Here is a 125782-nt window from a genome sequence, read left to right as displayed (position 1 = left end):
GGGAGAGCTGAAGCCGCAGCCGCTGCTGCCTGTACCTTTGTTCGATGCCAATGTTTACAGCGCTGGGCAGCAGGCACAGATGCTGCGGCAGCCACGCTGTGCCCAGGACAGCACGAAGCCAGTTCCTGACTTTGCACGGACAAACGAGTGCAGGATCTCCAAGCTGGCCCGACTTACAAAGCAGTAGGCTGGCGCTGGCGTTTGCAGTCAGTCAGGACTGTAGAGTCTCAAGGCTGCCTAACCTTTTTCTTCAGAGGTTTGTTGTTGGTTTGTTTGGTTTTTTGTGGTTTTTTTGGTTTTTTTTTGGTTTTTTTACCTCTGATCTTTTCTCTTTGTTCGCACTAATTATGACCCATTAACTTAAAAAAAAAAAAAAAAAAAAAAAAAAGGCAATAAACCCGAACCGAAGACAACGCGTCACCATCCCGGCGCGGGGCCGGCAGGCCCTCCCCCTCCGCGACCACCGCCTCCCTCCGCGGCCCCGGGCGCTCCCGCCTGCCGGGGCGCGGACGGAGCTCTCCGCTCTCCTCCTGCCGCCTCCACAGCCACCCCCCGCCTCCGAGCGCGGCTCTCCCGGCCCGCCCCGCCCCGCCGGCAGCAGGGCAGGGGCGGGGGCGCGGAGCGGCGGCTCCTCCCCGGGGCGGAGGGACGCGCTCGCCGCCTCCCGCCCGCCGCCGCCGCGGGGACTCGGTGCCGGGCGGCTGCTGGCAGCTTCTCCCGTCCGGTCCGGTCCGGTCCCGTCCCGGGGATGTCCGGCGGGGGCAGCCGGCGGCGGGCCGGCCCCTCCTGGCACAGCACTTTCTCTCGCTTTTTCTCCAGGAGCCCACCCGGCGACGGGGCGGCGAACAGGTAACGCGGGGCACGGGGGCGGCGCGGTGCCACCTGCGCGGCCGGGGGACACCGGGGGGACACCGGGGGGACACCGGGGGGGCGCGGGGCTGAGCGGGGCCCCGGGCCGCGTTGCGACACGGCTGGCTGGCGGGGCAGCGGGAGGAAGCGAGCGTTCCCCGCGGGGAGCCCGCGCGTCCCGGGGGCGGCTCCCGGGACAGCGGCGGGGCGGCGGCGAGTCCGGGGGAGCCGCGGAGCGGGCTGGCTGCGCGGCTGACAGCTGCTGCCGCGGCCGGGAAGGGCGGGCTGTCCTGGGGCAGCGCTGCCGTGCGGGCACGGCTGCTGCTGGGCGCTGGGGCGGGGGGACTCGGGGGCTCCCCGGGAGATGCATCGAGCACCCCCCGCCCCGCCAGGCTCGGCGGAGCCCCTGTGGAACCTGCTGGGAATAGCGCACCCCGCGGCTGCTCCGCTCCGCCGCCGCGGTCAGCGTCCTGTGGCCCGGGTGGCAGCCCCTTCCTCGGAGACTGGAAGCAGGGCAGGGCGCTGAGGGCTTTGTTTGTTTGTTTTTCCTTTTCAGTTTTCACGCTGGAAGTTTTCTTTTGGACTGGTGTAAATCAGGCGTTAATGCAACATAAATATTACTGATGTGTTTAAGTCTCAATGCAAAATTTGTGGTTTATGGAAACTTCGTTATTAATAATTTTTTTAGCGCAGGGAGACTTTACAAGATGAAAAGGTTTGGAAACTTCTTGTGTATTTGTTCCTCTTCCTTTTTTTCTTTTTTTTTTTTTTTTTTCATTCTGGTGGCTGATTTCTGTCTGTAACTAGGAAAGAAGCACAGATAAGTTTCCTTCAGTTTCTCAGGCAGCTTCATTGTCGGCCCAAGTTAATGAGCATATTTTTGTGGTGAAAAGGTGTTAACTGCCTACTAACTTCCTCAGGTGTAGTATTTATCTTTTGCTTTTAACATGTTGGTTTTAATCTGAGTCATTCTCGATATAGGGCATAGGTTTGTGTTTAAACTGCTAGTAAATGCTGTTTAATCAGATAGACAGTGGCTATCGCAGTACTTCTTTCAGTGAAAAGCTGTAGGATCTTGCGTTGATTATTCTCCGCAGTCATGGAAAACAGAAGAGCCTATTGCTCTTTTACACTGACCATCTTCAACAGTCTTTTAAATGCACCGTGAGGATTTTTAACTTTGTGGGGCTTGTTTCACTGTAAGCATTTGACATGCCAGTACACCACCAGTGATCCACTAGTCTCTTATGAGCAGAAAACGTTGCTTTTTTTACTTCGTGGTAAAAAAGAAATCGGGAGCAGGGCTGCTGAATCAAGGACATCATTACCATTGCTGGAATAGCCTGGCTGTTTTGTCTGGTGGGGGTGGTTAAGATATGGGATAAGGCGAAGGTTTGGATCTGGCCGAGGACCTGGAGAGGCAATGGGACGGGTTTCATCGGAGGACACCTTGCCATTTCCCTACAGCTGTGGTTTGGGATAAGCAAAAAAGCCTAGCGGTCAGCTTGGTAAGGAGGCGAGTGATGCCCCTTCAGTGGTTTGTGCACTGTATGGCCGATCTGTAGGTAGCACTCACGGCAGACCTTCTCCACTAAACTTGGGGCTGCAGTCTCATCTCTATCCCAACCTCAGTTTCATTTCCTGCAGCCAAGAGCCTTTTCTTTCTTCGGAAGCTGGGATATTCCGCGCAGATAGGAGAAGGCTCCGGCCCCTTGGCCTCGTTGTTGAGCTCCTCACGAGGTTGGCTGCAGGGTGGTGGCCGTGACTCCTTCCTGGAGCGGAGGCAAGCGAAAGCCCTCGCCATCCCAAGTCCCATTTGGTATGTTAAGGAGCTTTTCCTTGTTGTGCCGGGCTGCAGCGTGGCACGTTCGTCAGGAATGCTGACGTTCTCGTATTTGGTTTCCACTGGCAGCCTTGTTCGCAGATTAGCGTAATTGCATACATTACCCAGCGCCGGGCTGGGATGGGTGCCGCAGGTTCGCTCCTCGGGTTTATTGCAGCTGAATGGATCGCTGGACAAAGCCGGAGTGCGGGGAGGGGGGACCAGGGCTGCCCTGGGTGTTTGTTGTGAAGGTGTGGAGTGCGTGGGTGAGCTGGGGAATGCAGCTTTTGTGCAGGGCTAGGAGAATTGTATGCACCGGCACGGAATCCCCTTCAGGTTATTGGTAGGATATACGCTGGAACCAGACCAAGTTTGATATATATATATATATGTGTATGTATGTAAACTTTTCTATGGAGGTATTTTACTTACTGATGGATTTCAGAAAAGTAGAAGCATTAAGTAGAGGGGGAGCAGTGTATCACATACGCCCTGTGTGCCTGCAGTGACCTCTGGAGACATGCATCACGCTTGATGCCTCTGCAGAATATGATGGTTTCCTATGTTTTAAAAGCATGCAGAAATGAACTTCTGTCCATCCAAAAGTCATTCTCCATCTGCTCCTGCAAATTAGGCAGTGGTGGGTGGCTGGAAGCTGCCAGCTTTCCTTCCCCCATGAGCAGAGCTCCCCTCTTGCTTCAGACCCTGTTCAGATTTACCTGTAAAAGCCACAAGAACCAAAACCCAAACCTACTGTGACCCTGGTTTAAAATGGGGGGAAGTTACATAGTTTGTTAATCAGTGTCTTAGACTCTTCTGAGAACCTCATTTGACAAAAAGCTTACGTTAATAACTTGCCCTTACAGCAATTTGTAGCTCTGATGAACATGAGACTCGCTGGAGGCTGGCTTGCTTGCTTGTGGAAAAAATAAGCTGTGCAGGTTAGTTGCAAGTTTTGTGGCACAGCACATGCCTTCAGAGCTCACTTGGCTTTTACATAAAATGTAGCCAAATGGAAAGCATCTCCCACCCAGTGCTTGCCTGCTGCTTAGGTGTCTCTTCAGAGTTGGGGCTGCTTTGAATGGCTTCAGCGCTCTTCATCTCAGGTCTTTGTCATTGACTTCCTTCAAAGGCAGTCATTATGCTGTACTGGACTATTTGCTATTTTCAATAACACACAATTGGGTATTGGTTACCACAGTGTTTGTCCTGGAGCAATCTAAATCTCCAGGGTGACAAAACCCAATTGCATTTTCACTATTCTAATAGGAGTCTTACAATTTTAATTTTTTTTTATTAATACATGTATCTTTAGTCCATCTGGAAGAAGACACAGCTTTTACACTGTAAGTCTACACTGTGGATTCTTTCAGAAATATGTGGCTTCTATGGCCGAGCAATTGTTCTTTTGTGAATAAATGTGACCTTTCAGGGAGGTGTGACGCTTTTTACTGAGGTACCATCAAAATGTCCTTTAAACTATGGGTGCATTTTATTAGTTATTCTGTGCAGTGTTTTGCAGGCTCATTTCAGATTTCTCTTTTTCTCTCCATGCACTTTTGGCTGGTCACTACCAGTGCAAGTTTGGTTTGTCGGGATATTTTGTCTGCATTGCTGAAGTATACCAGAGATACCAAACAGGGAAGAGCAACCTTTTATCTGGTTTAGAAGGATTTTGTTGGGCTGATTTGTTTGTTGGGCTGAGATTGTTCCATTCATCCATTAGTATCTTACTGAGAGCTTTAAGAGATGAAGAACTTTGTTTATTCTGCCTGGGGAGAGATTAGAGAGTCTTTTTCTTCCTTTGGGACTGCCAGCCATTGTTCCTGTTTACAAAGAACATGTATTTTTGTATTTTTAAAAACTGTGCATTTGGGGGACTGCTGGAAATTGATGGAAAAGGGAGTAATAAATTTCAAACCTAGCTCTTCTGAAATTGCTGCCTCCTGGCTGGGTTTGATTCAGATGCCATTGGCATCTTTGAAGAAATCCATTGTCTGCTGGAAAAATCAGTCTCTGCTTTCTAATAAAGAACCTTTTACTTTTGAAAGCCAGAGCAGGATTCTTTGTGTTGTTGTTAAAATTTACCTTATTTATGAGTCTACATGAGGGATGGTGGTTTGTGGAACCAGCAAGGGCAATACTCCAACCATATAGAAGAATTCAAATTAGACTTGCCTAAGTAAGGTCCATTCTGAAAAATTTTTGTACATTTGTTCATTTGGGATTTCTTCCTTTTTGCTTCCTAGATTTTTCTATTATGGTTTCCATTGCAGGATAATTCCAAATAGTATGAAAGGCCCTGATTCAGCAGGGTACCAAAGTGGTTGCCTATAATTAAGCAGGTAAATAGTTCTGTGCACTCTAGTGGGACTGCCTGCTTGATCAGAACACGTACTTGGATGTCTCGTGGGACTGAGACCAGGAGGAGCAGGGCCAGCAGCTGGCCATGTGTGTGAGAGACATTTCCTGAAGGAAATGTTACTAGAGCCTTAATTATAATAGAAGTGCTCCTTGGAAGAAACAAAGCAATGTTTTTTCCACTATTTTAAATGTCAACAGTGTTCTCTCCTTTTCCAGTTATTGGTGTAAGTGCCAGAGTTAATGCAAAAGTATTTCCAAAACAGCTACAAGTCTGTGGTTTTAAGGAACAGTTTTGCAAAGATCAAAACTCCTTGGTCTTCTCCTCTGCTGAACAAAAGGCTCCCATGTGGAAAAAAAATTAAGATTCCAAAGCATGTTGCTGTGGGGATTGTATTTCTAATTATTGCAACTTCTTGAAAGGGTGGAAACCCAGCTACTGCTTTTAATTTCTGAGGGGCTTTTGGATTTTACACAGTTCAGTTAGTATATGCTATTATACTTGCAGACAGTAGCGCAGCACTGGCTTGCTCAGGCTTTAACTCAATTCTTCTGGTATATTAATTTTCATTTCTAATATAATTTTTATCTGTTCTAACTGGCTTTGCAGTATTGCTTTTGAAGACTTAAGGTCAGAAATGTTGCCTTCCTTACTCATTTAACTTTCTCATGTCAGTTTCCAGACACAAGATATAGTCTCCAATAGTGTTGTTATTGTGATTTCATGACTTGCCTTATTTTGAAACAGAATGTTGTTTTTCTGACTGTTCCACTGCTTCTTAAGTTGATAAAATATTTTTCCAAAGGCACTAAAATCTGTTTAAGGAGGTCTTGAGACCTAAGTGTATAAACACCTTGGGGATCTGCACTTCAACTATGGACTGTGTTGCACTGGGGAAAAAACGTAGCAAGAAGTTATTTCTTGTGAGCACACAATCAGGAAAGGCAGGAAGAATTGCAGTGATAATATACTTTTATTTTAATCATCAGTTACAGCCTTCAAATTTGGCCTTAGAACTTATTTTGGTAGGAATGGAAAATGCATGCCTTCAGAAAAAAAAAGAGTGTCTTTTGTGTCTGTAGGATTCTTCTTGGTGTACATTTTGTGAGTAAAAGATGGGAGTTCTGGAGAGTAATTTCTTGGGTTGAAATAGTAGCCCTCTGTACCTCTACCAAAAGTTTTCTCCTCCAGCCTAACTAGGAGAGCTTGCTGCATTTTACTGGTGACACCAGTCTCTCTTGCTTGTTTTTTCTGGGGTACTTATCCTTAATGAATCTTTTTGAAATTCTGGCATGCTCTGTTTATCAGAGCAACAGTTGCGGCTCTTTAAAGCTGCCCTGGATTACTTTTTTTTTAAAAAATATCTCCTATTTTTATGCCATTTTGTAATGGCATTACAAAATGTTGATCCCCCACCCTGCAGACATACCCCTTGCAAACAGTTCTATTCCCCATTAATTCGATAAATTTAACCTTAATAAATGGTTTTAAAATCTGTTTCTGATGTTCTACCAAGTGTTTGTGTTACCAGGAACACATCTATGTCGTAAGAATGCTGGACACTGCCTAACCAATCAGACTGGCAAATAGGGGGCAGATTGCACAGCGGTGTTGGTTACTATGCCTGACAGATGCCAGAAGGAAAACCTTGATGTAATCTGGTATAATCACACTGCCCAACACTGGAGTAAGCTCTGCTCAGAAACATTTATATTTCTTTCTCCAGCCTTTGTAGGGCTGTTCAGTTCCCTCACGTGTAAAATGGATTAAGTTATTTAGCAAGGGTTATCATATTTAAAATTAAAGGTACATGTTCAGTGTAACAACATGGTTTGGTTCTTGAATTTTTTTTCTTGTAAACTTTCACTGTAAAATGTTGCCCAACTGTGATTTTTCTGACGTATTTATTTTCCATTATCATTTTGGTTGCTTGTTTTAGTCTTCATTTAATACTAACACACTTTGTGTGGCTGACATAAACCATGCAACACAGCACTGCTGTTGCAGAACATGATGCTGACCCAGCTTTGCTGCACAAGCAAAGAACAGTATGTAAATCAGCAGCAGAAACAGGTCTGAGAGGAAAAATTGTTTCAGTTAAAACAATCTAAATGCTTATTGCTGTCTGTAATCAAACCAGTTTTGAAATGAGGGCATTTTAATTGAATATAATACATTTTGTGCTATTTCAACACTTAAATTAATCAGCAGTTGTAACACTTCTTCTGCCTAAGTTCCTGCTTTCTCCTCCTCCTGGCTCCATTTTCTCCTTCCTTATCTTTCTCTGCTTTCTCTTCCTTTTCCTCCATTTCCCTTCTGTATTTTTTTAAATAGCAGCTTTGCTTTCCTTTGACCCTCTAATTTCAAACTCAATAACTTGGTTTTATAATTTGTTTTCATGTCTTCAGTTCACCTCCTCTATGTGTGTGGCCTAAGCTGAAGCACAGAAGCAGCAGCCAGAAACTTCACATTGAAATTTCTGTGCGAAATTCTCCCTCTCTCTTTAAGACAAGCCCCAACAGCCTTGCCAGAGACTAGAGGCAGATTTTGTCACTGCTGCTGCTCTTTGGTTTCCCAAGAAGTGTGCTAGCCTGGGAATCTTGCTGAGAAGTTCACTGGAAATTTTTAATGTGTGAGCTTTTCAGAAAAGGGCATCATTGTGGTTTTGGGCGAAAGGAAACAGAGGAAAGAGGTTTTAATGAATTTAATTCATTGTGGTGTTTTTCTTCTAAAATGCTAGCATTTTTAATTTCTGTTAAATACTAACATATTTTAGCTGTCACTTGATGCACAAGCCAATTTTTTGCATTCAGTTGATTTCCTCATATCTTGTTGCCAGCGAGCTTTACATTAATATTTTCCTTTCAGTTAATTTAACAAATATTACTGTACCCTTGCTCATATTCCTCAAGGAACATGCCAGAAGTTTGACTCTTAAAAAATTGATTTTTTGGATTAAGTTCTGATAGTTCTTCTGGCTGCACAGCACAAATTGCTTCATAAGCGTGATGATGGTGCCTAGAGGAAAGTGTTTCCCTCTAAAGTCTATTATATTTAGTTGGATTAAAGGGGAAGGATAGAAAAACTGATTTACTAAGTCTCCCAGGCAACCTGAGAAGTTAATAAACATGGGATTGATTGTAACATCACTTAAAGATGGGAATTGTCAAGCTCAGTTTTGTTTATGAGATTACAGCTTCACTTGACAAACTGCTGAAATTCCATTCTTAGATGCTTAAGACTTTGCACTGATGCCCCACTTAAAATATTTGCAAGTGTAATAACAGCAGGCTAAAGCTCAACATACAGAGGAATATTTTTAAAAGACGTAATGCATAATTTTCTACTTGGTCTGTTTGAAAAAAATGAAAAGGATGTATTTTTGAATCAATTTAATATCTTCACAGATAATTTAAAAGAGGACAAAAGTGTAGCATGTGACGTTTGCAGATTATTTGAGTGAAAAGTATGGAAATCCCCATGTAGATGTCACTGGAAACAAACTGAGTTGCCATGGTTGGCAGCCAGTTAAACATGAGCTGCCAAAGTGGTGGCTCAGAGAAGAAAATAGGATTGTTTTGGTGTATAAACAACAAACCACGTGTATTCTGTGGATGCTTTGGTTACTACAGTACTAAGTCCAGTTTTGGTGTCCATGATTTATCATGAAAAAGACGCTGGCACACTGAAAAGGGCTCTGAAAAGATCTCCAGAACAATTTGATGTCTGGAAAAACTCCCTCACAGACTGAAGTGAAGTAGCTCAGTGGCATTTAGTTTAGAAATGACAATGTTCAAGTTTGAGGAATGGCTCTGCCTCAAGGAATTAACTGGAAGGGAAATAAGATTTAAGTGCTTTATGTTACAGACCTGTGACTTCAAGAGGTTATTTGAATCCGAGACCTTTATAATCTGTCCCACATAGATGTAGATTGATTGAGATGAGACTTGAATAGTTAAGCCTAATAAGTAGTGAATTTAGTAGTAGTATACATGGAAAGGTCTTATTTACAGATATGGTCGTTTTTCCATAGTTTGTTGTTTTTCAACCACAGCTCATAACTTCTTGTCACGTGTTAAAAGCTTGATGCAGGTCTCCCTTGGTGAAATTTCATAATCTAGATTATTCAGGAGGGCAGCTGCAGTAATCATAAGGAGCTGCAGTAATCATAAGGCAAGCAGGGTAACTGGTATATATATCTATATAAAAACTTTAATTAAAAGTCTGAATTTTTTTGCAGTCATCTTTTTAATTACCACTTGGAAACTGGGACAAAGAAGAAACCGATACTAAGCCACCTATGGCTCTTTGCAGTTTTATAATAAAAATTTCATTACTACTGCTGGTTTGTGGATATGGTGTGAGAATTCCTGAAATGTGCTGAAACTTCATTGAGGTCTTGTACATCTATATTTGATGGTATTATTAGACTTGTGGATTTTCACTCATTTACATTCTTCAGGGAGGCTCTTGCACAAATGGATTTTAAAGTACTAGGTGATGAAATCCTTGTTTCAGTGTTTCTCCATTGAAATATCTTTCTGGAAGGTCAGCACTGCACGTGTAACTTGGCACAAAGTAAAATTGGAAAGAAGTAATGACATCAGAACCACATGAGTGTATTTCTCAGAGAGGGCTGTTAGGTTTGTTCAGAGAGAAAGGAGAGGGAGGGGTCAGGAGCTGACATTACACCCCAGAATGCTGAAATAAAGAAAGTAAACCTAAAATGCATCTTTGAGATTGGGCATTGCTTATTCTCTTACCATTACGAGTCATCACATTAAATTCCTGAGTTAATCTGAGAACACCAGTTAAAAGCAAACAATGCCAACTTTATGCTAAAAGGCAGCAGGGTGGGTTTGGCTACTCAGGGAGTCATCTGGGAGTCATCGGGAGGAAGAAGTTTTGCTTTTGATGCTTCTGAAAAGATGCAAAAGAACTTGAAAATCCCTAAGAGAGAGAAGATGGCAAAATGCTGGAGCACTCACCTGGCTCGTTACGTGTGGACTGCAGGAAAATTAAATGTTGGAGCTGCATTGGAAGAGATTTGATTCTGAGCCCTGGGAGAAGTATATCCACATGTCAGCATGCACAAGTGTTGTGGTGGTGCTGAACTGAAGTTCAGCTTTAGTCAGCTGTCCCTGTTTCCTTAAGGGAGTACCCATTAATTTCCCCCTTCCCAAACAGCAACAGCCTGTCCGTGCCTTCTGCTCATAAAAGGAACCTAAAAGATCACAGCAATTGCTTTCAGTTTGAAGAACTCTACATGTGGTCAGTCTCATCCAAACTTGTGTGTTTGTGCTTGTATGTTTCCTGTAGCTTATTTTTTTTTTTATCTGTCACAACACATTCACAATCTGCTGCGTGCATAACATGGGTGGGGTGGATTAATAAAGGAAGAAGGGGATGGGCTTTTAATTTGCAAGTTCTGAGGGATTGTTATGAAGGACAAGGGTGGAGGAAGCAGGCTTCTCACACCATACAGAGATGCTGTGAGGGCCTTTTGAAGATGTGATTGTTTGTAATTGTCTTGTTCTGTTTTTAGAGGCAGTTGCAAAAGACCTTGAAAGCCGTGTACTTAAATATGCTCAATTAAATTGCTTTTTGTTGTTGTTGTTGACTGTAATCCCTCATGTAATCTCTTCGTGTGAGCAGCAGTGCAGAATTTGAACATGTCTTGCTCATAAGAATCTCTAACCTCTCCAACCTCTCTTTCCAAAGTGTAATGATTAAAAACTTGGACCACAAACCTGCTTCTAGTTCAGACACCACCTGTCCAAGTAATACAGAAAGGTCAAAACAGAGGCAGCAGCAGAGGAACAAAAAGCAATAGAAAATGGCACAAAGAAAGGTTTGTTGAGAAGATACAAAAGATACCATTCTGTAACTTAAATTTAATCTTGATTAGTTAGAGAATAAGAGTGATGCTAATCAGGTTAGGCATGCTGGCAAGACAGTAGAAAGAGCAGCAAGACAGCTGAGGAGAAGAAATCCCTCTAACCTTCCTCTAAACCTTCGCTAAAGATTAATCCATCTCTGTTGGATGCACTAATATGTAAGAGAAAAAGGAATGTCTAGCAGAAATAGCAACAGAAGGGCCGTAGATTACATGTCTGAGAGGCTTGGATTTCTAGAATTAATTGTGACAGTGTCTTTTTATTTAGTACTTCCATGCCTTTTTTTTTTTTTCCCTCCCTTTAAATCTATAAAATGAGAGTAGTATCTATCTAACTATGTAAACAAGTTGTGACAATTTGTAAGTTGTTGCCTGGATAGGTAAGAAGCCCATGGAAGCACGTTGGTAGAGATGTTTCCTTTCTTCAAAGATCACTCTTTGCTCTTTTACTTCATAAAGGCAAAGATGAGTCAGTTCAAAACTTGGGTTAGTAGAGGGCTATTTCTGGGTGTATAATGTAACAACAGTAGTTTGTGAAGCACAGAGTTGAAAATAAATTAATGTTCCTGACTGGACCAGTGTGAAATGCTCTCCTGAGAGGTGGCTGGCCTATCTGTGGGTGGTTAAGCACAAGCCAAAGTTTAGATGTGCTCAGCTGGAGATAACATTGGTGGTACCTGCCGTGGCAAAGTGCTCTGGAAAAGCTTAATACTCTGTGGAGCCAAACTTTGTAAATACAGCTGTAGCCCTAGGTCACAGTGATGCAATGATGAGAAGAGGAAAAGGCCTAAAATTTGTAGAGAGTCATTGTGGGGATTGCTAAGTTGCATTGTGTGAGTGAAGTGAGCAGTAGCCAGCAGGTTCTCCAGTCCCAGGTACCCAGTGTGGCCCAGCCCCTGTGTCTGTGGTGTTTAGGCTGTAAAAGGTGACCTTGCCTCTTTGAGAGAAACAAAACCATTTTATCCTAAACAACCCACGAGGCCTTTGTGCAGCAGAGAAGCTTTTGTGCTGTAAAGCTCAAACCATTTGGTTTCAAAGATCCATTTAGAACTGGGCCCTGGCCAAGGGGAGAAGAGGTTCACCCCAAGCAGCCTCTGTGGTGATGTGAGTGGTTTGTCCTGCCTGGTCCTGCTGACTGACATTTGTTGCCCCTTCATTGTGCTGTTGGAAATCATTGCACTGTAAACTGGATTACAGGCTGGATTTTTCCTCTAGCAAGCTTCTACCCACCTCTTGATTTTGTCGAAAAATGTCACCATACTGAGAGCCCTTCTTGGCTGAGTTAAGGATGTAGAGATAACTGAGGTTGAGGAAAAGAGTGGAGATTTCTAAAGCTGGTTCTGCTGACAAAGTCAGCATGTTTGAGGAACTACACCCTAAAGCAAAATGTTAAGGAATGTAGAAACGCTAGAATATAAACTGTGAAAGGGTGTGGGGAAATGCTTCCAGAGTTAGGGCTATTTTATGGTGGAAAGGAAAGTTGTGATACTTTTTTTTTACTTGTTGATTTTAAGATGCTTATCTGCTGAATTGCATTCTTTCAGTTTTGGTATGTATACTATGGAATTTCTGTGGCTAGCTAGAAGAAAGTAATTCAGACATGTATTTCAAATATAAACAAGAAGTAGGAAATGAAATAAGTTTGGGTGGAAAAAAACACATGATGTAAAGGGAAGAATATAAGCAAAACAAAGTGATGCAATAATTCAACAGTGGAGTAAAGTATGCTGGCAGGACTTCATGAAAGCAAGGATCTCATTTGTGGTCTGCAGACCAGTTCCATAAAGAGTGATACATTGAACTTAGGAAGAATGTCTGGTAGACATCAATGTCATTATTCCACTCTTAAATTCAGGGAATTCTTGTTCATGTTAAATGTATCAACATCAGGAAAAGCCACGTAGATCTGAGAAGGGTGTTTTGATTTTTAGGGTTTTTTTTTTAAACCAACAGGAAAACAAAAACTAGGAGAGAGAAAATAAGTTGTGTACAGAAAAACACTTTGATTAGTGTGCCAGACTGCCCAGAGTGATTGTGACATCTCCTTCATGAAACACATTAGCAGCAGAAGAAATTAATAGGTCAGAATATTAATTCATCTGCTCTGTCTTCCAGGGAGGCAAAGAACAGCCAAGACTTTGTCTGATGCTCTTCCTGAAAAAGCATCTTTGTGTTTATGACTGCATTATGAGAGATTACCTAAGGTGATGAGGAAGTACCCGGTTTTCGACTTGGAGATGATCTGTAAACGGGAGGAAGAAGTTTTGCTTTTGATGCTTCTGAAAAGATGCAAAAAAACTTGAAAATCTTAATAGCAGGAGAGTTCTACTGTCATTTTTATTCAGGGAATACTATCTCTGAGCAGCTGAGAAGGAAACTTACATTTAGTCAGAGTGGCTTTTGTATTTTGTGTGTATATTACTGTATACTGAATGCAGATGTCTAATCTGCAACAGGAAGAAAACCTTTCATTTTGGGAGTCTTACTGAGATGTGCTTACCTGTGGTTTACAGTCAGAAGCAGTAGGAGTACAACAGCATCTTAATTCTTTCTTCAAATCCTGGCAGAATTTCACCAAACTACTAATAATTGTTTTTTTATTTAAAGAGCTTTCAGTTCATCTCTTCACATGAGTTCAGAAATAAGGGCTTGTGCATTTTTCAATGGTAAAGTTAAATGTTTAAGACTGGTGAAGAAGGGTATTCAAAGTGATTACGAATAAATTGAAATACTTACTCATATGATATATTAGCACAAAGTTATTTTTCTTCATGTAATGGTTCACAGTGCAGGAACTGATGTCTGTCATTAACATCACCTAATGTTTTCCTTGATAGTGTTTTAGCTTTTAAATTGATTGTAGCATAAAGGTTTTTATTAAACTGTTCTCTGGTGGACTGTGTGTAAGGATTGTTCTAAGAACTGGGGTTGAGGGCAGGGAGTTGGTTCCCTTCATTCCAAAGATGAGCTCTCCAGAAAATTTGAATGAATTTGGTGAATTTCCCATAAAGACACACATGATTTTGGACTTTTGACTTTTAAAATGGAACAGCAGGCATTGCCTTGGTAATAAACATGTGCCTCTTGTCCCCTTTCTAAAATTCCTTCTGCATTTGCATGGCCCATTGGGCATGTTCAGTGAAGAACTGTTCAATGTGGTGGCTGTGACTGGGGATGATTCCACCTGCCAGGAGTACATTCCTCTTGCTCACAGGCCTCAGAATGGGGTATGCCTTGTAGCTGCCAGCTGTGCCAGGTAGTCCTGTGGCAATGAATGCTGCTGTGGTACATCACTGTTCAGTTACAGTTGAAAAATAATACACAGGCATGGAAATCTTGTTATTTTTCAGCTGGAAGAGCTGAAATGCTGTGTGCAGTTTCTGAATGCTTGAGTTCAAAAACCTCTGTATAAGGTGAAACGGTCATTATGGTTCTGTCTTCAGCTTTTTGGGGCTTGTTTTTTTCAGTTACAATATTTGCAGAGTATGTAGTACAGTTTGGAAAATATGTTTTTCTGTCCTTCTAAGTTAAAGCTCTCTTGTGTTTAAATTGAATGTGTTGGCTCTTGAGAGGATTTGAATAATGCAAGTACTCAGCGTTACAAAATATTTTTTGTTTTTCAGTTCTGAAAACAAAGGGAGTGAAGCCATAAATTCAAAGAGCAGCCAAAAGGAAAGCACAACTCTGCCTGCACTTTTGAAGGTAAGAATTTTATTGACTAATATTTATTTTAGGTAAAACCTGCCACCTCTGCTTGTGACTATTTGTTAGGGTTTTGATGTTGGATGCACTCCTCTACTGCAGCATGGCACCTGATTGCCACCTTCTGGGTTAGGGTCCACTATGCCAGGGTTCTAATGTACATGCTGAAGACACAAAAAACTATTTGTGCTTCACATTCTTTAAACAAAATCCATGTATTTACTTACAGGAAAGAATTGAGGCTTCAGTGCGTGTTTGCCAGTGAAGAAGAAAACTAATATTTTTATCAAACCATGTTTACAGGCATTGCTCTAAAGCACCATTTCTGTGTAATTTATGAATATCTAACCAGCAAGCCTGTGCTTGCCTGAAGGTCTGCTGGTTGCCAGCCAGAGCACTGCAAGATCTTTGTGCTGAGATTTGTCTGTAAGTCGGGTGCTCCTCACCAGTTACCCGTGTTAATCATGCTTGTCTTGTCCTGTAAGTGTTGTGCTGCGAGAAAAGGACATGTTCCTCTGTGATCAGGGCTTTCTCCTGTGGCACTAGGCACACCTAAAATTGTGCTTAGATTCAGCCAAATATCATAAATAATTATGTACAAGACAGGTGATAACAGCTGTCACATCCTGCCCTGCACTGAGCTGTTCTAGTGATCCAGTCACTAAGCAATTTTGCTTGAATTTTTGTTCCTTTTCTGAGTTGTCTCAGTGCAGTGCAGATAATATGGTGGTGCTTCCCCAAAAGGGGCTTGACTAGTCTGCCAGATTTATTTATAGGCTTCTTAACACACTTAATCTGAGATTTCTATCCCATGTTGCATTTACTGAGCATTCGTGGTGTATGGAAAAGGAAGTGCTCGCCTTCTGTAGGGCCCACAGTCCCTGTGTAGTTGCATCCTCAGTATCTAGGGACCATTTATTTGGGCTTCACTAAAGTTGGAGACTTTTCAGTTGCCTCTACAAAGACCCCAGCAAGGTTATTTGCTCAATAAAAATCCATTTTGACTATGGTTTGTCTACAGCAAGGTGGGAAACAATGTTTGTTCAGAAGCCAGGTGGATTTAGGCCAACTCTGTCAGTTCAGAGCTCCTGGAAGATGCCACTGCATGGCTTCCTATTACCATAAATCATTGATGTTATGCAGGCAGAAAGGTTTCTGATAAACCAGAGAAGACTCTTATCTATTATAATAGAAGATAATTTTCTCAGTTTTAAAAAAATCTCATTTTTCTGTGTCAGATCAGTGAAAAATTCCAAACCAGATTTTCCTTTGGAGGAGAGTCCACCCGAGGACAGGACTGAGGAAGGGGAATTATTCAGGATTCAGCACTAGGAGTTGCCTAAAAGGAAGTATGGATGGGGCTAGGTCTCAGGGAAAAAGCAGGATGCGTAGGTGGAGCAAAGCAAGCATAGCAAGTTTAAGTTACCTACGAGTATTTCTTTCTTGCCAAAAACTAAATCTGATTAATTTTTTTTTAATTTACAAAAGCCACAATTCAGAATCTTTCCTGCTGAATCTGTTTCAGTAGTTTTTTACTCAAAACTAGTGTTTTTATAATACTGTACTAAAAGCTGCTGCCAAAATTAATGCTGTTTTTTTCCAAGTATCTGATCTCCTCTTTGCCTTGCCATAACTTTTAACTTAATTGTATTGTTTTAGATGTGTGTTAAAAAGCCTAAAACCATGACATTACCTTTGAAATAATACCTGGTGTTTGTATAGGCTTTAGGAAGAAGGTGTGGTTTTCATACTAGTAGAATGTGCTGGCTCTTGAGCTGTACTGAGAGCTTCCTGTCTAACTTTACTCTTTCTTAAGCTGATCAAAAACCTTGTGATACACTTGAACAGTTTCATATGCATAGCAGTGAGTACTTTGAGCAGTGTATCTTGTGGCCACTATCTACAACCAGATAGTAAAAACTTACTTAGAGGAAGTAGAGAAAGTATTGGTTTTCTGATGCTCCCCTTGCTACATTTTCTGTGGAAAATATTTTCTGTTTTTTCCTCTCACTGCTGTCTCCAGTACACACTTGAAATTTAGTAATTGGCCAAAATAAACTGTCTTCTGCAAAGATCACCAGATTGCACCTGAGCAGCTGGAGAGAAGTGACGCTGTCTTAATTGTGGTCTTGGGATAACTTAAGAGTCTTTTCCAGCCTAAATGATTTTATGAACGGTATGATCTGTGTTATTTAAAGATGCTTCAGGTTTTTTCATCCATTCATCAAGGTTACTGTAGGCTGACAAAAAAAATGTTATGGAAAGTGTGCTTTGTGAAGAATGTCTGAATCTATACATGGATCAGTTTTGAGCAGTTTTCCAAGCACGCCCATATCTCTGAGCTGTGTTTCTACCTCAGCATTTCAGGTGGATGGTGACTAAAAGTGAAACCATGTTGTGTCTGTGTTAGCTGTCACCAAGTTAATGAGCCATCCTATTTCTGATAGACTTCCACACTGTGATTTTGTATATTCATTGGCCATCTTAGCAGGAAGCCAGGGGCGAAATAGCAGAGGAGCTGTAAGTCTCTGATTTAGCAGCAAAGGTCGAATGTCTAAATTATAACTGACTGGGTGAGTGGAGCTGGGAATTGTGCTGAGCTGTGGTAGTTCTTCTGAGCATTTTAGACACAACTTCTGTACTTTGCCCCTGTTATTTTTTCCCTACAATGAAATATTTAGCTCATAAAGGGAGGAAAAGATATTTTAATGTGCACCTTTTGAAAATATTAAGCGTAATTTTTCTGTGCGCCAGGGGGACTTTATCAGTCATCACTTGATCACTTTCAAGAAAATATTACTGAAATATATTTTCTGTATCTGTTAAGTGATTGCAGAAAGTACACCACCTCCTCCCAGTATTAATTTACAGATTTTGTTTTGCTTCTCTTTCTTTGAATTAGGGCTGTAAAGGGTGTCCTTTCTGAGTAAACGCTCCGTTTGAGCAGCGTGATTGTTGAGCAGATGGTTGTGTGGATGTAAACAGCTCTTGAACTTCATGTTTAGTGTGCTAAGTATCTGCACTACAGACTGTCCAGTACACATTAGTATATCATTAACCTCACTTTTAGTGCTGCGGGGATTTTGTTTTCTAAGGGAATAATGCAGCAGTACTCCCTGAAAAAGGGTGTTTCATGGTCCCTTCCTATAGCAGTGCGTGGAGAAAATGGCCCATTCTCCCATAACCCATTAGGAAGGAATTCTTAAGCATCTTAGCACAGAAACCACCATGTGGGTTCTGTCAGGCAAACCCAAAAGTTCCAAAAAGTAAGTGCAGATTTGATACACCAAATGCATAATTTAGGTTACAGTATTTCAGTAGCATCAAGTATTCTATGATTTGGCCCATAGGCTCAAGTCTGAATTAACCTGAGACAGTCTCAACCTTCATAGAAAACTCAGGGGCAGAAAGTACAGCAGAGATTATCAAGTCTGCTCCTGTGCCTCAAGGTGAGATCTCTGTATCTCTGTCATACCTGATAAAAGTTTGTCTGACTTGTTCTCAAAGACCTCCAGGGATGGAGATCTCCTAAGATCTCTCCAACCTCATCAGACAACTGTTCTACCAATTTCACAGACCTTATAATTAAAAACCCTTTTTCTTAACATGACATCTAAAGCTTCTGTGCTACAAATTAAACCTGTAGCTAATTGTCCTCTGACAAGTACTCCTGTACACTGTGAACATGGAAAATAGAGATTATTCTGTAGCTCTGCTCTGTCACATGAATTTCATTTCAAGGTAACATAAAGATGGCTGTATTTAAGCAGGAGACATGGTATTAAATTTTGATTGCAAGGACTGCAATTATGTGATAAGATGGAGCCAGCTTCTTTTTGGAGTTGCAACGGGTACAAGTTGGAACATGGGAAATTCCAGTCACCTATGTGAATTTACCTTTTTTTTTTTTTCTTTTGTCTTTAATATAAAAATGGTCTCATATTGGAACAGTTTGCCCAAGTGAGTTGGAGAATCTTTATGCTTGTAAATACTCAAAACAAAGCTGGATTAACCAGAGCTGCTTTGTGCAGGAGCACAGACTGCATGACCTTCCCAGCCACATTCCTTTCAGCCTAATTTGTGCTGTAATTCTATGTCACAAAATTTTTCATCCAGTGTGCCAATTTACACAAGACTTTTTTAGAAGTCCCATGAACTTGCTGAATATAGATTGCTGTTCTTATGGAATGTGCCTTATTTTGACTATAGTTTTAAGTTTTACAAAAAACTTAGAAATCAAAATTAAACCTAGAGTCTTAGTTAACTACATACTGTTTTCCATATAGCATGGGGTGGGGATTTATATTGTCATGGTTTTATTTTATATTGATTTTATTTCAAAAAATCTCATCACTTAAAATTTCATCATTAATTATCTAAGTAGTGTCTGGTCAGGCTGTCTGTGAATTCTTGCTAAATTCCTGACTTAATGATTAGAAATCAGAGAGAGGGATGCTTTTTCTTTTGGGAGTCAAGGGAGATGGACTATTGCTGCCAACCACGAATTTTTGAAAAACCTAAGGGTTACTTGTAAAAACTGCTGCTGCCCACAGCAACAACTGAAAGATAAAACAAAAGTTGTTTTGGAGTTTGTACAATCAAGATTTCTCTTGTGAAAGCAGGTATTTTTCTCCTCAGCCATGATGTAGACTTTTGTTGAAATGGAATTTTATAGGCGGTACCTTTTGGCTTCCCAGGATACTTTGTTAAATTGATGGTTGATGTTAACAGCTATATGTGTTGAGGGAGATAATTCAAGATCATCCCATCCCATCTAAAGTTCTGGTAAATTCCCTTGCAATACTGAAGATTTTTAAAAAGAATGATCTTGAAATGTGCTTCCCTCTCTGCTACTTTTGTTCTTCAAAGAAGGGATCATGAGCAGGGAACTTTATTTCAGGATGGGTGGGGGAAAAAAAGGCTTAAACCTTGTCTGTTTAGCTCAGAAAACCAGCAGACAGGTGAAGCAGAAGTGTGATGCCTGGTGCTATAATCTGCCCATAGAATGTAAGTGCAGGTGGAAATCACACTGTCTCATCCCATTCCCAGTGTGCTGTCACTTCTCCATTTGAAAAGGTAAATTTCACCTTTCTTTTTTTTTTTTTTTTACCCAAGCTTCAAGAAATTGTCAAATAAAAGAGAATAGAAATTGTTTTATGTTTGTGGAAACATATTCATTAAAAGGCAATGAAAGTGTAATACTGGAAGACTTTGGGGGAAAGAACAGAAGTAAGGCAGACAATTTAATTCTGTTCTCTCTGGCTCCACAGTAGCCCACAGTAGTAATGAGGTGATGGTTGCATACTCAGAAGTGAGTACCAGTTTTTAATCTTCGATCAGAGCTTTAAAATAATTTAATGAGAAAATCCAGAAGGGAAAATTTTCAAGCAGCTTTGCAAATGGTGTGAAGAGAAACTTTTAAATTGAAAAGTTAATTTGGTTGTTCTAGAGCCTTTCACTGAGTTTAAAATTCTCTGTGAAAGTGACCCAGCAGAAATTTTATTTCAAATTGTACCTCCTGTTTTCTACCTTTCCATTTGAAATGTTCACCTCAACCACTTTATCTGTTGTTCTCGTCAGGGAATGTATTTCTGGATACTTCCTCACATTTTAGGAGAATACTATAAATTTCAGAGAATGCTTGTTTCATCTTTTCTTTCCTCATCTGACAGATTAAATATACATTAATGACTCTTTGCTGTTTCAAGAATTCAAATGGATAAACAAATTTTTAAAGTTCCAGTGCTGAACTTTGAGCAGATGCTGTTGTCTTTCCAAATGTTAAATAGTCATTGACTTTAAATAGGTTTATTTTTTAAAATGCAAAGCTGATACAGTTTAACTAAAAGTCTCTTCCTGTTGTTTAACTTTTACTCCTGATTAAGAAGATGCCATGATTTCATTAGTTTTCTAGTTACTTTTGTCTTCCGGGGTTGCCATGACCTGATTTTTTTCATGTCAAACCAAGCAGAGAAATGAGGATGGGGAAGGAAAACTTCCCAGTATTAAAAAGTATTCAGGTTAACTGGGTATTTGTAGAGGTACTGAGTTCATCTTTAACTTAAATTCCCCCAAAACTCCAAGTCACTCTTTGTTTCTTTTGGGTTTTTTTTGCTTTTTCTCATTAGTTAAAAGGTATGTTTTAGTAAAGACTAAATAGTTTTTTACAGTGATGGACCTCTCTTACATCTTCTACACCACCACTCTAATTACTGGCTTAAATAGGAAAAACCCACTTTAACCATGTATTTTTTCAATCCACTTGGTTCATGAACACTAGCAACAGTGGACTTTTAGGGGTTCTTATTGTGTATTTCACAGTCTGATAGTACTTTTGCCTGAATTTTTCTCAATGCCATTCTAATTTCCTTAGACAAGCTTTGTTCTTAATCTTTGTCTCACTACGTCCAATAGTTTTTCATTAGGTTTCCATATGTATTGTCTCCTGTTGGTTGCAAAAGCCTGACAGATTTTCCTCACAGTACTTGAAAAAACAAAGGCGTATTTCACATTTGGATTTAAGGCACCTCAGTGTGTCTCACTCACTGAGAAAAGTGAGAGATTGCACCAAAGATGCTTTAACCTCCCAGAGAAAGAAAATCTGCTAAAAACTGCATTTATGACTCACTGTGGAGATGAACTAGCCTGTCACCAGCCCCAGCTATGTCCCTGTGGATTTTGCTTAGCACACAGAATGTATATACTGTGTCAGTGTTCTAACTGAATGAGATGTTCATAATTGTTGAATGAAATGCAGCCATCTCAGTGGTGTTGAAAGGTCAAAGCTAAGGGCAGGAACAAGATTAATTTTCCTGTACTATATGTGGAAATGCCTACATGTGCTACTTTGTGCCCCCAGCACTTCAGCCTGAAGCTGTTAATTAATTTATAAATGCCAGCAAACAGAAACTCAGGAGTAGTGCCGTGACCCATTCTCAGATCAGGATGTTGGGGTTAAATGACTTGTTGGAAGTCCCTGGGGTGAATCAGGATGATCCTAAATTTCAGATGGCAGGCCATCTCCTCCCACAGGTGCAGGAGGGATGATGTGGGAGAAGGGTGTCTGTGCAGGAGGTGGGATGCTCTCCCAGTGCCGCAGGACAGGCGGCCTGAGAGGTCCCTGTGCGGCTGTCTGGAGTTTCTGCTTCCTAATGAGCGTTCATTCCTGGGGAGGGAAATCCCAAATGTCTGGCAGCTGTGGCTGGAAGCTGACGCTTTGTTCACGGAGATCTGTGTTTTAACGCTGGTAACGTTTTCATTTCCCTCGTTAGGGCAATAAAAGAGGTTGTATTTTTGGCAGATGGACGGAGCCCTTGCTGACTGAGAACCTCAATTCAAACTTCAGCCACCCAGCTGCTGAGAAGAGATGGCTTACAAGGGTGGTCACGAGGGTTCCCTGCTGGGCAGGAGGTGAGGAAAACTGAGGTGACCTGGCAGTTTACCCTCCTCAGGGTGCTGCTGTGCCCTGCAATCCCACCTCGGGGGATTGCTCACCGGGTGGCGAGCCCTGGGCCTGCCCACCGAGGCGCAGCGAGGCCGAGGGCGGCTGTCTGCGCTGCGGCCTGCAGTGGATGACAGCCTGGAGGGCACACTCGGCTGCCCCTGGATAAATCAGCTGGGATAGCAATCCTGCCGCGGTGGGCTTGTCCCCTGAGCCCCAGCTGGCAGGCTTCAGTGCAGCAAAGTGGGAGCACAGGGCCCAGGCACGGCGTCACTTATCGCTGCGGTCTCCTGATTGAAGCCATAGTCTCGTTTCACACTCCGCCACACCAGGCTCCTTGCACGTGAGGGCACGGGCCCGTAGGATAATTCAGGTTGAAGGGAGCCCAGAGTGTCATCCAGTCCAGCCTCAGTTCAGCTACAAGGTCAGGCCAGGTTACCCAGGGCTTGCTCAGTGAAACTCGGAGCAGCGAGTTGCCAAAGGACTAAAAGCTAATTAAAGCTTCATGAAGCATGTCACAAGCAGGAAAGCTCACAGAGAGTGGGAAAGGGGAGGCCAGGAGAAGGCTGATGACAGTTCATTACAAGAGGAGCAGAAAGATAACGTTATAGCAGGAAAATTTTTTTCCTTGCATCAGCAAGGATCTCAAAGGGGATCTGGCAGGTAGGTTTCCATCCAGAGAACACTCTTTTTGTGGTGAACCTGAGAAACTATTCAGACTGCTGTGATGCTGTAAGAGGACTTTTAAAATTTATTTTTCTTTGACTGATGACATGAAGTGTAAGTAAAACAAGAGTCACTGATATTCCTATAGTGTTGTGAATATCAAACTGCTCAAGCTTAATTGTGACACAGAATCAAATGCTCTGTAAGGTTGCTAGAGGCCCTGACTGTTGAAAACTGCTGGGATGTACCATGGAAAGGATTATTTTATATAAACCCTGTGCCCTTTTTTTTTTTTTTTCCCTGAGTGCTCACTAGGGGCTTCTGTCAGAGACAGACTGGGAGAGAGGCACAGGGAATGATAAGTGAAAGTTTCTGTGATCCTGGCTCGTGGAAGTGCCACGGTGCTGTGTGTTCATCAGGCATTCGTGCCTGAAGGCTCCTGCTGTGCTAGAGGCTTACTGGCTTTCGTATAGTAAAGTCTTGTGCTTTCGTCTCAGTCATTTGAATATGGCACCATCTTAAAATACAAACTTCAAAATCTGCAGCAGGAACGGTGCTGTTTGCATAATGCTTCAGACTTTGAATTGAGATTTTGTGTGCAAATGATGAAATACCAATAGCTCAAGCTGTCTGTTATGGCAAAGTGGAGCAGGAGGGAGAATATATGGAGAATAGGATTGATTATATTGAAGGGAAGAAAGAGGGATTTGCATAGTTTCTGTGTTAGGACTTAATATCCACATATATCTTCAAATAAACACAGTGTAAATGTTCTCTGTGGCTTTTTTTTCATGCAAGACGCTATTTATGGTTAAAGGTATGGAAGGACCCTTTCATATTAGAGCTTCCTGTTCTTTTGATTTACCAAAAGTTAAGTAAAGAAAGGAAGATTAAAGAGGAAGGAAAGTCTAAATAGATTTCTGTTTCTGGAAGCAGAGACTACAAAACAGCTTTTCAAGCAGGGCATAAATTATGCTCACAAATAAGCAGCACAGTCTTTACAAGTGTTATGTCTCAGAGCTGCTCAGAGAAGACTTTCACATGTAAAGATTTAACTATATTTGATGTCTCAGCTCCTAATAGAAAAAAAAAAAACAAACTCTCTATTAGTTTCTGAATACAAATGGTTTTAAAAAATGGGCAAAACCACACCAAACAAAACAACAACAACAAACAAAAACACTTATAAGACTAAACTGTTGTCAAGTTTTTAATGTAACAATTTCTTTTATAGTTAATGCATCTAGCTGTTAATGTCATAGATATTTTAATAGTTAATATAAATGTTCGTGGCTTAAAAGGGTTGTGCATAGAAAAGAATAAGATTTGTGTGCATTTCCTGCACTGAGGTACTCTTTTAGATTAGACAAATCTGTGTGAATGGTACAAATCACAAAACTATGGAAAAATGCCCTCCTTCACTTAAAGTTGAATTAAAATCTGGCATTGAAGAATGCTGAGGTGTTAGTCAAAGTGAAGGAAGAAAATGTGACAGTAGAACTTTGAAGCTGACATGGTGAATCATTCACTCATCAAATTTTGGAAATTATTTTGTTGTCTTGTTTCTGTTTTGTATTTCCTCATGCAAAGTATTCAGTTCCTCTGAGATAAAGACAATTATTCAAGAGGTTCATTCCAGGCTCGTGTGTTACTTGTCTAATACTGAAGATAGCAGCCAGAGCTGTGGCACATCTCCAAGCTGCAATGCTGGCATCTTCATTTCCAGGGGTGGGTTTGGGTAGAGTTGACATGTGAAGTGGTAAATCTCTGATCCCACAGGGTTGACTGCACCCCGTTGTGATGCATCAGCTGTTGATCAGAGCAGTTTGTGGGGGAGCAGGCGGGGTTTGTCACAGGTGGGATGAAAAAAGGCCAGAGTTTGACTTTGCCCACTTCTAAAAGTTTACTTAGAAGTTCAAGTTGTGGTTGTACAAGTGTCTTGCCTGTACAAAGAAAATGGATGTTGTGTGGATTTCTCAAGGACAAATTAGCTGTTCAATTTCTGTCCTCACAATTCCAATAAACAATTCAATTTTCAACACATGCTTCTTTTAATATTAAAGCAATTGCATCAGCTCTGTATTTAAAGTGCAAAAAAGAATTGCTTGAAGTTTAAAGACCACTGCTTCAGTATCACTAAATATATCTTGAAAGTTCTTAAGAAATTACTGTTCCCCAAGGATGAAGCTGAGTTCATTAAAACACTTTTTTCACCATTAACATGATCCTAGGTGGCCTATAAACAAATAGGCCTGCTGGCTTATTTAAGATTACTTCAAGTAGAAATAGGATTGGTCACCTAGTGGAAATAGTAGCTTTCTGTGTAGGTGTTGCCCAATTTGAAACAATTACTCTTATCCAAATGTATTGTTGACACAACTAAAATTTGCATAGGACTTTTTGTTCATGTTCTTTCCCACTCCTGTTGAGCAGGATAGATTTCATCTGAGAAAAGCTTGGGGTAACTTTAATCTGTGTTAATGAACTGGGTTGAATCAGGAATTGAAATTACAGGGTTGTGCTGTAAAGATAAAATAGGCAGCAATAGCCTATGGCACCCACTAGAAGGGGTGGGGATGGGGCAGGGAGGTGCTTCCCAGAAAACTTTAGTCCAGGGAAGGAAACACATTTGCAGATTGTGAAGCTGAAAATGTGGCTATGTGTGGTGTTTGTGAAGCCTTCCAGTGAAGTTGCATCACCTTTTTGGGCAGATGGTCTTGACAGAAGTAACATGAGCTTGGACAGCAGTCCCTGGATCTCTGAGAGGAGCTGACGCGGAGGAAATTCAAGGGCATAGATTGGTGAGGAATAGAGCTTGCCTTGCCTCTGGGTGTAGATGCTCAGCTGAGTTGAGGGAAGAAATGAACATGTGGTTTGAATGAGGTGAAGCCCTGCCTCGGTGCCCATTCATTTCAGTTCTGATAGGGCCGATAGGCAGGTCAGAAGGTCAGAGGTGCAGGGCTGGTGCTCTGCAGGACTTTGGCTGTATGGAAAACCAGGCAAAGAGTGCTGGAGACTGTGGGAGACAGCAAATCCATTTGCAAACAGCTGTGCAGTTGAAGGAGAGCTGGCCAGAGGGTTGAACTAAGGTAGTTCAGCTCTGTGATGTGAGTGGAGTTTGTTTTATCCCAATTCTGTTCTTGACTCTCCTCAGTTTTTCAGAAGTGCAGAAGGCTGTGGAGTGTATGTATTTGGCTGTGGTGTTCTTGCCTAGATTTGCAAGCTGAAAACTGTTCTCACAAGCACATGGAGGTTTGTTTGTGAAGCTGTGCTTTCTGAGGGGATTAGTCTGAAGTGTGAAATAACTGTTCCTTGCTTCTTCCCCATGTTTTTGATGTCACTTGAAGCAATTGTTGCCATCTGTCCTGTATTTTTTTCCACTGCAGCTGCATTGGGAATATTCTAGCCTGCGTTAGTCCTTTTTACTTTTTGTGGAATAGGGACCTCTTTGGTACAAAAAGAGAAGACAACAAGCAGTGGGCTTTTAAATGACCTTTTTAAATGACAGATCTCTTGAAAAGAATACAATGTAAAGGTGCAAATTAAAATTAAGGAATTTGGGAATGTGTGAAAATTACAGGAACCATCATCTTTATGTGCTTTTTGTATTTATCTTAGGCTTGTCAAAATGAAGAGAAGAACCATTCCACAGAAGAACTTAGCAAGTCTGAAATCCAGGAGGAGCTGAAAAAGGCTAATAGCCTTCCTAGTTTGACTCCTGGAAGCAAAACATCAGATAAAGACAAGCAACCCCGAGAAGGCTTTTTTCATTTCCTTGGAAGCTTATTTAATATTGCAACAAAATCTTCTTTGGTAGAATCTAAACCCTCTACCTTTGAAGATGAACCCAACAGATGTGAAAAGGATTTAAAGAGCACAAATACCTTTCCAAAGGACATGCAACCAAAGCACCCGAAAATTGAAGAGCCTACAGCTAGAAAAAAAGAGGATTCTGTAAATAAAGGTGATGCCATCTTAAATAATATTGGGAAAGATATCACAGGGGATCTTCAAGGAGGCTGGAAACAATCCTCAGATACAGAAAAGTAAGTTTTGTAATTTATTATTAAATATGTTGATGTTTGTGTGTGTGTGTTCAAAACTATGCTGACCAAGTTCTGATGACTGTGTGAGAAATGTCTGTCATTTCTAAGGGTGGTTGGAGTGTCCTTGACTTGACTTTGTGCAAAACTCCAGTAGCAACTGCCCTAAATAAATGAGAATGGGAGAAGTCAACTGCAACAAAATACAACTTTAAAGAAGTTGTTTAGAAGTCTCCTGACTAGATGTGGTATTTACACATATGGCATTACACATATTACATATGTTAAGGGGGGAAAGAAAGTGTGAAGAGCTTATTTCCATCCATATTATGGCCTATATAAATGTCTGGCTTGAATGGCTTGAATGTTTGTTCTTTTTGTATCTCAGCAGTTCAATAATTTTACCTGTGCAAGTAAGGTTTTCTCACTTTCAAATTATCTTTCCTAGTTTGACTGGGTGATTTTTGCTTGTGTGATTTTTCCCCTAGTTCTTTGGGGTTTTCCTGTGATGTAAAGAAGGTTATGTAAAACACTCAATTTCAATTAGCCAAAACATGGAACAGTCTTTATACTTCTGTAACATTTTTAAAAGAAGATTAAAAAAAAAAAAAAAAAGTCGTGGCAAAGGCACTGTTGTGTGTTTGAGAGTAGAAGAGTTAAAACACTGGCTGTGGTCAACACTGTGTGTTACAAAACCCTTTGTGACTGTCATAAACATAGATATTAGTTTTCCAAAATCATTTGTAGCTGTTACGTTGAAAATTTGGCTGCCTGTGGGTCAGCATAGCATGGATTTGGAGTTAGGTGTGAATGTATGCCTGTGGTACCTGTCCAGTTTCTGATGGGTGTGATGTGGACTTGTTTGTGGACAGTGGATCTGCAAGTGATGATGACTCAGGCTTTCAGTACGGCCCAAAATATTTATTTCAAATTTAAGCAGAAAGTAGTGATTGGGAGTAACCAATAAGTCTATCACAGTGCTCCTGCTTGCATTGTGGAATGGGAGGATGGGCTCAGAAGAAACACCTTTTTTTTCTTTTAAATTTTTTTAATTAATTGAGCTGTGCTCAGGGTGTTTATTGGTGGCATGTGAAATGTTTCATCTCTGTGTAGGAGGTCAGAGACAGCCAAAACAGCTGCTTGTTGAATTCCATTTCCATACTGGGGATGTCTCCAGCACTCTGCCCTTACCTCTTATTTGGCAGAATAATTATTTGAAGCTTTATGTTATAAATGCAGTGCCTGATCAGGATATGAATAGGTGATGTGATACCTGTTTAAGTGAAGTTAAAACTGTATTTCCACCTTCAAAATACAGTAATTAATAGTAATACTGGTTGTGTTCTCATGAGCACTCTGGTTTGGTCTGTGATGTCACCAACTGGTTTTTATCCCAAACTCTTATCATGGTATCACCCATCTGACTGTGCTTTTTCCAAACTGTAGCTCAGCACCACCTCTGCTTTGATCAATTCAGGAGAAAAGTTCTCCTCCCCTCAGCTGTTCCCAGGAGAGCCCAGGAGTGTGGTGTTATTTGGTCTGGTTCCTGAGCAAACTGTATTCCCTAAAACCTGTTGGACAGGCTGGGTTGCTGCATCAGTCTCTTGCTGCTATTTGCTGTTTCTGTAGTATATCCTTCACTGTCTATGCACAATTTACAGGGTAAGATGGATCTCATTCCCCTTTTTCTTCTTGTGAATTCTTCATAAAAAATATAGATTAATAAAATAAGGCATTTATCAAAGTTTGCAGAGTTTGGAAAGTGTGGGTGTTAACTCACTGAAGTGACCTCTTTGCTCTGTGCAGAAATTTTGGAGTTATTTTTGTTTTCCTGAAGTCAAAGTTACAGTTGGATTTTTCAATTGACCATCCTTTGACATCCTGTATTGTTAGATAATCTTTGCAGACCAGTGTAGATCAGTATAGTTCACGTGTCTCATGACTAGGCAAGCATGAAAGAATGTGTGTTGCTAGTTTGGAGGTAAGAGTGGGTTGGGCTATGTACAGAATGAAGCTTTTCCATGGAAAATACAATTTTTCTTCCATTTTAAAAAAGTTGGGTTTTTTATTCATTGTAGTTACTGTAAATTAGGGCAAACATTAAACCATTCTATGTCCTTTTAAGCTCATTCTCAAAAGTACAGTGTACATTCTGCCCTTTTTGGCTTGGGATACTAACAAGTTAGACAATGTCTGTGTAACTTTAATTATGTTTTTCTCTGCCTGACCACACAATGTGAACTGCTTTTCTGGAGCAATTAGTAAAGAAAAATTGGGATGACTGCAGGGAAGCAGAGCTTGCATTGTTTACCTTTCTAAAAAGTTTGAATAACTGCTTTTTTAGCAAGGAAAATGTTTTTTTCTTTTATGGAATTAGTTATGCTGGATTTGTTCTCTTTAAGTTTATAAAAGTTTAAAGGATGTAGAGTAGCTTATTCTTTCCAGTACTAGCTGGGTTTTTTACTGAATATTAACTAGCTGGTATTCAATTAGCATAGCTAAACTGTAAAAATGCTCTTGCTTGCTGCCAGTTGGCTGGAGAGTCTTCTTGGGAGTGGGTGCTACGAGCACATGAGGAATGATGGGGAGAAGGGATAAAGACATAGCACAAAGCAGCAGGAAGGTGTGGAAACCATGAAGAGCAAAGATGATGTGAACCTGTGAGTGACTGAGTCCTAAAAGTCATGTGAGGTGTGCTAGTGAGCCATTTAAAGCCAAAGGGATTGGTTCCATTGATTGTTGCATTAAACTGCAATTCCAGCATTTCCTGTAGAGGCAGGATGTAGCAGAGAGCTTTACAAATCCTTGTGACCACCGCATTATTAATCTTGCAGCAGTTTCCTTTGTCATGAGGAAGATGTAAATGAATTTGTTAATTCTAAACTGCAGTGAAGTACTGCGTTAGGGACTGTCTGTGGTTAGTGAGGAGGTTGCAATGATAAGTGGAAGAGGGATGGTTGTTAAATTGCATAATCCCCATTAGAGTTGCCTAAAAAAGAAAGCCTAAACCAAACAACCTTTCAGATTTCAAAAGCCTACCAGATGGTCTTGGATGCCTCTACTCAGACAACCTCATTCTCCTCTTATCCTTAAAGCAATATTTGGTGAAATACAAGGATATCAGAGCGCTGTGACCTGTAAACTGAGGTTAATTTTGCCCTTAGTGGGAGGTCTGGCACTTGGTAAAGACTTGAGTTTCCAGGCCTTGGGCCAAGGAAAGTGGAATTCATGAGCTCAGTCTGTGGAGTACATGTTTTTGAGGGACAAAATGTGTAAGTCACATTATTTATTCCTCCATCACCCTGGCTGGTTGGCTCAGAGGTAATTTGTACCTCAAAGGCTTTTGCTCCTTTAATCCCAACAGTGGCAAGTGGTAAAGGAGGAGCACAAAAGACAAAACCATGACACATCTGGCAAGGTCTCTAGACAGCAATTACTGTGGACAGTAATTGCAGCACAGAAGATGGGTGACGAGAGTTGGGTTAAGTTTCCAGTTATTTCATCCCTTAGTCTTCCATTTCTCTGGGATGGTTGAAGGTTTCTTTGCCTTGAAGAAGTAAAAAGGAGCAAGCAATTGCAAAGTAGGGTATTTGCTACTTAAGAGTAGAAAAACCCTCTTACTTAGGTAGGATGGCAGCTTCTGGGTGGAATAGTCCCCTGTGGCAGACTGGTAGGTGTAAAAGTGAAAACTTTGTGTTTATTCTTGGCCTTTGCACACCTTAATGATGTTAAAAGCCAACCTTTAACTGATTAAATAAGGCCTAAAAATAAAACCATGGAACAGTGGGGATGCACTTCCCCTCATTTCTCATTGCTGAAAGTCTACATGAGAGAGATGACAGTTTCATAAAGTACACGACAAATATAAAACACAGATTTGCCCCATTATCTTTCTTTCCTATAATGTAAAATTCTTTCACTTTTATATATATTGCCTGTCACTAAAAAGCAATGATTTGGCTTCAAAATTGAGAATGGACTTCCTGCCATCTTCTCAAGAATCCCAGTGGTGATAATGGGTGGTACCTTGTGCAGGTGACTGAGGACAAAACTTCAGTGTTTTCCTTTGCTCCTGCCCCAAAGACTGATGACCCAGATCTGTTCTATTGACTGCTTGCCATTTGTCTATTTTCCAGTAGATTTTTTTTTTTAAATATCCAGTAACAATAAGTGGATGTTACAAATAGTGGTGTGCAGAACAATAGTGCTTGTGAAACTGCACAGCTTGTTCTGGAGTTCAGCAAGGAGGAGCATTATTGCATTGCTGAACATGGCTGAAGAGAAAAAAAATCCAAATTTTACTGACTCTAAATGTTTTGATTAAATAGTCCTGCTTAAGATAGTAAGACCTCAGTTCAACAAAGTATTTTAAGATCCCATCTTCTTCCTTCTGTTATGAACCTTGTAGATATGGATGTGAGAAAAAACCCTGAACTCCACAGCTGCAAGGATTTTCTTACTGTAGGTAGAAAAGGGGGTGAGGGTGATTTCCAAAGCAGATGCTCAAAACGTGCATTTAAATTTCACACCCTACTAAGAGCCAGGTACCAGGAATCACTTAGTGAGAGCATTGCAAGCAATTTCATTCAGAAGGCAGGTAGCCCTAAGGAGAATGAAATTTTAGTTTGTTTACAGTTCTACTTGTTACACTTTGCTGGGTTCTGTGAGGGATTTTTTAAAATTATTATTTATTTTATTTTTAGTCTAGTAAACCTGTTGCTATACATCTAATTGATGTGTTTTAGTATTAGCAATTAGTATTTCCCACCTTCCTACTGTCAGCAAATCCTGCCCTTTTATTTTGATAGAAATACATCTGATAAAATCCTTCAGGTTTACATAATTCTGGTTAATAGGTTTGTTCCAGAGCTTGTAATTCTCCTTTGTGTTGCTTGTCAGAGGCAGGCTTGTGGTGATAACAAAACACAGCATTAATTTGTCTGATGGATTGTTGTGTATTGTGGTTTTCATTTCACTCAGAAGCAGCAACATTCATCTTTCCCTATAGATGCCTTTGGCAGAAAATCAAGAGTGAATGAACAGAAATTCATATCTTAATTCCAAGCAGTGGTCTCATCAGATAATTCCTGAGGAAAAGTGGGAAAGCTGCTGCTCCTGCATGTGTTGATTTGTTGATCTTTTCATGGCTTTCTGGCCATGGAAGTGCAGTGGTGTTCAGTTGCTGGTGCTCAGGTGGACAGGGAGTCATTGCTGAGAGTGACCTGCTGCCACTTTAGGAGAGGCATAAACTACTGGGCAGCCAAATACCACCCAAAATTAGAAGGCTGTCCCAGGGAAGGAGCAGGATCATCCTGCCCCTGATTTTCTGGGTGAACTGTGGAGAGTGGTCACTCTCAGGGCTGTGCTGTGGGGAGAAATGCAGACCTCAAAGCATTTCTCTACCTGCCAGAGAGGGGTGCCTACCCAGAGATGGGATGTGGTCCAAAGGAAAGGTTCTTGTTGGTGCCAAAGCAAAGATTTTTGTGTTTCTGAAGAATGAAATTTTCTAGTTTAAGAGTAATTCTTAACAGATGTGTGATGCAAAATTGAGCTAAATAAATTAAGTCAAAAACTAATTCACTGGATTGTTTTCTCTGCTGAACTTTTTTTTTTTTTTTGGTAGGGTTGTTCAGCGGTGTGGTATATTCAACTGAGTCAAACCCTTTGCTTTTCTGACCACACCTGAAGCTGCACTCTTGCTTAAAGAGTGTAAAAGAATGTCCTGGCTTTGATTCTTCATTACATCTCAGAAGAGGCCAAGAGCATCTTCAGCCTTAAGACGAGAAACTAGGGGGAGACCTCACTGCTGTCCCCAGCTCTTGCACGCCAGTGAGAAGCAGCTGTGGCTCTGCTTGTCCCTGATCCCTGGGAGGGGCAGGTCCTGGGCACCTGAATCTCTGAGTGGGGGCAGCAGGTGAGGACAGTTCCCACAGGTATGGGGTAGGAAGGCTGGCTGCTGCCAGGTACTGTGGAAATAGGGCAAGGAAGGGCTGGGAGTGATCCCAGGCCCTTTGTGCTGGTCTTGGTCTCGCAGCCTCTGGTGTGTTGGGTCAGCCTTGATGTGTGCTCTCTTCCTTCAGACTCAAAGAATAGGTTTTCCCAGATGTGGGAGATAATCAAGAAGTACTACCCTAAAGGGCAAGGGGAAGGAAAAACATTCCTTCCAAGTTCACAGAGACTGCGTTTGCTTTTATTCAAATTGTTGTTTACCCTTAATTGCCCTTATGGAACATTAGCTTTGAAATTTCCTGCAGAGTCAACTGTGTGTAAATCACTTTGTTCAATCAAACTTTTGACCTTTTCAAACATAAATTGAGGCGTCCCAGGACACTAAGTATTTCAGACTGCAGATTTAAATCATGAAGCTATCCCCTCTGGCTAAAAGATTTTCTTTCATCTAAGTTGTGTATGGCAACTATTCAGTTAGCCCACAGAATCTTTTTTCCAGCAAGTCTTTCATTTTTCCCATTTATTAATACCTTACATGAGCATAGAAACCAGCTGGCTAAGTAAGCTGGATTCCACCAGAAGGTGTTTCAAAGTGACTTTAAGATAGTTGTTTGCAGATGAAGTACCTTAACATAATTTTTTTTAAAAGCTGACAGTTAACTGTACAATGAAATAAAAGCTAAGTGAAAAAAAATTAAAATAAACAACAGTGTAATTTTAAGATGGTCATAGAGGGATAGCCAGGAGTCACAAGTACCAAATCTAGATCAGTGATTTTCAGCCTGTAGCCTACAGATCCCTCTGGTAGCTCCCTCTGTGGGGTCTATGAGAAGAGATTGGAGGAATTATGCATGGATATGCTTGTAAAAGCAGTAGACTGCTGCACTGGGGAGAAAATACCTGGAAGAGTGAGGTAAGAGGGGAAAATTTGCCATGGCATGTTTTGGGAGAAGCAGGCTAAGCAGCAGTGCCCTGCTGTACAGATGAACTGTGCTGCTGGGGGCCTGAGATGCTCTATCAGTCTGTGTGGTCTGCCTCCACCTTTTGGAAAATGTATAGGGCTCTCTGCTTTCTGCATCACTGTGTGGTACAAACAGGGTTGGAGGGATTGCCACCTCGATAGCAAACACATGAAAAAATGCAGACAATGTGTTCTTTACGGGTGCACTGAAATGAGGCATTTAAGGTAGCAGGTTTCCTCCTGCTTCTGGCCTTCCAAATCAACAGAACTGTTTTATAACCACTGCCACTTGGGCAAGTTACACAAGATGTCTGTCACAAAAGATGTCAGAACAGGTTCCCCTCTCCTCCTTGAGTTAGTCTCCCTTTAACTTTTTATATCTTTTTCACAATAGAAGAAATATCTACAAGCACCTACTTTTGACAAATTTAACATAACTCATGTTGACATCCTCTCTTGTTGCTGTCAAAGTCTTTTGTGAAACTGATTTAAGGCTTTATAGGGAATTGAATAACTTCCTGTGAGGACAGGAAAGAAGGAATCTCCTACTATTTGAAATATGTGACAGAATGCACACTGGGTTCTTTGTATAATCAGGCTTTCATCTGCATCCTCACATGAGCTGAAAAAAATTTTTGCGAGGAGTTTTTAAGGTAAATTCTGAACTGACATTCTTTTGGTGATCAGAAATGAAACAAGTCTCCAGTGACACTTTCAGAAGGCTTTTTTTTTTTTTTGTGGCACAGCCTGCTTCTAAATTTGTTTCATAAGACTTACAGCTGAGTTGCTGGTGCTGCACAGGAACATGGGTTTTCATTTTTTTAATGTCTTCTTGTTGCATGGGAGCATTCAGAGTGAATATGCTTCTGTGTGCTCTGAAAGGAAATGCATTAGGACTAAAAGGTCTGCTGATAAATTTTTTTGTAATATGCTGAGGAGCAAATTCTTTATCAAAGGTCAGGCACCCTGAAGTTGCCTTGTCTGTGGAGGGTAGGTTGGTTCTGGTTGAAAATAGAGCTCACTGGCAAAAGTCTTGGTAGAGTGAAGCCTGCAGGAGAGCAGAGCTGCATGTTGGGAGACACTGGCACAGGCTGGGGTTCTGTCGCTGAAGAGGAGCTGGAGCCAGTGCTCCTCAGATTTGGGTTTGTGCACAATTCTCTGAGGGGCAAAAGGCTTGGAGTCTTCTGACTTCAAATTGGTCAATTGGAGCATAAAATTCCTTCAGAAGACAAACAGAGAGCAAAAAGAATTGGGAGAAATTATAAAGGTTGCCACATAGGCAAAAAAAGCTTCGGAGTACTTTTTTTGTCTGACCATTTGTAATAAATATTGGTTTAGGGTGAAAGGTAGCTCCAGTCAGTGTGGATTCAGAACCCAATCATGCTGGCTTCTCATTGGCATCCCTTCTATAAAATTTACCTATTCATCCCATATCTGGATGCTTTGGGTTTTGGAATTTCTGAGTTTACATGAAGAATTCAAAGGCAAAGTTTGACAACTGGAAAGGCATGTTCCAGGCTTCTTCTGGAGTACTGATTCTCCCCACTGCATATCATACAAAAATATCAACCATGAAATAAAAGACACTCAGTAAAAGCTAATTCTTGTCAAGCTAATTATTCATTGTCTTGCCTTGGTTTTGGTGGAAATGAGTATTTGGCATCTTGCAATACCATTTATATGCTGACTTCAAACATGTCATTACAGTTGATCTCTACAAGAATCCATAAAACTTCTTTTTCTTTTTGAGAAATGGTGCCAGTATGTGTTCTGCTTGTTCTCTTAAAAGAAATTTCATCTGGATTCAGGGCACTTGTAGGCCAACTTTTATTTTTGAGGTTGGCCAAAGTATAGAGGAGCTGCTGGAGTTTGTAAAAGCCTAATAGTGTTTATTTAAAGTAGGAAAGGTTACTCAGTGAGGTTAATTCTGAATAAGAGCATGATCAGGTCTTACATTCTTAAGATTTATTTTTAGTATGACTGTGACTGATGCTGAGTAAATATACTGCGCTGCAGAACTCAACAGATCCTTCCACTCACATTTCTAGGATCTCTGGAGTTTTAGAAAATATTAGAATAAAATTTTCTGTGAAAAATAATGATGATGTGGGTTTTTTTACTACTTTTTTTTTCTCCACCATGTTTTGGTTTTTTTCACTCAGAAATGTTTATGTTTCTTTGGAGGGCTGTGAATCCTCAAGGCAGCCATTTTAACAAATGGAGTGTGTGATGTTTAGCAGCTACCACTGCTGGTATCTCTGGAAACCAAACTGGTGCTATAGAAGACCAAATGTAGGCATCTAACTTGGCAAACTGGGAGATGTGCTATTTATACAGGACTTCCCTGTTTCCTCTGTGACTTAATATACCTGGCCAACAAACTCTATATTGAGATTTTGCTCCATCAGAGATGACAGTGAATTTAATCCCAATACAAACTGAATTTTAAGTTCTCACAAAGTCTCCATGCCCATATTAATGTATTTTGGCATTAGCCTAAAGGTACCTGACAATGTAAAACATGCATATAAATGGCTGTTTATATCTCTCTTTTAATGTTTATGGATTTGAATAATTCCACATTTAGTTCACTTGTACTCTGTGTGTATTCTTTCCTTGTGATTTGAAACAGCATTAAGTTCTCTCTTCAAAATAAAATTAATACTGAAGTAAGAATCTTGGCCTCTAAAATCTTGCCAGAAAATAGATTCTATTTTTAGATTGGTGAATCCATTCCATTTTTATATTCTTATATATATTTTGAGAGAATATATACTCAAAATCCATACGGATGAGAATTGAAGTTACAGTTACTCAATGATACTCAGATGTTTCACTTTCCTTAGTAAATTTATTTTTTATTTCTTACTTAAATTATTTCTTCTCAATAAATTCTCAAAGCTGCAACAACTTCTAAACAAATTGAACTAATGAGGGAAGGTGCAAAGAGCTTTTAGAAGCTATTAAGCTATTTTTGTATATTGCAATGCTTTTATATTAGAAATCAAAATCTTAGTCAACACCTTTTTATGTTGTTGTTATTTTTGCCCAAGAGAGTCTCCTGAAATGAGTAGGACAATTTTCCAGACAGCTGAATGGCTGATTCCAGCATTCACTGTGTTGGCAGATATAGGGCAGACTTTGAAAGGGTTTCTTCTTAGTTTAAGTGGAGGCTGAGGCAGAAGGGAGTTCAAGTCTAGTCTGAGCATCTACTTTGTCTTAAAGTGAAGAATGGAAAAGCTGACAGTGACTGATTTTTGCAAGAATTCTTTAACGGGTGGAAAAATGGGGGGAAAAGAGAGAAGTATTTGAAAGAAAGCTGAGTATTTGTGATGTCTCAGTTTTAAGAAAGGAGAAAAACTGCTTGTTCAGAAAATTGAAAGTGACAGGCTCTGAACTTAGTATTATGAGACAGAGCAGTGAAGGAGCAGGATCACAGTTCTTCTGTGGTGACTCTTTAATTTCTTAGTTTTTGCATTCACTGTTTTTTTGCTGCTAAATTTTAGACTGATGAACTGCTAGATCTACCAACTCCTTGTAACATTTTTAATTTTCTTATTTTGGTATTCTCTCCAGCATTCCAAGAGTCTTCTTTCTTATCCGTTCTCCATTCAATCTGTTTCCTTACTCTACCCTGTGGTTCAAAAAAGCATCCTCTGTTATATACTTCCTTTTTTCCCTCACATGTTTTGTTTCTCCTCATCCTGTTTTTTGACAATATGTTGAGAGCTTGGGTAAAAGTTTAAATTACAATTCAATATTTTAATGAACATTAGTACAGTAAATTTTCTTCAGTTTTAATGTGCAGGCCAGCTTTAGAAGGATCAAACATCTTCAAAACAGGATGATTATTTATGTCTCTGCAAATGTTGCCTTGCAGTGACACTTGTCAGTAGGAATTCCCTTGTCTGGTAGAAAATAAATGATAGAAGTTGGTTAAGCCAGCATCTACTTTTTAACTTATAGTTTAAGTTGGCTTTTTTGGTAAAAGGTGGTGTCCATATAATTTGTCACATAAACCTCTATATAGCAGAAGAAGGAGGAAAATAGTGTTGAGTGCAATCTACAGTTTGTGCTAACCTGTGGAGTAAAACAGTATTTTACATCATCTACAGCTAGTGCTAAACTTTATTATTGTGCCAGAAATTTATTGTCTGTCCCTGCTGATATTGATGATCCTTGTTCCAGGCAAACACGACGGAAGCCAGAAGCACCCACAGTCACGTACGCGACGTATCAGGGTTCTGCAAGGATCAGGCAGCTCCTGAGGAACCAATCAGAAACTGGAAAAGGAGAAAAAAGTCCTGAGAACAGAAATGCTTCAACAGTCAAAGAAAATGGAGGAGTCCAGACAACTCTGTCTGTAAAATCAGGATGCCTAATAGAAGAAAATGGAAGAGAGGGGGGTAAAGATCACCAAGATGATGCCATGTTAAATTCTTCTGCAGTTAGAGTGGGAAGCAAACAGTCTGGTAAAGCTCAGCATTGCTTGGGTAGAAGTAAACATGAAAGAACTGCAAAGGCCACCATTTCATCCGCTGATGCATGTCACGAGTTACACTTAAGAACAACGGCTGCTTTAGCTGCAACAAAAGTTAAAAGGACGTGTTCACTAGATTCATTATTGCCATTTAATAGTAGAAACAGTGGGATCCTAACCAATTCCACTTCCCAGAGTACTCATTCCCTTCAAGTCAGTTCTGCAAATGATTTGGTTGGAAAAGATGGACTGCCAGGAGAAGCAGAAACTCTCTTTCAGACAGACAAAAATGCCACTTCTAACTTTGATAAAGAAAAATATTGTAGTAAAGCAGGTAATAAAGAATCCCCAAAAGAAATACAGGATAATTGTTTACATTCACCCAAGTCAAAAAGCAAGACTGTTAATGAAGAACTGCAGGTGGGGAAGGGAGAATTTTGCTGCACTCATCAAGTGAATAATCACTCAGAGCAAACATTGGATGTCCAGAAGCTTCATTTCAGTACCACTACATTTCAGCAGAAAACAGATCAGCACCCCAGGAGTGACAGTAAAGATGGTGATCCAAGAAATGGAGATGCACAGAAAGTTGTGACAGCTGTGGAAAGAGGGCAAAATCCACAGAACTCTGCTGCTACTGTTCTTTTTCCTTTTAATGAACAAATACCTACTTCACTCAGCATGGAATCCAAAGGAGGAAAGTGCTTGGCCACAGGCAATCTAACTGCTTCAGTGCCATTTATTGGACATGATGACGATACAGTCATGGGCAGGGAGACTTGTAATGAAGAACTGAGTGGGTCAGGGAAAGCAGTGCATGTACAAAATGGTCACAGGCTAATAATCCATGTGGAGAATCCTAAGGATACTGCCATGCAGCAGACTGGTTTTCCTTGTCCAGGAATGGAGAGTGAGGAAGCAATGAAGGTTTTGTCTGAGACTGCAGTGGAAAACCTTACCAATGTGTCACCATGTGCCTATGGGTGTCAAAGTGTGAAAACAAATTTTGATGAGCCGGCAGTGCTTCCAACCCACGAGTCTACCTCTGTGATGGTTCCTCATTCTGCCTTGAGATCTGAAGGAAAGCCTTTGACAAACCATTCTGCTTTCACCCATGAAAAAGATGTAGACTTAATTTCTGAATCTCCACCTGTTTCTGAAAGCAGGTGTATTCATTTTTCTTCCAAGAAGGAAAACAGCAATAAACTTAGGCTATCACCCACAGTAATTGAGTCTTCATCTGACAAACAAGGAAAAATGCTGCCTTCTGCCACAAACTCTGAAAATGGCCTGATCGCTGCTTCTGAAAAGGATGGCTTTATTTTTCCAGCTGCAGAGTCTGGGAGAATAATCCCTGTGAACAGGGTGACTGAGGGGCCACCTTGCTCAGGAGACCTGAGAACTTTGTGCCCATTAGATTCTCTGGAACTTGAGATTACTCCTGATAGCTGTGCTGATGAAGTAGATGCAGAGGTTATTAGCATCTCCAGGCCCACTTCTCCTCCTCTGGTATCCAGAGAAGCCTCCAACCTTCCTGTTTCTGCCTTGGAGATGTCCAGCACTGCTGAGGGGAGCAGTAATTCTTCCAGTCACAGAGCTAGTGATGGGGCAGATGAGGCCTTCTCCACACAACAGGCTGACAGCAGTGTCCTGGCAGAGACAGTGCCATCACCCATCTGTCCCTTGATATCTTTGGAAACTGCATCCGAGTCAGCCTCTTCTAAGACCATGTGCAGGGATGCTGTGGGACAGGTGATTCTTGGTGCTTCTGCTCCTTTGGAAGCGCCTTCTGGCCAAAAAGCTGCTGCACTTGCCCAGGCAAATTATCTTTGTTCTGGGAAGGGACCAGAATGTTCTTCTTTCCCAGCTGCTGCTGTTTTGCTGAAGAAAGCTGAAGAAATAGTGGACTTGGTTTTACACTTGGCTACAGAAGAAATAATAGCAAAAGAAGGCTTTGGTGTCTGCCAGCTTTGTGGGAGCAAGGATGGCTTAATAAATATGGATTTTGCAAATTATCAGAAGGCTGGAAGTGTACAGCTGGCAGCAGGAGGAATCCAGTCAGCTGTGCAGTCATTAAAAGCTTTTAATGAGACCAGCGGAGGAGGCTCATCTTCATTTACAGGAAATGAAAGAGTGGATACAAATAATCAACATGAAAAGATACTCTCTTGCCTCCCTGATAAAATTGACCTACATAGGGCACTAGAATTAAAAGCAAAAGAAACAGTTGATGGGGTCATTAACTCAGCCATACAAAAGCTGGCATCCAATCAGCAGCAAGGCACTGAGAGGAAAAGGCTTTCTGGAAATGTTCCGCCTAAACCTGAGGCTGAAATGCCAAAGGCTTTAAGTTCGGATATGAGGTGTCCTGCCAACACTCAGGAACCAACAGAGATGGTTGAAACTCAGACTGTAGGTGTGAAGTGTGAAAAGGCAGATTGCTCAGGTCCTCCTTTGCTTCCAAATTGTATGGAAAATGGCATAGGTTGGCTCCAAAGAGATGAAAAGGTAGCAAATAATGCAATTACTTGTCAAACAAATGGATTTCTTTCCTCTGGCAGTTTAGCAAGGCCAGACTCAGATCTTCTGACACTAGCAGAAGAGAGGCACAATAGAAAGGTGTGTGACCATCTGGCTGCAGCAGAAATGCTTGGCAAAGTATCAGCAATAAGTAGAAAATCTGATGGAACTTTACATTTTATAGATAGAGATGCTGCTGTGGCTGAAGAAACGCTTTTGCCATTGCAGTTAAAAGGTTCGTGCAATAATACAAATATGCCAGAGTGCACACTGCTGCCAGCTGTAAATGTTAATTTGTTATCTTTTATGTGTGGTGAAGAATGTATTGGCCTGCAGAGTGACTGCAAAGATAAAAGCAGCCCTCAGATGTCTCTGGAAAGCAATGCAGAGGACAGTATGTACGAACACTGTGGGAAAGAGGCTGCAGAGGAAGTACCTGTACAAGTAAAAGCAAACTTACAAAATTCAAAGGCAGTGGAGAGCAAAGAGGAACGAGCAGAAGGGGCAAATGAGGGAGCAGAGATTAATACTGGATTAGATACACAGTCCATGGTACCTGAACTGTCTGTTCCTGGAGAGGGCAGTGAAGGGAAACACAGCTTTGAGACGGTCTTTGCCCAAAATAATGAGAATCTAAAGCTGGCACAGATCAAGGGTCAAGACATGGAGAGAAATTATCAGCTTGAAGAAAATGGCCTGGACTGCAGCAATAACATGAAGGAACCAACAGAACTTTTGGCCTCTTCTCCACTAATTGAACAGTGGGAAAACAGCTCTTTTACCATCATTTACGAAGGTGCTCTTCAAACTGAGAACAAATCTGTTTCAACTGATGAGATGCAAACTGGTTCTCTTTCTCCTTCTGATATGCCTTCAGATAATACAGATCATCTAAGGCATGCTAGAGCAAGGAATAAGCAGGAGTCAGTCTGTCTTTATGGGCAGGACAGCAAGGTGAGCGAAGCAGCAGAGAGCCGAGGCTCAGAGTCCTTCCTGAGTGTGGAGGCCAAGCGCTACAGAGTTTATCCTTTCTCTCTGTCTCCCATCTACGAGGACGACAGCTCCCAGGAAGATCTGCTGTCCACGGATGTGTCTCCAGAAAGCCGTCCTGGGGGAGTCTCCAAAGACAGCTCTGACCACACTTCTGTGCTTTCCCTCCTCCAGTCGGTGTCCGAGCGCTTGCAGTTCACTGCTCGCTTCAGCAAAGAGGAGGAGGACGAGGAGGACGTGGTGGAGGAAGAGGAGGAAGAACCTTCATATGAGGAAAACATTCTTGATGTTGAGAGAGAAGACAACTGCCTTTCCAGTCAGTGCAGAGGGAATTTTAAGGGAACCCCTCCATCAAATGACCAAAGTAGATCATTTCTTGAACAATCATTTGTTCTTTCAAAAGAGCAGCTTGATGCACAGGAGCAACCAGAGCAGTTTCCAGGTGTGTCTTCTCCCAGTCAGACACCTTGTAAACCAGTTCCAGAGAAAGCTGATGCTGCTGTAACACAGCCTCCTACAAGTGTGTACTACCAGTACTTGAAATCTGCCAGAAAAGGCTCTTCTGAAAAGGGGACCAGGTCTGGAAGCATTCTCCAGGGTATGCTGCAGCCAAAGATTCATTGGTTTCAAGACAACGCCGTGCCAAAACTGGGAGAACTGTCAGCGGTAAGATGTCATGTCACATGATATTTATAATCAAAGTGATTAGCCCAAATTCAAAGTTGCCTCTTCCCTATCCTCCTTGCTTCCTTTTAATTAAGTTTTTATCATAAAAGTACTCAGAAGTTTGTATCAGAAGTTATTAGGATTTTTTATTTCTTAGTTTTAAAAAGAGTCTTCTGATAAAATAAATTTTAAAAGATAAAAGTGTTCCTCAATTCAAGTCTTGGTTCAGCACACAGGTGAAAGTAATTTAACTGTAAAACAGGATATGTGAACAGAAGGTAAAATAGGGAAATATGCATAATAAAAAGTCTCTAATAGCACAAGACAGACTTCTCCATGGTAAGGACATTTCAGCCTGAAGATGATGGAATTGCCTTTTATATGAAAATTATTCTTTTATTTCTTTCACTTCTGAGATTAACAGAGTTGTCTTGTCCAAAAAATATATAAATACCAGCTTACTGGGCTCTTTGATTGTTTCATCACAGTCTTTTGCAAACTATAGCTCAGTCAGCAAATAGAAAACATAGCTGCTTCCATAGATTAGGATTTCTTTTTTTAGTTTGCTTAAAGCAATGGCACATGAGGGTATGGAAAGAGTTCTTCCCATGTTTAGAATCTGAAAGTGCCACATAGACCAAGTGTGTAATTGAAGAAGTCTTTCCGCAATGTTTGGAATACTCCAGTCTGTGTTAGATGTATCTTTTGTTCTTTCTTTTGTTAAGAAATGCAGTTTATTGTTTGCTGGGAAGGGGTAATACACATTTGTAAAGGTTATAACTTCCATAACAGTTCTTCCTTTCTAGCACATGCTGCTTTCTCCTGATTTACCCTGTTAAATGATTTACACCAGCTCTGAATGGCAGTGAAACAAATACTGGTTTTATCTACTAAAGACTGTTGTGTACATGTACAGGAATAGTGCACCCGGAATAATCTTGCTGTGCTTTGTGCCACTGTTGTAGTTCTTAATAGTTGTTTGCCATGTCCTTTTATTTTCAGAACCTCATTGATAGGGCAAGTCTCAAATACAACCCAAGACCAGGGAAGGTAAGCAGAGTTTGTGTCACATAAATCAATATGATACATGGAATAATTTGTCATACTGTAATTTTTGAATGGAAAGCATCTGAAGATGTTAGTCTAATTTTCTCTATTTTTATGTAATAATAGCATGTGCTTCCCCATGCTAATAGTGAGAATATGTTATTTAAAATCCTGCCACTAGTAATTTTGCTGTCTTTCTCAGCAGTTGTTTTCATTAAGTAGAGTGTTTCATAAAGGAAGAAACTGTGTAGCCTCTCAGTTGAGTGGGCACAAATTGCAAGCAAAAAAAATAACTGTCTGTGCTCTGTGTTGAAAGGGGCCCTCATTTGCATGCATTGTGTATTGTTTCAGATTATTATTTATGATACTTGTGGCAACAAAAGTAAACAAGAAGTTCATTCTGATGTGCTAGATGCCTCATCGTGGATCTTTCCCATTGGAACAGTACTTAGGATAATTAGAGGATGGTAAGAAAGCCAGGTCATATTTAAACAGAGTCTTTCCAAAAGACTGCCTGTGTGTTCCTCTTGTGTTTTTATTTCTTTTATTTATGACACATGTCCCATCTGCAGTAGTGTCTTTTTCTTGCTTCATAATTAGACTGATACCAGTGAAAAAACATAAAACAAGGCTTTAAATACTGCACTAAAAAAATATATTGTTTCTCCTGGGAGCTAGCTTCAAACAGAAAGTTTCTAATAGAGCCACAAGTGAGTTTAGAGCTCTTGCCTGAAGTACTGAGCCAGTGTAGCCATAATCATGACTAGAAATATGTGTATTAAAAAATAAAAAGGTGGATTTTTACAGTTCAGTTTCATTATACAGTAGCTGTTGCAAAAGGACCATCAAATGAACATTCTCAGCTGCTGGTTTTCATGTGGCATTGAAAGGAATGTGGATACAGAAGGATATCTACAAGGACCTTTAAGTTTGCAAGTGTTCCTCAATTTGCTTTGGGAAGCTGGGGCCAGGTCTGTGGCAGTTGTTGCATTGGAATTTAATTGGTGAGGCTTACAGGGAGTGTTTCTGACTCTCAGCCATGCATGTCACATTTATGCAGTTTTGAGGCAGCCTTGTATGGTTTTGCATACATTTCTTTCACATCCTAAGAAATGCTGAATGCCATTATTAGTATGTTTTGTGCCTTTTATAGTGTCTGCCTGAACAGGACACATTTTGATGTGGCAGTTAATATATTTGTCCTGGTAAAATAAGGCTGTTCATTCACATTGTAGTTTAGCTGCATTTTTATTTTATATTTTGTCCTGGAGAAGAACTGTGTATTTTACTTTTTAATACCAAAGTGAATGTGACTACTGAGAGAGAGCATAAGAAAGATGTGATATTTGTATTGGTAAGAACTTTTTCCTGGGCTTTCCATCAGATGTGCTCTACCAGCAACGACTCAGTTCATTTTATCATTATTGCAGTTGGATTTTTTATGAGAAACCAAAGTTCCAGGGTCAAAAACATGTACTAGAAGAAGGAGAAACTGTGCTGGATCACCTTTGGGATCTCCCAGGCATAAAACATCATCGAAGAAACCTCACAGTTGGTTCCATCAGACACGTAACAAAGGTACAGACTTTCTCCACAATATTCTCAGATGCATAATTGATTTCTTGGTCACAGTGGTGTATTACCAGCAATGGACAATGTGTGTGTAGTGTTCCTAACTTTATTCAAATTTGCTGTGACTCAGTTTTTTCACTTTCTGGGTGATAAACTCCAGGACTTTCACTGTGCTAAATTTCCTTCTCTTCCTGAGTTATTGAGCAGGTGGATTATCTTTCTTTGTCACCACCCTCACATGACACAGGCTCTCCTGCTTTTAGATGTTTACCTGTCCAGTTATTTGAAATTAAATGGAATCAATTCATATTTTTGAAGCAGTTTTTATCTTAAGCTGTCTGCTGTGTCTGTATGGCTTCTGCTTCAGTAGTGGCTGGGTTTCCAATCCTGTTTGTACAGTGTAGCCTCCAAAAACTGCTGCCATTTCCTCTACAGCTTTTGTGCCATCTGTAGGATCTCCACTTGGACCAGTGGTACACCTACAGCACATATCTCTGCCTATAGCTATCAGTTTAGAAGGCTTTTTGTTGAAAAGATAAGAATCAAATGCCTAAAAGGAAATATAATGCATCCATTGTTATTCAGTGAATGAGGAATATATTTTCCAGATCTTGTGATTTAAGAAGACTTAGTGGTCTCATTGTTCAGTGTAACATTCCAGTTACTCACAGGGCAGTGGCCCTTGCTGTGAGTGAATTATCATTTGTATCACAGCGTGAAAGATTTTCAGTAAAATGTTTTTTCTGTTTTCTGCTGGTATAGAGGTCATTTTAGAATTGATAACCTTTTTGTCATCAGTACAGAGGCATAATGTCATAACAATTAGAAATACTTCTTCATTCTCTTAAAAAACTTAGAAATTCATTAATTCAAAAGAGGCTGACTGAAGGCAAGAATAATGAAGTTAACATTTATTTGAGCTAAACATATTAAAAGCCTTTGACCAATATGCAGTATGAATGTTGATCAGTAATGTGGAAGACAACTAAATAAATGAAGGTATTCCACAATAACAGCCAGGGGAAGCTGGATGTGTCTTGGCTATGAAAGAAGACTCTTGGACAGGAAAGATACTTGTTTAACTTCATCATGCTTGATAAAAACCTTTGCAGTACAGCTAAATAGGTTTGACTTTTGTTCTTCTTCCAGTCTGTGGTTCATTTATATAGAACACAGATGGAAAGCTTTGTTACTGTACACTAGTTCAGTAATCAACACTTTCCTCTTGTAAATTAAACCTCTAGCAGGTGTGGTTGGTGAGTTTAGTGCCCTCACCAGCCCAGGTTTTGTCCTCTACACCTTGATTCATGAAGGCATCCCTACTTTTTTTGGTTGTTTTTTAGCTGTGCAGGACCTGCTTTTGGAAGGTAGTTTCCTAAAGTGCTGTTTTATTTATTTATTTTTGTGAAAAATATAGGCTTCGTTTTTATTTGACAAATAGTGGATTCTTTTTCAGGCAGCTTGTGTGTGTGTGTTTTACTGCCATTTTCTTTTTCACAGGCTGTCAGTGTCTTTTCTCCAGGGTAGTTTGTTCATACAGGCTCTGTGTCCAGGTTGTCTGGCTTGTCTTCCAGTTTTTCAAGTAGTTTTTTTAATGGTCTTTGTTTAATGGCTGCTTGAGTTAGCAGATTTGAACATTGGCTAAATATTTGAGAAGAAAACAGTTTGCCAAGAAGAGGAGAAACATTTTTTTACTAAGGAAACTGTAGGAGGTACATTTAATATTATTTTTTTTACTAGCATATTGACTGAAGAACAGTCTGCCAGTAGCTTTGTGTTCTTGATTTGGCTTCCAGCTTCCCCAAAAAGCAGAGATTTTGTTAACTTTTTGGTTAGCTTGTGGCCTGGCTAATCATGGATATGTATTAGGTGTCTCCAAGTGTATTTAATTTCAAGAAAACTGTGGGGAGGAGATTCCAAAGAAACAGATTGTGTAATCAGTAAAATGAAGACCTGTCTGAAATGATGTGGAGACTGATTTCCTCTAAGACACAAGCCAAGGCTTGCAAGGTCTGCCTGCACACCCAAGTTCAGTGCAGCTCAGTCTGTTTAGCCAGGTCATTTCTCTGGCCTACTGTAAATACATATTTTGACCCACACATTGGGCTTTTTTCTACCTGTTTCTGGAAGCCCAAAGAGAGTGCTAAATGTTATGTTCCCAAAAATAAGAGCCAAGAAGAGTTCCTGATGCATCCATTTTGGAATAACCTTATGAACCACTGTTTTGCAAGGTGACAAGGGATCTGAAACAGCAGTTTATAATCTCTGTCTGCAAGATGGTTAGGCAGGGAATACCTGGACTCTTTGTGGAGTCTTCTTAAGCAAAGCTCTTTGTAATGGGATCGTTCAAAGCATTACATGAAGGGTGTATTTCTTTTGTTTGTGTGGTTTGCCAGGTGAAAAGAAGCTAAATAATTTAAGCATGGACTACTTTGTCAGATGCCATAGGAAGACACCCAGCAGCTTCAGATGGTCTCATTTGCTGGCTGGTTTTTACAGGACAGTAATCATTTATTTCTTTTATATTATTTTATTTACCAGCCCTGTTGAGTTCTGTAGCTGGGTTTGGTGGTGGTGGGTGGTAGCAAGAGTAGTACAGTGCTGGAGCACTGGGAGCAAGAATTATGAATGGGTAAAAAAGCCTGGAGGACCAACAGGTCCAATTAAAAAAAAAGCTCCAGAAGCAGATAGCATCCTAAAGACAAAATGTGTATCTAAAGTAAAATGGTGTCTAGACTGTATTACAAAGCAATCATGTTAATACCAGAACTAATTAGGCCTGGTTTTCAACAGACTCTTCTCTCATCCTTGTTTTGGCATTTCCCTTAAGAAGCCAGACTTTAGTCATTCTTTGTCCTGTTGTTGACACTAAACTACCCCAGTTAAACAAGCTAATTTGATCACTTCAGTCACCACAGCGGACAGGTCCAAGGAGAAGACCTAACAGTGCTGAGTTTATTTAGCCCTGCTGGAGCTGTTAGGGCTGTGATCCTAGATCCAGAAGAAGGATAAACAACAAAGATCATCTTGAGGGGGTCGAAAGCTTTAGGTCTGTCACTTCTGCTGGACCTCTTGGTCAGGCTAGAAAAATGTCAGAGATGCCACTAAAGAGGAATATCTAGTGCTAAAGGCTTAAGGGTTGTGTAAATCCTCTTCAGAAGGAGCTTTCAGCTTTCTGCTGAGGGCCATGTCACTCTTTTGGAGGTGTCTGTAAGTGTTCCATGTGCTTTGTAAACATCCCAGCTCCCTAAAGACCATGAGGGAAGCACAGGCATTCCAGGATGACTGCGTGGATGTGGGAGGAGAATACCACAGAGTAAGGGAGGCAGAGAGGGATGCCTGGAGGCTGTGATCTACCTAAGCATTTGGTGGCTGTGTATTATCACTGGAAATGAGCACAGCTGCCTAATCTGTTTGCCCTGCTTTTTATTTTGTTTTTGCCTGATGGGTCTGTAGGACAATGAATGCCATGAGTTTGGACTGCTTGTGATGGGAGGTGGCACAGTTTGAGGGTGGGTTTAGGGAGGAAACCTTCCCATTTGGGATCTGGGCTGAAACACTGTGCTAGCAGTTTTGCATGATAAGAGTTGTGCATGTGTGTATCTTATTTCCAAATCTTGATGCCTTGCAGTTGGCAGGGCTTTGGACTGAAGGATCTCCACCTGACTGCTGTCATATTTGTGTGGTTTTCATTTTGTTTCTAAAGATGGTGGCTTCATTGGGAATATTAAAGGACCCTCTGAAAGTAATGGGGGCTGCTAAATATGCTCAGGCAAATATGAACATGCTGGGGCCAATATTTACCAGGCTATGTTTCCATGCTTGAATTGTATAAATTAATGGCATGGCACAGAGTGTACATCTGCAAATATATATATATATTATATATATATATATATATATATTCATCTCATACAGTAATAATAAACGTTACCATTTTCTGCAGTCTGTGCATCAGTAGAGGTAAATTGAACTCCATATTTAAGTCAAAATGTGTATTTGTGACTTTAATGTGCTTAGAAAATATTATGTACTTGTTGCTCGACCATGGTACCACCTTTAAAAATAAATATTTGAATTGGTTTTGATGAAAATCTCAGTTTATTGTGTGGCACTTTATGAAAGAAATTTGTGGACTTAATCTAGAACACACACAAAAATACAATCACTAGGAGTAGAGGCTTTTTATTGCTTTCAAAATCTGGCTGGAGAGAGACAGTGATAAATAGGAGAGGCTTTATTATGAGTGTTTGTGCTTTACCTACCCTGGTACATTTGTCATCTCTTGAGCTGGTGACTGCCTCATGAGCTTCAGAGGCAGGAGAGCAGACTTGAAAATAGCTTACAGACTGGTTTTTTTTCCAATCTAAAATGAAAAACAAAAGCAAAAGCCTTGTACTGAATTAAAATTAAGCATACTCCATCTCATATTCTGTCTGAGCCCTCAGGCAGATACTTTTATTTTGTACTTGTCTAGTCTTGTAGATACTTAGTTTCAGAATTTATCTGAAGCCATTAAGAGTCTGGCATCATTGTTTGTGGAATTCCTCTAGGTGCAACTTCCAATTTTCTGGATCAAGTTTTATTGTTGTATTTATGAATTTCAGCCTTCTTACATATCAGATATGTTTAGGGAAAAAAAACACAGACTTCAAATATTTCTCAGCTTTGATTTAATAAGATACATATACATGTAAAAACTATGGGGAGATTTTATTTTTTTTTTAAATCTTGACTAGCAATATGCTTAGAATTGAGAAATGGAGTTCCTTAGCATTTTCCCATAAAGCAACATTGTACTAGAAAGTCTTTTTTCCTGGTTTTTCTGGGTTTGTTAATCTGAAAATAAAAACTCTGGTATTGCAGTTTCTGTTCTAAAAACTAAGAGTGAGCATTGTTTGCAAGGTACAATACAGAGGAAATGTGATTGTGCAGGAGGGAGAGTTGCCAAAGCAGTATTGCTGTGTTACCTCAGGTCTCAGGAGGAAAGTGAAACAATATCCTGAAGTGCATCCATTCTAATTGCCACACTTAGTGCTGACAGTTCAGTAGCTAAAGAAAAAGTTGTGCTAACCTAGAAGTGAGATGTTACCCCATGAAAGCCCCACTAAAAACCCACGTGCAAAACAAGAGCACTGCAGGTGCTGTCACGAGATGAGGTGCTGTAGCTTCCAGGGCTTTTGTGCCCTGTTGCTGGGCTTCTCTGCAAGCTCTTGTGTTCTTCCTTTCAGAAGCCACGGTCCATGCAGGATCTCTGTCATGGTGTGCCCCTCCTGGGTCCTCCCCAAATCCAGAAATCAGGTGCTTCCCTGGGGGCACCCTCAGAGACCGCTCCTCATCCCTCTTCTCTAGCACATATGCAGGGGGCACCTTGCTCCAGCCACCTTTAGGATTTTGGGAATCTCTGTATGCTGTCCAAGCCCTCTGTCCTAAAGCAAATGGGCCTGTGGGTCAGGAGGAGAAGGGGAAGTGTTCTGGGAGGTCATGGCTGAGAAGTGAAGTTTTCCAGCTGCACGCGTGAGCTGCTTTCCGCTGGTCCGGAACACCCTGCTGAAGCAGGGACTTGCAGAAGATCCTCGTTGGTTCACGATGTGTTTGAGTGCTGGGGAAGAAAGTGTTGGCAATGCATGTTATATAAATACTGCAAAATGAGGGTGGCTCAATAAAATCCCTGCAAATGCCAGAGAGGAGCGTGTGGTCAACAAGTTTGTTCTCCAGCGTGGTATCTCTCACTAGTAAACCTCCAGTAAAGAAACAGAGGTTGTTGCTTTTTGGTAACAGGAAAATTGCTAAAGTGTCTACTTAACAGAGTAAATGTTTTCTAATACTGATCTTTTTTCCTTTCTTCATCTAAAATGCTGTAAATTTATTTAGCACAACAAAAATATTGAACTCATATGGCTCGTATGGATATTGTGATTGGATTCTGCATTACAGAACTTAATTGTCATGGAGGGGTGGAGGTGTGAATGTAATAGATATTTCTGGAAAGTTTTAGTTAATGGATGCATCATGTGTGTGATGGAAGCATTGCCTTTTAAAAAAGAAGAAGTCAGTCTTATAAATGCTGTTCAGTCCTTTGGTTGGACAATATTTAAACTGGCCTTTTTGCAAGTAGCCTTACAGCTGTAAATTTCTTCTTTGAAAATTGGTGGGAGCTGGAAATTTACCTCCCTTAGCTTTTCTAAAAATTCTTTTAAAAAGAATAAAACCCTTCCATCATATGAAGGCCAGAGAGGGGTAAGAAGATGGGGCAAAAAAGGAAATGTTTAGGGGCAGAGTCTGCAAGTGTGGATAAGCATTACCCATTGATTTGTTTCCACAGTTCTGTGGCATTCCAGAGGTGGAGTTCTGCCTGGCAGCTGGTAATACAGAGGGACTTCCCATCTGCATACAAGGTGCAGTTGCCAATTTAGAAGAGCTGGATGTTGAGGAAAACCCTTATATAAGAGTCAGATCAGGAGTGTAAGTACTGAACCTTTTTAACAGCATTTTGCCAGCAAGTAGAAGAGTAATATCAGGTGATGAAATCCACTAAGCAACATGAACAATATTTGAGGGATTTTGCCAGCAATCAGTAAACATACATTTAATATGTCAGCATTGTGCTCTGTAAGCTCCTAGTGTGAAGGCATTTTTTCCTAGTTGCTGGCAGAAGTCTTCAGTAATTCCATATTTGAGTAGCTTTATAAATAGAGGAAGCAACTCAGCTATAATTAGCTTTTATTACATCGGAGAATAGATACTGTCTCCCAAGTCACCCACCCTGTTATAACCATAATGCTGTGGCTGAACACCAGAAAATGAGTGTTGCATCACCCAAGCATTTCTCAAGCTACAGCCAGGTCCTGACATTCTAGAGGGAGGTGATGCTGTGTGACACAGGTCCCTGGCTAACCCAGAACTTCCTGTATCGAGCAGAAAGGGCTGTTGTTCCCTGGGCCAAAGCCTCACGTTTCCTGAAGTTTAGGAGTTGTGTGGCTCTTCCCATAGATAATTGCAGAATGACAGTAGCTCTGCTATTACAAGAGTCTTGCCTTTCCATGTGAACCAAGTCTTCCTTCCCACTATCTCACTATATGTGAGAGGGAGTTAAAAATCATTTTCCATATGACTCCATGCCTCTTCCTTCATTCCTTTTGTGGTCTCCTAAACCTGTGTTCAGCTTCTACAATTCAGCTCTTTTTTTTTTTTTTTATTTAGAACAGTCTCCCAGCATTTTTAATCCTCATGTCAGAACTACGATAGCTTTCCAAAGGATTGTTGTAAATAATCATACTTTAATAACTTCCACTGAAAAAAAAAATATATGGGACTGATGTAAGAAACCTTTTAATTCAAAGGTGATAATCTTAGATAAAATTCAATGCAAATGTCTCATCCTCAGTACTGGATTTTTTTTGTGTACTCGTAAAGTAGCAAGCTGGCTTTTTAAAGTGAGTGAACAAATTGGTAATTTTCTTCTCTTTCATTTATATTTAGCTTGGACTAAGAAGAAGTGTCTGAGATCTTCCTAGCAGTGATGTTGCCAGCATATTTAAATACAGCTTTGTTTTGATGTGCTGTCTCAAACATTATCTAGCTCTTATGAGTACAAAAAGGAAAATAATTTTAATAAGATCTTTGTATTTGCAATCTAGTTGATGAACTTATGGAGTCATTTATCCTTACTGTTCTAGATGGCTTGCCTATTCAGACTTGAATTACAAAGGAGAGATGACAGTTTTGGAAGAATGTGATTCACCACCTGAAATTCTTTCAGCAGACGTAAAATCTCTGCGTCCCCTAAGAATGGTGAGGACTTCACAATTCCCTAATAAGTTGTGTGCCTTCTTTTTTTTCAGCTAGGGTCTACTGGGGATGGAAGACCAGATAAAGACTTTATCACCCAGTAGTATTTCTCTGCACACAAATCTGGGGAGGTGCAGCTGGTTTTTTGTGTTGACAGACAGCACTTGGGTCTGCATGTGAGAGAGATGGGAAGGGGTATAACACAAATTTTGCTGTGTACATAGCAGGCCTACAGAAAGACAGTTAAAAAGCCATAAAGGAGTAAGACCTAATAGCTGTCTCTTTAGTCACTCAAATGAGGTCAGTGTCTCTTATTCCCTCACAGAGCATCATTCACTCACATTTCCAGAGAAGATGCATTTGTTGTATTTGCTCTTTGACCATAAACATGAATATGTCGGACTCTATTTTCTCTCTCTCTCCTGCTGTTTTCTCTCTCTTCTAGAGTTGCACCATTTGTGCTTTAGAAATTTGAAATGCATACAATAAAGCTTTAAAAATTAATTTTAAATACTGTTCAGTATCAATTAGTTTAAAAATACGCAGTAAGTATTTTACTTTAGAATTCCAGACTATAAAGAAATACTTCTAAATTGCTTGCAGTCTTAAAGGTTTGTCAGTGCACTGATTTGTTTGTAGGTCAGGTTTATAGTGTGCCTGGCCTTTTGAAATCTATAGCCAGCACTGAAAGTGGTGAATAAAATTGCAAAGACTTCATGCTCTCATAGTACTGTAAAACACATGTCAGAGGGGGGCTTCAAGTTTAATATAAATAATATTTTCCCCCTCATCTGTTTTTAGGGTGGACTAAAGGTGCAAATGCCAATGAATGTCAAGGTAAGCACAGAGGGCATTGAGAGTAAAATATAAGCACATTGAGAATATGAAATCTTTATGGAAGCTGCTTTCCTTTTTTTTTTGGTGTGTGATCTTTGATAACTGTTCAATGCTTGCTGCTGCAGAAAAATTCCTAATGCAATCAAGTTCACTTAGTGTTTGATGAGGTGTAAAAGTACCAGTAGTTTGTTTTTCACATATGAGGAAAGTGTGAATGTTCTATAAAATAGTTTTTCTGACTTGACATATTAATCACTGTAATGATAAATGGATTGGGGGAGATTTTCCCATTTAACATACCAAGTTTAAAAAGAAAAGGAGAGGGAAGGGAGGAAGAGGACAGGAATAGAACCCTTCCATCCTAGCCCCTGTTCCAGTACAAGAGCTGTGAGTGAGACCATGATCCTTCTGTGATCTGAGGAGCTGAAAGCTGATCCAGAGCTATTGCTCCTTTTTCCTCCTTTTTCTACAAAAACGCTAATGCTTTAGGTAGCTTTTAATTATACAAATACTTGCATGGCTTAATAAATAATATAATGAATAATAAATGCTGCAACAGATACAAATATTGTTAATAGCTGATCTGTGTTATTCACCAGACAGGGAACTTGAAGGGGCTGTTAATTGCAGTCATAGAAATAACTTTAGCAAAGTACAGGGAGAGGCTTCTTGTCTACTTTTGAAGGATTAAGCTCAACATCATGTTTTCTAGATAATAATATATGAGAAAACCCACTTTGGAGGATGGTCCAAAGAGTTTTCAGAAAACATCACTTCTGTCCCAGCACTGTTTGGTAGTGAAGAGGAGTTTCAGGGAATTGGATCACTACGTGTAATTGGTGGAGTGTGAGTATATTTCACTTTTATATTTATTTATTTTAAAACAGAGAAGCATAACTAAATGCTTAGAAGTGCTAACTAAGGGATGATTGGAGTCTTCCACAGGTGAAATGTTTTGAGAAGAAGGGAGTGTATATTTCTTTTATTGTCAGCTCTTCAATTATCAGCCTACCAAGCTAAATGTGTGAAAGGTGTGAAGTCAGTATTTACCATGTGGATGCCAATAAATTAGGCCACTTTGTTCACACAGAGCTTCAATTTGTATTGATTATACTTCTGATAGTCTCTACTTAATTTGCTGAAATGACCTTGGGTAGGTGTGGTCAGTCTTCAGTTTGACATTTTAATACCTCTGAAACCTACAAACTGTTTTATTATCTTGATGGTTTTCCTGTGCCAGCTGTTGCATTTTATCTGGCATTGGGAATGTGCTGCTATTTTCATTAATTGAGGCACTGGATAGATTCTGTGTTGCCCTGCCCCTCCCTGTGTCACACACACACACACACAGGATTGTGTCACACCTGTGTGTGGATGCTCTGAGGTAAACTCAGCACCAGCCACCAACCCCTCACGTTGTTCTTTCACCCTCTCCCAACAGGACAGGACTGTCTGAGAGCAGGCAGGGTGGTTGCTTCTGCCAAAGACTTCAGTAATAAAACAGTTTTCAGAAAATCTTGCTTTTGTTTCCTAAGGGATTTTCCACTTCAGCATAAAGATGGAATAACATACATCCTTTGAGGCTGTTGTCAGAATTTTATGAGCACTAAATTCAAAACAAACTTAATTGTTAATACTCAGATAATCTATTCATAAGTGCATTGTGTGTTTGCTATCTGGGAAGCCTCAGATTATTAAAAATCATTGTTCTGTCTGTTGTGGCAGCTTTTATTTTTAGTGCTGTGGTAACCTAAACAGCTGAATTAATGTAAACCAAATGGTACTAAAAGTAAAGCTATCCCTGCCTGCCAAATTTCACTGCCAACAGAATTTGTACAGCAGTTCTAATATTTACAAGGGAGTTTTAATGAAAGAAATGCTTACAAGAAAAAAGGAGAGGGAAGCACTTTTTTAAATTGACATCCATTAGAGATTTGAAGTTGATATGGAAACAACTTCTTTTAACTGAGCCTTATCTATTTATTCAAAATACTTTGAAAATTGATATTTGTTTACTGCTAAAACATATTCCATATACAATATGGTTTATATCGTCAATTTGCTTGTCTGTTTATATGTATACATTTTTATTTTAAAGCAAAAAGAAAAAAAAAAAAGGCAGGGAAAATCTTGTTCTGCTGAAATCTGTTAATTTTGTCACCATCTCCAGCAAGGATATGGTCTCATCATTTATTATCACACTGAAGAGATCCACTGCTTGTTTTTTTATAACTGAAAGTTTTGGCATCTAGCTGCATCCTGGGCTCTGTGGTACCAAATATTGCTGTTGGGAATGTGGCTGGCTGAGAGGAGGTACATGGAGAAGCATTACATAAATCAACTGTTGTTGGACAAAGAATCACATGGCAGGATCTTGATCCACAAAGAGCACTTCATGGGTGCCTGTTGTGATTCCAAACAAGCATTGCTTTGTTCATTGGCTGGGTTTGTGATACTCATTTTAGTGGTTTTGGGGGGGTTCTCATCTCCCTTTATTTGTTAGAGAAAATCATGCATGCAGTTGTTTTGCCTTTACTGACTTCTCTTTTTTTGTTGATGCCACAGATGGGTTGCCTATGATAAGGAACGTTACAAAGGCCATCAGTTCTTGCTGGAGGAGGGAGATTATGAGGACAGATGCTCCTGGGGGGGAAGTGACAGTGCCCTGCTCTCCTTCCGCTTCCTTCAGGCTGTGAGTACTCACATGGATTTCTCACAAATTATGCACAGCCCTGTCCATAAAGAGCAAGCTGATTCTTTGTAATGGTATAGCTGCCTTGGGTTGGGGCATTCCATCTTTTGCCTGTGCTCATCCTCATTCTTTTCCTGAAATATAGACTGCACTAAGAAAGAAGCAGGTTCTACACAGTCTTTGTGAAGTTTATGCAAAAATTTTATCATGCAGAATTCCTTGTCTACCTGCCAGATTTTCCAAGTACCTCAGTCCTGCACCTCAAGCTATTTGAATCTCTCAAATGGAATTTTCTTAAAAGCATAACATGCCTGAGTGTACAGAGTAGTTCTTGATTAAAACAAAAATAGCTTTTCAATGCAGCAGCTGTTGCAGGCCTTAAAACAGCATTACCCTCTCTCTGTGATTTTTCTGCCAGAAAATTTTGGCAGCAAAAATAATCATGGTAAAAAAAAATCCCTGCTACTAAAATGTGTTTAGTGGAGTCAAGGATGAAAGAATAACAAAAACTATTTGTAAGAGTCCACTATTGGAAGGAAAGTTAGACATTTTAGCAATGGAGAAACATGGGGTTAGAACTTCTTTATAATTTCCTGTTTTGGTTTGGGTTTTTTGTTTGTTTGTGTAAGTGTTTGAAGGATTTTTTATTATAATGGCAACTCTGTGAGCATTAAATAGAGCTGCAAAGAGTAAATTCTTCTGAGACTAAGATTGTTCACTCATATTACCCAGTTTTGTAAACTCAGATTACTCATCTCCTCATCTGAGATGTGATATTCCTGAGCGAGGAATTTTGTGGAAAATGAAGATGGGGATTTAAAGCAAACTCACGTTCTCAACAGTCTTTTCTTTTTTTTTAGTAAAATGTTAATGTGAGCCCCAGAAGGCCATACTTAAATTCACAATTTGCAGGTTTGTTTTTCATGATAGGCACTTAGCAAAAGCTGTATTTATAATCAGAATCTATCAAAATAAAGATGGGAGAATTAATTGAATTCAAGAAGAATATCCTCCTCTAAATAATTTATTTTTAAGTTGCTGAGAAAAAAGTAGGTAGGAAATTTCTTCAGATTCCTCATTTTGAATGTGCACAATCCTATTCAATTACTGAATAATCTTAGCTTTCCTCTCTTTTCCAGCTGTATATAAGATACTTGAGCAACTTAAATTGATCTTTTTAGATTTTTCTCTTGTCAAAGGACATAAATACAAGTTAAAATCATGCATGTGGGTAGCAAGAATGATCTTCCATGTCATGTATTTAATTTAACTTGCACCTAAAAGAGTCAGAAGGCTCAAGTCATTAATGTTTTAAAAACATGCATCATTCACAGTCATATATCAACATATATAATTCCACTTGGCTTATCAATACGTGTAAAGATTTACCTATTGATAATAGAAGTGAAAAGGAATAATTCCCCTCAATTTGTTGCATAACCAGCTGCTTGCCAATGGAATGAGTAATGGCCCTGGCATTGTGTTGTTTGGCTTGACCAGCAGATTGCCTCCCTCTGGGCAATGTGCAGCACACAGGGCAGTGCCCAGGCTGGCCATATGCTCCCTTTGTGACTTTGTATACCATACTTAAGGTCAGGATTTTAAAAATATTTCAGTACCAAACGTTCCATTTCAAGGGGACCCGGGCAAAAATCCAAACTCTGTGTGCTTGAGGCCCCTCACTGCCCAGCAAATGTCCTGGTTCTTCTCCCTGAGCTCAGGAATTCTGTCAGGGGAAGGTAAAGGTTGCCATGGTCTCAAATCCACAGGGATATTGTTGCACATCCCCCCATCCCCAGGCATTTGAAGAGGTGCACGTATGTGGGCACACTGTAAGGACTCTCAGCTTTTGGCTGGCTTGACTATTCCTGCAGGGAACAGTCACAAGGGCAGATGGGGCGTTCAGGGGGTGTTTGGGAAGCAGAGATAAAAAGGTCTTGTGGGATTGTTTTTTCCAGCTGCTGCCAGCTCCCTGTCAGCATCTGTACTGAACACACCTGAGTCAAATGCAGAGCTCATTCCTGGGGGCAGGCAGCAGTCTGGACTCTGAGCTGCTTTGGGGGGCAGTGGCATTTGCTTCTGTTCTGCAGTGTCAAATGCATTTCAAGCTGGGGTTTGCCCATGGCTCAGTGAAAGAGCAAAGTTTCTGAGTATGTTTCCTTCAGAGCTTCCCCACTAATGTTTTCAAAGTCTAGAATGATCTGCCTTGGTCTGAAAGTCTTTTCTTAAAAGGTATTTTTCCTGTTGCTTGTTGTAAGAGAAGTTGTAGTAGAAGTTCAGGCAGAAAAGAGTGATGGCTGAATTTGAAAGATGTTTTTACAACTGTGGATATATTTCAGTATTTTAAACTTAGTTAAGGAAATTATGTGTTGATTTGATCTAAATGACTTTCTGGGTACTCTCTTGCTTTAGGACTGTTAAGAGTAGCTGGTTTTCAGTTTTCATTTGCACTAATACTGCACTGGTTTGGTTGTCCTTTTTTTTTTTTTTTTTTTTTTTTTTTTTTTTTTTTTTCTTTTTTTTTTTTTTTTTCACTAAAAAATAGTCTGAAGCTGCAGTTGTTCATGATGATTTCTCCAGACCTGGCACTTTAATTTCTAGTGGATACCTGAAATAGTTGCAGCAGTTTAACAGTTTAAATAAATGAAGGAAGGAAGTGGTCAACACAGTAAGAGAACCAGTTTTACTAGAGAATTTGTTCCATCACCTCTTACTGTCCTGTAAACAGTGCAGAGAAATTGAGCCACCTCAAGTTCTAAAATTGGTTTTCATTATTCATTGTGATTGTGTCCTGTAGAAAGACATAGTGTCCTCCAGAGAGCTTGTTTGATCAGGTTCACCTGGCCAAATTAATCTGACTGCATGCTTGCTTTGGCCTTCATATCTAGGTGTTTACTGATAGTTATAAATCTTTATTTTCTCAGTGTTTAGTGTAATAATACCCATGGTGGAGTCCTCATATGTTTGTGAGCCTCTGTCAACCACATTATTTGCTTGACAGCAATTGTTTCTTGTTTGCAAGACTTACTTAGTTTCAATTTATAACTTCAATTTATAACTGCTGAATGATTGAGAAATACTGAAATCGAGTTCCTGCTTTCTGTTAGAAGTTAAAGGAATAAAGTAAACGCATTGTTGTTTTCTGTTTTCCCAAGCAGCAGCTGAACTGTGTGCCTTAAAATTGCTAAGTGGTTAAAAAGTTGAAGATTTGAAACCCAAATTCAAATAATCTGAAGCTGTGCAAGTAATCTGGCCAAGAAACTAAGCTGGCTGAAAGCACAAAGCAGTGTCACACAGCTATGTAAGAGAGAATGTGACAGTGTTAAGCAGGATTTATTTATAGCTATAGTGGATGTATCCAAAAAGTACAAACCCCTTGTGCTGGAAAGGTGATCTTGCCCAGGCTTTTCCTTTCCATAATTACTGCCATGTTGCTGGAAAGGGATGAGGAAGGAGAAGTTTAGTAAAAAATTATAGTCGTGGTCATGCTTGCAGTAGTATTTGTGAGACTTTTGGAAGATCAGGGTTAAACTCTTTCCTTCTTAACTCTTCTCCTTCCCACACAGGCATCTTTGTACTCTGAGACATCCTCAAAGAGGAAAGGATGGTGCTCAGGGGCAACAGGCTATTCCTCTCTTTAGTGCAAACCCCCCCTGAAGGCCATATCAGATTGCCAGGCTTCCAGTTATTCCAGAACTTCAATGCCAAAATAGCCCATAAAGATCCACACCAGGGAGCCAAGCCCCTTCAAGCTCTATAAAATGCTGTCTTTCTGGCTACAACTCTTTCCCAAAATGTTTTATGTTGTGAAGAGTCATTGAGCTGTGACAGTCTTCTAACTCCTGTGCTACCTCTTAGGATTTCATAGAGTCTTCAGTGGCACTTTTCCAGTCTGATGATGAAGATGGGAAAGCATTTGACATCATCAATGAAGAAATCCCTGATTTGGAGCAGGCTGGATTTGGCCCTGAGACGAGCTCGATTCTTGTGAAAAGTGGAGTGTAAGTCCACTCAAATGCATGGAACTCTTCAACATTTCTGTGCACATTTGGGTGCATCTCTTGACAGACTATATTCCACATGGTACACGTGGTAAATATTTGGAGGAAAAAAGCGTTTCTTTACATTTCCTTGGGGAGTGGAAGGGAAATAGTCATTTTAGTTTTCTGTAGCTCTCACGCCTACACCTTGATTTCAATCTGAGTGTTCTTGTTCATAGAAAAAGTTTGTGATGTCACCTCAGAGGAGTCACATAGTTCCATGGCAGTAAGACTGAAAAGATATTTTAGATATATTAAGAACTGGTATAATTTCTGAGACAGGTAGAGCCTGTCCAGAAAGGATGAGATGCGCTGTGTAATAAATTTAGACTGATGACACTGAAAATTAAAAAACTTTTACAGAACTATAAAAATTAAAACATAAAAGACATTAAGGGCAAAGAGCACTGTGGAATCATGTGGGTTTCAGACATTTAGCAGTAATTTTTAAAATGCAGTATTAATATTGTCATAACTACCCTAATGGTGATGGGGATCAGGAACTGTGAAGTGAGGGGCCTGAACTAGTTATGTAGGGATTGGTGATTAGTGTCTCATGAGGATTAGGTGCAAGAATGAAAGGCTGAGACTCAGTTTGGAGAGGAGGGATACAAATGAGAGCTGCAAAATCCTGAAGGTGGTAAGACAAGATGAATGCAATTCACAGAATCTTGCATGACAACAGTTGGGGAAATGCTTTACAGAACTGAAGATTGCTTTAAAGCAGATTTTGATGTGAGAAGGAAAAAAGCTTTTCCTACACCAGAGTCAGTGAGTTTCTGGAACTTGCTGCTGAAGGGGCTGTGGTAGCAGAGAGCACCAGGAGGTTAAAAAAAAGCACTGGATAAATTAATAGCAGAGTCATCAATGGGTGACGGAAGTGAAATGGGTAAGGACATGCCCAGTTATATCCCTAATACAGCAGTCTCAGTGCTGGGTGAGTAAGAGAGGAATGCACCACCAAAAGTGGGTGATTTAGAGGTGTCTTTTGAACCAGCCCCCATCTGCTTCTGCTACTGTGCAGGGATAGAAGGACCCTCTAGTTGGAGGTTTCTTTCTTCTTAAATTGCAGGAGAGAAAGCAGGGTGGGAGAAGCTTGAACCACCAGCTAATCTCATCAAGCCTTCCTCAGTTACTTCTCTTTCTTCTTGCACCATTTTTCTTAAATCCAACTGGAAAAGCTATAAGAAAGCCCTGTCTGGGGGATGCCAAATGGGCAAATATTCAGTTAAGAGAGATTCAAAAAGTTATCAGTTAAATGTCTTTTCTCTGAATTTCTGAGCAGGGCATCATCTCACAATGCATTTCCTGGGAAGGCAGACATCCAAAATCTCGTGTTTGTCGAAGTAGGGAAAAGCAGAAAATCAAGTGTGTGACAGTTTTGTGCCTCTCACGAGGTTTCATGTTGCACTGTCTGCCAGTGGACATTCTATTGTGCTTGACTTGCTGTTATTGTTATCAAACTACTCAGAAAAATGTGATTTTTCAGTTTAATTTTTGTGTCCTTTTCCAGGTGGGTGGCATATCAGCAGAAGTATTTCTGTGGAGAGCAATATGTATTGGAGAAAGGAAAATACAAATGCTTCCTGGACTGGGGAGGATCTAGTAAAACCATCATGTCAATTCGACCTGTTAAGCTGGTGAGTTACCAGAATTTAAGGGAAAACCTTAAAGGAAATGAGACCTTTGGAGTTCAGAGTTTACCATAATAATTAAACAGGAGAGCCCACATTATAACAACCTGTCTGTTTGCTTGGAAACAATTTAAAGACCCTTATGAAAGGCATAATGAGTCTGTTCGGGATGAACACCTAAATGGACAGATCTTTCTTGTCTTTTGAGAAAATTGTCAGGGAAACTACATAAGAAGAATTTCTCTTTGGAAGACTGCATACATGGAGAAAATAGCCTGGCCTGGAAAGATTAATTTGCCTTAAAACATAGTAATTGATAATGTATTTTTAAATACCTGAGAATTTATCTGGACTGTGTTGTTACGTAATAGAATTCTGTTGGGTTTTTTCCCTTACTTTTATGCTAAAATATTTGTACTAGATACAGTGAATAAAGAGAGGAAATATTTTTAATCCATTATTCAATCCAAGGTAGTGCCAACTCACCCAAGCAGATTAGTGCCAGCATTGTCAAAACCCTAATGCAAAACAAAGACAATCTACAGCCATAAGTATTAAATGATAATAAGTAATAAATTATTAATAAGTAATAAATTAGAAGCATGAAAAAGTTATACTTAACCTTATTTTGAAGAGCACATGTTGAGAGAGGTGTCTTCTGTTGGTTTCAGTTCTGTTTTTTTTCAAGAAGCAGCCTCAAAAGTAAATGCAGAGACATTTACATGAACTCTAATGCACATTATGGGAACTAATTAATGCTGATGCAAGTTCTCTGTGTGAAAGGCATTGAACAATCAGGCAGGTAATTGTGAGCTTACAGGCAGCTCATGGCAGAAATTGGGGAAGAGAATTGTGCCAAGAGCCTGGGAAGTTTTTTTTCCTCTGCTCCTGAGTTCATACTTTACAAATTTCAGGCAACTTGGCATGTCTCCTAGGGAGTTAATTGTAATTAATGTTGGGGTTTTCTAATGTGTGTATATGTATTTATTGTTGCAGGAGCCCCTTGGGACAAATGAGCCTCCACATTTGGTAAGTTGGCATTACATAACAGTCTCTAGTGCTAAACTGCACTTAACAATTAATGTTGAATGCCTTGCTTCAGATGATATCTCAGTAATTTCAGGTGATACTTCAATATTGTCACCTTGCTACAGCAGATCAGTGATGCAGGAAACTGGTAGGTGGATAGAAGTAAAGTCTGCTAAGTGTTCTTCTCTTTGTTTTATTCTGGATCATACCCTTTAGATTTCTATCCCAAAAAATGCAAGCAGTCCCTATAGGTTTTGAGTGACTTTGGATCTCTGTAGCTATTGATTTGCCTGTTCTTTCCCTCTTGTTTCTGGAATCTCACCATCCCATCCATTCATCCTTCTCTATATGGCAGATTCTCTTTCCATTTTTCTCCATGGCATCCAGTTTGTCACTCCTGTGTTTATTTGTGAGGTGAAGATGAAAATATAAACTGCAGAAAACAGAACTGCACATTCAAACCTGCAAATGCATCAACACCTGGAAGTTGGCTTTTTTAGTCTTGGATGCTGGTAGTTCTGCTTTCCAAAGTCTTCCATGCAGGTAGAGCAGCTCCTTAAGGTTCCCATTTGGTTACAGTAACATCAGAGCTTAACTGGACACATCCTGATCATGATAAATCTGTGATAAATCTATGATACAATCTTTCAGTTTCCCTAAAAGTTCTGTGTAACTTGGTGATAACTTATTAAGAGAAAGCAGTCCCTATAAGTCACTCTGAGTCTCAAAAATTAGTTAGTTTAGGGTCTTACACTCTGGTCCTTACCTTACAAGGTTATATTCCATTAATGGACCTTTGAGTTATCTTTCTGAAACACAAACCTGCTCTGTGTTCATCACCATGTGTGCTCTGTGTTCCCTGCAGTGTTCTGTCTCAGCAAGGCTCTTCCCTTGTCCAGCATGAGTTGTTAGATTGATCTTTTTCTGTCCTTCTGGCATGGGTGATGATCTGAGTGATTTTATTGCTCTCTCTGGCATGCTTTTAATTAAGCAAATTTGGGAAAGTTTATTTTGAGAAACGTGACTTATTTCCAGACAAAAGATATTTTAGAGCTCTGTGGGTCTATTTCAGCACACTTAAGTATTTTGTCATCTGGACACAATTTCTCTCTTTCTTGTTTGGATGGGAAATGTTGTGCATTGTGTTACTTAGCAGGTGGACCACACCCTCTTTTTTTCTCCAATTCTACCATTTTATGATTAACCCAGGACTACAGGAAATGTTTCCTGTCTGAAGACATAATTGGTGTATTATTTTAAACTTAAACACTGACTTCCTGCCCAGCCTGTTCACATGGCACTTTGCAGCCAAATCCAAAGACTTGCAAGTATGTTCACCAGCGTGCCTTGGTAAATGACACCAGATAAAATAACTGACTCAGATAAAACTGGTGGGGTCTAAACTGTTGAAGATAATTTTATTTTCATCTCAAATTCTTACATTTTTTTCAGGATCTCCCAAAATCTATTCTTTGAGTGTATTATTCCTGTGTTGCAGACCTTTAAGACCAGTTCAAACCTTTGAAGTTTCAATACAGGCTTTTTTATTTCCAGAAACATGAAAAAACCTGTGTGTGTATATGCACAGACACCTTTAAATATTGACATGTACTGGATTGTATTTTGCCTCTTGTGGTCTTTAATAGCAGTCTTAACACCATTTGTGAAAAAATTATTATCCTGACTTACCACAATCCTGGTTTTCATAGGATTATGCCGTGAGGCTAGGGAGGAAATAACATATTTCATATCGCTACAGCTCTTATAGGAGTGGAAATATTTTGAGTAATTTTTAATGGGAAAACATTTAATCACTTAGGGTAAGTAAAAGACAGGCCTTTAGATAAATATCAAGATTTTCACGTTCAGAATAAAAGTTTTCTACATGAAAACCAGTCTCCTAGTTTGGAACTTCTAAGCATGGTGCACATGAGCTGACAAATCCTTAAACATCCTGACCCTTGAGTAAGTCATATACTGGTTATTTTAAATGATCATACATTCTCCCACCTTTAATAAGCATATGTCTGAACTAAGGGAGCTGTTTGCTCTGTCTATAAGAGTGTGTCTTTTTTTATTTGTGTTCTTATCAGAAATTGAAAAACAGCAAAATTTTCTTAAATCTCTCAGTAACTCCCCTGACCTTTTCTGCCTGCCAAGCTTCCTAATAAACCAAGTACACAGTGTGTGAGAAATCTCTGCAAAGAGAAACCAACCCTGCAAAGCCATTCATTTCATTTATTAAAATAAAGCTTTGCCCAGCAAGAACAAAGCCTCTTTCAACCGCAGGTGACTTGTAGAGATGATGTAGAAAACAGAGATAATTGCTGTGCAACCCTGCATTTGTACTTTAATATTCTGTCCTTTGGATTTTTGGGAAGCGAAACCTCACACATTAATGTCAGACCCTGACAAAGTGGAGATGGCTGCAGTTGGAGACTAATTGCAGTGTTTGCACTGAGGAACCACTGCTCCACCCCAGATTCTGTCAAATTAAGACCCTCATTCATTACCAGATAAATTCTGTGTTAAAATGAGTTTGTGAATCTCTTTTGAAAGCCTTGCATAGCACATGGCCTGTGAAAGAGAGGCAGTGTGTATGTATATATATTCCCTTTTGTAAAGAGCTTGGAGATGAGTGGGTAGAAAATACAGTGTAATTACAGCTTAAATAGGTGCTTTGTGACATAGCAGTGCAGTTGTATTTACAGAAAAGTCAGTTACACTTTATTCTTTTTATTGTAGCTGATCCCTGCTCTCCAATTAGCGCCCATAGCCTGCAAGGCCAGCTTAAGCCTTTCTTGTTCTTTCTAACAGGAAACATTCATTTCTTTTAAAGACATAGACTGAACTTTTCCATAAAATCATTTACTGACACTTGTGTTTGGCCTTCTCACTCTGTGCTGGCAAAAGCACTTGATTTCTTTTCTTTGGCAGGAAGCTTGGCCAATTTGGGGCATGAAGGGGGAAGTAGCTCTTGCAACAGCCATCGTGTATTTCTTCCATTACAGAATCTGAGCTGTTCTTTTGATACATTTAGATTTTTTCATTCTTTTCCAGCCTGTCTTTCAGGCTTTCAAATGAAATTCATCTGAGTTACACAGTGGCAGCCCAAGGGTACAGAATTCTGGGTGTCTTCGCTATAGATCATAGCCTGCATCATACCAGGGTTTCTTTTTGTTTTGGTGGGGGCTTTAGGGTTTTTTTTTGTGTGTGGTTTTTTAGTTTAGCTTTGTTTTGGGGGTTTTTTTTGGGGGGTGTGTTGGTTCATTTGGGCTTTTTGTTTATTTGTTTCGGGGAGGTTGTTTTTTTGGGTGGTTGATTGTTTATTTGTCTATTTGTTTGGTTTTTTTCTATTTTACTTTTACTGCAACAGTTTGAGCCTTTTGGCTTTTTTGGGATGAACTGATCACACCTTACTGGTGGGGTGTGGTTCACAGTGACTTGCAGCTCTTTACCATGACATATAAAAGCAGCTTAACTGAACCTCAGAGGTCCCCAGTGGTACATTTCTGATTTCCCTCAGAAATCCTGCTAGTTCTGAAATGAAAAGCCACCTGCAACCACTGTGATCACAGAAGATTTCAGGGCACTTTGTCAATAGCAGCTCTGTATCTTTTGACCAGCATTTCCCCATCCTGCTTTGAGCACTGGATTGCTGAGCTGCAGTGAGAGTTAAGCTGCAGTTCAGGGGGACTTTGGGTGGATGGTAACAGCCTTGAGTCCTACTCTTCTCATTTTTGCCTGGACCCCCTCCTGCTGCAGTTGAACTTATACTTGATAAATCTGCCTGCCTTAGCATCACTGGGAAGCCTCCTGTGCCAGCTCAGAGATGACAAAATACTTGATACATGTCTAAAAATAAAGCAACTGTAGAAAATGTAAAAGATTCTTTGAATGACAATTCATTCAGTTAATTGTATCTTTGTGAATTGAATGGATACTTCTCTGAGAGTAACAGCTTTCTCTGTTGACATTAATGATAATGCATTCATTTTCCTTCTAGTCATTGTTTTTGTTTTGTTTTGTTCTTATAGCTCAAAGCTTTCAGTAATACACATTTCCAAGGAGCATGTGTAGATTTCACAGCAGAAGTTTCTGATTTTACATCATTCATACCATGTTCTTTTAAGGTTCTCCGGGGATGGTAAGTGTCTGTTGTTATACATGCCATCATTTTCAGTGGTATGATTTTTTTTTTTTTTTTTAATGTTACAAAATTTCAGACAGCAGAAAGCACATAACACATGCCCATCAACTTCCATCATGTCTTAGACCCTTTGTCCTGCAAGGCATCTCAGTAGTTCTCATCATGTCCTTGGTTTGGGTACTGTGGATTTTGCTCTCCCTGGGGAAGGTTTGCACAGTTACCATGACTCTTTTTTTGAACTCCAGTTAGAATTTATTCCAGATTCTGAGAACTTTGGTACAGTGAAAGTGTCTGAATTCCACTCAATGTCGTTTGACTCTGAAACTGAGGTTTCTGTACCACACAATTTGATTTTGCTGCTTTGGTTGCTTTGCTGCATAGCCTTTCAAGTCGCCTTACTTAAAGCGTGACAAGAACAAAGAGAATTTTTTATTCCTTTTGTCCTTAGCAAGTATTAATCTTGAAAAAAACACACTGTAAATAAGCAGCTAGAGCAGCTTATCTTTTTTGTTCCATTATTCTTGCAGTTGGCTGCTGTGTTACAAAGGGGAAACCACTGACAATCACTGTGTGCTGGAAGAAGGCCTCTATGTTGACCTCAGTTCCTGTGGCTGCCCAACTGCTACAATCAAATCCCTCAAGCCTATTCAATATGTAAGACCTTATTGGGAAAAAAAAAAAAAAAACACAAAAACATTTCGGATCTCTTTTCCCTGTCAGATGTCTGAAGTGAATACTTGCCCTAAACAAACTCCCAGTTAGGGAAAAGAGTGAGGTTTGTTTTCTTGGCTCACGGGATTTTTTGGGTTGGGAACAGGTCAGACTGCATGCACACTTGCACGGGGTCACTTCTAGCTGCTCTTGGGTGTTCTGGGTTTCAAGTTCTCTTTTTTACAAGTGAGACACGAGATCCTCCATGGCCAGGGGGTTGGACAGGAATGCATTTTGCCCTCCAGAACAAGGGAGATACAACCTTTTATACATCCCATTGTAATCCTGCACAGAGGACATAAAAATCTGCAGTCTTGGTGTGATGTCTCTGCCTGTCTTCCACATCTTGGTGTGCCTTTATGCAGGAGGATCAAAGATGAGCTGTAACACTGTTGGTAAAAGAGAAGCAAGTGGCTTCTCTGCCCCCTCCTCTAGCACTGGCCACCAGCTTCTCCAGAACTCTTGCTCCTTCCCAGATCACAGGACACAAACTCAGCCTATGTGGCATGTGTCCTTCAATGCAGCTCCTATGGAGCTAGACTTCTGGGATTACTCAGTTCAGCTTTTTCACATAATGAAGTCTTTTTACTGTTTGTGAACAGTTTTTAAAAAGAAAAGCAAAAAAACCCAACCAACCAAATTTAAAAAAGCCCAAAAAAAAGACCCCAAACCCCAAGCAAATGCAAACACCATACCCAAGGGCGTGGTGGGAAGGATGTACAACTCAAATTTGAGAGCTGGACTTTTCACTAGACTATACAAATGCAGTGACTTCCCACCTCCTGAGAGCCTGGGTTTTAGATTAAAGTTCTCCTTTTCAAGTCAGGCTTTTGGAATCTGCTGTGCCAAATCCAAGGGAAGTTTTGACATCAAATAATAGTAGGCCTCATCCAAATCCCCCTGCCTGTAATCTCACAGGGAAGGAAATATGAAGTTTGGCATGGTAGGAGACTGCTGGCAGCCTTTGGTTCCCAAGGGCCAGACCCTGGAAGAAGTGTGTTTGGCAGGCTGTGCGTGGGGAGCTCACACACATCTTCCTCTGCTTTTGCACCTCTTAGTTTGGTTCTTCTCTTGCCAATAGTAGCCCTTGGATTTCACAAATTCAAAGCACTAAAGAGCATAAAATACCACTGATCTCTACCTGTTTGCCCTCAGAGCCCCCAGGGCAGTGCTGGGGACCCTGGTGTGGCACAGATGTGACCCAGAGCACGCAGCAGGTCACAGGCAGGAGCAGCCACAGTTAATTCTGAGCATTGTCCACAGTTCTTGGAACAGAGCCCCTTCTATTACAGCATATTTCTGTTAGCTCATTCCAGAGAGGAGCAAGCCTGTTCCCAAGTGGAATTGTTGTGTAGCTGTATTGAATTTGTTTGTGGTGTTGGGAACCCCTTCCATTATTCAGCTTTGAATACCAGCCTCATTTCAGAGCTAAGGTGTGTCCCCTGGTAGCTTACTTGTGAGAAGGAGAACTTTTAACCCTGACACCAAGCCCTGCCTGTGCATTGTCTCCTGCTCTCCTTTCAGTGAGATGTAATTGCTTCAAGTGGAACTGTGGAGTCCCACGTTGGGAACATTGCATTTGTTCTATAGAAAATGCAGCTTTGGTGAAAACAAACTATTTCCAAACAGATATAACAACTGCACTAAATGAAAAAAAAAAAAAAGATAGTTTTTTCTATTTAAAAAAGTAAACTTTTGATTTTTAGTTTGAAAACTCCCAGAAATGTAATTTGTCTGAGAGCTTAATTACATAACAAAATGAAAACTTTTCTTCTAAATCACTGTCTTGATCCAACTAAAATATAAAAAAAAAAACCCAAAACTTTCAGAGCAACACAAAATTATTTGGATAAGAAAATAGGCTCACACTAGTGATAGTTAGATGATTTCACTGTAGCGACAGTATTTTAGGTTGGCTAATTTTTATTCTAGTTCTTAGCCCTTGAAGGGATGTTTTATGTGTTCTCTGGTGAAAGGTGAAGTTGTCAGCATTTAAGTATGGTTTTTAAGTATGGCATGCTGTTCCCACACCCTCTGCACACACACCCTCTTCCATTTCACAAGAAAATTAAATTAATATGCTTCCACTTTGGTTATTTCCCCATATATTGTGCACTGGCATCATGGAGGAATTCAGCACATCTTTGCAACCAATTTCCTCTGTTCCTGATGAAGTTTCCTCTCTCCCATCACACCTTATTCTCCAAAGTGTGTAATACTCAAACTAAATCTTTAGGAGGCCCTAGCTGTGCTTTTTTTCCTGCTGTTCCATTTTGCTCAAATACAGGTTGGACTGTTCCATAATTCTCAGAACATTTAGGAAAAGCTGTGGAGTAACAGGAGGGTACAAAGAAGGAACAATTGACACTGATGCCATTTGCCTCTCATCATCTCCTTTCATCTAAAAATCCCAAAGCACTCTTCCAGAAAGGCTTGTTGATGAAATGTGCTGTTGTATTGTTGTTAACAGCCCTCCTGCAGACAGGTGAAAGCCTAGCACAGGTTCAGAGTTGCTGCAGAGGTGCAGGTTTCTGTGCCTGCATCAGCGAGGACTTGCCTTTTGCTCTGCCATGGATTCATGGAAAGGAAATGTGGGCCCTTGTTCAGCTGGGCCATTTATAGGGCCACGGTTTCTTACTGGGGCACTTGTCCAGTGTTTGCTGCTTGAGGAGGTTAATCTTTGCGACAGATAATCTTCCAGTGGGGAGTTCAACTCTGGTGCTGCCTTTTCTCAGGTGTGTTGTTTTGACAAACTCCCTGTCATATTTGGTGTGATTTACATGGACAAGAATACCCAGGATTCTTGGAAATGAGCAATTAGCTTTCCTTCTAAAGTGTTACCTTCAACCTGTAATTTAAACCAGTCTCCTAGTTTCAGTGAGATCCAGGTTGTAGGTTGTGCAATGCTTTTTTTATTTGATTGGTTTTTTTTTCTCTTTTCTTCTGAGGCATTCTTTATTCTTGCTCTGATCAATCGTGATAATCCTTGTATTTCTATATTATCTTCTCTATGTTAAATACAGGTGTTAACTAATCTCCCCAGCATTCCTGTGAGGCAAATAAGGAAATCAGATACAAAAACTACCTGCAGTTTCCCAGGGCCAGGCAGGAGCAGCTCCAGCAAAGGCAGTTGTAAGTGATGAGCTGGCCAAGCCTGGAGAGTAAAGATTTTGCCAAGGATGGTGTAACACAGCTGTGGAGGCTCCCCCACTTCAGACTCTGCTAAATGCTGCTTGCAAAGCAGCAGCTCAGCAGCAATGGCCACTGCACCATCTCTTGCCAGGGCTGGGTTACACTCAGCCTTTGCTCTGGCCCTTTGCATTCCTCCCTTTGCCTTTCTTAGGCTTTCCCATCAAAGTCTGCAATACCTAAGTTGCCCAAAAAAATAAATATGTCTTGGGATGGGCCCTTTTCAAAAGGGCTTTATTAGGAAAAATTCTCACAACTTTCATAATGAAAAATTATCCATAGCTAAAATTATGCTTTTTGCTCTAAGCATGTGTGCAAATTCACTTGTGCATTTGGCTTTCAGTTCTAGTGCCCTCTGGTCTTCTTTGTGTTTGAGGAAGCCCATCCTTGCACTGATCCTTGTTTCATCTCAAACACTTCATGCTTGCATTGTGGGTTTTTTCCTGAACCAGTGAAGCATAAAAACCTGTTCTGAGTTGTGAAAAATTGTGTTGCACAGCTTCACTAAAAGCAAAGCAAAAATCATTGAGGGAGAAGTCTGAGCTGAGTTGAACTGTGCAAGTGATTTTTAGTGTGTTGATTTTTAGTGTTGATTTTCCATGGTTTACCTGTGTCATTTCATTGCCCCATGTGCTGTGTTAGCCACAGAACACCACACCTGTTAAGTAAAGTATAACAGTGTATTTAACAGTTCACAAGGCTGCTCATATCTTGAAATGCTATATAAATATAGCTTTCCTTAATCACTGGCCTCTTGAATATAATAAATCCCTTCAAGTTTCTCTCTGGATTGTTGCATGAAAAAAAAAAACAGGATTAGCAAAACCTCTTAAAATGTTATTGGTGCTGGTTTAAGCAAAGGCAATCAGTTCCTTCACACATAAAAACTGTTAAGAAATTTCATATTCAGAAATTCTGTAGTGCTTTGTTATTCTCAAAATTGGCCAGCTTTTCCCAAAGCATGGCATTTCAAGTGTTTTCCTTGAAATAACTGTGAAAAGAAGCTAAAGTAATGCTGACCTAGACATGGGAATGGGTAAATATAGATGTCTTTGGCACACCTTTCAGGTGAAAATGCTCCTCAGCATTCTGCAAGAGAGGCTTGGGAACAAGATGCCTCCCAGCCTAACTGCATAGCCCCAAACCTTGTTTTTCACTGTTCCTAGTTTCCATGGAGCTGTGAAAACAAAGTCAGAGAAAAAAGCCAGGCCACAGTCACTGCTGCCAGCTGTTGGCCTAGAAGAGAATACAGAAGGTGAGGAATCAGTGCATTGCTCTATATATGGCTGTGGAACAGGAGAGCTCAGGGCTTGGCACAGCAGCCTGGTTTCTTTCTGGACTGCATCTCTGCTGAAGTCTCCCTGGGACAGAGGGATCAGGGCCATCAGTGGTGTGTGTGTCAGGGACTCTGAGCAGCTGGACAGGGAGTTCTCAGAGCTCTCAGTCCAAACAGTCACAACCACAGCAGAGCTGGAATCATTTTAATTGACTCCAGCAGTTTGCTGCTGTGGTTCCTGGTGCATAAATGGATATGCTGGGTCAGGTGACTTGTCCATCTGGTACAGCAGCCCTGTCTCTTAACAGCCTCAGTGTTGCAACAGCAGGATCAATATTTAGGATTGGGCAGTACTGTCCAGCACCACAGATGCCAAATGGTGTTTCTCATGGTTAGCAATGCACTTGGGAAAATTGTTGGGCCTGTTCTGGACCTGACTTCTGGTGTCCACTCAGGTGAAAGGCAGTGCCAGGGCTCTTGCAGAGTGTGATGATTCTGCCTGGCTGAGCAAAGCAACCTCAGGAGTAGCTGCCTGCACTAGGCCTGCTGGTCTGGCTTTCAAAGTGAGCCTTTAGCCACCCACTGTAAATCTGATCCACCCCATCCAGCAGAAGCCACTTGGGAAGAGCTGACATTCCAAAATAAAAATGTTACAAGTTTTAATCCCTTTCTAGTGTGTAACATTAGATTTTGGGAGTACAGTAGGCTTTAAAAATCTCTCTGCGTGGATGATCCCTAGCATTTCTTCAAAATGTCTCAGTGAGCTCTGTCCCTGCAGTGTTGCATGACTTGGGCTGTCCCTGCATGGCTGGCAGAGGAAGGCAATCTCTGAGGCAGACTCTGACCAACCAGCTGCATACCAACTGCACTGAGTCAGTGTCAGGCAAATTCATATGTCCTGACACACCCCTGAGCTTTTCAGAGACACTTCCCTACACTACATGTGCCTCTTCAAACATGAAAATTAATTTCCCTTAATTACTCAGTGCCTGTGTCAACTTTAATTCAAGATTTTGTTTCATTTATTTCACCTGAGGCCATGTCTTTGCTGCAGGAGAAATCCCAGATTTTGCCTGAGCCAGCTATCTCAGGGTAACATCTCCTAAAAGAAGGTGCCTTTCCTGGAGAGGCAGCTCATTGAGTTAGGGCTGTTCCCTCTTCCTTTCCAGGTGTAAACTGCAAGTACTTTTGCTTCTGGTTTTAGGTTAAAAATGCTGAAGCATTGTACAAGTGTTCCTTGTACTAGGGCACAGAATTTGTGTATTTAAATCTGCTTCCTCTGTTTTTCTGCTGGCCTTATAGCTGCACCACATTTTCATGCAAACTGATCCTTTTATTTGCTTTCACAGGCAGTCAGCTGTAGAAAAGGAAATTAAGTGAAAAATGTTTCAATTCTACATGAGATTATAGAATTTACTTATTATGCTCTTCCTTCAAGATTGACAGAAAAAAAAATAGGAATGTCTGTTAAAAACATTGAGAACTTTTTAATTGACCTTTCTGACCTTTTACAATTCGTAGCTCCTTAAAATGTTTGCAGTGAACTACAGCTAATTGAAGTCTGTGGACAATAGACTTTGGCTCACTATTTTAGGTGCATGTTCCATCAATAAGTAAGTAAATAAAGTGGATTTTTGAAAAGCAATCAAGGCCCTGATGATACAAATCAGATCAAAGTGAGTTTTTCCAAACAGAGGCCTCTGCATCACTTGGTGACTCTGTGCCTGGCCTGTGTCACTGGGGCACTACACTGATGACAAAGCCACTGATAAATGCACTTGTTTCAGCTCTGTGTGCTTTGGGGTTTTCCCTTGTAGTTACATTTGATGAGGGAGCATAAGTTAACCCAAAAGCTTTGTAGTGGGCCAATGTGTGCATCATATCTAACTGAAGTAGGACTATTCCTACTAAAACTTTGTGCTTTTTTTTCTTCCTTCTTCCTCCCCCAGGTTTTTGCTGAGCCTTCCATCAGTCTGTTCAGCCTGGAATGCTGCAGGGGCAGAGAGCTGCACTTCAGTGAACCAGCCAATTCTGTTTTGAACGAGGACCTTCATTTTTACACCCAGTCTGTGTGGGTGAGAAGTGGATTGTAAGTATGGAAGCAATACCCCTGTCAGTTTTGCACTGCAGGAGCTAACATTGTCTCATGATTATTGCCTTGTTCATGGGATGGTTTACATTCCTCTATTGTGAGGCACAGACTTTACAAGGCAGGTTGTGTAAACTCGGAGTGCCTTTATTAACAGGCTGTAAAATGCCAGCTATAAACTGCAGTGATTTAAACTACTGCAGTGGCTCAGGGAAGCTTGATGTGCTGACTGGCTGCCAGAGAAGCAGCAGCTTCTGAGAGGAGCTCAGGGTGGATCTGTCAGCTGGAACAGTAATTTGCTTCTGTTATTAGTTTAACCCTTCTCCAGGAGTGTGAGTGTACACCCAGGTTCTTCTGTGAAAACCTTTTACATCTGCAGAAGTGACCTAACCTCTTCCACATCTCTCCCTTTCACCTTTTGGAGGAGCTCCCAAGTGTTCTGTTTGCAGCAAGGTTTTCAGCCTCCACACCCACAGCAGCAACAAATAACTTGCAGAGTCTCATCCTGCAACTGAGAGTGGCTGGAAACTGCTGTTCTCCTAATTGGACACACATTTCCTATGTTTATGATTGACCTTTCCCCAAATTTCCACATGGGCAAGCTTTTATTTTTCTTGAGAGAATAGAGAACATAAGCTTCCCCACAGAGCTTTCCCAGTTCACAACAATTCCCAACATTTGTGCCACTTCCATCCTGAACTTTTGCTGAAAATACAGAAGTGTGTGTTGTCTGGAAATTCAATTCCTTTGCCCCAGCAGTTGACTGAAGGAAGGGTGATGGCTTGGGGACCACGTGGCAAGAAAGCACAGGAGAGTGAGTGCAACAGGCCAGCCCCTCCTGCATCTTCCTGCTCCTTTTTGGGTGTCCAAGCCAGGACGGGTGCCTCCCTGTCCCTGGGATGTTCAGGGCAGAAAGGCTGGGTTTCCTCTGAGCTCTTTTCGATGCTTCCTAGGAAAGAGAGTAAAGATTTTGCCAAGGATGGTGTAACACAGCTGTGGAGGCTCCCCCACTTCAGACTCTGCTAAATGCTGCTTGCAAAGCAGCAGCTCAGCAGCAATGGCCACTGCACCATCTCTTGCCAGGGCTGGGTTACACTCAGCCTTTGCTCTGGCCCTTTGCATTCCTCCCTTTGCCTTTCTTAGGCTTTCCCATCAAAGTCTGCAATACCTAAGTTGCCCAAAAAAATAAATATGTCTTGGGATGGGCCCTTTTCAAAAGGGCTTTATTAGGAAAAATTCTCACAACTTTCATAATGAAAAATTATCCATAGCTAAAATTATGCTTTTTGCTCTAAGCATGTGTGCAAATTCACTTGTGCATTTGGCTTTCAGTTCTAGTGCCCTCTGGTCTTCTTTGTGTTTGAGGAAGCCCATCCTTGCACTGATCCTTGTTTCATCTCAAACACTTCATGCTTGCAATTTGGGTTTTTTCCTGAACCAGTGAAGTATAAAAACCTGTTCTGAGTTGTGAAAAATTGTGTTGCACAGCTTCACTAAAAGCAAAGTAAAAATCATTGAGGGAGAAGTCTGAGCTGAGTTGAACTGTGCAAGTGATTTTTAGTGTGTGGATTTTTAGTGTTGATTTTCCATGGTTTACCTGTGTCATTTCATTGCCCCATGTGCTGTGTTAGCCACAGAACACCACACCTGTTAAGTAAAGTTTAGCAGTGTATTTAACAGTTCACAAGAGACTTCCACAGCCTGTCCCCCTCCCACACAGCAACAGGTAGCATAAAGGCTGAGGGTGTCAGGTGATTGTGGGATGTCCTAGAGGGTTTGTTTGCCTTATCTGGGATTCAGAGTTCAGGAAGGCAGATTTAGAGGGTTTTTTGGCTCCTGGTCCCAAAGCCTGCTGTCAGCTTTAGGCAAACAGCAAAGATTTATGTAAAAGGCTACTTCCTGAGCCAACTGGCCAGCTCAGTAAGGCACAAACCTGGAATCTGCCTTGGCAAAGGTTGCTGGGGTTCTCCGAGGTGTGGGAGAGGTGGCACAGCCTGTGTGAGAGCAGAGATGGCTTTTGCCTGTGTCACTGAATGCCAGGAGCCCAACCTGGCTTCAGATGGTGCTCACTGTAAGTCGTTCCCTATAAATGTCTGCTTTGAAACTGCATTACATGTGAGACTTTTCATGCTCCAAGAGCAGTGTTAACAGTGAATTCTCAGCGATTTGACAGGAACCATTGCAAGGGAAAAAAAGGCAGGAATGTGTTCAAAGTATTAGGAAGACACAGGGGCACTCAGGCTGCCCTGAACACCTGTTAGTCAGGAGGTGTGGACTTTGTTTGAAGAAACAGAGACCCAGCCTCATTGCCAGGCAGCTCACAGCTGGCACAGTTGAGCCTCCATGGAGCCCTGAGCAGGGCTGGCTCTCAGTTTCTCTGAGTTGTGGGCACTGGGCAAAAGCAATTCCAGGTGCTGTGAAGCTGTGGGTGTTTCCTCACTGACTCAGAGCACAGCCATCCCTCATGTTCTTGGCAGCTGACCTCTACAACAGGTAACCTGGGAAACCAGCTCTTCCTCTGTGCTCAGAGTTAATGAGTCAGGCATTTAGGAGTCACTGTCCACACAGCAATGTGCTATTGATACAAACAGAAGGGATCTGTGCTCCTGAGGCTGCCTTTGTGAGCAGCATTTACTGAGCAGATGCCCAGATAACAAGGGGTCTGTATGAGCCAGTGCTTTAACTGGGTGTTACAGGACTCAGCCACATCCATGGTGTATTCATGATAGGAAAATCTGCTGCAGCAGGGTGTGGGGTTTGGAGAGAATGCCTGTAGTGTGTTTTCAGATAAGTGGAATTGTATAAAAAGCTTTAACTGTAACAAGAACATCAGAAGAGATCCTCTCATAATTAATGTGCACAACCAGGCAAAGCTGGAAGTGTGGCTCCCTAGTTTCCTAACACAGGCCTGGCTGAAACCAGCATTATTCCCATCTGGGCTCATGCAGAGGTTCTCCTTTTTGTGGGGAAAAAATTGAGGGGGAGAAGGGAGATGGGAAGTGTAGTCTGCAAATTTTAGGCAGACAGACAGAAAACAGGTCTGAATTTCAACAGAAGGCAGTCATCCCACGAAATGGATGGCGTTTTGCAGCACAGAAAGAGAGAAACATCACTGTGGAGAGCTTTGGGGGCTTCCCAGAGCACAGCTCTGACCTGCAGTTCAGTTTTGCTGTGGATAACAAATGCCCTTTCACGTTCTGTTTTGTGTATCCAGGTGGATTGCCTACGAGGGATGCAATTTTTTAGGCAAGCAGATTCTGCTGGAGCCCAGGGAGATTTCAAACTGGAGTGAACACAGTGGCTGGAAAGTGATTGGCTCCCTTCGTCCTGTGAAGCAGGTACTGGAAAACTGAGTGAGGAAAAGGGGTTTTTATGGACAGGGGTTTGTGCACAGGTATCAGTTCTACCACCAAGCACATTGGGGTGTGTTGTACTCCTTAAATCAGGCCTAATGATGACAGCCAGAAGGACCCACTGGAAGATTGCTGAAGCAGAAAATGCCTCTTGTGGCAGTTATTGAGATCTGTGTTATGTTCCTAAAGGGAAATAATTCCCAGTTTCTTGGTGCCAAGTTTTGTTTTTCTGAATTGCTCATTAGCATGTTCTGTGGGTGCTCTATTTTTACATTTTTGCTATATAACAATATAATGAGGAAATCAATTCCACACTGACTTGTTTCGTAATTAACATAAATGGAAGCAAGAGCGAATTTTATTGTGCTGTAGCCTGGATTTCCAAAAGAGGCGAAGCTCATGCAGTTCCCATCAGGTTTTCCCTCTCTGTCTCACCCCAGGTAATTCCAATTTCAGTCTCATTCAAAGGTTCAGGTCTCTAAACCACAAAGAGTAACTAAACACTGTACTGAAACAGGTTTTGTTTATGGATGCTTAGTGGGAGAGAGGCCTTATTGTCTGCAGCTCCGAGTTGGTTTTAATATGGAAAAAAAAGGAGATTTAAAGCTCCCAGAAAAAAAAGCTGTGCTGGTGTTGGGCTTCCAACAGAGCTGCCCTTTATAACTCCTTGCTCTTTATTTGCACTGAAATCAGTGAATAACAGAGCAAAAGCTCAAACCCTGCAGTAGCCCTGCAAAATCCTCTTTATTTTTTGAGTAAACCAATAAACAGGGATACCAGGTCAGTGCCCTGTTTTAACATGTATGTTCAAAAACAGTGGTGCATTTCTCTGCCATATATTCCAGTTAGTGAGGGCTGAAGTTGCTGGATATGTAACTCAGTAAGTTTTATGTCCCAGGAATTAAAAGCTTGTGGAGTACAGCCCCTTTGCTGCCCTTGGAACGAGCGAAATGTGCTGAACTAGGCATATTTGCAGATCACAGGAATTAGTTCTATAGCCATAATTACATTCTTTGAAAAAAGACCTATCTACCATTGCTGTTTATAGCTGCCCACCTGCATGTGAAAAACCACTCACTGCGCTTCACATGCACGTTGGTTTCCAGCCAAAAAATTACTGCACATCCTCAACTGAGAACAAAAATTGAGCATAGATGGAGGGGAGGATGGTGGAGGGAAGGCCCTCTCACATCGATTGGCTTGATCTCTGTGTTGTAAATCTCTCCTCTCACCCCTTTGCAGCCAGCAGTGTACCTGAGGGTGAGGAACAGGGCCCAGGGCAAGTACCTGACCGTGGCTGGGAGCCTGGCAGACATCCGGGCGACCTCGGTGTGCGCGGCCCCGCGCAGCCGCAGCGACTCCCAGCTCTGGCACTACTGCCGGGGGCTCCTCAAGTCCAAGGTGAGTTTCAGAGTGGTTCTCTATTAATGCTGCCCTTGATGCTCTGTTATTAATATTTTTAAAAAAGCTCATGGTTTCACATTAAAAAAAGGAAGTAGCATAGACCAGCACATTTGATCAAGCAGCTAGTTGGCTGTTGAAGTCTGTTCCTCGCTTGCTTCCCAGGGTTTTACCAACTACAGCAGGATTTACTGCCATATGCTCAGTGCTTGAGACAAGTCAGGCACAAAACTGAGCTCTGTGGCCTGGATCTCACTGCTCTCCCTGTTTCTTAGGCCAACAATACCTGTCTGGATGTCATTGGGGGCAGAGACGTGCCTGGCGCCAAAGTCGCCCTCTGGACAGAACATGGGAGGGACAGGCAAAAGTGGAGACTTGACGAGGATGGAACCATCAGTTCATACCTCAGTGAGCAACTGGTGCTTGATATTAAAGGTATTTAAAAACAAAAACTCTCAAGCTCACAGGTTTTAAGTGTGTTTTTTGATTAAGGTTAACTTCCATAGTGCAGCTTTTTTTTTTTTTTTTTTGCCTTTGTACTTAAGGTCAGAAACTGAATCCTGCCTTTCCTGTCCAGTTGCTTGACAGTGGGACAAGAAACAGCAGGGCAGGGAGGAAGCTTTCCCTTTTGATTCCAGAGGTTTATTTTGATCAGATGAACTGTTGTGCTTTGGGGAGTTAAATAGTGCAGATGGCAAGGAGTGCAAGTTACAGAAGACAAAGTGGTGAAGGAAAATCAACCACAGATTAGCTCAAAAAAAGAAAAGGAGTTTAAAAAAGAAGGCTGGTTAAAATTGTCACTGCTCAGTTGCAGACACCAGCCCCTTACCTCATGGAATTCCTCTTTTTCAGCTGATTTTCCTACTTAGTCACGCTTCTCAAAGACTGTGTATAATTTTTATGAGTATTTCTTTCAAAAGCTTTTCCTTCATTACTTCCTTTTGTTTTTAAGGAGGAAATTACTATGACAAGAATCACATCATTATGAATCAGCCAATAGAAAACAAACCTTCACAGAAATGGGATATTGAAATATTGTGAGTAAAATCCATCCCACTGATGGACTTCTTGTGGGCTACCAACATGTAGAGGGGAAAAAAGAACCCAACTACTGAAGTCACACACCACTGGAACCATAAGCAGCAACTCCTCTCTATTTTCCTTCATGCCAAGCACCAGCTCCTGAAAGAACTGAGTTTTGCACAAATCTGGGAGGTGGGAGGTTGATCCAATGTCTCTCTGTAGGGAAGCAGATTCTGCAGAGGCTGCTCCTGTGAAAGTCACCATTACTCTTCTTATGAAGTATGAAAGGTAACTGCAAAAGAGCAGGCAGAGGTTCTGCAGCACGGGAAATGCAAGAGTTAAGAGTGGAAAGGCTCTTCAGAAAGCTGTCTTTACCTTCCTCTAACACTGCTGGAAGCTCATTGAGGAGTGAATGCACAGATGAGCTTCAAGGAACTTGAGCTGGGCTTTTACGTCCCAAGTGAAACTGTTTAGGTTCCAAGCGATCCTGAATCATGTCTCTCATTAAAATGAAATTTGTTTTGTTCATAAAGATACCTTTGAACTGAACCAAGGAACAGCTTGGAATTCCAGCTCAGTGTGTGAAAAGAGGCAATACAGGGGCCTTTCACCCCCTAAATGATACTGGTAAGCCTTTGTCTTCTTTGCTTTTAACAGCACCAAAACCAACTGACCTTGGCATGTATTTCCAAAGGTGCCAGCAGCCTGCATTCCAGGGCTGGCTTCATGTTCCCAGAGCAGCGTGGCTGCACAGCAGGGTCACCGTGGCACCAAGGACAACTGATGGTCCAGAGCTTGGAGCGCCAGGGCTCTCCTCAATTCCCACACGATGCAACCACAGCTATTGCTCCAACAGAGCCAAAGCTTTTTCCTGGCTCAGCCACAGCCCCTTGGAAGACTGTGAACACCTGATGTGGAAGAGAAGGCCCTCAGCTCCCCGGCTTCAGCAGCACTAAATTAATCTTCATTGAAAATATTTTTTTCCAGCATTTGTACAGTCAGGGTATGTATTTCTAGGACTATTTAAAGAGTTCAGGTTAGCTGAAGACAGATATTTGCAATTGCAAAAGCTATGCCAGCTGTGCACTCAAACAGGATCATCCCCAAACAAAGACATAACTCTAAGTTTGCCATAGAAATAAAATATATGGATGTCTATTTTTGTATGAAATGGAGTTCTATCTAGTACTATTTTAAAAAAATCTACTTGCACTTACTATTTTGCATTCTAAAATTATCATAAATCTGCTGATTGAGTAAGATCCTCAAAGGTATGTATATATTTTTTCAACTAAGGCACTTGTTAAGCTTTTTTCCATATAAGTCAGTACATCAAGTGTTCTGCATGTGACTTTCCATATGAAATTTTAAAAGTCTGTGTAAAAAATTGTAGTTTTTTAAATGAAGAATGACTAGATCATACTTGGTGTCTCAGTGTTACATAACAAAATAAAGCAGGCTTTTGTACTTAAGAGACCTTGAATGTAAAATGCTAAAGCATGTATATTTTAACTGTATAAAACTTTTTAGGAGAAATATTTTGCTGGTTGGTTTCTTTTTAAATAAACTAAATAATAGTTTTCAGCCCATGTTGAACACATTCCTATAAAATATTTATTTTCCAATGGCTAAAAAAGGGGGGATAAGTATATTGAATGTGTTGTTACATGAGATTGCACATTAAAAATCAATGAAGTATAAAAGCAACTGCACCAGACTCATCAAAACCCACTCAAGTGAATATTGAAGATATAGATTCCAGCTACAGGCTTTTGGCTTTACTTTCACTTGAAATTGGTGCTAGGAGAGGTAGAGGATAAATATTATTGTTTGTTTATTCCAAGGATGGCAGCATCTGAGGGAAAAGGGGTTTTCTTGGGCAAAGTCTTCCCTGTGGGAACAGCACACACAGCTTTTACCAGGAAGCTTTTGTTCTGTCAGGGCAATCAAACAGCTTTTCCTGCTGATGAACTTCACAAATGAAAAAAAAAAAACAAGTTAATTTTATGCCCAAGGTTTTGGAGCCTGTTCCATGTATAACTTTAGATGTCCTCCACAGCCCAGCAGCTCTCCAGAGGGAAGGGGACACCACAGCACTGGGGGCACTTAGGAGTGACTTCATCCAGCCACAAACCTGGAGCTGTGGCTCACTTACATGTTTTTCCCCATGCCCAGTTTCCCAGAAGTGTGGAAGGACAGTTAACACTTGGCACCAGAAAGCAGCAAAGTACAGATACTGCAATGCTTTGTTAGCACTACAAACCAGAGGCTGGATGGATTTTAAAAAACCTAATTTAATAAACCTTGGTCTCAAGAGATGCTTAGTAGCCAGGAGCAGCTCATTCACAAAAGCATCAAAGAACTTCAATCAGACATTCAGTCCAGAGTGACAAGGCAAGGTTTTCTTTCTCTGCATCTGAGGTAAGGTTAAGCTCTTTAACATTAACAGTGCTGCTACTCCAGATCTGCTTCAGTGCATCCAAGTATGACAAAGGGAAGCGCAGCCCGTGAGTCTGCTGGGAAAGAAGAGACAGAAAAAGCCCCTCAGCAAAGTGCAGTGACTTTATCACACACCAGTGTGTGAGGCTGTGGGGAGGGAGCAGCAGGAATGTGCTCCATTCCCACAGCACACTCCTGTTGGTGAGAGCATGCCTCAAAAGATAAAACTGTATCTGGATCTGTTTTACTTAGAAGTAACTCTTCCATGCTATAGCACACTTCACAAGGTAGGGATGTTATGGCACATGTGACATCTTCCTGTGGTTTCCAAACAGAAGAAAAAAATAATTTTAAATTTACCCTCTTGTTAAACCTTGCCATTATTTTAGCAAGGTCACAGAGCTTTATTTCTAGCTGACACATGCAGTCTTTGGGCACAGAAGCACAGAGGTCCTTCATTCCCAAACTCTTTTTTCAGGGCAGGAAGGAAGATCCTGGGGATATGTGTGTGCAGTTCAGGTACCAGTGTCCAGCCTCAGCTCTAGAGGAGCAGTGGGATTTACCTCAAAAGGAAAATAACAGCCTTGCAGCAATGGCCAAGCCATGTTCTGTTCTGCCACCGTGGTGGAGTTGTGCAGACCTGAATTACATTTTAGAAGAGTGAGGGCTTTAGTGCCAGTGCTGACCTGCCCCAGGCTGAAGTGAGCAGCCCTACACAGGCTGCTGCAGTGCATACAGGAGCTAACACAGGTTTAACATGACAGAAATGAGGCACAGTGATCCCCATGGAATGAATGTGTGCTACATCTCCAGCAGCCTCAGACAGGACCTGCTGAAGGATACACAAGTAAGAGAAGCTTTTAGTTGCTCCAGCAGCTTTGCTAACTGGGCCACGGGGCATGCACAGGACATCCCATTAGCATCTCAAATGGTTAATTAAGCATGAGATCACATTACTTAGTTCTACTGTTCACTGCCTGTGTTGCAGCTTCAGCTCATCCTGGTACTCTGGGAATGGGCTGAAAAACGCTGGGTGCTGAAGAACACAGCCAAACCCACAGTGGTAAGATAAATTTTAGGTGTGTTTGCAGGAACAAACCTGTGCCAGGCCATCCTCACTGGCAGTGTCATCCTCTGTCCCCATCATGTGAGTTTCTCTCCTGTTCTTTAAGGAATGATACACATAAACCATCTCCCTCCGAATTTCATCCTAAAAGACGGCAGGAAGAAAATGGTCACAGGTGATCCACACCCTCACACTCCCCTCACTCCAGTGCCAGCTCCTTAATTCCACAGGCCACTGTTACAGCAAGGAAAGCAAGTCACCTCAATGGACTGACCCAAGAGCCACCTTCCACAGCAAGAAAGGACTCCCCAAAACACCTCTGAAAATCTATTTGCAACTTTCTGCCTTAAAACTGACCCTGCTGGAGTCACAGGACTGATGCTGTGTAGAAAACAGGCCATTTAAGGCACCTCTCCTGAAGAGTCTTAATGAACAGGTGTGCATCAATAAATCTCAGAGACTGATCTGTCTCTTAAAAATCACATGCCCATTATCAATCCTTGGTCAAGGCTGTGCAATAAAACTGGGAAAAAGTTTCCAAACCCTACACAGTCTCACATTAATATGGACACAAGTAAAATGGAGGAGAAAAATCAGAAAGTTCTGGTATGTTTTTCTTAAGAGGTACACATTCCACTCATAAAGAAGAGGAAAAAAAAAAAACCACAAAAAAAACCAAAAAAACTTTTACACAATAATCCATCCTGTTTATGTGTTTCCCCTTGATTGCTTAAAAAGCAATCAAGCTTGCTGCATGAAAACCTGGCAAAGAGGCTGCTTCAAACAACAAAGGTCTCCCTCCCCTCCTTCCCCCAAACCCCAAACCTTCAATTACTGCTACCTCAACACTTAGATTCTGTCCCTAACAGCATTTTTTTTAAACTAAGATAACAAAAAAGTACTTCTATAATTTCATACTAATAAACCCTCACAGCTAAGCAGCAGAGTAAACACAGAATGATGCAAGGTGCCAGTATCTATGTTGTGGAACCATTAGTAAGTTCCACTGTCACCCACTAGGTATAGAGATAACTGAGTAGTGAAGACTAAATGCAACCAAGAGAATTCCCTCTCTTCAGGAACCCTAATTTTATCATTTCTTCATGTTCTTAAATACAAAGAATTTAAAGAAAAATCTATTATCAAGAGCTAGAGAGGCCATTTTAGCTGCAGTAATGACTTACCCCATGTGACTCAGATAAAAGCCATGCAGAATCACAGACAATATAATTCTGTACCTCCCTCCAGAAGGCTGGAATGTGCTCAGCAAACAGCCCCAGGATCTCTTAACAGCAATAATGGGATGCAGGACCCAACCAAGCAGAACTGCACGACCCTTTTAGCACAACAGAGCAACAATTCACATGCCTCCCACTCCCCACCCCAGGCATACAAGGGGGGCTTCTTATACTTACAGCATTCTCTTGATCTGGTTCCACAGTGATGATAGCATGGTCTCTAAACTGCAGTCTGATTTTGCTATCTATTTTTGGCAATTTCCCACCTAGGAAGAATAAATTCTCCCTTAGGAAAGGAAGAAAACCAGACATGATACAAGTTGAGCCCCCTGTGCACTGCCCATTCTCTCGTAGCCTGATTTTTTGTTAACCTGTGTTTCCACAGCCACAAGTTCTCAAACTTTGGGTGGAAGGAGCAATGAGAAAGACTTTTTAATTCTAGGATAACCTTTATTTTAGTCTAAGGGAAACGGGTCATCTCTCCTACCAGACACAGGGAATTGACCAAGAGAGGTGTGCAAACACACACACACAGTCAGGCACCACACACAGCTGGGCCTAGACTGTGATCTTGGCCTGCCATGAAATGCTACAAGGTTTAAGAGGCAGACTTGGCCATTACCATCACATCAGCCATATTTGGGAAGTTCAAACTCTACCTGGAGTCAAAGGATCAGAGTCACATCCCAAGCACGGCGGCAACCGGTGCATGATGAAATCCTTCTTCATGTCGGATGATCTCAGCTCCCTGGAGTTCTCCAGACTGTCTGCAAGCCTTCTCAGAAGGCTGCTCAGCTTTTTGGAGCAGTCAGCTGTGTTCACCTGCTAAACATCCACAGAGAATTCAAGCTGAACAGACCAGGCCTAAAGCAGTGCAGCAAAGCAGTGAAAAATCTGGACACTCCTCTTTTATCTCTGCTAAGTCCCAAACCAAGCTTTGTTTCCTTCACACGTTCCCCACGAGCTGTTCACATATCAAAGCTAAAGCAGCAGGACAGGACCACCATAAGGAGGTCCCACAACAATTCACAGCTTCACTGACTTAAAGATTCAGAAGCTTGGCCTGACAGAACTTTTTCTGTCTGACAGATCACCTGGATGCACCATTATTCCCTGAGTCCCACCTACTAACCATGAGCAGTTGCCTGGGAATGCTTGTCCTCAGTGCCACGTCCTCTTTTGCTGTATCAAACACCAGGCCAGGAATTGCATCCAGTAAAAAATCTCCCCAGGAGCTGAAGGACAGGAAGAAGAAAAAATATTACTGAAATAGTTGCACTGAAATAAAATACACATCCTACTTTTTTTTTTTTTTCTCCTAACTAGTGTTAAGATATAAAACAATTATTATAGTCCCTTTTTTTTCTTTCCATGTCTACTCAAATGTTTCACTGTCTGCTACCCAGTGGGAAGAAAGAACTCTGGCCAGTAAAAGGAATTGGACATTTACTTCTTAGTGCTCCTCTTGCCCCCAGTTTCCATCTGCCAGCAAATGCCTTCAGCTACTCACTGCTTTTCCAAACTGTCCTGCTTATCCCACACGTGCACACCTCTCTGCCTGCTGTGATCTGGTCCAGACAAACTCTGCTTCAACAGAGATGTCCCTTTTGTCTTGGTGCCTAAAAATACCTGCAAGTGCCACCTCCACAGCTATTTTCAAATTCTCTTCAATTTTCCAGGGAAATGTTTCCACATCATACTTCCATCTACAAGCCCAATCAAAACACCAGGACTGCTGCTTACTTTACCTACACTTGCTGACAGCAGGGGCAGGGGAAGGTTCTTACACTTCATTGCCAATAACCTTAATGGATGATGATTCCACTTTTTCACCTTGGAAGAAGAGCAGTCTTGAAGATTTTCCTGCTCCTCTGCTCAGCCATCCCCGAGGAATGTGCTCCTGACAAGTCACGCACTGGACTGGCCCTGGGCTGGTGCAGCCATGGAGAAACTGCACTGACTCCCCACAAGGCTGCAAATCTCCAGCAATCCCATTAGAAGGAGCTGAACCCTTGGCTTCCCAGCACTGCTTGGCCAATAAATCCATACAGATCCAGCTGGACAAACCCTGCTGTGCACACTGGCCACAGGAAGAGCGACCAGCAGCACTGCCTGGGCTTCCACAGTGGCACAGCTGGTGGTTAGAGATTTATCTCAGTTATCTAAAATATGCCCAGACTTGTTCTGCCCTGTTTTGCAGCTAACAGAAATCCTTCCCAATTCCTAAGTCAGGCCAATAACTCCAAGCCCAGCACCTGAGAGCTGGGTGGCAGCAGCAGCATTTTTCCCTGTGTGACAACAACGGACAAGGACCCGACTTGTGTCAAAAGAAATCTGACTCTCGTGCATAGGGTAGAAAATGAAGAACACAGATTAGCAGAGAATATTTTGCATGGAAGAATTTGTCTGAAGAGGTGTGGGTGACCATCAAATACAGGAGGAAATCTGATGAAAGGAATAACCCATGGCTCTTTATCTGGATTATGAAATGAACAGCAACTCCAGCCAGTGGTGAGGGTTTTTTTTTTTAAAGACAGCAATGAGTTTGCAGTAGTAACATTATCTTCCACATTGAGGTCTCCAGCTGGTAAATAATATATAAAGCAATTAAAAAGCAATCAAGCTTGCTGCATGAAAACCTGGCAAAGAGGCTGCTTCAAACAACAAAGGTCTCCCTCCCCTCCTTCCCCCAAACCCCAAACCTTCAATTACTGCTACCTCAACACTTAGATTCTGTCCCTAACAGCAGGGCACCTATGTAATAGGGGGGTATCTACCTATATTCCATGTCACCACATCTCTGCCCTATCCCTGTGATACCCACAGGAAAACAAACCACACAAGGGCTGAATAGGATGAACACAGGAAAAACCCAAGCAGAGCTCATTACAAGGTTACATCACTTCTTTAAAGCACCAGTTTCAGGTCTGTACAACTCACGAACATCATCTGGCAAAGGAAAGCCATACAAAACAAGAAATAAAGAGGAATTACTTGTTTTGGTAGGTGCTGATGGTCACGTGTGTTGAATAGGAGGTCCCATGAGGAGTGTCAGCCTGGTGAATAGTCCCTCTTGGGAAGTACAATAAGTCACCTGGCTGCAGGAAAATGAAAGAGAATTGATACATTTAGGCCTCTTGGTCAAACCTCACTGTAGTCCAGAGAAAATAACTCTGAGCAGACAGACTGACAATAAATATTCTTTAAAAATCACAAAACTGAGCAATTCTCCAGTGTACACTTTAATAACATAAAGCAACCTACTGTCAATATTTGCTCTGCACCTGTCTGCAAACACGAGCTTTTAACATGCTAGAACATGCACAGTCCTGCTGAGCTGCAGGAAGGGGACAAAGCAGCTGAGATGAATCTGCTGGTAATTCAATGCCCTGGGAATTTCCTCAGATCATATCGAAAGAAAAGGCCAGTGTTTCACAAGAAAAGTCAAATAGTCTGAAAATTTTAGTTAAAACACTTAAAAAAACAATTAAAACCTTCCTCCTCCCCTATCTTCTCACCTATGTAAATTAAGTATCTCCACAGAAAATAATATAGATCTGGGAAGTTGAAACAAGAAAGAAATGCAAATCACATGAAACTACCTCCACAAAGGAAAAAAAAAATCAGTTTACTCATGCCTTTTCCTATAAACACCAGCACAAAGAGAAAGTTCATAGAGCAATACTGATCTAATTCCATTTTAACCTTATGGTCCTTAAACTTGGTCACATCAGCTACTTTTAAGAGCCTACCAAGCATGATTCTTGCTACCACAGCCCAGAACACCCAAAGCAATTAAATTACAATACCTTTAATATGAATTCATGTGTGGGACTCCCAATCCTATCCTCTGGCTCAACGTTGTACTCCCGAGCCAAAGGCACCGTTGGTTTGTAGAGCCGCCAGTGCTTCTCTCCTTCCAGCTGGAGGATGAACACCTGCAAAAGAACATGAGTCCTGATTTTCTGGGGGGCCTAAGGAAGCCCTGCTGCCCCTCACACATCCAGCTCATCAGGTATTTTAATTTATCTTCTGACTCACCAAGTCTGTGGAACCAAGCCAGAACCAGGGACAGAAATACTGGCAGAGGTTGCTTTTCTGACAAATACAGGTTTTCCCCTTCTCTGCTCCCAGCTACTCCCCAGCACAGCAAATACAATTCCTTTCACATTACCTTTTAGATATCTAAATGCAGAAATTAACATTCTAAATTCTTGTACTTGAACTAAAGTCTTGTACTCTATTTAGAGACAACAGAGAGAAGAGTTGTGAAGTATGATCTGTTTTATCCTGAATTTGGAAATCCCTGTTCCTCTCCAGTCACTTAAACTTAGCCATTACTATTAGTACAATTTCAGCAAAAATACATAAGGAAACACTTGCAAATAATTACCCTAAGTTTTCAGTGGAAAAACAGAACTCTTTCTAGAATGTTTATTGTGGGGAAGAGGTGGAAGCACACACAGAGGCATCCACTGCCAGGAGCCCACAAAGGGTCCCACAGCCAAGGTGGTGTTGTCCTACCTCGACATCATCGTAGTGAGGGGGAAGGCCCTGAGACCCCTGGGGAGTGATGTAAACATTGGAGCCCACCAGAGACCCAAAGTAACACTCCAGCTTCTCCTGAATCTTCCACAGCTCCTCCTATTAAAAAAAAAAAAAGAAAAAAAAAGAAAAAAGAGATGCCTTTACTACTGAAGAGCTCAGCCAAGCCTGGCTGCCACCAGCCCATCACTGAGGAAGAATGGTGACATCCCCACAGGAATACACAACCTGGGAAGCAGCTTCTCCTCAAGGCAAGCATTGCTCTAGCAAAGAAGATCTGCCATGAAAGTAATGGGTAAGCCAAAAACTCTGGTGCCCCAAGACAACACTGATGTTTGCTCTCTACCCTGTACTTCAGTATACAAAACCAGGCAAAAATGAGGCTAAACAGAGCAGAACAAACCACCCATCATCCCATCTGCATCAAAGAGAGAATAACACAAAGGTTAGACACCTTTTATAAGTGACTCAAATTGCTTGGGAATATTCGAGGACAAACTTTACTCGTTCATACCCGACACGTGACAGGGAAACATCAGGAGATGCCAACAACTGAGATCAGTCAGTGACATTACATGTGGGACTCAGCTGTGTATTTGAGTCCTTATTTGGGCCCCCCTGACAATTAGACTGCCTAAAAAGGGACAAAAAAGGACTGCTTAAATCAAAGTACCTACAAGTATCCAAGTCCTTTACAGCAGTGCAGCACCACTGTCTCCTTCCCATACACAAAGACTGAGGACACTCAGCTAAAATGGGGTGGTCACTTCCATGGTGCAGTTCAGTGTTAATCCATTGGCAAGAATGGTGGAGTGTTCTAGAAGTACTTGACATGTAGTCAAGTACTACTTGATTAAAGGGAAGTGGTACAAAATGCCCTGTTTGCACAAGGAAAAAGTGGGGCAGAAAAGATAATTTAAGCACAGATGTCTAATCATCAATCACATGCATTTAAAAAGCATACTTAATATTACAGAAAAGCATTATAGCATGAATCACACTTTGTTCTTACTGCAGAGCACTGAAACATGATGGGCAGTGCAGAAGTATAAACTGTGTTTTAATACAGTTCATGTAAAGATTCCATCAGGTCAGCAATGCCAACCTCCCCTGGGGGGCAGATATAAAGCCATGTCTAGTGCCACTCAGCAAAAGCCACACCACATTACAAAGCAGGCATTAATTACAATGAAACAATCCCACCTTAAATCTCTGAGGTTGATGAAACTGTATTGTTGCCTTTTTCTGGTCAAAATCCTTCTTCAGCTGCATGTAATTCACTCTACCTTCTTTATTTAAAACCTTCTTTTTCCCATTGACACACCTGCAGACATTCACATCTCGCCTGTAGGACAGGCCCTGGCTGCACAGCTCCTTCAAGTGTGACAGCTGGAACAGGGACTGGTAGTAAGCAGCCACCAGGACATCATTCCTCTGAACAAGCAGTGGCTTCTGCTCCCAGTAGTCCCTGAAAAATTCCTCTTCTTCAATGGGAGAGATCAGGCTCCTGAAGAGGCTGTCTGGGCTCTCAAAACTCAGGACTGATGGAGAACCAGCTGTGTCCAACCTGGGCCGTTTGCACTGAGCCTGTGTTTCCTTTCCCAGGTCTGCAATCTTCCCTCCCTTCTTGGGCATCTTCCTGTCCAAGGGGAGAGAAACCCAGAACAATCAGTAAAACACAACCTGAAGAGGTCACAGGCCCAGGGCAGCAGCTCTTGCCTTATCCTGGGGGATATCACAGTACATTGGGAACAGCTGTGGCTGCAGGGGCTCACTAATTGCTCCCAGCTTCGATGGAACCCAATGGATCATTACCAATGCAGGAACCCACCCACACAAGGAACCTGTGGAAAAGTGGACACGTAGCAAGAGCTTCCAAATTATTAAAAAAAAAAAGAAAAATTAACTCAGCTTTAAGAGATTGAGTGGCAACATGCAGAGGGAGGTGGAGAGAGGGAGCAGGATCAGAAACTTGTAATCTTATTACATTTCCTTCAACAGAAACAGTTTACAAAAGAGGGAACATTGTTAGGCCTTTCTGTTGATGCTATATAATTACTAAATCTACAAGCTTAAAACTTGTAAAATGTACCGGTTTAAAAACCAAAATGTCAAGATTCTGCTTTGATTTCTGCCAAGCTGTCAAACTTTGGTTTATGTAGAATAAAAATAATTCTTTCATAGAGACATTTAATTTTAAAGCTGAAAGTCATTTACTTTGTTTTTCCACAGTATGTCGTGTAGAATTATGCAAGAATAAAAAAGTCAATTCACAAATGGTTTAGCTGCCAAGTTCTCAGGAATGTTAAGGCATAAATTGAGTTACCAGTAGGTCTAAGCCATGTGCAGACAGACTTGCCTTGAGTCTGCTCCAGCATTTCCTCCCCCAGAGCAGCAGTAGAAGCCTGCCTGGGGAGCTGAGCTAAGCATCCTGAGGATGAGCCAGCCCCAACCCTGGAGCAGCACAGCCTGGCAGCCAGCTCTGGGCTGGCCAACCCAAACTGACTCTGGGCACGTCTGAGCCAGTCTGAGAAGCCAACCCATGAGGAGTCAGAACATGCTGATGCTTTCACTTCCGAGTAAAAATGGCACTTTTACTTCCAAAAGCAAATGCTATCAATGTATTGAGTTGCTTTTACTTGCAGTTCCTGGAGCAGCCTGTCCCTCAATAGTAACCTGTGGTCACCCCAGTCCTGCAGCAGGGAACTCACATCACCACCTTCCCAGCAGGATGGACATTCCCAGCAGCAGGAAGCCACTGTTCTACACGAGGCAAGGGAATGCTTAAAAAAATTAAAGACCAAAAATTAGTCCCTGGTTGACAGTAAGATCTGAAGATGCTGCTGGCACTAGGATCTAAAACTGGAGTTCCCCAAATGTCGGGAACACAAATGCACCAACCCTGAACTGATGGTTTTGAATTCCAGGCCTAAAGCCACCATTTCATCCTCTCAGCTCACTCAGATTCATCTAATGAAGTTAAATTCACACAGGTACTGTTCACAGAACTCTGCTTCATTTATACCACGTGCTTCTCTGTAGTGTTTTTGTTATTTATCACAACTGCAAACCAACGACTGGTTTGGGCTGGAAGAGATCACCTGGCACAAACCCTCTGCCATGGGCAGGGACATCTCCCACTCCATCTATTTAGTCAAAGCCTTATTCAACCTGGCCTTGAACACCTCCAGAAGACGGAGCAGCCACAACTTCTCTGGGCAAGCTGTCAGGGCCTCACTACCCTCACTGGAAAAAAATCCTCCCTTATATCTAATCTAAACCTACCCCCTTACAATGCAAAACCATTCATCCTTGTCCCGTTGCTACAGGCCCTGGTAAAAAGTCTTTGTCTCTCTTACAGCAGTCAAGTACTGAAAGGCTGAAAAAATATCCCTGGAGAGCCTTCTCCGTGCTGAAGCAGCCCAGCCCTCTCAGCCTGTGCTCACAGCAGAGGTGCTGCAGCTCTCTGATCATTTTGGTGGCATCCTCTGGATTCTCTCCAACAGCTCCCGGTCCTTCCCGTGCTGGGGACCCCAGAGCTGGGTGCAGCTCTCCAGGCGGGGTCTCACGGGGCAGGATCCCCTCCCTGCCTCCCTCCCTCAGGCCCCGCTGCTTTGGGTGCAGCCCAGGGCGCCCCCGGCTCCCTGCGCTGCGAGCGAGCTCGGCCGGCTCCGGTCCCATTTTTCCCCTCCCCATACCCGCAGCTCCTTCTCGGCAGGGCTGGAGCAAGAGCCGAGCAGCAGAAGGGGCCCGCTCCCGCCTCGCCCGGGGGCAGCTGCTGCCGCCAGTGTCACTCGCACAGGGACACAGCGCGCGTCCCCGCACGGCCCGGCGGCCGCCGGGACTCGCTCCGCGGGAAGCCGCGGGAATACAGGCGGGCACACGGCGGCTCCGGGGACACGCAGCCCCGCCGCCACCCCTCCCGTTCCTTCCCCTCCCCTTCCCGCAGCCCGCACTCACCCCTGCGGGAGGCAGGGAGGAGGGGATGGATCGGATCGGGCCGGGATGGGGCCGGACCGGCCCCCCCGCCGCAGGATGTGCCCGGTGGAAGCGGGGGGCGGTCGCTGCCGCGCTGGGTGTCACGGGAGGAGACGCTTCCGGGCGGCCAGTAGGAAATACGGCGCTGTTCCAGCGTTATTCCCGTGTGTATTTCATCAGGAACGCAACAGTGTCTCCGCTGAAGTTATTCAGAGGATTAAATTTTGCTTCGTACGCACAACAGTGTCTGGGCTTTAGCTGCGCGATCTTTTCCTGGACCAAAATCCTGTTCCAGAGTCCCTCTGAAGCTGCCTCAAAGAAATCTTCAGAATCCTTACCGAGCGCATGAAAATTTCCAGAAGTATTTTTAATTACCTTTACTAAAGAGGCCTGGTAATGGTTTAGTTTACATTGGCTAATGACATCAGAAAAAAGAGGTTAGGTAGGCGTTACTAAAGCTTTATTCTTATGTACTGACAGTTTGAAGAATTATAAAACCTTTAAGAATGAAGTTGTCCGGACTTAGAAGTTTGAATCACCTAAGCTAACTCCCACAGGATGTTTTCTTATTACAGATGGGTGTAGCAGCAGATGTTAAAAATAGCGAGACCACATCCTGCACCTCAGCTGGTCAAAGAAATCATGACAAGCTGTTATTTCAGCTCCAAAAATCCACAAAGTACCTTCAGCATAACTGCCTGAGTGCCATCAGGATGAACACTCACCAAGTACGTATTTACATCATGCCTGTGGTGCTTTAACTCGCAGTAAATGCTGTGGGATATAAACCCCACGCATGGGACTGGCTGCAAAACCAGCAAGAATGGGAAATACTCGTGAATACCTTTTTAAAGACTTCCGTGCCGGTCTGCAGAGACAAATTGATTGCAAGTATTTATTACCATACCTGTCAGGAAGTTAACACACACTTCAGAGGCTCGTGGGAGCTTAGCCGGCCCTCTAGCACCCCCTCTAGACAAGAAATAATTCGTTAAAATACTGTTTGTTATCTTTTACTATTTATACAAGCAATAGATTTTTTAATGCATAATTTATCCTGATATAATCCCTGTCACTGCACTTAATGCAGATAAAAATTATAAGATTTGTTGTAAAAGTTAAATGTCATCATAATTTACAAGACCATGTAGTGATAGGACAAGGGGGAATGGCTTCAAACTGAAAGAAGGGAGGATTAGATTGGATATTAGAAAAAAAATTCTTTACTGTGAGTTGGTGAGGCCCTGGCACAGGTTGCCCAGAGAAGCTGTGAATATCCCATCCCTGGAAGTGTTCAGGATCAGGTCTGAGCATCCTGGTTTAATGAAAGGCATCCCTGCCCAGGGCAGGAGGGTAGAACTGGAAGATCTGCTGTACTCTGGGTGGGGAGAACCCCTGGCCAATGGTTTCATTCACAGCTGAAAGTAACAACAGCTTTCTCCACCAAAAGCAGGCTCTGCAGCTCTCTGGCACCTGTACAGATGTGCCTGGAAGGTAAATGCAGGCAGGAATCTTTTCCTCCACACCTCCACGTGAGGACCAGTTTGCTTCAGCCTACACAGGGCTTGGACATGCTGTGCTGCAGGGCTTCTGCTGCTGCAAATCCTGCAAGGAATTTAGAAAAGGGAACTGATTTTGAGTATTTTCTCCATTGGAGGCTGAGGCTTCACTGTTGGCTACACAACAAATACTTCCTCTTGTAGGGCAGATAAATATGTGAAAACAATGATGTTATACTAGTTCATGTGAAAACTTTAGAAGACACAGTACACATCTGGAGCAACTAGATGGGATCTTCTCAGGCAATCTGGAACATCTGTGCAGGATGCCTCATAATGGCAGTGCAGGAGCAAGGCTGTGACGGTGTATTTTTATATACAGCTACACTATACATCTGCTCAGCTTGAAGTCTGGTGTGTTGTTACTCTTGCCTGTGTGTCCTTTGGCTTTGCATTCCCAGCATTGTCATTCCTGGTATGGTTCTGCTTTCCATGACAGGATTTCCTGGAAAAGTATCAAAAGCTGTCTCAGCTCTGATACATTTGTTTGGCAGCGATCTGTCCCGCTCACTCCGTGAGATTTCAGTCACTCAGCAGGCACCGTGTCACCACTTCTCCAGCTCTGGAACTGGGAGCTTGACAAATGCAGCTCTTTGAAAAAGTTAAGAGACGTCACCATGCTCTGAACAAACAAGATGGGAGCAAGAAAATAAGTAAATTGAACAAGAAAAAAAAAAAAGGTAAGTAAATAAAGAAACCAGAGAGTGACTCAGGCTTCCAAATTTATTCCACTTACTTGACCAATAAACTTGACCAAGTATTTACCTTGTGAAACTTTTTGTCACCAAATGAGCCTTTTGAACTTCAAAAGTTTCATTTTGATCTGACTTTGTAAATATAAACTCAGCTCATTAAATGACAGACAAACCCAAGGAATTTAGTGGAAAACGCTCCTTATTTGGGAAAGTTACAAAAGTAATCAATTGAAAGTTACAAAAGTAATCAATTGATTCTTTTCTGGAGCTGTGAAAATTTTCTGTATTTATCCTTGAACATCCTTAATTCAGCCTCCTTAGCCTGAACCTAAGGATATTTCCATGCAGGATTCATCTGAGATGGACAGGTCTCCTGTATGTGTCTCTGTTTTGGCACAGCCGTTTCCTTTTATTTCCTAGAACTGTGCTGGGGATCACTGCTGAAAGGGGCAGATGCAGCTTCTCCTCACTGGAACATTCAATCTCAAAAGCCAGAGCGAAAGGGAGGGAGGCAAAACCCCAAGTTCACATGCAACAGAAAGCGGAAGAACCAAAGGCGTGGTTGGTTTGTTCTCTTGACAAAGGTGTCTAAAATCTTTGTCTCAAAGCCTGTGTTTCTAAGCCAAAGAGTTCTGCAGGAAGCAGGGGATTACAGCAGGTCGAGGTGAGGCAGAGGTGAACTCGTGAAGGACATGGCTCGTGCTGGGGATGCTGCTCATCCACCTGGGAAGTGGCTGCAAGTGCACAGGGTCTGGGATATTGTTCCTGTGCTGCCTCAGGGACTGGTGAGCCAGATTCTTCAAACCATGGAGAGTCATGGAGAGCTGACAAGGGTGAAGGGTTTCCTTGAAGTGTTGCTGATGCACAGTCTACAAAGCCCCCCATCAGCCTGGACTCCTGCTGGTTCCTACTGCACTGCTAAGCCATAATTTTTCCCCTGGTTCCCACCCGAGGGCAGAGGCTGCTGAGGTGCACAGGGGTTGCCCATGAAAATTGGAATGCAGGAAGTGAGACTAGGACAGGAGCTATCCCAAAGTGGTTGGTGCCGACTGCCGACCAAAACGGAGCATGGGTCAAGAACAGAGAGGCTGATTCGAGAGGAAGGGTTGGAGTGCAGACAGAAACAGGACAATACCTCAGGTGGGAGCTGCTGTCTGTTCAGGGGGGTGAGCACACAGCTCCTGTGCTACTGCAGTGGAACCTGTGCGTGGGATCTCCCCAGTGAAGCTCTGCATAGTCCAGTTGGAAAAGAACTCAGACATGTGAGAGTTTTTCATGAAGAATTTTGCTGCTAACCAGACCAGCCCAGGTTTGATGCAAAAGTCTCTTTTGGAAAATTGTAACCTTTTCTTCTACTGCTGTTGCATTATTTTTGAAGTATGATGCAACCCTCATAGACAAAATAAAGTCTAGCTTATAAGCATTTTTGTTCATATGTACAAACCCCAGTAAAAAAAGTTGAACACAATATATATGCTGGGAAATATAACCCTGGAATATGTGTCAATAACATGATTGTTCTGTAAAATAATCCTGCCCACATTTCCCTTCAGAGATCTCTTCCTCTTCAAGCGAGGTGTGTCAGCATTGGAGATGTTGGTTTGACTTGCCCTGGTCTCATTCTCCTCACAGGGCTCTGGGAAGGGACTCAGGTCCATGTCCTCATCTGTGTCATGGTAGCAGCCGTCGAAAGCCATGGCTTGCACTGCGTCCATGCTGTACATTCCTGAAGCCTGGCAACAAAGGAGAGTTACTGTGCATCAGGCAGGAGGCATTGTGGCAAATCATAAATGAATAAAACAAAGATAAAGAAAGCTTTCCCCTCAGTGTTGTTCTCTCTGTGGAGAGCGTGTGGAGAACAGGGCTATCCCACAGTATGGCTCTCTGTGGGGCCTGCCCCCTTGAGCGGGACATGAGCAAGGCAATGTCATCAAATACCATCAAACACACTTGTCTGCCTGATTATTGCCAGCTGCTGGCTGGCAATTCGTGCCTCAGCTGCTGAAATAGAAGAATCTAACTCTCTCCTGTAGGTCTGTGTTGGAGTTGTGGGAAATTACTTCAAACATTTGTGGGAGTAAGTTTTTGATGGGGTTATCCAATCATGTGAGCAACATATGCATTCTTTCTGTGCTCTTCCCCTCATGGTATTCCAGCAAATGAGTTTACAGAGGGATATTCTTCAAGCAAAGGTTTTAAGTGAGAGTTTCACAGAAAGCAAATGTTTAACTTGTGACTATTTCTGCTTCAGGCACACTTGTCTAAAAATGACCTTGTCGTTCATCTGGTCTTGGGATGAAAAAAGAAATAGGAAACACGGTGGAATATCATATGAGGGCATGCTGAAGTCTATTTTACAGACAGGAGAAATACCTTAATTGATAGGTATTTGAAAACAGAAGGAAGGTTATATTCCTCTGAGGGGGAAAAAAGGGGGCACTAACCTCTGCCACAAGAAAAGAGAGAGAAAGCACAAATCTTTCAGGATCTCAGAGAGGAGGACACTTTGTCTCCCTTCACCCAGGTGAAAAAAAAAAAGTGAGATACAGAGTGGAGACAGAGATTATTACTGTTCTGTTATCACAGTGGTGTATCAGGACTACTCTGTGGCTTGTGTGATGCTTTCAGAAGGCAACAAAACACAGAGGGTTGTACCTTGCCCCTTTTTTTGAGTTGTTTTCTCTCTTCAATTGTGGTGAGATAGTTCACTGCTGCATACTCGATGACTGACAGGAAGACGAAAAGGAAGCTGATCCATAAATACACATCCACAGCCTTTATGTAAGACACTTGAGGCATTGAGGCACTTACTCCTGTCATGATGGTGGACATTGTCAGCACTGTAGTTATACCTGCCAGAGAGAAAAGAGAGGTTATCACAGTTCTGGCCAGCTGGTTCTGTTCAGCTCATCACCACTGCTTGGACAGCAGAGCTTTGTGAGGGCATGTGATTGACACCCCCTTTAACTCCCTCACACACGCTCTGAGAAGTGGAGTGAACCATGAAGGACCCATCACACACAATACTGAGAGCACTAAATCATTTCTCTGCTCAGAATGGTCATTGAGCAGCATAAGGAACGTGTTTCTGTGACAGCTTTGGGCACTGCCACACACAGGTGAAAGCTGTGGTCATTCTTCACTTCCCAGAGCCAGGGCTGCCACTGCGTATTTTCTTGTCCAGGAAAATCACTGAAGAATCACCATTTTCCCTCCCAACCCTTTCTCAAATTGTACTTCTTGAGAAAAAATATCAGCCTCTATGTCTCTGTCATAACTCCACAGCTCTCTAAAAACAATCTAGCATAAAAATGCTACAGCCACTGAAACTAAGAAAAAATTATCGTTTGCCTCAGTGTGACCAAAATTTCACCCTCATCTTTTCAATCCCTGCTCTTACATCAGCTATTCATCTCATTTTGGTTTGCTCCAGCTCAGGAAAAAAAACAACACCCAACACAGGCTCTGCTTTTAAAGAAATCGGTGTAACTCTGGAAGTGAAAACATCTTGACATCTGTGAGACAGCACTGTCAGCTGCAGCCCTTCTCCAGTTCTACTCCAGTTCAAGTCAACTGGAATATACAAGAATTTTCCCCCTACGTCTTTAGGTTGAAGGATGAGCTTGAAATACACCATATAAGAGGAAATCAATTTACTTAATGTACATATACTCTAGGCCAAGGAGCTAGGCTTATGTAAACTTTGTTGTTAAGGTTTCCTATAAATTATGTATGATTATGCTAATGAAATGTGCTTTATTCATGGAACTCCTGATGCATAACCTTCTTTAGAAATCCATACATAAAGAACATGATCAGCAAAATCATCTTGACAACATTAAAAATTGCCTACTAAGAATTAAAAGGTTATTTTTAAAGATGAAGTTAAATTTCTTCTAAATAAAAGGAATTCATAGATGCATTAATAAAAGTAGGTAGGAGGTACCATAATTTGTTTACAGATTAACAAAGAGATTTATATCTCATGTATTAATAGCTTTAGACTGTGCCAATAGGAAGGGACTGAGTGGCTACCATCCTATTTTTTTCTATATTGATGCAGTTACAGAGAAAAATGAGGGCTTTTTCTCTTGTCTAAGAAATATGGCAACATACAGTTGGCTTCTGGGACCAGCATCAGTGAGAAGAAAGAACAGGAGCTTCTTTATTTTAACCTGACAGTTGCAGGACTCAGGTGCATTATGGCTCCATTAGATGTCTTAACAAATTCCCATCAGATCTTCAGAGATCCTAATTTTTGAAAAAAATGTACTCACTCCAAGGCCACCAGCATTACATTCAAAACAAGGACAGCCTTGGAGTGGCCTCCACTGTTTCACCAGTGAGGGAAAAAAAAATAAAAACCACTTCTATAAAAACCACTGTAATAGGTCCTCTTCTCCTGAGCTGAGGTGTTCAGAACTTACTTTTTGGCTTCCACAGAAGACTGTGTGCCTTGCACAGCTAAGACACCACAGCAAACATTTCTAAGGTGCCCCACAATGAAAGGCTTTGCCACTCAGGCAACTGTTTCCAAGTTGGTAGGAAGATAACGAATGTTTCCTGAGAAAAAGAAGAGCTGCAGAGCTTTTCCATAGATTGGGCTACACCTAATGACCCATGGATTTGGGGAGGGATCTGACTGCCTGTTCCTACCTGTTACTTTGCTAGGAAGAAGGAAGGAAAACCCAGGTTTTGCAATTAAGTAAAATTCTATCAGGAAATCTGCAGAATCATCCCTTTTTGCTTTTGTGGTGTGCGAGCTGTCTCCAAAAATAGCAAAGCCAGTCTGAACAAACATCCCCTTTCCAAATGTAGGTAATGACAACAGAGGCAATAACAGTGTTGTTCAGGCAATTATTTTTGCTCATGTACTGTGTAAGTAAGCTAAGGTAACTGCAAATCCTCCCCTCTCGATTCTATCTTTCCCAAAGAATATGCAGCAAAGATTTACCTAATGACACCCTGGCAGGAACAGCTCTTCTGTCAATCCAAAAGGAGACCCAAGACAGCATCACCATCAGCATGGCTGGGAAATAGGATTGTAGCACAAAAAAGAAAATATGTCTGCGGAGTGCGAAGTTGATAAAAAGTCGATTGTACCAACCTATTGGGGAAAAAAAGGGAGAGGAACAGGTTGGGGGGAGAAGAGAGCTGTGTTACTTGAGAGCTCAGTTTGCTGGCCTCTCCTTCTGGCAGGAGTGGTGTATCCACAGCAGGAGCAGTAAATGCCTCAGAAACCTTGCCAGCACCTTAGTTTTACACAGTGTTTTACAAACTGCCCATCCTCCCTCATTTATGGGAGCATGTCAAAAATACTCTGTTATAACTGACGTTGGGAAATTGAAAAAAATCAAATAGACTTGAAGTCAAACTGCCAGGAGAATGCAGACAGGATACAATTGTCCAGTGATGCCAACAATCTGCCTTCCCTGAATTACCCGATAAGAAGCAGCCCTTCCTTCCTGGTTTTTTTTTTTTTTTGGTGGGAGCCACCTGCCTGCAGGCCCAGCGCTCACTTTAGAGGACAGGGTGCCATCTAGTGAATTCTGGGGCGTGCTCTGCCTGTGCAGCACTGCATTCGTGCTGTACCTCCTGCCACGGCAGGGAAACCAGGTTACAGGGAGGTAAAAAGGCAGAAGTGGGTGGCTGCACAGCATCTGCCTGTCCAGGACAGACAGAGGCATCCGTGAGCCTGTGCTGGAGCAGTCCTGCCATCACATCGAGTGACTATAGAGAAGAACATATCAAAATGAACCCCAAATAATATTAAATGTTCTATTGTGTTTTCAGTTGTGGATAAGGTTTTTTGCTTTAAAGATTATTGTCTTTAAAATGGATTTAAATGGTTGCTCCTCTGGAGGTCTGGGAACTCCAAAAGCCTAAACACCACAGGTGTTGTTCACTGAGATTCACAGGAAAGGACATGCAGAACCTGAAATGCAGAAAGCTGCTTTGTGGGAATGATGACTCTCATTAGAGTGGTGCTGTTTGTTCTCCACTATCATTTACTTGGAGGGTAAATTTGCTTCCAACAAGAAACAAGAAAACAAGAGAAAGTAGAACCTCCTGAACAAAACAAAACCTCAAAGCCAAGTGTAAGCCCACAAAGGACAACATTCTGATTAGCAGATATGCTACAAGCATTATTCAGGTACTTCCCAGTGGTCCCTGGGACTTAAAAAAAAGTCTTTGCTTTCACCTTTATGTTGCTGAATAAGCTCACCATCAGAACCTCTGCATGTTAAGTGTAAAGTTACACTCTGCAAAGTCAAAGGTGCTGTGAGGTGCTGCAAAGCCCGGGGTGCAGGGGCTTTGTGAGGGTGCCCCGCTGTGCACAAGGCTCTATTTTCTTGCCTTGAGCGTTTTTTGATGAGAATAGCAAGGCAGAAAGAAGCCAGCTGAGCTCCTGGAACCCAGTCTGGTGGAAAATATCCCAGTCTCCTTCTGGCAACAAGGACAAATTTGATGTAGCTCTCAGCAAGGCACAGTTACCATAGCAGGTATCCACATGTCAGTAGCTCTTGAAAGATGGAGCTCTGTTCTTAGCTCGAGCAGGAGATAAGAGTGAAGAACCTTATCAAGCTGTGAATTCCTCACTGCTCTGCATCATAATTTAAACTGGGATTCCTGCATTCAGTAGCAGCCACCACAAATTTGAAGGGTCCTCTTTTGAAAGCGAAAAGAAAATAACCTGTAAATAAAATACACCAAATAATTCTGCCTCCTGCTTTCCTTAAATGCTTTTTTCCCAAAGAGTTGTGCACTTCATCATAATAAATGGAGCCATTTCTCTCTTATTCATCTGTTTTGATATAAAGGGCAATAACCAAACTGAAATGAATTTACTCAGACTGTAAAGTACAATAGCAAGAGTGCTATTTCCTTTGGTTAAAAACATATGGTTAGACTACTTACATAGAGAAGTGTTTCAAAATTTATAATTTCATGTAGAATACAAGGAAAATAAACTGCACCCTCCATGAAATCAAGACTACAATGAACTCCTAAAGCCTTGTGCAATTTGCCAGAAAGTATAGAGCAATATCTACAGGGAGAAATAAAAACTTGTCTGGGGAAGATCAACCTGAATTTAAACTACATTGCACTGACATAAAGGGATTTTTTCCCTGCAACTTTATGTATAAAAAAGGAAAATTAAGCAAATAATGAATTAGACCTGAATAGGTAAGAAATAGTCTCATTTGAAAATCCTCCTGTTAGCAGACTTTTAGTGATGTTACACAGCTTCAAAAGGGAGGATATTTTAGCCAATAAATCACACTTGAATTCCTCTTGTCTGCTTTCTACTATCTGACCCTTTAGGATTTCCATTTTCAAGCTTTTCTGTATAGCCAGGACATAAGGATTCCTGTAATTTCAATACTCCAATGGCTTTCAGGGAAGCACCATGATTTTGCAAGAGCTCATAACAGCACATTTTTGGTGGTTGTGCATTTTTTCCAGGTTCTTAGTGCCAGATATGAAGTTACAAGTATGATTATGGCCTTTTTTTTCCCTAAAATGAAGTTTTATATTGGTAGTGCAAAGAGAACCAAGGCCCCAGACTGACAAGACCTCATTTTAACTGATCTCCTCTCAGCAGCCACTGTCACTTATTAGCAAAGAATTTGAAAGACATTCTGCATTATTTTATCCTGTGCTTCTCTCTTTGGAGGAGAGGGGTTTACTATACCAGTACTGCTGTAAAAAGCAAGTCCACTGGAAGCACTGAATTCCTCAATGAAGAACTGGGAGAGGGAGATGTGCTCATCTGTGCTCAAGGATTTGTTGCCATGTTTCCAATACAACATCAGATCATCTTCATTGTATGCATCTGTGAGAGAGCAGAAACTGAAGTTATAAAGTTGCTGAAGTTAATCACTTCCTCTTTCCTTTCTTAGGGAGAGGAGACTACTCAACCAATCTGGGAGAACCCCAAAGAGACATTTTTTCACACCAATTTGTCAGTTGGCATGGAAGAAGTTTGCAAAGACCATGTTCCATCTTGTTCCAAGTGCAGCCCAGCCTTGTGCCCTGACAGCAACTTACAACTGAGGCAGGGGTGAAAAAGCAGATGCTTCACAGTGACACAAGCACTCATTTTCATTTTTCCAACAAGTCAAATATTGACATTTTATTTTACTTTTAATCTGCACTTTTTTTTTTCCTCAGAGAAAAAACCCTTGTGATTTTTGAGGGATTTTTAGATTTAGGCCTTGGAATAAATACCCAGTGGGAATAAAGCAGAGTGCATAATGGTTTTTCCATCTTCCCAAAGCTCACTGAGGTCTGGAAAGATCCCAAATTGCTTACAGTTCAATATGTACATGCTGAAGGGTTCAGTTCACACATCAAAGTAAGTGAAAGAGGTATTATGCACAAGATGGGGTGCTGGTAAGAATGCACATGTGAAAAACAATTAGGAATTAAACTTACAGCTTTCCAGTTCTAAAGAACAGTTCTGTGTGTCCAGAGGAAACCTACTGAAATCCATGAAGCACATAGCAGAAACTGTTATTCTGCAGAAAAGAAGAGAAAAACAATAATAAAATGAAAATTTTCACACTTCCTTAGCTGTGCACACATCTTAGTACTAATCTGCTGTTTAGAACCCTATTGATTGAGGTTTTCTCCCCTTTTAAAAGCTTCTAAAATGGCTTCAAGGTGGTGAAATAAAGTTAAATCGGTAAGAGATCATCTTTTTAAAAAAAAACATAAATAGTCTTTATTATTAAATACATTACCTTTGATTTTTAAACCCTATATTTGGCCTAATCCTTCATTAGCCTTTCACACATTTTAGTTTGAAGGTTTATACTTACAAAGATTAACAAAGGGAGTTCACATTTCTTGACTTGATTTCTCATAGACTGAAGTAAATAATATTACAGATTAGAGCAAATAGTATTCCAAGTGTTGTTTTCCCAGCTGGAATGATTATAATATCTAATTGTAAAAAGGACCAGGGGAACAAGGAGGAAAGAAAGACTATTATAGCAACAGATGTGGATTTTGGTTTCACTTTGCTTCATTAAAATCCTGGATGCCAGGCACTAAAGAAAAACTGTGACATATGCAGATTTATTGCATGCAAGTATTTGGAATATAATTTACTTACTACATGTAAAACTGGCAATACAAAAAAAGGGTGTTTTAAGGCACATCTAAGGAACATTTCCTGCTTCTCACTTGGAGAATCACTGATATAAGCCTTAGTGGAGGGGTATAGTTCCTCTGATCCCTCCTTCTCAAGAATTATGGAAATTAATACAGCAATAAAAAGCACACTTCACCTCATTGTTCCTTACTGTCAGTGTGACTCTTGAACATACACTACTTTAAAGTGGTGCACAGTTGTTGTTGTGAGGATTTCTGCACGTCCTCATGACAGAGAAGATAAATTCATTAATTGTTGCAACAATTATTACACAGCCACCATCTCAAATGCTTCCATAAATCTTCAAACTGTCCAGATTGGATGAAATATCACTTCTGTGCTCAAAGCTAATTAGTACCAAACTGAATTTCTGCAACGCACAGGGCTCAGGTTCCTTACCCTAGGGGGAAAATTGCTCCATTAAAACTATTTCTGCCACATCATGCAAATCTCCTTCATAAAGCAAAGCAGTAACAGGAAAGGGAGACACATTAATGACCTTGCTATTCCAGTTCTGGAATTGCTGTTTCACTTTCCAGTTCCTTTTAGTCCCACAACACTGGTGGTATCAGCACCAAAAATCTGCTCTCTGTGCCTGTCTAGAGCCCTGGTTTGTATCACTGGCATGTTAACTGGTAAGCCAGGGTGAAAATAGCTGAGACAGTTTTAAAAGACTCAAGAAAAAGAATAAAACAACCAACCCCATGTTTTTTTCTTTATTAATAATTTTGGGCTTTACTGTACTCAGTAGTAATACTGCTAGAGCACGGCAAGGAACTAACTCTTGATAACTCACTCAACAGGAAACAATATCTTAATGATAGAAAAAAATACGTTTTCAATCTTCAATTTATTTTCCCACTGGCACACCAGTGTGCCACTATGTGCTGCCAGGGGATTAATGGCAGTCCAGTATGAGAATGTTACCTGCAAGTATTTCCAGTCAACTCAATTACAGCCAATACATGATAATTGCAGTCATGGATTTTCTTAGGGAAGGGTATTTCCTCACCTCAGACTGAAGAGGACGTTGCCATCGGGGTACACTCGGAGCATGATGTTTTCCACAGTTGTATCGTGGATGAAAGATCTTTTGGAGTGCACAAAAAACACATCAGGCACCCAGATCTTTTTTATCAGCCGTCCATCGAAAGTCATACTTTTGTTTTTGTTGCTACGGAATGAGAGTCTCTCATCCTTCCAGTAGTGTCTGAGGTATAAAGTCATTGTGAAGTCCTTTTTTCATTAAAAATAAAAGAAGACAATACTTGTTTTAGACATGTGCAGTAGAAAACACTACAAATTAATCAATTCAATGCAAAGGATCAATTTCTTCTCTGCACATTATCTGAAAGATCCTTAATGAGAGGAACCAAGCACCACTCAATGAGTTTGAATTTGAATATTGGTGAGACTTTGGTTGTTAGTCTTGTCCCTGGTATCGGAGGCTAAGACTTCATGTATCCTTAGATAAGACTTCACGTATCCTTAGATAAAACTTCTACATATTTCAGTGGTCTTCTGGATTGGGCCAGCTGTGCAGTGATAAAGAGGCTTTAAAACTAGACAAGGGTAAATGGAAAAAATGTTTCCTCTGGAAATCTTCACAACCTTTTCCAAGAATGGACTGTGGTTCCTTTAAGGTTCCTTTACAAAGAGATCAATTGGAGCATGAGCACTAAGTAAATTTTTAAAATCCACAAATCTGTTCATTTTGTAAAAATATTGTACAGGGGCTAAATTAATACATTTATTAGTTAAATGCATCATAAAGAAACAAATCAATGTATATCATAAGAGTAAGCAGTTAGATTTTACAATAATTACAATAACTACACTATTAGTTTAACATAAAACGTTATTACAAGTATTTTATGATCCTATTTAGAGAAACATCATGACTGCACATGTGGGAAGAGATGGAGAGGATGCTGCAAAGCCAGTGTGAGCTTCTGCACAGCCTGACTGCTCTGTGTTCACCTATAAAAATTTTGTATTATTAGGCAGACACCATTTATCTCAGTAGAACAATTGCTTCTGGTAAGCATACTGTGAAAAGAGTTAGATCTTCCCCTGTAATATGATTTTATGGCCCTGTAATATAATTTTGTGATTTGAGTAGGTTTGTAAAGGAGTGCAGGAGTTCATACTGACAATATTAGTGACAATTTGGGCTGAAGAATGAACAGCCTGCATTCCAGTACCACAGGCCCTAATTGCAGTGTCTCCTTCCCAGGACCATTTCTGGAACTGGTGTTTCTCTTTCCATTTGTTATGATCACAGCTCCACCCATGCCACAATTATGGAATATTCAGATTTGCATAGGCAAAAGAAGCAAAGGACATGAAGCCTCATCATGCAATGATGCAGAGTACTGAGAATTCCTGTGGAAGCCCAGGGTGTTTACTGAATAGTTGGGAGTTTTCAAACCAGAGCACTGCTCACTCTGAGCTGTTCCTCTGGCCCAGGGAGAAATTCAACACTTACTAGTTTAAATACATGCTTCAAGGCAAGGATGTGCTCTTCAGGGCTTGCTTTCTTTAACTACATTATTCTGTGTCATCCATCTGGATGTTTCTGAACCCCCTGTATTTTTACTGAAACCCTTTATTCCAGTTCTACTCACCATGTCAACCTCAGATATGCTGTCAATGCTCTCCACCTGCACATCAATGCCCACAGGTATTGGTGACCCTGCATGGGAACAGAAAGAGGCATGAGGAGCAACAATCCCAATTTTTAAAGGGAAGACTGCAACACTAGCAGGATACAGAGAGTGCTCTATCCCAGCATTTACTGCAGTCTCTCCACCTTAAAACACTGAATGGCAACTACTATGAAAACATGTTGGTGGTGACAATGAATAGCATAAAAGAAAACGAAACCTATGACCAGGAGAAATACAGTGAACAATTCTAAAGTGAATTGAATAAAAAGGGAACTGTTATAATTAAATTTGTTCCTGATTAGGTAGAAATGTAAGAACTGTGAAGGAAACAAAGTAAAACCTGATGCTAAACAGTTGTGAAAATAAGCACAAGGCGTTCAGTGCTCTTTCTGCAGGCAGACCAGCTGGTTTTGGCACAGCAGTTTGGCCAGCAGTGGCAGTGTCCTTGTGATGCCACAGCTAATGAACCCCTTGGAGTGTAATTCAGAACCACCACAGGAAAAAGCTGAGTAAATACACAGAATACATCAAAGATTGCAAAGCTTTCTTACCACTTCCAATGCTTATTCACAAACAGCATACTTATTATGACTCTTATTATCTTTAGTTAGTGAATTGTTTAACGTTTGGTATAGATGTTCATGAAAAAGCATTGCTTGCTCACTGCCTCACAAGGGAGAAGCTGTACACACACACATCATGTTCTGTCACTGTGTTCTGTAGTTACTGAGTGCATTTTTAGGACAAAGCTACTCCAAATCAATTAAAAATTACAGCCAAATCTGAAATTATTTCCACTCTTTTCAGTGTGAAATACCTAGAATGAAGGATCTAGTTCTACATGGGTTATGTCATTCCTCTAACTGATTAATCACTTCCTTACAGGGGAGGAAGAGAGGAGCATGCATATATGCATATACACACCAGGACCTCAAGAATATTCTGCTTTTGGCATGAAAATCAGTAGTAATTATTGTACATGGGATTCCAATCATTTTTGTAAAAAGTCAGCTAAAATATTTTTAAAGTACACATTCCAAATAACCAGTTAAAAATATGAATACAAGGAAGTCTGAACAGCAATAGCTTTTCTAACTTGTTTTTTTCTTGTCTTTTCCTTTTAGCCCTGTCAAGTCAAAATAGTCCAGAAATATCACTCTTGTAATAACCAGCCACAATATTGTGTCCCTTTTTGGAATTATCCTTAAAATAGCAGCCTTCGAGGATTACACAGCTGCCTCCAGTTCTTACCAGTAAAGATCTTGAACTATTTTAGAGGTATTTTTAAATCTGGCTCTGTAATCTCTTGATTTTACTTGTCCTTTTTTTAATGGGGAGTCTGTCCCTGCACAGAACAGATGAAGATGCATTGTGCATGAGAAAGCAAGGTGAGATGTGCTCAGACTTAGCAGGGCACACCAGAAGATATTTAGGCACTGACAAGAACTGGGCTCTTTGGCTCAGAAAACGTGTCTCTCTCTGAGAGGAATGCCTCCCTCAGCCTCTTGGCCAAAGCCCAAAATAAGATTCAGGACTCTGGAGAGCAAAGTTTATTAGTAAAACACCAGGCAGCACTTGGGAAAATGCTGCTTCTTCTGGAGAATAGAGCCAGCAAAAAGACAGCTGCTCCAGAGGCTGATGCACAAGAGTACCAATGAATGTATTCAGCCAGACTCCATACAAAACAACAGAAGCTTTTATACCTCTCCTAAACTAGTTTTGCCCACTTCTTGCTTTGTCCTGATCACAATACACAGTTTACTTACACTACATACCAACTCGTAGCAAACACTGGTACAAAAGTGCCTGCTTGTAATCTGAGTAATCTTTTCTGTATTCCACAGAAATCTTGTGAACTAAAAACAGGTTTAGCCAAAATAGAGGTCATTGTGGAACTTATACCTCATGTGAGCATCGTTCACAAAAGGCAATCACGCATCATTTAAATGCAAACAACAATTTATGTTGAATTATGTGGGTGGGACAGGAGGAGAGGGGGAGCAGCTCTCAATGTCAAGAAAGGTTTTACCAGTTCCTGAGTCAAGGACAAGTTTAAAGCAAATAAAGTTAAATGTCTCCCATCAACATTCTTCAGGCAAACAAGGAGCTACACACAAATCATATCCCAGAATCACACATCTGACTTTCTAAGCCATGTCTCATGTGTAATGAGCAAAAGGCTTTTCTTAGTGACTGCTGCTCCAAGTGTGATGATAGCAGTTCTAGTATTTTTTGGAATTTCAAAAATTACAGACAATTTCTTACCCAAACAAACATTATTCCAGTGTGGGCAAAATTTTCATCAACAATTCAGCTCCTCTGGGCAGATACAAAGGAACTGATCACATAACTAGAAATCAGTAGCAGCTTATGATTATGTTGGTTGCATGAACCAAACCAAAGTGCCACTTATCCATAAATACACACAGGGACACTTAATTCTTTGAAAGGACAGCTTGTACTGCACTGGGAACTACTATGAAAACATGGTGGTGGTGACAATGAATAGCATAAAAGAAATCAAAACATATGACCAGGAGAAATACAGTGAACAATTCTAAAGTTAATTGAATAAAAAGGGAACTGTTACAATTAAATTTGTTCCTGATTAGGTAGAAATGTAAGAACTGTGAAACAGACTGCTTGAGAAGAGATTCCTCTTCTCTGTCTGAAGAAAGACAAAGACCTTACTCATGGTGCTTAGTGAGGAAACACTGTCCAGTCTAGCATTCACCACAAAGAATTATAATTCCCTACCCCAGCCCTGATCCATTACTAACAGATCAGAGCAGCTGCAAATATTTCCTTCCTATTCTGACTCTACTTTGGCAACAAATGTAAATAGATAATAAAGGCAGTAAACACTGCACATATATGCAGCCCTGATCACTGTGCTGTTCAATTTTCTAATCTGGAGCACTTCTATATCGTTGTCACTAACACAACCAACAAGAGACCTATTGGCCTCAGTCTGGTCTAATCCTTCACGGTTTTTGGGAACATTTCTCTGTGTGATTAAAAATCAACTCCACTAGAAACAAGAAAAATTAGCTATTGGGAACAGGCTGCTAGGAACTTTAATTTCTTCATCCCTTAGATTTGTTTTGTCACAAGAGGATGTTTTTATAAAAAAAACATAATTACAGTAAGATTTGAAAAGGTTCCTAAACCAGCCAAAATAGGAAAGCAATTCATCTACCTCTGTGTCTGCACCACAGCTTTCTCCCTGCTAGATTGAGAATTTCAATCTCTGGCTGACCACCAGACAACAGCATCAAATTCACTTTAAAAAAAAAAGCAACCAGAGCAAAGCTGTGGTTTTTATTTCCCAGTTTGACAAAACTGGGGATGGCAGAGAGGATTTTGTTATTAAATTGAGCAGCTTCAGTTGCTTCTGAAGGGTCACTACAAATCATTATTTTAGAGGGATTAGTGATTTTCACAATGGAGGCTCCACAGATTTTCAGGATAATTACTCCTCAGCAGAAAAAAAAAGAGCATTGTTTTCAGACAGGTTTAACTTCATGCAAGCCATTTCCAGTCTTTCATTTCAAAGGTTTAAGCACAGCAAAAGAATTCCTTGATGAGCATGGAATTTTATTAATAGATAGTACATCAGGCAAATTCTGTAATACCCTTTCTAGAATGGATATTATGTTAAAAGGCTATCCTTTTAGCATTTTTAGGATCAATTTCCACAGTAATAATGACTGGTTTAGTGAATGCTATAATATCTTTATAATAGCCAGACCTTTGGGCATGAAACAGATTGCACCTGAAGATCTTTGGGATAAGTGTTGAATTTAGAAACAACTGTACCCAGTTGGCTTTGTAAGAGTATATGCTGGGAAAAAAGGAAGATCTAGAGAAAACTGCCAGTAGGAGTTAGAGACCAGGGGAGAATTAAGATCTGTAGGTGGACTTTGTTCTAAAAAAGAGGAAGAAAAGTGGATAGAAATGTAAACAAGCTCAAGGGAGGTGAAGCTTTGTGGATTTATTTACTTTCTCTTGGCAATGACAGCAACGGGAGAATTACTGGCAACAGTGTTTTATTTTTGTTACTACAGCATTTCTTTCTCATTTATGTAAGAAACAACGGTGGTCTGGTATGAGCAGTAACCAGCTCTTGGAATGGAAGATTTAGCAATACGAAAGAAAAAAATCCAGAGGAAGACTATTAGAAGTCTTGCAAGTAATCAATATATTTCCCCTCCCCTCCTGTCCTGGACCCCCAGCTACTCCTTCCAGTAAGAGGTGATAAAAAGCCATTCCATTTTCACCCATGTGAGTCTTCACCACAGGGAGAAGACATTTCTCATCTTTCAGGGAGAGCTGTGGTGCAAAAAAAGAAAATAATTTGATGGCAAAGAGCTGTTAGAATTGCAGCAATTTTGTAGATACACTGGGCCATATTTTCCTTCCTTCCCCCCCCCACACTTTTACCTTCATATGAATGAAAATGTTAGTAATTTATTTTGAAGAGGAAGGAAGCATAAAGAGGGAGTGATAGAATGGGATTTCCGATCCTCTGAAAATTCAGAATGAAGATTATGTTTAATTGCAGATTGAGATGCAAATTTTCAGGAAAGACTGCTACCTCTTCACCAGCTAAATGCTGCTAAATTATTTTCATCATTTCTAATACTTGCTTATGTTATTATCTTCTCTATTGGTTGAAAAAGAAGAGAGCATCAATTTTAAAACTTTAATTAACACACTTGTAGTGTAGGAAACTACAGGTCCTTAAGACACAATGTAAAAGAAAAACCAGTATATAAACATATACATACACACACATGCATACACCACCATGTCTTATTTCAACCAGTACTTTGAAATAAGATAGTTCAGGAAATACAAGGATATAGATAAATAGATGTATAATAGGAGGAAAAAATAGATTTAAAGCATTTCTAAGGATTTGCTCTAAGACCTCTCTCAACATGGAGTTTTGGCTGCTATGGCAGCCTGCATTGTGGCACTCAGATCTGAGCTTTACAAGTCAGGATATGCTGAGAAGAGTTGTTCATTGTCTTTGCTCACCCTTTCTTGCTGAGCTGGGGATAATCATTCATAGAAGTGCTGGCAGCATAATTTCATTTCTTACTTTTTCTCCACTCCCAGTTTAAGCTGCCTTCTCACTTCCAAACCAAACAGGACCATGACATTACACAGAAGACAACAATCAAACAACAACCACAACAAAAAATTTAAGAAAGGAAAAAAAACCACTACCAACTTCCATCAACAACTCAAGAGCCTGGCTTAGGGAGTAAATACTATACAACAATGTCAAGTTTAGATTTTTAAAGTTTGGGTGTACTGAAATGTTGGTTTGCCTCACTTAATATCACTGTATAATGAACTGCAAAGTAACATTTTTAAAGAGTAGGATCAGCTTGCCAGCAGTGGTTGGTTTGCTTCATCTCAGTGCTCTATGTTTCTCTGGCTTTGATCTCGAATCTGCTAATAAACAGACAATGTCAGGACTAAATTTTAAAATTTAGAGTCAGAGAGTCAAATTCTGATTGTGCAGTTGCAATGGCACTGCAAGCAACAGAAGAATGCCAAAATACACTCATGAATGGCAGCAGAGTTGTGTTCATTTGGTCAAAAATGGATATCTCATCTCCACAATTATTTCCAGTAACACTGTAGCCAGTAGCATCAGTGTCCAACAGTTCTACATTTATTTCCCCCACATTTTTCCCTGTGCATGTTTGCTCAGTTTATAAATCAAATTCAGCATGTGCTCCCTCTCTTTTTCCTTTGTATAGCTTAACTGTAGGTCCTAAAAATTCTGGGTCCTGTGGTCTGCTCATTTACCTTGCATGTGTGGGGCTAAGTGAAATCAAACAAGGCAGACTTAGATTTGAGTTCCCTGAACTGAGGACTCTCCAACAGCATGAATTTTCCTGCAAACTTTTCTCCTAAAATGGTGCAAAGGGTGATTGTCCTTCTCAGGCAAAGGGGCACAGTGGAGCTAGATTAACAAAATCTGTCATTCCAACTCCCTGACATACCCAGAAAATCACAATGGTGTATAGGAGAGGGGAAAAAACCCATCCCTCTTCTACAGGTAAAGAATAAATACTTGTTTTTCATCCAGCTCTCCTGATCTGTTTTTTTTTTTTTTTGGGTTGTTGCAAAGTGATGCATTGTGCTGAGCTGAATAAATCATGTGATGTGGCCTGTGACAGGTACAAGCCCTTCATGAGTCACAGTACAGAGCTGCTTCATTAAATTTGATGGAAACAAACCCAACATTTCACCTCACCTGAGGTAACTGCACAAAGCCACAGTGCTGTAAGTCTCAGTGCAGTTCAGGGTTATGTTGTAACTGCTGTGGCAATGACTGCAGCAATGATATCTCTAATTTCTCCCCCTCCTCTAGGTAAGTTTCCTCCTGCTGCTCACTTAATCATCACTGTTCTTCAGAGAAAGTCACACCACATGTCTGCTATCATAAAATAATCCCAAGGATGTTATTAAAATTCATGTTTCAGTAGAGAAATTTGTCCACTGATGAGGTCAAAATTGTGTGTTAAACCTCTGCTACTGCCTTATGAATGCCAAACCACTCCTTACTACTGCAACACCACTGAAATCAATGGTAAAACAGGAACTCTGGAGTATAAATTTGGTATTGACACTCATTTCACTGTGAGTATTTTCACTCTGTGCTATAGAAATGTCAGTGGATCTGTTTTTGAGAGAGATTCACATTCCATGTATTAAGAGAGTCTGAATATTTGGAAGTGTGTGAAGAAAAAGGTGCTTCCCATGCCACTGTGGCATGTGGGTGACAGAGGAGAAGCAGAGCTGAGGCAATCTTCAGCTGAAAGCTATTTCTGAAAGACAGGAGTGCAGCTGAAATCACAGCCAGGGCAACGTGATGAATGAGAGGCCTGTGCAGTGAAGTCAGGGGAAAAACTACAGCTGGCTTCAAGAGGAACTGAATGGGCTCTGTGATGAATCATCTACAAAAAAAAAGGACAAGGAGAAAAATCCTGGGTGTGAAAAATCCTCACTGCCTGTGGAAAATTAACAACTGCCAGATCACAGGGTATGTTCTCAATGCTGCTTTTATGTACATCACCAATACTCTTTTCTGGCAGGATCCAGTGATAAAGGATGTCCCAAACCACTGTCTGCTTTCATGGAAATGCTAACTCCTTTCTGAAGTGACATTCTCAAAAATTTAAATTCTCTGTGAGGTAACAGGAAGATGTCCAGATTAACAGATACTAGACAAGACAGGTATTAGGCAGGAGGAGGTAATCTGAATTTCTGTTGCCAAGAAACAGATATTGCTCAAAAACAGGCAAGGTTTTTGCTGTCTGACATGACATCATTTCTATGGTAACAAGAAACCCTTTCCCATTCTCCCAGTGCATCCAAGGATGCTTTCCTTACCCATTCTCCCTCTTGGCACGATCAGCAGGCCCCAGATCCCAGCAGCTGGTGTCAACAAGAGCAGCTCCCCAGACCTCAGCTTGCCTCCCAAATCTGTGTTTGTCTACACAACTGATTATTGGTCCTCATAGATTTTATTTTGGCCTCATAATCCAGAGCAGTTCAGTCTAATTTTCATGAATCATGACAAGGGAACTGGTGACGCAAAGGCTCAGACAAAGCTTATTAGTGGGGCAGCTTTCTCATTTTCCCTTCCATGAAGGAGAGTCAAAATTGAATCCAAACTGTGAACATCCCATTGAATACTCTCTTGATCCAGATGCAATTTAGTTAAATGAACAAATAATCATCATAGTGCCCAACAAGACAGAAACAACATCATAATAACCTGTGGGTAGTTTTTTGTTGGCTTTTTTTTTTTTTTAATTTTGTACACAGCAAACAGATTTAGGAACTGATGGATCATTTCAATCTCTCAAAACAAATCTGATGACTAAGTAATTTGCTAATTGCTACTACTAGACTGTGCAGTTTACAGGGATACCTTAATCACTGTTCTCAAAGAACCTTATTCTAATACTATTTTTTACTTAGTTCTGTAAAGCAGACAATTTGAACAGCTTCTCCTATTGATACACTAAGCACAGAGAAGCCCCTTGTCTTTGATTATTTCTGTATTTCTTCTTTATTTCCTGAAGTACAACAACTGAGCTGTGCTGCCATTAAGTCTGCCATTCCATTTGAAATGACAAAGTTCAAGTAAACTTTCGAGAGAGAGGATAAAGTCTTACCCAGCACAGTGCAGGCATGTGCTGCTTACCTCCAAATCCAGGTCTCAGTGCAAAGTCATGGTCCTCTATGTGAAGAAGCTGCTCAGATTTGAGTGGTCGAACCTTTGTGCTGTCAAGTTTCCTCATTTTAATTTCTCGTTTGCTATGTTTAAAAAAAAAGTGAGAAATTTAATTTATTTCTTCTGCCCTGACATTCACAGTGCTAGTCAAATGAAATAGGGACCTGGGAACACTGGACAGTTGAATCTGGAATGTTAAGGGTAACAACTGTGCTAATAAAGCTGGAGAAAGATATATTGGGAAAAGTTGGGAAATGATGTATCAGGGTGCCCAGGTCCATGAAGAACACCAATTATTTATAAGAAGTCCCAGGAAGAACTACTAGATCCTCTTCTCCTCAGAGATTGTAGCTATCATAACACAAGAGAATAGAGCTGTTTGAAGTTATTATTCACATAAACACTTGCAAATCAAACTTGGAAATAAAATATCCATGGTTTAGCTACTTCGTATATTATCCATATGATGATTATTCCTTTTATTATAAATGTGACTTTTTTCCTAGGAGCTCAAATAAGTCAACAATTTTTTTAGAAGGACTGAGAAAGGACGATCCTGGATCTAGGGACTTGCAGGGGGACTGGCTTTAAGTGGAAAGAGAGTAGGTTTAGATTGGGTATTAGGAAGAAACTTTTTTCTGTGAGGGTGGTGAGGCACTGGCACAGGCTGCCCAGAGAAGCTGTGGATGCCCATCCCTGAAGCTGTTCAAGGCCAGGTTGGATGGGGTTTTGAGACACATGGTCTAGTGGAAAGTGTCCCTGCCCATGGCAGGGGGGTTGGAATGAGATGATCTCATGATTTTATGTTCTACTGTACACATTAGGAACACCTTTCTCACAGAAGTGTTCTCCTGGTGAGAACAGTGAAACATGGGAACCTATTGCTTGGGCAGCTTTGGAGACTCCTTTCACTCAGGCTATTTTAGAATAGGTCAGACATTTATTTGCAGGAATGACTTGAATACAGCTGCTTTGCCACAGGCAAGGGACTCTCCCTAGACACTATTTCTTTCATGCCTTCTGTGATTCTCTGGGACTTTGCTGCAAGCAACTCTAATTATTACTTTTGACTGAATGATAGAAATGTGTTCTGAAGATTCTAGTCAAACACTGCTTAAGGCAAGGTATGGAATACCTTAGGATAAGGTGTATGCCTCTATTTACTTTTTTTTGTCCTCCCTCTCACTTTTTTCTTAATCAAGAAGCCCAAGAAATTACTTTTACATTACAGGAATGATGAGGTGGCTGCTGGGCTACCCGGAATGGTTGGGCTTGAACAAATTCATTTACATATATTGACATTCCTGAATGTCTCTGGCAGTGCTGTCTGAATCAAATTACCAGGGCAATCAGAAGGTCCATGAGGCATTTCAAATACAGACTTCAGTTTTCTGAGTATGAAAATCATGTGGATGGTGAAATGAAAGCCCACGCTTCAGAGAGTTAAAATCACCACAGATCAAGCCTGCATCAGGGTAGAATGGGCAGCAGAACTGAACAGCTGCAATGTTCTACACGAGGAAATTCTGCTGCTTGAGATCCAGGAGAGGAGAAAATGATGAATTATGTTCAGAATGCCATGGCACAGCTAATACAGTTGGGAAGCACGAGGTTATTTGTCATTTGATGTGCCAAGGAAAATGCCTATTTGGTGTTCCGAGGACTTCAGTGGAAGAAGCAGGCTGGAAATGGTTCATCTATTACAACTTCTCGCTAGAACGAAGTCTGTGCCTGAGGAAGACTTTCTCTGGACAAGAGAGGCAAAACATAAGGCCAGGAATTCTCTACTTAATAAGCCACTGGGAAGAGATCTTATGAGATTTTAAACCACAAAGCTATTTGGAAGGAGCATGGCCTGCTAACTGCTCAAGGTAATGAGCTTAAGCATGCTGAAGAGATTCTTACACTCCTGCAAAGTATTTGGAAGCCTATAGAAGCAGCTATCATGCATTGCAGAGGTCATCAAAAGGGGAAAACAGCCCCCAAACTGGGAAATAACTTTGCTGATAAAGCAGCAAGAGAGGTTGCAGAAAAGGGCATTCTTGCAGTGGTACCACAGAAATAGATTTGTCAGAGTTTACCCCAAAATATGATCAGAAATTAATTAAGCTTCTTAAGGCTGAGATCAAAGAAAGTGGGTGGGCTGTTACCCTGGCAGGACAGGTTGTAGTTCCACCCCTGCTCCTTTGAGAAGTAGCCCAGCAGGAGCATGAGAGTACCCATTGGGGAGCACAAAATCTTTTAAAACATCTGAAGAAAGTAGTAACAGGGAGAAGAATGATTGATATTGTACAGTCTATACCAAGCAAGTGTGAAAACCTGTTGTAAAAACAACCCCGACATGAGCAGAAGAGTTGTGGTAGGGGTAACGAAGGCAGGAGATTGCCTGGGAAATTACTGGCAAATAAATTTTGCTGAGATGCCACGCAAGGAGGGATGCAAATATACACTGGTACTGGTGGATGCCCTGAAACTTATCCCTGTTGCACCAAACCAGCAAGGGAAGTAGTGAAATCTTTGCTCAGTGGTGTAATTCCAAAGTTTGGGGTTCCTTTGGGAGTGTCATCAGATAAAAGACCGCATTTTGTTGCGACGGTAGTTGCGGAAACTAGCAGGATTCTGGGACTTACATGGGACCTTGTAAGGTCCCAGGCAAGCAGCAAAGTTGAATGTATGAATGGGACCCTCAAACCCCAGATTTCTAAGATTTGTCAAGAGACATCCATGACATGGGTTCAAGCCTTGCCTACAACCTTGCTGAGAGTCTGCATAGAGCCAAGGCAGAGGGACAACTCAAGTCCCTATGAGATATTATATGGCAGGCCGTATCAGGTTCCACGTGTCCCGGGGGAAATTCATAGGAAAGCTAAAACTGATTTGCAGAAGTACTTAATGGCTCTGAGGAAATTCATAGGAAAGCTAAAACTGATTTGCAGAAGTACTTAATGGCTCTGAGCTCCATTTTGCAGAAGCTCCAGAGAGTTGTCATGTTATCCAAGCCAATAGGATTGGTCACACCTGCTCATCCATTCCAGCCCAAAGATTGGGTCTATACCAAGTGGTGGGACAGTGACCCCTTGCAAGCCAAGTGAAAGGGACCATTCCAAGTTTTACTGACCACCCTCACTGTGGTCAAGGTTGCTAGCAAAGGACTGTGGATCCACTACTCCAGAGTGAAAAAAGCTTCTGCTCCCAAAACCATTAAGACGGAGACTGGTACAAATCAGGAGGATGTGGTTTAAACTGTTTTTTACATGTCCGTTGTCTGGCCAACTGGTAACCATGATTCAGGATTCACCCCATGATTTGCATAGGACCATAGCCCAAAATGTGTCCAAAGTTCTTAATAAGAACAGTTGCTGGATCTGTACTCAGTTCCCACCTCTAAATGGGGGTGGTCGCTGGTCATTGATTGACATTTGAATGGAAGAGAAACGTAATGAAAGGTGGGAACCAATTATGGGGCAGAAGGAAACCCTTCTGCCCCCTAAACCCCTGAGCAGCCTGATAGAACATGGGAATTACACAGTTCCCTGTGCAGTTGAAAATGCCACAGGAAAGGCCATTCTTCCTTCACACTGTCATAAAATCAATTTCAGAGAAATAATCAACCCAAAAGTTGTGGCAAAGATGAAACTGACAGGGTGGAGACTGGCTCTACCATTTGAGACAGGGTTGTACTGGATATGTGATGATAAGGCCTGGAAAATCCTGCCTGTGAATAAAGATCAGGCTTGTGCCCTTGGGACTGTGGTCCCAAATATAACAGTATTTGATCATCTTGAAAAACCAAATGGGAGGAAGAAAAGACCTCTTAATCCTCTCACTGAACATCCCACACTTTTCCATAACATAGTCAGAGGTCTCCTTCCCTCTTACAGAGTGGTTGAACTGAAGAGAATGATTGTAAACATCTCAGCTGTTATTGAACGTATTGGGCAGCATACTGCAGATGCAGTTTCAGCCTTACAGGAGGAAGCTGACAGTCTGTCCCATTTTACATGAAGTAGCTTCCAGAAACGACACCTTGAAATTTGGCCATATCTTCCACACCCTCACCTCATGGTTACCAAACTGGGCCTAGATAAAAGAAACATTTATTATAGCTGTAATTATAGTTATCATCTGTGTAATAGCCTTGGGTCAGCCAGTTGTGTAAACCAGTACTGTGGGTAATATAGAGACTAGACAAAGTAGAGCCTTGTTAGTCTCTAAAATGAAAAAAATGATGCCAAGATTATTTTTTGCCTTTTCTCTTATATACTTTTTATATATCCTCAGTATTCTTAGCATGCATGCTTGTAATTCCTTAAGTCTGATAACTCAGCATAGCCCTAGTATTTTGTTAGGCCAGGACACCAAACATCCTAAAGGACTCGTAGAAGGCGCCAGGAAAACCTGATGCTATCTTGAGAGACCAAGGCCTCCTCTAGAACATATCCTGTAAACTGGAGATTTGGCCCATCCAGGGGGGAACTCCTCAGATGGGTATGTGATCCCACCTCAGTGAAATGGTGCACCATAAGGATCCTTATTAAAAAACAGAGGTAAAAAACCCTTATCCCTTAACCATGTCTGACTCTCAGTTTTCTAAGACCAGAAAAACACATCAACAGAAGCACAGGAAAAAAAAACCAGACTATATTTCAGTGGCCTATTGATTGTGCAGCTTTCAGCAGCACACCATGGTCTAGAGGTCTGAATAGAGCCATGGATTCTGCACATTCATGGTATGGCAGATGTCAGGCTGTGTTTGAGAGGAAAAGCCCACACAGAATCCCAGAACCATTTAGGTTGGAAAAGACCTTTAAGATCATTGAGTCCAGCCATTAACCCAGCCCTGCCAAGTTCACTGCTAAACCATGTCCCTAAGTGCCACATCTACACATCTTTTAAACACCTCTAGGAATGGTGGGTGAACCAATCCCTTCCATGGACAGCCTGTTCCAGGACTTGATGGCCCTTCTGGTGAAGAAATTTTTGTGAAGCCATTAGAAAACAGATGCACCTAAGGACAGAAAGTCTCTTTTTACCTAGCTGTGGTAGTAGTAACAAAGAGAACCCTGGTATTGGTGTAGATCTGGGCAATGATAAAATTTTATTGGTCTCAGTGAGGTACATGCTCAAGAAATTACTGCTTCCACTCATAACTGGGCTTCCCACAGCTGTATTTCAGGGAAGGGTTTATATTATGTAAAATAAATGGCAATCTATAATTACATTCCAAAAGAGGTGATAAAAAGCACTTGAACTGTTTCAGATCACATGGGGAATTCACTCTTGTCAGTACTTCTATATTAAATAATTGGGAGCACTAACTTTTTGGCTGAAAAAGAGTGAGGCATACTGTTTTGACACTTCACTACCCAATACTATTGCATGGTATTTGCCAGAGATCTCAAAGAGCAGTCACTGCCTACAAAACCAAAGCAGCTAATTAAGAATCAACTAACAATGGACAAAGATGTGTCAGGCTTTTAAAGACAAATTTAGCTGCTCCTACCTAGCCTTGAAAACCATTAGCGAATGAAAAGTCAAAGGTCTGCTCAAGGGTACTTAGATAATTTTTGGTTAAAGCATTTAATCACTTAATGCCATCAGTGTAGCTCCAAAAACCAATGGCATGAGTGGCTCATGTCCCATCTGGCTGTCTTTAACTTACCAGGCTATCAAAAGTTTATTCTGGTTCAAGGAGGAATTGGACAAGTTCATGGGAAAAAATCCACTGAAGATCACTATATCTGCAGAAATTACATCCAACACAGGATGTCGCTGGAGGAAATTTGGTGGCTTGGTACAGCTGCGAATATTAGGGGAAAATATCTTATTTGCCCTGTCCTTATTCATGCTCTGTGCTTGCAAGCCCTTGTTATAAACTCAGTATAGTACAGGGATCCTGGGAAGATCCTGCCTGGCTGTTCTTCTGGTTTAGAGCTCTGCTAATAACATGGTAAAAGTTCTTGTAGGAAAGTAGAAAAAGGGTTTTTTTCCCCTACCATCCTTTCATAATTAAACTAGGTAAGTTTATGAGAAGAATAATATTAAGGTGCCCTTTGTGAAAAGAATACACTGGATGTCATGGCCATAAGTTCCTTTCCAGTGTTATATCCCAAAAATACTCTGACTACTACTAAATCAAAAGTATCCAAAAGGTAGAAGTTACAGAAATCTCATTCCAAGAGGAGTCTGTGGGGTAATTCAGCAGTGTGACCTCTTAAATGTTTAAATACATTCATGAAACCTTGAAGCCCAGATAAATGAAATCATCAAATTGCACAGTTCTCTCTCATACACATGAAAATGGATTTCTAATTTTTCAGTAATATCAGCAATATGTACTAAGAAAAAACCTAATATTTTGGCCATCAAATGTTTTGTTCTTTGCTGTAGGAAATGGACCATGAGAATAATCACTTTCTCATGTACTTTTGGTTAATGCTTTAAAATCTTCTTTACAGGAGAATGCAGACAAACAGCTTTGGAGGGAGAATTGGGTTACTCTATTAAAACAGTGGAACTTGTAGGTTAAGTAACATTTTCACATGGGATTCTTTTTAAAAGGCCACCCATTTAACCAAGGCCATCTGTCAGCTGTGTCCCTAATAACTCCAGTGATGGCTGAAAGATTGTTCCCCAGAAAGAAAAAGATGCTGGTGGAAAGTCAGACCCTGATGCAATGTACTGGAGGATAATGCAGCCTTTAGAACAAAAGCAGAGAATGAAACAAAGAGAAATTAAACACACTTGGATCCTTTGCAGAGAAAAGCTGATTTGCTGCTGTTAAGCTTTGAGATCCTCTGTGGCTCAGATTTTGCAGTCTTCTTCCCAGCTCAAAATCACCAGGACCTTGGAAATGAGGATGTGGGATGCCAAAGCTTGCCTTGTACAAAGAAAACTGCCACACCAGGCAGCAGCAGATGAATTCCTCCTTGTTCCTATTCTCTCTTTCTGATAACACACTTGAGCCTGTCTCACAGGATTGTCACATGGATTCATTTACATGTGCCAGTAAAGATCTGTGACGATGCAGAGGACACTGTGCTAACACTGGTGTTGCAAGAGGATTGTCATCAGGATGCCACAAAATTTCCTGTCTCCTACCACCAGGTTTCCCTCCTGCTTTGTGATTTTTTTTATGTCAACGATGGAGCAACTGCTCTCAGCTAAGGCAGAACAGGATAAATACAAACAACAGCAGCATATGCTCCCCTCTTACCACAGACAAACGTGTAGCAGCTGAGCTTAAAAGAGACCTTCCTTGCCACTACCACTAACAAGGTATTTGACTCTGTTTCCATTTGTTTCCTAACTGCTTCCTGAGACTGGCAAAGCACCAGATGAAATCTTATGTTGACACTGTTGATAATCAATCTTACGTTGATTCTGTTTATTTTCCTTTGTTATTACAAATAATTGTGCACCAGCACTCAGACTGAAACAGCTTGCTGAATAGCCATTCTTTTTATGAGCTTTTACCTTGCACCAGACTTGGACCCATAACTTTGAACAGAAACCCAGAAGTCCTGAGTGACACAGCACCTCTGTTGTGCCATCTGTTACTTTGCATTGCTAAACAGGATTTTATCAAGACTTGAAGGGTTCCAGAGACATTTCACTGCTGGATGATTGCATGAGGAGTGATACAGGAGGTTAACAGATGTACACCTGCTGCAAAGCATGCAACTTGAGGGGAAAAAGCAGCTTAAACACATCAGAGGAGTCCAGTTATGTTACTTTTCTTCAAAATGTGATATTGTGCAAATAAACTATGAGCTCCCCTGCTCATTTTAGTAGGGGGTCAAGCACATTTTAAAATCTAACACTTGTATCCCTTCTCCTTCCTTAAACGGACCTAGTTATCCCCAAGAAAGAGGAATTCTTCTTGGATTATCACTGGCAGCCATTGGTCTGTTCACATAGTATCAGATTAATCTAGAAACAGGTTGAGAGACTCATTTGGCAGATGTGAGCTGCCTTCCTGGAGGAAAGCACTGACACTTTGCCTGGAAGTATACAGGTAAAAACCTCTCAATCATTATTCATTTTCAACCAGCTACTTGATTGAAAGGCCAAGAACGAAGACAATTTCCAATGTCTAAAAGCATTAAATATATTCCAGAAAGGGAACACGCTGTGTCATCACTACAAATAAGGTGTCATTCACCTCATTTAGTGCCATAAAAAAAAGTATTCTGTAGCTTTATAGTGTAGCTACTCTGCTGTTTAGGTAATGGAAGTCACTTTGTAATATTGGCATAGAACTTGGAAGGCATTTCTGCTTATTGTGATGGGAGTTAGAGGAACATACTTGGAACATCACAAAAATAATCTGGCATCCTTGTATCACACCAGGTAAAAGATCTGTGTGTAGGTGTGGGTGGATACATAACTCCATATTTATGAGACATTCATAAAATCACAGTGTGAAAGGTCTGGTTCTGAAAAATTAATTCATACTTCACCATTTCTGTTTTGGGAACATCCTACCAATACTATGCAAACTATAAACCTAGAAACTGGAAAAACAGGACAGTAAACCAAAGGGGTGTGCTGAAAGGTGGCTGACAGCATGAAGTTTACCAGATGAAAGAAACAGATCAAGACTATTTCTTACCTGTTATGTTTTCTTGAGAATGACATTTGCTGCCGACGATGAAGACGGTGATGCTGACTGTGAGAACTGTGGAGCACTGCTGTTGGCCATAGGCAGGTGAGGAACAGAAGTTTCATGACCAGGACCATCTCTTCCAAAAGAGAAATGTGCCTAATCATCCAATCCACCTTGCTGACTTCTTATTTGTTAGTGTTTTTACCCTTTAGAAACAGCATAGCAGACAAAAGATGCACGTGAAGCAAGGCATCCCTGAAGAGAGAAGACAGGGGCATCCCACTTCTGATGTCCTCACCGAGTTCCCCTCGTATTTTGGCAAATCATAAATATTCCTTCAGCTCTACATCCCTGCAGCATCTGCTGTCCAGCCAGAAGCACCTTGTTTTCAGCACTGTGGTAGGCAGGGCAGTTTGCTTGGCCAGGCTGCTTTCCTCTGATCCATTGCTGCCTCTCTTTCAGCAAAGGCGCGGTTTTAAATTCTCCATCACCCGCTCAGTAACCTCTTCAACATAGCCTGTGCAGGCAAAGTGATGTCAAACATTTAATCCCCCTTAAATCCCACACAAAACCATACAAAAATCTGCCTTAATGACAAAGGTCTCTAAATTAATCTTGCTTTCTATATACATGTGTATCTGCTCAAAATCATCTTCTGCACAGATCAAGCTCTTTTGTTAACTGGCTACATTGCCCTGTCTTCCCAACCATTTAACATCAATTCTGACTCCGTCAGCTGCCAGCATTTTGTCACTACACACACACTTCTTTCTGAACAGAACAATATCATAGTACAAGCCCAAAGTAAAAATGAACTCCTGTTTTGATATTCCCCAATACCAGAAAATACAATTTCCCTCCCTCTCCTTTTTCTTATTCTTTTTACTAAGCTCTGCAGCTATTTATTCACCCTAAATTTACAAGGTATGTGCATGTCTAAGATCCAGTATCCTTCCACCAACCCTAATTTTATCTTTATTTCATTTAGCCTGCCCTACCTGCTCAACAGAAGGTTGAATTACAAAATATTTTATTAATAAAATGTTGCTTAAGCACTAACTTGTACCTGGCAGCTAGAAATGATGGTAAGATTTCTTAGGGGCTTAAATGGGGACACATCTTCTTAGCTGACATGGTCAAATTTATCCTCCTCAAGCCATCAGCAAGTTCAGTTGTTATTAAAAGAGATGGCATACATTTCTTTTGCTTTATCTAAAAATCAGAGATTTGAGACTGAAGCTTAGGAAATGGAAATACCCCACCCTATCTAACAGCTGGAGGAGTAATTTGGGCCTCCTAGTAGGAGACATCTTCCTAGGTAAGACAAACCCAGGAATAAAACCAAGCCCAACACCTTATCTGCTGAGACTGTGAGCAC

General features: G+C 41.2%; 3 protein-coding genes across 6 annotated transcripts; 1 reads left to right on the top strand and 2 right to left on the bottom strand.

Annotated features, from left to right (window-relative positions):
- The first annotated feature begins 21827 nt into the window (after nucleotides 1-21827).
- CRYBG3 (crystallin beta-gamma domain containing 3) lies at nucleotides 21828-81765 on the top strand. 2 transcript variants are annotated; one of them, XM_053934349.1, is made up of 21 exons: nucleotides 21828-21877; nucleotides 26357-26784; nucleotides 37880-42347; nucleotides 43350-43397; nucleotides 43746-43861; nucleotides 44825-44972; nucleotides 51292-51431; nucleotides 52646-52760; nucleotides 53559-53594; nucleotides 54307-54440; nucleotides 56160-56286; nucleotides 60145-60287; nucleotides 61840-61966; nucleotides 62957-62989; nucleotides 67027-67136; nucleotides 67667-67793; nucleotides 74265-74404; nucleotides 77619-77742; nucleotides 79000-79158; nucleotides 79434-79593; nucleotides 80111-81765. In XM_053934349.1, the coding sequence occupies exons 2-21, from the start codon at nucleotides 26636-26638 to the stop codon at nucleotides 80197-80199; spliced, it is 6693 nt and encodes a 2230-aa protein (XP_053790324.1). In that variant the 5' UTR covers nucleotides 21828-21877; nucleotides 26357-26635; the 3' UTR covers nucleotides 80200-81765. The 2 variants fall into 2 exon arrangements, with proteins under 2 accessions (XP_053790324.1, XP_053790325.1); XM_053934350.1 differs by lacking the exon at nucleotides 21828-21877 and adding an exon at nucleotides 22008-22041.
- Nucleotides 81766-82455: 690 nt separating this feature from the next.
- Nucleotides 82456-93517, bottom strand: RIOX2 (ribosomal oxygenase 2). 3 transcript variants are annotated; one of them, XM_053934351.1, is made up of 10 exons: nucleotides 93430-93517; nucleotides 90673-91108; nucleotides 89449-89568; nucleotides 88734-88862; nucleotides 87919-88022; nucleotides 86057-86159; nucleotides 85584-85749; nucleotides 85102-85190; nucleotides 83720-83830; nucleotides 82456-82697 (listed from the first exon to the last, which is right to left on the bottom strand). In XM_053934351.1, the coding sequence occupies exons 2-10, from the start codon at nucleotides 91102-91104 to the stop codon at nucleotides 82536-82538; spliced, it is 1416 nt and encodes a 471-aa protein (XP_053790326.1). In that variant the 5' UTR covers nucleotides 91105-91108; nucleotides 93430-93517; the 3' UTR covers nucleotides 82456-82535. The 3 variants fall into 3 exon arrangements, with proteins under 3 accessions (XP_053790326.1, XP_053790328.1, XP_053790327.1); XM_053934353.1 differs by having other exon boundaries at nucleotides 82456-82694; XM_053934352.1 differs by lacking the exon at nucleotides 93430-93517 and adding an exon at nucleotides 93168-93245.
- A 214-nt stretch (nucleotides 93518-93731) lies between these two features.
- GABRR3 (gamma-aminobutyric acid type A receptor subunit rho3) lies at nucleotides 93732-124538 on the bottom strand. The gene is made up of 9 exons (XM_053934906.1): nucleotides 124411-124538; nucleotides 115767-115879; nucleotides 107489-107556; nucleotides 105874-106097; nucleotides 104141-104223; nucleotides 103398-103538; nucleotides 100656-100808; nucleotides 98357-98553; nucleotides 93732-97434 (listed from the first exon to the last, which is right to left on the bottom strand). Exons 1-9 carry the CDS (start codon nucleotides 124536-124538, stop codon nucleotides 97132-97134), a joined length of 1410 nt encoding a protein of 469 aa, XP_053790881.1. The 3' UTR covers nucleotides 93732-97131.
- Nucleotides 124539-125782: the final 1244 nt, after the last annotated feature.

This window comes from Vidua chalybeata, chromosome 2, assembly GCF_026979565.1.
Source record: "Vidua chalybeata isolate OUT-0048 chromosome 2, bVidCha1 merged haplotype, whole genome shotgun sequence".
Classification (NCBI taxonomy): domain Eukaryota; kingdom Metazoa; phylum Chordata; class Aves; order Passeriformes; family Viduidae; genus Vidua; species Vidua chalybeata.
This window is presented reverse-complemented; position numbering and strand designations above follow the sequence as displayed.

Bases quoted from the DNA above. Each gene is read 5' to 3' on its own strand.
- CRYBG3 (XM_053934349.1), top strand. From the start codon at position 26,636: ATGCAACCAAAGCACCCGAAAATTGAAGAGCCTACAGCTAGAAAAAAA. The intron at 52,761-53,558 runs GTGAGGACTTCA...ATCTGTTTTTAG, and splicing joins CTCTGCGTCCCCTAAGAATG to GGTGGACTAAAGGTGCAAAT. The intron at 61,967-62,956 runs GTGAGTTACCAG...TTATTGTTGCAG, and splicing joins CAATTCGACCTGTTAAGCTG to GAGCCCCTTGGGACAAATGA.
- RIOX2 (XM_053934351.1), bottom strand. From the start codon at position 91,104: ATGCCCAAGAAGGGAGGGAAGATTGCAGACCTGGGAAAGGAAACACAG. The intron at 88,863-89,448 runs GTAGGACAACAC...GTTCTTTTGCAG, and splicing joins CTCACTACGATGATGTCGAG to GTGTTCATCCTCCAGCTGGA. The intron at 83,831-85,101 runs GTAAGTATAAGA...GCCGTCTTTTAG, and splicing joins AACCAGATCAAGAGAATGCT to GATGAAATTCGGAGGGAGAT.
- GABRR3 (XM_053934906.1), bottom strand. From the start codon at position 124,538: ATGGTCCTGGTCATGAAACTTCTGTTCCTCACCTGCCTATGGCCAACA. The intron at 98,554-100,655 runs GTAAATCTTTGC...TCTCTCTGGCAG, and splicing joins TCCTGCCAGGGTGTCATTAG to GTATAACTACAGTGCTGACA. The intron at 97,435-98,356 runs GTACAACCCTCT...CTTTGTTGCCAG, and splicing joins AACTCAAAAAAAGGGGCAAG to GCTTCAGGAATGTACAGCAT.